Here is a 122,082-nt window from a genome sequence, read left to right on the forward strand (position 1 = left end):
ACCTGTGGATTAAAAAATTGCGCCAAAATTGCCCTAATTGCGCCAAAAAATTACCTTTTGAACCGGACGTAGAATTCAACCGGATGTGGGGAATATTTGGTGTTAATGGGATTAGCTATACCCCTTTACGATATTAAAATAATAAAATAATTTGTTTGGCCCATCTTGCCATATTATAGTAGTGGTCAACTTATAATGCCATCATATATGGACGACACCCATAGGGGAAATACTGGCAGACAAACCAAAATTCATCTATAGGAAATCAGACAACTTAAGGAACATGCTATCACCTAGTGTTCCACGCTCAAGAACAACAGGAATACAGGATGTCTTTGGCAAAACAATCAAAGGCTTTTTCCCTTGCATAAATTGTAAAGCATGTAAAAGAGGTCTTAAGATTAAGAAATTCAAATCCAATCACTCTAAGAAGGAACATCTAATTAAAGACCTAATAAAATGTACCAGTAAAGGTGTAATATACGTAATCCAATGCAGCTGTGGACTGCAATATGTGGGCCAAACCTCAAGATTACTAAAAGACAGGATTCGAGAGCACATCTTACAAGTCGAACACGGCAACACTGAAATTGCCATGTATAAACATTTCACCATTCACCATAAATGCAGTCTCAAAGATTTCAGCTATTATGGAATCCGAGAGTAAACCGAATTTGAGAGGTGGTGATTATGAAAGGAGACTTCTTGTAGCCGAATCAAGATGGATCTACGAACTTGAATGTCTTTACCCAAAGGGCCTCAACAATAAGGAGGACTTATCCCATCTATTACATCTGAAATAAATGACTTTATATACTCTACACCTGTAACACTTTTTAATAGGCACGGACATTAATATGAAGAGGTTATTCCCCCTATCCTCATAAACTAACCAGAAGTTCAGTCTAAGGTCTTAATAATTTTCCCAGTATATAATACTAAAGTATATACAGACCTCCTTTTAGAATAATTATTCCCATCCGATGAATGGTCAGGAGGCATAATCCCCCTATTCTTGTCATTTTTGGAGCTAATGTTTTCATAACTATATTATATTGATCAATTTATTACTGTCTAGCAGTCTGGATTTACTAAAATCTTTATCGTGAATACTGTATGAACAGATAATAGTTATACATTAACAGACAGGTCATAATTAGAATGACCTATCCACACTTCAAGTTATGTATAAGATTTATACCTATAGAACCCTTATATAAAATTGATATCTAGGTCCTATTATTTTCTAATAGGACTATACACAAGACACAAATACTATATCATAGGCTCACGGGAAGAGATTTATCTACAATACCAGGTGGAGGATTACAGTTCCATATTTTATAAGAAGGATTAATGATCAATTTTAAAACGTTTTTATTCAGTACCACAATTACTAATATCCAATGAAGTATACTAATTAATCAATAGCAACAAGAGCCACAATATACCTATCCCGTTTTGTTCCCAATATAATAGATGTGCACTGATTACTATACCAGACACATGTTTACCCCCTCATAGGTCTGTTCCGGTTTTGACGAAATATACCGACTTCCGGTTTTCGTCAACTTCCGGTTTCGTCAACATCCGGTTTCCATCAACTTCCGGTTTAGCGGCGGAACCGGATATCCGGTTTTCAGCGTAACAAGGTAACTAACAATGTTACAGGCATTAAGATACATATTCAGCCTTACAGAAATACTCATATATGATGGCATTATAAGTTCACCACTACTATAATATGGCAAGATGGGCCAAACAAATTATTTTATTATTTTAATATCGTAAAGGGGTATAGCTAATCCCATTAACACCAAATATTCCCCACATCCGGTTGAATTCTACTTCCGGTTCAAAAGGTAATTTTTTGGCGCAATTTTTTAATCCAAACAGGTATATAACAAGCTTTCTCACCAACCAGGGGGGCCCATTTATCAAAGGGCTTGCGGACCTGATCCGACACTGCGGATCAGGTCCGCAAGACCTCGCTAAATGCGGAGAGCAATACGCTCTCCACATTTAACATTGCACCAGCAGCTCACAAGAGCTGCTGGTGCAAACGCCGCCCCCTGCTGACTCGCGGCCAATCGGCCGCCAGCAGGGAGCTGTCAATCAACCCGATCGTATTCGATCGGGTTGATTTCCGGCAGTTCCTGTCCGCCTGCTCAGAGCAGGCGGACAGGGTTATGAAGCAGCGGTCTTTAGACCGCTGCTTCATAACTTGTGTTTCTGGCGAGTCTGAAGACTCGCCAGAAACACGGCCCTTCAAGTTCCATACGGAGCTTGATAAATGGGCCTGCATATATCAGTCTTGAAAAAGGCCCTATTGGTGGGCCGAAACGCGTTGGCATATATGGTGAGTTTTATTCCTATAATTGCAAGCATATTTTAAACAATACTGCTCTATGTTGTATTTTTTCTTTTTTCACAGGGATTGGATTTTCTATATTTTTTTCACAGGATTTGTTTTTGTTTTTTGTTTTTTATATATTTTTATGAAGCCTATTTTTTATGAAGTTTGCATATATTTTTATTAACCAGCGTTCACTGTTTTTGACTTTCTGATATACGGCATTTTTGCTTTGTTTTTATTGGATTTTTCACTGTTGGAACACTTTTTATTATTATCACAATTTTGGATTTACATACATGCTTTTGGATTGACATTTGGATCACGAGGATATTCTAATCAACTTATATAGATTGTTTATATTGTTTTTTTGGATTTTTTGACACATATATATTTTTTTATTGACATTCCCACAATACTTTTTTCACCGGATTCACGACCATCTATCTTATTGCATTTTCCACAGGACTTTCATTCTATTGTATTTTTTCTATATGTTTTTATACATGTTTTTGATACATAATTTCCACTGTATATCTCATTGATTTTTACTAGACATCGCACACAGCCACCTATTATTGTATTTTATTCGTATTGCTTTACTGTTTTTACTTTTTTAATTGTCCTTGCATCAATATTAATGCCATTGTTGGATTATTTTTATTGTAATTGTTTTTATTAAGTATCATGGATCCATATACTTGTATGCTTTTTTAACCTGTGATTTTCTGCTGTTATTATATGTGATATTAAACTTGTTAAATTGTATAATTTAAAGATCCATTATTACACCACTGTAGGATCCTCATAGTGTACAATACTGACACTTTTAGTCCACACCCTATATTTAGACCTAGCCTTTGACTAGGCGCTCCTAACACACCCCATCTTTCTGAAAATAATATCTAGATAGGCTCAGTAGCTGCTGATTGGTGGCTGCACATAGATGTGTGATTGGCTCTCCCATGTGCATTGCTATTTCTTCAACAAAGAAGAATGAACCAAATTAGTTAAAAGTACATTGGAAAGTTGTTTAAAATTGTATCCTCTATCTGAATCACAAATAAGTTTTTTGGGTTTAATGTCCTTTTTAATTATCAATACATTGTTTACACGTAACACAACAATAATAAACAGTGGTTCCCAAATACAATGTTATGATGTTCAAAACAACTTGTGTTTATCAAGTTGTCAAAAATCTATATTTCTTTCCTATGACATGGATAGTCCACAATGTCATTCCAATTACTAGTGGGGTATTCAACTCCTGGCCAGCAGGAGGAGGCAAAGAGCACCGCAGTAAAGCTGTTAAGTGTAACTTGCCTTACCCATAACCCCCAGTCATTCCCTTTCCCTCTGTCAATGGAGGTTGTGCAAAGTTTGTGTGTGAAGAATTTAATCCTTTTATGGGTACTTTTCCCTGCAAGCAAGGATTGGGGTCTAGCTGTGTCCACGTCAATCTCTTGAGTAAAAGAAGGTGGTGGCTTTTAGCAGTTAAAAGGCGGTGAGGAAGTCCTTGCTTTACTTTTAACACTTGCTACCCCATTGCAGAAAGCCAGAGTTGGTTACTCTGTTCTTTCGTTTCCAAGAGTTCTATGACAGCGACTAAGACGCCTGCCACACATAAGGACCAGCATTTATCATGCATTTGGATCTAAGGTAAGTGCATTTGCCTTCTAGGTACAGAAGGATACCAGCACTTAGGAGGTTAATCTTTCAGATCCTTCATTTGGGACTTAATACTCCTTATTAATTAAGGATTCATATTTAGGACATGGCACTTAAATTCATAGTATGAGCTATGGGCCTTTACTATTGTCAAGGGAGTTATAAAGGTTTATTAATAAGGGATTCTTTATTGGTCACTGTTACAAACTGCTATTTGTAACTGGCCCTTTAAATGGAAAATTGCCCTGCTTCCCTGGATTTTGGAGAAGCCTATTTGCCCGCCTCCTTCCTCATGACTATGGCCCCTGGAAGATTGTGCCCCTGAGAGTATATTAACTTTTATTGGGTGTGTATGGCCCTTTAAGAACCGTCTGGGGACATATTGTGACTTTGGTGAACAATGCCCCTTCTAGACTATGTCCCCAGACCTGTGAAATGACTTGTCCCTGGCTTTCTCCCACTTGGTTCAGTTTCATTGTGTGCCATTAAGAGTTAATTTTGTTCAATTCTAAATACAAGTTTGCTGGGATCAGCTCTAATTAGGTTTAGTGATAAACCTTACCATTGTCTAATCAGACTGCTAGTGATAAGGTGGACTGCATTGTTTTAATGTGTGTAACTTATGTGCTGAAGTAATGTTGTGGCCTGTCAAAGGGAGTGTCTCTCTATCTAATATCAAATGTGTGATGGGGGATTTTATGCCTCCCCCTGAGAGTGTCCTGTTTGCATGTAACCTCAATAAAAAGCAGGCAGGGATTGCTGACTACGGTGCTGATGATCCTTTGGTGAGCGCTAGGAGCATCCTTTTCTACGGTCCAACTTCCATGCCAGCCTGGAGGCAACCGTAACATTTGGCGGCAGCGGGGTGGGATGGCGTCCTAGCGCAAGGAGCAGCACCCCAACAGCACTGTTATCGTAGGAGAGTTATTGAGTGCAACGCTAGCCACTGCGCAGCGTCCCTACCTACAGCAGCATGGAGCTGACAAGACACTGGTCAGAACCCTGTGAAGAGCACCTCAACCTGATCCTTCGCTATGAGGGCGCTGATTTCGTTCCAGAGGTAATGAGGCGGCTAGTCCGATATGGTCCAGACCCTGCGCAGGAGGTAGTCAGTCGAATCATCCGAAAATTGGCTACTGAGAACGAAGCGGCACGAGCCTTTGAGCGCCAACTGTGGAGTTTGGGGGTATGGACACCTGCTCTCCAGCGAGAAAATGAGTTACAGGGGGCAGAGACAGTTGCTCCTGTCCCCCAGCAGCAGAGTGAATTGCAGGGAATTGGGAGCCCAGACTCCATTCCCCAGCGGCAGGCTGAGTTACAGGGGGCAGAGACAGTTGGTCCTGTCCCCCAGCAGCAGAGGAATATGCAGGGAATTGGGAGCCCAGACTCCATTCCCCAGCGGCTGGAAGTATGTATGGGAGAGGAGCTTGTAACCCCCTCTCCCCAGCGGCAGCTTAATGCACCAGGGGGAGACGGTAAGTCCCACAACCGTGCAGATGGGACCGTGGTCTCTGCACTTACAGCACAGGGGGGCAGAGACAGTTGCTCCTGTCCCCCATCAGCAGAGTGAGATGCAGTGGATTGGGAGCCCAGTCTCCATTCTCCAGCTAACTCCTTACTTGGGCCCAGGGTTAACAGTGGAGATGTTAACCCCCACTGACCCCCACGGTCCCTTTGCCACCGGGCAGGACTATGCCCCAATGCCCCCAGCAGAAGAGCTGGCATTAGGACAGAGCGCTGCTGGCCTCTGCCCTACAGACCCCCCTTGTTACAGGACTGGCCTGCAAACCCCTCACCCCAGCAGAAGAGCTGGCATCAGGACAGAGCGCTGCTGGCCTCTGCCCTACAGACCCCCTTGTTACAGGACTGGCCTGCAAACCCCTCACCCCAGCAGAAGAGCTGGCACTAGGGCCGAGTGCCGCTGGCCTCTGCCCCCCAAGTACCACCAGCTATTTGCACAGCTGCGCCAGGAAGGCCGAGGATGCTACACTTTCATCCTACAACCTGGAACCTACAGGCCAGTACTACTTATTGTGGGGGGGCTACTTTGCTGCTAATGTTTATTTGTGGGTGGGTTACGAGACTAACTTAGGCACTGACCGACAGAAGGTCAGGTGCCTGGTTAGTCTCCCTCCAAAAGGGGAGATATGTTACAAACTGCTATTTGTAACTGGCCCTTTAAATGGAAAATTGCCCTGCTTCCCTGGATTTTGGAGAAGCCTATTTGCCAGCCTCCTTCCTCATGACTATGGCCCCTGGAAGATTGTGCCCCTGAGAGTATATTAACTTTTATTGGGTGTGTATGGCCCTTTAAGAACCGTCTGGGGACATATTGTGACTTTGGTGAACAATGCCCCTTTAAGACTATGTCCCCAGACCTGTGAAATGACTTGTCCCTGGCTTTCTCCCACTTGGTTCAGTTTCATTGTGTGCCATTAAGAGTTAATTTTGTTCAATTCTAAATACAAGTTTGCTGGGATCAGCTCTAATTAGGTTTAGTGATAAACCTTACCATTGTCTAATCAGACTGCTAGTGATAAGGTGGACTGCATTGTTTTATTGTGTGTAACTTGTTATCTGCTGAAGTAATGTTGTGGCCTGTCAAAGGGAGTGTCTCTCTATCTAATATCAAATGTGTGATGGGGGATTTTTATGCCTCCCCCTGAGAGTGTCCTGTTTGCATGTAACCTCAATAAAAAGCAGGGACTGTGTGCTCCAGCACATCAGACCTATTCTGACCCTCTAACTTGCAGCTTTGACTCATGTTTGTAGGGGACAGCTTATATCACTACAGGGATTGCTGACTACGGTGCTGATGATCCTTTGGTGAGCGCTAGGAGCATCCTTTTCTACGGTCCAACTTCCAGCCAGCCTGGAGGCAACCGTAACAGTCACCTTTATTTTTATTACGTTTCTGGGGGTAGAGGATTATTGGTTTTACTGGGCTACCGGGAGTAGTGGAGATTGCCGCTCAGTTTTTTACACCTGGTCAGTTTCATGGTCTTATAAATATAAGCCGTTTTTCAAAATGCAGTTTTTTCGCTCTTTTTAGAGTGCAGTAAAAACTGACATTCTGTGACCCAATCACGTGTAGACCGCACATCCGCTTTTACAGAGCGTAGCGGTTATACAGTTTGATCAGCTGTCTTTTGTCCTGTCTGGTCTTTTGTGAAGTCGGCTTCTGTTTTTCAGCGATCAGGAGTTTTTCAGAGACAAATTACTAGTGGGACATTCTTCTGATTGGTAGGAGCCTCAGGCATCTGAGGTAGTTTTATTAAGGCGTTATTTAATATTTCCTTTATTTTTGTGCCTGATGATTTAAAATAATCCTCTGAAGCATTAAGTGTTTATTCTACAGTAAGAATCACTATAATTCAACATTACTTGATGGACCTTTATCCAGAATTTGGACCCAGATTAGGATCAATCTATCTCGATAGATGTTTACTTTGCTTAGATAACCAGATTGCCCTGCCTATGCTGTTTTGTTCTGCCTGTTTAGCAAAGACTTTGAAAATGTAAGAAAAGAAATCTCTCTTCTCAGCCAAGTGTCTCTCAGGATTCTGCTGTGCATGATATGCCTCCGCTTTCTCCTCAGACGTCCCAAGCCTTAATTGTTTCTCATACTGTGCAATCTGTGTCCTCTCATCCACCTGGGGGTGTTTACCTGCGGATTTTGACGCTCAGATTTCTTCTGCAGTAGCTGCAGCCTTGTAGGCTTTCCCTGCATTGGTTAAGCGTAAGAGAAATTCTAGACATTTGATACTAAAGTTTCTGATTCTAGGACTGCTTTAGCAACCTTTGATCAGAAGTCTGATGAGCAGAATACTTCAGTAGCTTCTGATGGCGAGATCTCAGATTCTGACACTTTAGCAGAGAAATCTTCAGAATATGAAGAGGTTAATTTTAGATTTAAGCTTGAACACCTCCGGTTACTATTGAAGGAGGTCCTAGCTACCTTAGATGACTGAATCTTCGGTTGCTGTTAACCCCACAAAGTCTTCTAAATTAGATAGTCTGATTCCCTATCTTCTGAGGAGGGTTTTCCTATACCCAAGGAAGATGTCTGAAATTATCGCTCAGGAATGAGATTAGCCAGGGGTTCCATTTACCCCTTCCCCTGTTTTTAAGAAGATGTTTCCTGTTGCGGACTCCATTCGTAACTCATGGCACACCGTTCCTAAAGTAGAAGGGGCTATTTCTACTCTTGCAAAGAGAACCACCATTCCTATTGAGGATAGTTGCTCTTTTAAAGACACAGTGGACAAGTAGCTAGAGGCTTACTTTAAAAGGATGTATATTCATCAAAGGTTACAGTGGCAACCAGCAGCGAGTATTGCCACGGTTGCAGGAGCTGCATCTTATTAGTGCGATGCTTTGTCTGATCTTATTACACAGGAAACTACAGTAGAAGAGATCCAAGATAAAATCAAAGCTCTCAAATTGACCAATACATTTTATCTGTGATGCCAATATGCAGATAATTCGTCTGGGAGCTAGGATGTCTAGCTTCACGGTACTAGCTTGCAGGGCTCTGTGGTTAAAATCTTGGTTGGCTGATGTCTCTTCTAAGGCAAGCTTTTGGCTTTACCTTACAAGGGAAAGATTCTGTTTGGACCTGGTCTGGCAGAGATCATTTAATTGATTACAGGTAGAAAGGGACTTTCCTACCTCAGGACAAGAAGAATAGACCTAAAGGTTGTCAGACCTCTAAATTTCGTTCCTTTCGTAACTTTGAGGGACCAAAGTCGTCCTCTTCCAAACCTGATCAACCCAGATCTTCTTGCAAATCCAACCAGCTCTGGAGTAAAGGAAAACAAAACAAGAAGCCCTCTGCTGACTCTAAATCAGCATGAAGGTTCCGCCCCCGATGTGTGGATCAGGTAGGGGGCAGGCGTTCTCTCTTTTTCATCAAGCCTGGATACGAGATGTCCCAGACCCTTGGGCGGTGGACATAGTATCACAGGGTTACAGAATGGGATTCTAGTCTTGCCATCCAAGGGGCAGATTTCTCCTGTCGACTATTCTCAAACCAAATAAAGAAGGAAGCTTTCTTAAATTGTGTAAAAGACCTATACTCTCTGGGAGTTATTGTTCCTGTCCCTCTAGCAGAACAGGGTCTAGGATTCTATTCAAATCTATTTGTGGTTACCAAAAAAGGAGGGGAACTTTTTGGCCCATTCTAGATCCACAAGTTTTAAGAAATTCCTCAGGGTCCCGTCCTTCAAGATGGAAACTATTCGTTCCATTCTTCCTTTGGTACAGGAAGGTCAGTTTGATGACCATAGACCTGAGGACGCATACCTTCACATTCCTATTCACAGGGAACACCATCAGTATCTGCTTTTAGGCTGAATATTTTTTTTTTTTTTTTAAATATATTTTTCTCCCTCAGGTAAGAGGAGGTGCAGACCCTTTAAAAAAGTATTTGTATACAAATTTGAAAGAAAGAATAGATAGAAGGCAATCCTCATTGAGGTTTCATCCAGTTAGAGACAGGGGAATCGTCACACTTTTAAAATTTAAAAACCAACACCTGGTTATGTTTTGTCATTAGTGCACGCAAACTAAAACTTATTATAATTAATAGATCACAATATTTCCTAAAACAGTATATGTGAATCGCAGACAAAGTATCCTGACAAGGTATACAGTGAGTTCATACTGATCAAAATGCAGCTCAGGTGCACAGTCTTGTAATTAAATGGGGGTTTATGTCCAGAGTAAAGCTTTTATGCATGCAAAAATAAGCTTATCAAAAACAGAGTTGTAATTGTCCATCCATGCATTAAGCATCAAAAAGCCAGCTTTTAGCTTATTAAGCAGAACTTAGTGTAAGGCTTTGCGGTAGTTAAAGACAACAGACAGTCCCTTAATATAATTGCAACTAAGATGATTCAAACACACAATCCTTAGCGTGAAAGTGAGCCCTGATGAAGTCCAAACTTTCACACTAAGGATTATGGGTGAAAGGCGCGCAGGCAATTTTCGGATCACAGGACCCTGTCTAAGGAAGCAGTGTATCCAAGGAGCACTGTGTGTTTATCAGCTGACCCACAGCAAGCCTAGAGTGCGGCCTGTGCCCCGGCAACTACACTGTGAGGAAAGGACTACTCCGCTAATAGTTGACAGAGTGACCGAGTTCAGGATGGAACAAGCCGATACTCCCTGGTGGCAATAAAATCTGAGATGCGGCGGATGCTACATTGAATCTTTCTGGTAAGCATCCCTCAGATGAAGGTCGGAAGGAAGGCAACAAGCCGTGGCCTCTTGCACAAACCAAAAGGGACGCCAAGGTAAATCCTTTACTCTGATTCAGTTTGTGGCCTCTGTTAAAATAACCAATATTTGAGGAATTAATCTATTTTGACTCTCATGCTGTTCCTTTATGCACACACGTAAGTCTCTGAATCGTCTTAGTTGCAATTATATTAAGGGACTGTCCATTGTCTTTAACTACCAAAAAACCTAACACTTACTACTGCTTAATGAGCTAAAAGCTGGCTTTTTGATGCTTAATGCATGGATGGACAATAACAACGCTTTTTTTTTTGCATGTATGCTTGAAAGCTTTACTCTGGACATACTAACCCCCATTTACTTACAAGACAGTGCACCTGAGCTGCATTTTGATCAGTATGAACTCACTGTATACCTTTGACAAGATACCTTGTCTGTGATTCACATATAAGTTTTTTTGGAAATATTGTGATAAATTAATTATAATAAGTTTTAGTTTGTGTGCACTAATGAAAAAATAAACATAACCAGGTGTTGGTTTAAGATTTTAAAAGTGTGCTGAATTCTCTGTCTCTAACTGGGTGAAACCTCAATGAGGATTGCCGTCACTCTTTTCTTTCTTTCAAATTTGTATACAAATAATCAGGAAATTGTTGTTCCTTCCTTTTTGTCCTATTTCTTCTTCTCAAAAGGAACGTCTTTTGCATAACTTGGATGTTGTGCGGGCTCTAAAATTTTACTTACAAGCTATTAAAGATTTTAGGCAATCTTCTGCCCTGTTTGTTGTTTTCTCTTGAAATCATAAGGGTCAGAAGGCCACTTCTACTTCTCTGCCTTTATGGTTGAGAAGTTTGATTCGTTTGGCCTATGAGACTGTTGGACAGTAGCCTCCTGAGAGAATTACGGCTCATTCCACTAGGGCTGTCTCCTCTTCTTGGGCTTTCAAAAATGAAGCTTCTGTGGAACAGATTGCAAGGCGGCAACACGGTTCTCTCTGCATACTTTTTTCCCAAATTCTACAAATTTTATACTTTTGCCTCGGCTGAGGGTTCTTCAAGGAGTGCCTTTTTCTCCCTCCCTGTTCATTCCGTGTCCTCTAGCTTGGGTATTTGTTCCCAGTAATAATTGGAATGACGTTGTGGACTCTGTGTCATAGGAAAGAAAACAAAATTTATGCTTACCTGATAAATTTCTTTCTTTTCGGACATGTAGAGTCCACGACCCCGCCCTTTTTTAATTCAGCATTTGGTTTGAGTAAACCTCATGCACCTTTTCACCCTTGTGTTTCTTTCCTTTTTTCCATTTCCTTCGACTGAATGACTGGGGGGCTATGGGTAAGGTAGTTACACTTAACAGCTTTGCTGGTGTGCTCTGCCTCCTCCTGCTGGCCAGGAGTTCAATATCCCACTAGTAATTGGAATGATGCTGTGAACTCTCCATGTCCGGAAATAAATACATTTATCAGGTAAGCATACATTTTCTTATTTCTGCTATATACACAAGCGTCTATTTTACACTTAATAGATAGCTAGCATATGTCCCTGCCATTTGTGATCTTTAATGATTAAGTGCTAGTGTATAGATTCAGAAAATGCTTCATATGTTACCCTAATTTTGTAATTTCTCAAACAATGATCACTGTCCTATTTCTTTTTTCATTCATAGTTCAGAAATTGATTTTTATCTATCACAGTGATATTTTTTTCACAGTGATGGTTTAATTTTTTTTAGGGAAATGCAACCTAAAAAAAATCTTCTTTCGTGATTCAGATTGCGCATACAATTTTAAACAACTTTCTGATCTACTTCTATTGTCAAGTTTGCTTCATTCTCTTAGTATTCTTTGTTGAAGGAACAGCAACACTACTAGGAACTAGCCACATTGTGTGAGCCAATGGCGAGGCATATATGTGCTGTCACTAATCAGCGGCTAGCTCACAGTAGTGCGTTGCTGCTCCTAAGCCTACCTAGGTATGCTTTTCAACAAGAGTTACCAGAAGAACAAAACAAATTAGAAGTAAATTGGAAATTTGCTTAAAATTGCATGCTGTATCTGAATCATGAAAGAAAAAAAACTTTTGGTTTATGTCACTTTAACCTGTCTGGATTTAAGTAAAATAATATGCGTGTTGGCTGCCCTGCTTGTGGGTGCAATGATAACGTGATATTACGGGTATGTAATGTAGCAAGATTAAACTAATTTCAAATGTGGCTGTTGAAACCCTTACTATCCTACATCTATAAATGATCATTTATGTATGTTTTAGTTTGCTTTTTTTAATTTTCCCTGTGGTCAACTTTTTTGTGATCAATTTATATGATAGTCTTTCCTACAAAGCTACCGATGTTCTATGAGATATTTGCCTTGAAATGTTGCACTGGTTTATTTTGATCCCACATCCAATAAAGCGGGCACTGCAACAGTGTTTAAGCAAAGGCTTTTATTTCCAACTCTTTAAAACTTCAAACAGACATGGCAGGAAGAGTAAGGCAGCAGAAGGCTGACGCGTTTCACGTCTCCTGGTGGCACTTATTCTATTTCTGCAAGTTTTTTTCTTCTTCAATGGGCTCTGCAAAGCTTTGGATTGTGTTCTCATCCACTGTTCCCACCCATGGATCACTAGTCATAACTGCCTGGGTGGAGTAAGTATGTGCTGCCAGCTTTCAGCTGTGATGGTTTATACGTAGTGAGATTTCTGTTGCTAACTAGTACATGATGTGCAAACTCTATTCTGAACAAATAACAGACAAGGGTAAAATAAAGTTAGATTGTTAGAGAAACAATAGAATACAGAACCCACCTGGTCCCTTCTATGTCCCCTTTCTGTCTGTTTATCCATCCTTGATCAGAGACCTCTTCATCACCTTCTTATTCAGCTGTTCTTTATAAGGGATATTATTTCTAATTTATGGCCCCAAGGACCATTTACCTTTTAATTGTTCATAATACCACATTTATGTTGAGCCTTTTGGGTTGATTTATACAGGAATGTATGTGTAATGGTTTTTAAAATAATTATGTATTAGGTGTTAGCTGAATGCATGAGATGCAGAATTTAGCAAAGTTACAGTGAATAGTGCTGTAACCGATCCTTTAAAAAAAAAAAAAAAAAAAAATGCACATCAGTTTTATAGTTGTTGGTAGGTCCTTCAATACAAGAGTTCTATAATTCCAGTCCTTAGGCCCACTGACATATCACACTTTTAGTGTTACCTTTGATGAAATTGCTTAATTATCGCAGTTACTGAGCTGCTAATTATATCACTGGCTCAGATACCCTGAAAGTCTTGCTTGAAAAAGAGTCCTGAGGACTGTATTTGAAGAACAGTGATTTAGTGTAGAATATTGCAGAATAGGAAATGAGTGTTTTTCAGGATCTTGTGTCAACTCAGACACAGCAGGTGAGAACTGAAGCAGACAAGTTTCTTTGCTGATCCTGGTCCGCGTCTATTCAGTGCTTGCTGTTAGCTGGGGCCAGGCCAAATTCCATTGTAAACGCTTAGCGGAAAGCTTTTTAATGTAGCATAGTGTGGGTGGGGAGATTAGCTCCTTATGCGTCTAGAAGCTTCACATGATATGGTCAAGAGCCAAATTACATTTTAATGTGTAGTGTTTCATTTTTGGATCACCTTTGGCAACACTCAACAGTGAAAACATGAAAAGAATGTGAAAAAGCTTATTCCTGCTGATTAAATAAGGAAGCATGTTAGCTAGACTTTTTTTTTTCTCCAAAATAAGCTATTTAAGGTAGGAACCTAACCCCATATAAATCTGTATGGCTATAAAAAGAAATGTTGCCAGGTTTGTGAAATTCTGAAAGATAAGAAGACTACCATTATTTTGTCAAACCTACTGCATAGGCTTTCATGGGGTTTCTTATAGACTAGATATAATAGTACAGGATCTGACAAATTCTTAGATCCTGTAATATTTACATTTGTTACGTGATGGCACCTGAATACATTGTTAAAGGGATAGTAAACCCAAATTTGTTTTCCTTCATGATTCGGACAGAGCATGCAATTGTAAGCAACTTTCTAATTTCTCCTATTATCAATTTTTCTTCGTTCTCTTGCTATCTTTATTTAAAAAGGCAGGAATGAAAGCTTTGGAGCTGGCCTATTTTTTGTTCAGTAACATGGATAGGGCTTGCTGATTGGTGCCTGCATTTAGCCATCCATTCAGCAAGTGCAACCCAGGTTCTCAACCTAAAATAGGCTGGCTCCAAAGCTTTTATTCCTGCTTTTTCAAATAAAGATCCCAAGAGAACGAAGAAAAATTGATAATAGAAGTAAATAAGAAAACTGCTTAAAATTGCCTGCTCTATCTGAATCATGAAATAAAAAAAAATTGGGTTTAGTATGCCTTTAAGAACTGGTTATAATTTTTTTATTTTTTTTTACCCACTTGGAGAGGTAGAAGCTTCCTAGAATCAGTGTTTAGTGTCCCTCTCAACACAAAACATATTTGGTATACACAGTTCTCTTGGTGGTAATTGTATTATTAGTTTCTAAGTGGGTGGATTTAATGTAAATCACAATTTAATCACTAGTCGGTAAGAATAAATTTAAATCATGGTTTTCTATGTAAAGGTTTCATTTTTAGAATGTTTCAGATTATTTTCCAGTTGTATAAAAAAAAAGACTGATTTAGTTATATAACATTAGACATACATAGATACAGGTAAACTATCTTCAGTTAAATAGGCTAATCATTCCTTTGATAAGCTTTTTAGCTGTACTTTGTTGGAAGGAGAAAAATAATTCTGTGTTCGCCTCAGAACATTTTGCCTGCCAGGCAGCATTAAAAAAGTAGCTGGGTGGGGGGCAGTGTAATATTATCTATTATTATTATAATTTTCAGCTACTCAAATAATGTATATGTTTAATTATGCAAATTTGTACTTTAAATGATAATTTATGCAAAATATTAGCTAATTGTCTCCTAATATTGGCTAAATATGGTGGTTGGTAAAAATCATCTGGGTGGTGCACCCGCTAAAAAAGGTCCTGAGGAGAACATTATAATCATTACCTTAATAATAACAATGGTAAATAGTTTTATTTAACTAGAATTATTATATTATAGTTTTCAGTTTCATTTTGCTACTGGAAACCATGTTTTCTTTCATAAGTGGTGAGAGTCCATGATCCATTACTCCTGTGAATTATACTCCTTAAAATCCCCTCCAACCTTACTGGAAACTGTCTTGTCTCTGCCCTTCTCAGGAGAAGATGAAGAAGGAAAGGTCTTACCCCCTGGTGTTTATGAGTAGGGTTCTCAGACCGATTTGAGGCCCAGTTTTTCCCTCCAAAGAACTACAGTCTACACTGAGGAATGTTCTTTTGAGTATGGGTAGTGGCACAAGATCACTCTTTGGGAGTTAGTTGTAGGCCTGCCACAGGGACAGTCCCTAGCCTCTTCCTTTTGGTTTTACGTTATATATATAAATGGGTGCCGATCAGTTAAAGGAATATGAAACCCAATTTTCTTTTATGATTTAGATAGGGCATGCAACTTTCTGATTTACCTCCTATTTTTTAATTTTTCTTTGTTCTCTTGGTATCTTTATTTGAAAAAAGCAGGAAAGTAAGCTCCTGGAACTGGCCCAAATAAAGATACCAAGAGAACAAATAAAAATTGATTATAGGAGTGAATCAGAAAGTTGCCTCTAAAATTACATGCTTTCTGAAACATGAAAGATAATAATTGAGTTTCTATGTATTTAAGTGTGGGGGTTTGTAGTTTCCAGTAAGTTGGATGGGCTTTTAAGGGCTCTTGTAGTTTTGGGATCTTTGCCTCCCTCCTAAGTGGCCAGGAGTATAATTCCCAGGAGTAATGCAACCGTTGACTCTCACCACCCATGAAATAAAATTAGTCAGTTACGCATAAAATTATATTTTTATGTAGGTAACCAAATACTGTTATAATCTCACTCTTCTAGATGCAGAATTATGGTTTCCTTTTAGTACTTTTCAGATAGGAAGACATTAAGTAATTACCACATTCCTAATTGTATGTGGAAGTGTGCTTTTAAAAGCTTAATTTTATTTCCATTCTTGCTATGAAATCAATGCTAAAAAGATCATGTAGTTATGCATATTTCACTAAATCTAAATAAGGGGAGAAATGGAAGTTTCTAATTGAAATTACATTACTAGGTAGCCAAAATATTAATTTGCTTGCTACTGGAATGATTCCTCATTTTGTTTTCTTCACATCTCAGCTGGAAAAACCCTACAAATCTTTAATATTGAGTGAAGAGCACAGTAAAGAGCTCACACCATGGCAGAGGATAGTTATCTTCTGGAAGTGGATTAATCTGTCAACACGGTGGCCCTGGTTACAGAGACTGCTGTCTACAACTGGAGCATGGAAGGTGACTCCCAACCTCAGAAAATGTTTGACCGCCATGCAAGCCTGGCAGGTTGTCAGATAATCAACTACAGGACAGAATGAGCAGCAGAAGTGGCTTCTTCTCATTGGTATCTCAGCTCAGGTAATTTATATTCAGTTAAAAAGAATAGTAATTAACCACATAGCCAAGACGTTTATTAATAGAAAATGATACTCAAACATTGTCTTTGTTCCACTCTAAAAAAAGTAATGTGCTTTGTTTCTTAAAAAATGGTTATTGCTGTGCTAATTTTTTTTCTGTGGAGCGGTCTGTTTTAGCCTATGCACAGTAGATACCTTTGTATAGTTGTACTTACTGTTGCTGCCACTTTAAACAGCTTAAACCGTTTCTTCATACAAAACAATCATTATTTACTATTATTATTTTTCATTGTCCTTTTGTTATCAGTGAGTATGTGCACTGTGGTTTTAGTAGACCATTCACCGACCTAGGCACAATATTGTTGCGTGAGAACCACATTTGGGATACATTACTACTGTAGAAATCTATAAAAATTTTTTTATCTGCAGATGTTAAGTTAATCTGGCTCTATGTTGAATGAGTTTTAAAAACAATTTTACGTTGAGGGGGTTATCTCAGTTTGTTTCATGATTTAAAACCAGCAGTACAATGTACATCATAGTGAGTCTTTTATGTTTTATGCCCTTCTGATTCTATTCAATCTGTTCAGCAAAATATCGTGTGGTTTGGTGCAAATGATGCTATACTCTGTGGGACAGGAAGGTGTTGTCACCAGGCACATTCGAGGGTCATGCTGCCGCATTTGCCGAATTCAAGATAGAAAAGAACTCAAAACCTTCTACTCTCTTATGCCTTTGCCTGTACGATGGACAAGCAGGAGGAAAGGTGAGCAGATCTAGACTTCAGACTTATTTTGTTTTTAAATGTTGCATATCTTCTTGATTGATATATACTATATATATGTGTTGCGGGTAAATTCAGAAATCCAGGTAATCCTAGGTTTTCCCCCTTGTAAAACTGACATTACCCAAGCGACTGTGGGTAAAGCCTGTTGTAATGTAATTCCCTCATCTTACACTATTTTTTTCTCCCAACATAGGCTGTGTCCCGGTCCCACGGCGTCATCCTTACTTGTGGGATATTCATATTCCCCCAACAGGAAATGGCAAAGAGCCCAGCAAAAGCTGGTCACATTGATCCCTCCTAGGCTCCGCCTTCCCCAGTCATTCTCTATGCCGTCTGCACAGGCAACATCTCCACGGAGATGGCCTCAGAGTTTTTTGGTGTTTAATGTAGTTTTTATTCTTCTATCAAGAGTATGTTATTTTAAAAATAGTGCTGGTATGTACTATTTACTCTGAAAACAGAAAAGAGATGAGATTCTGTTTGTAAGAGGAAATGATTTTAGCAAACGTTACTAAAATCGATGGCTGTTTCCACACAGGACTGTTTGAGAGGAATTAACTTCAGTTGGGGGGAAACAGTGAGCAGACTTTGGCTGCTTGAGGTATGACACATTTCTAACAAGACTTGGTAATGCTGGAAGCTGTCATTTTTCCCTATGGGATCCGGTAAAGCCATTTTCTTAATTTTCAATATAAGAATAAAAGGGCTTCACAAGGGCTTTTAAAGACTGGTAGACATTTTTCTGGGCCAAAACGATTACTTTATAAGCATATTTAATGGTTTATAACTTTGGAGAGTTATTTTAATCTTGGGCATTTTATTAAAAAAAAACGGCAGGCACTGTATTGGACCACCTTTTTCACTGGGGGCCTTTTCTAGTCATAGGCAGAGCCCTCAATTTTCGCGCCACTATAATGCGCAGTTGTTTTTGAGAAGCAAGGCATGCAGATGCATGTGTGAGGAGCTCAGATCCACTGAAAAAGCTTATTGAAGGCGGTCATTTGGTATCGTATTCCCCTCTGGGCTTGGTTGGGTCTCAGCAAAGCAGATACCAGGGACTGTATAGGGGTTAAATGTAAAAACGGCTCCGGTTCCGTTATTTTAAGAGTTAAAGCTTTCAAATTTGGTGTGCAATACTTTTAAGGCTTTATGACACTGTGGTGAAATTTTGGTGAATTTTGAACATTTCCTTCATACTTTTGCGTATATTCAGTAAAAAAGTGTGTTCAGTTTAAATTTAAAGAGACAGTAACGGTTTTATTTTAAAACGTTTTTTGTGCTTTGTTATCAAGTTTATGCCTATTAACATGTCTGAACTATCAGATAGACGATGTTCTGTATGTTCGGAAGCCAAGGTTCCTCTCCATTTAAATATATGTGTGGAATGTGACAAACAAAGTAGGGACAATGATGCCACTGATAATAATGTTGCCAAAATGATTCCTTAAGTGAGGGGAGTAAGCATGGTACTGCATCATCTCCTTCTATGTCTACACCAGTCTTGCCCACTCAGGAGGTCCCTAGTGAATCTAGTACGCAATCCTTCCTTACTATGCAACAATTAACGGCGTGTAATGGATAATTCTATTAAAAAACATTTTAGCCAAAATGCCCACTTATCAGCGAAAGCGCGACTGCTCTGTTTTAGATACTGAAGAGCTGAGGACGCTGATGATAATGGTTCTGACATGCCCTTACACCAGTCTGAAGGGGCTAGGGAGGTTTTGTCTGGAGGGAGAAATTTCAGATTCAGGAAAATTTCTCAACAAGCTGAACCTGACGTTATTACATTTAAATTTAATTGGAACATCTCCGCGCTCTGCTTAAGGAGGTGTTATCTACTCTGGATGATTGTGACAATTTGGTCATTCCAGAGAAATTATGTAAGATGGACAGGTTCCTAGAGGTCCCGGTGCCCCCCGAAGCTTTCCTATACCCAAAGCGGGTGGCGGGACATTGTAAATAAAGAATGGGAAAGGCCCGGCATACCTTTCTGGTCCCTCCCCCTATATTTAAGAAATTATTTTCCTATGGTCGACCCCAGGAAGGACTTATGGCAGACAGTCCCCAAGGTCGAGGGGGCGGTTTCTACTCTAAACAAACGCACCACTATCCCTATAGAAGATAGTTGTGCTTTCAAAGATCCTATGGATAAAAATTAGAGGGTTTGCTTAAAAAGATGTTTGTTCAGCAAGGTTACCTTCTACAACCAATTTCATGCATTGTTCCTGTCACTACAGCAGCGTGTTTCTGGTTCGAGGAACTAGAAAAGTCGCTCAATCAAGCATCCTCTTATGAGGAGGTTATGGACAGAGTTCAAGCACTTAAGTGGCTAACTCTTTTACCTTAGACGCCACTTTGCAATTAGCTAGATTAGCGGGGAAAAAATTCAGGTTTTGCTATTGTGGCGCGCAGAGCGCTTTGGCTGAAGTCTTGGTCAGCGGATGTGTCCTCCAAGAACAGATTGCTTAACATCCCTTTCAAGGGGGAAAACGCTGTTTGGCCCTGACTTGAAAGAGATTATTTCAGACATCAACTGGGGAAAGGGCCACGCCCTTCCTCAGGATAGGTCTTTTAAGGCTAAAAATAAAACAAATTTTCGTCCCTTTCGCAGAAACGGACCAGCCTCAAATTCTACATCCTCTAAGCAAGAGGGTAATTCTTCTCAAAACAAGCCAGCCTGGAGACCGATGCAAGGCTGGAACAAAGGTAAGCAGGCCAAGAAGCCCGCTACCGCTACCAAGACAGCATGAGATGCTGGCCCCCGATCCGGGACCGGATCTGGTGGGGGGCAGACTCTCTCTCTTCGCTCAGGCTTGGGCAAGAGATGTTCAGGATCCTTGGGCGCTAGAAATAGTTTCTCAGGTTATCTCCTGGAATTCAAGGTACTACCCCCAAGGGAAGGTTCCACAGGTCTTAATTGTCTTCAGACCAAATAAAAAGACAGGCATTCTTACATTGTGTAGAAGACCCTGTTAAAAATGGGAGTGATTCATCCTGTTCCATTAGGAAGGCCAATTTTGGATCTCAAGATCCTAAACAAATTTCTCAAGGTCCCATCGTTCAAGATGAAACCATTCGGACAATTCTTCCTACCATCCAGGAAGGTCTATTCATGACCACGGTGGATTTAAAGGATGCGTATCTACATATTCCTATCCACAAGGAACATCATCGGTTCCTAAGATTCGCCTTTCTGGACAAGCATTACCAGTTTGTGGCACTTCCAATCGGACTAGCCACTGCTCCAAGAATTTTCACAAAGGTACTAGGGTCCCTTCTAGCGGTGCTAAAGGCCAAGGGGCATTGCAGTAGTACCCTACTTGGACGACATACTGATTCAAGCGTCGTCTCTACCCACAAGCAAAGGCTCATACGGACATTGTCCTAGCCTTTCTCAGATCTCACGGGTGGAAAGTGAACGTAGAAAAAAGTTCTCTATTCCCGTCAACAAGAGTTCCCTTCTTGGGAAACAATAATAGACTCCTTGGAAATGAAGATTTTTCTGACAGAAGCCAGAAAATCAAAACTTCTAAGCTCTTGTCAAGCACTTCATTCTGTTCTTCTTCCTTCCATAGCGCAGTGCATGGAAGTAATAGGTTTGATGGTTGCGGCAACGGACATAGTTCCTTTTGCGCGAATTCATCTAAGACCATTACAACTGTGCATGCTCAGACAGTGGAATGGGGATTATACAGATTTGTCCCCGACGATCCAAGTAGATCAGAGGACCAGAGATTCACTCCGTTGGTGGCTGACCCTGGACAACCTGTCCCAAGGGATGAGCTTCAGAAGACCAGAGTGGGTCATTGTAACGACCGACGCCAGCCTGGTGGGCTGGGGCGCGGTCTGGAAACACCTGAAGGATCAGGGTCTATGGTCTCGGGAAGAATCTCTTCTCCCGATAAACATTCTGGAACTGAGAGCGATATTCAATGCTCTCAAGGCTTGGCCTCAACTAGCAAAGGCCAAATTCATAAGGTTTCAATCAGACAACATGACGACTGTTGCATATATCAACCATCAGGGGGGAACAAGGAGTTCCCTGGCGATGGAAGAAGTGACCAAAATCATTCAATGGGCGGAGCTTCACTCCTGCCACTCTGTCTGCAATCCACATCCCAGGAGTGGAAAATTGGGAAGCGGATTTTCTGAGTCGTCCGACATTTCATCCGGGGGAGTGGGAACTCAATCCGGAAATCTTTGCCCAAATAACTCAATTATGGGGCACTCCAGACATGGATCTGATGGCGTCTCGTCAGAACTTCAAGGTTCCTTGCTACGGGTCCAGATCCAGGGATCCCAAGGCGACTCTAGTAGATGCACTAGTAGCGCCCTGGACCTTCAACCTAGCTTATGTGTTCCCACCGTTTCCTCTCATTCCCAGGCTGGTAGCCAGGATCAATCAAGAGAGGGCTTCGGTGATCTTGATAGCTCCTGCGTGGCCACGCAGAACTTGGTATGCAGACCTGGTGAATATGTCATCGGCTCCACCATGGAAGCTACCTTTGAGACGGGACCTTCTTGTTCAAGGTCCGTTCGAACATCCGAATCTGGCATCACTCCAACTGACTGCTTGGAGATTGAACGCTTGATTTTATCAAAGCGTGGGTTCTCAGATTCTGTCATTGATACTCTTATTCAGGCTAGAAAGCCTGTAACTAGGAAAATTTACCATAAAGTATGGAAGAAATATATCTGTTGGTGCGAATCGAAAGGATTCCCATGGAACAGGGTAAAAATTCCTAAGATTCTATCCTTTCTACAAGAGGGTTTGGAGAAAGGATTATCTGCAAGTTCTTTGAAGGGACAGATTTCTGCTTTATCTGTTTTACTTCACAAGAAGCTGGCGGCTGTGCCAGATGTTCAGCGCTTTTGTTCAGGCTCTGGTTAGAATCAAGCCTGTTTACAAACCTTTGACTCCTCCTTGGAGTCTCAATTTAGTTCTTTCAGTTCTTCAAGGGGTTCCGTTTGAACCCTTACATTCCGTAGATATTAAGTTATTATCTTGGAAAGTTTTGTTTTTGGTTGCAATTTCTTCTGCTAGAAGAGTTTCAGAATTATCTGCTCTGCAGTGTTCTCCTCCTTATCTGGTGTTCCATGCAGATAAGGTGGTTTTGCGTACTAAACCTGGTTTTCTTCCGAAAGTTGTTTCTAACAAAAATATTAACCAGGAGATAGGTTGTGCCTTCTTTGTGTCCGAATCCAGTTTCAAAGAAGGAACGTTTGTTGCACAATTTGGATGTAGTTCGTGCTCTAAAATTCTATTTAGAGGCTACAAAGGATTTCAGACAAACATCTTCCTTGTTTGTTGTTTATTCTGGTAAAAGGATGAGGTCAAAAAGCAACTTCTACCTCTCTCTCTTTTTGGCTTAAAAGCATCATCAGATTGGCTTATGAGACTGCCGGACGGCAGCCTCCTGAAAGAATCACAGCTCATTCCACTAGGGCTGTGGCTTCCACATGGGCCTTCAAGAACGAGGCTTCTGTTGATCAGATATGTAAGGCAGCGACTTGGTCTTCACTGCACACTTTTACCAAATTTTACAAATTTGATACTTTTGCTTCTTCTGAGGCTATTTTTGGGAGAAAGGTTTTGCAAACCGTGGTGCCTTCCATCTAGGTGACCTGATTTGCTCCCTCCCATCATCCGTGTCCTAAAGCTTTGGTATTGGTTCCCACAAGTAAGGATGACGCCGTGGACCGGACACACCTATGTTGGAGAAAACAGAATTTATGTTTACCTGATAAATTACTTTCTCCAACGGTGTGTCCGGTCCACGGCCCGCCCTGGTTTTTAATCAGGTCTGATGATTTAATTTCTCTAACTACAGTCACCACGGTATCATATTGATTTCTCCTATGCAAATATTCCTCCTTTACGTCGGTCGAATGACTGGGGAAGGCGGAGCCTAGGAGGGATCATGTGACCAGCTTTGCTGGGCTCTTTGCCATTTCCTGTTGGGGAAGAGAATATCCCACAAGTAAGGATGACGCCGTGGACCGGACACACCGTTGGAGAAAGTAATTTATCAGGTAAACATAAATTCTGTTTTTGCCTCTGCCTGGTGGGTTCAAGGAAGGTGCCCTGCTGATCCTCTGACAACCCTTGTAAATGAGGTTTACAAGGGATGCTTCACCCCCCTTGAACCCCCCAGACGGAGGCAAAAATGATAGTGCATCGTATATGTTTGATGCAGTGACTCGATGCACTCTGAGATGATTTATCATGTTACATCAGGCTTTATCCAAAGACGCTTGGGTAATGTCAGGTTTACCCGGGTAATGCTAGGATTACCCAATTTCTTACTTTACCCATAACATGTGTGTGTATGTATATATGTGTGTGTATATGTGTATATATATGTGTGTGTGTGTGTATATATATATATATATATATATATAATCACAATTATGTTGCTCTCCAATTAGTTGCACATCATAGAGGTTGGGCAGCCAGCCAATGGAAACCAGCCCTTTGCCAAGAAAGCTGTAGACGTCTTCTTCCCCCCTGAGGCCCAGACTGACTTCCCTGTAGCCATGCAGGTAATAGTAACTTTCATGTCTGCTCTAGTAAAATTGGTAGCACTTGTTCCATATGATGTCTACCATCTTCTTATCCAAGCTTTGTAGAATGGTTAGCTTTATAATCAAGTTTATTTTCCTTCCTATATTTTCCATGCTGGTTGTGTTTACACGCTTCAGACAATTTTAATTTTTTTGTAATAAGTAAAATACGCACTTTTCTTTTGCCTTACCCATTCATTGTCTTCTATACATGTTCTGCTTTCCCAGATTGGTTCTAAGCATGGAGTAATCTATTTGATTACAAAGTATGGCTACATTCACATGTATGACTTGGAATCAGGTGTCTGTATCTACATGAACCGCATCAGTGCTGATACCATCTTTGTCACAGCTCCCCATGAACCTACCTCTGGCATCATAGGAGTAAACAAGAAAGGACAGGTAGGAAACTAGGAATGATAGAAATTAAGATTTAAAGTTTGATAAATATCTCATATTTTAAAGGTATTGGTATCTATATTTGAATGAGCAAAGAGTGATGCTAAAAGCAAATTATATTCTCCATTTTTTCATAACTAGACATTTTTCCTCTCTACTTACTCGTATTTTAATGGTTTTGCCCTTTTTACTTTAGTTTCTCTATAAGGTACTGTGGAATTCACACTAGTTAAACTTTGTATAGTTTCAACTGACATTGGGTCTAATTTTGGTCTGTGAGGGACTGGGCATTCCTTGTGATATTAGCTATTTGGAGTACCTGTATCCACTAACTCTTGGACTGTTAAATACATGTGTGCCTTGCACAACCTCTCAAATTTCCCTGTGGTTATTTAGGTGCTCTCCGTGTGTGTGGAAGAGGATAACATTGTGAACTATGCCACCAATGTACTACAGAACCCAGATCTGGGACTACGCATGGCTGTTCGCAGCAATCTGGCTGGGGCTGAGGAACTATTTGCAAGGAAGTTTAACACACTTTTTACTCAAGGGAATTACTCTGAAGCAGCCAAAGTAGCCGCATGTGCACCAAAGGTAGCCCTTTATTGATATTTTCTGATACAACTAATTAGCAATAGAGGTTTTATTCTTTTGACATCTCTTTATCTCTCTTTCTAGGGAATCTTGCGCACAGCAGACACAATAAGGAAGTTTCAGACAGTGCCAGCACAACCTGGACAAGCATCCCCTTTGCTTCAGTACTTTGGCATTTTACTAGATCAGGGACAGTTGAACAAACTAGAGTCTCCTAGAGCTTTGCAGGCCGGTCCTGCAACAGGGACGCAAACAGCTGTTAGAAAAGTGGCTTAAAGAAGATAAGGTAGAACAATGCTAAATTATTCTGATGGATTTGTATACCTTTTCCTCTTTGTTTTTTTGTATGTCTGTATAGTGCTACCATATTTCTGTGTTTTTTTTCTGTGCAGTTGGAGTGCTCTGAGGAGCTGGGAGACCTTGTCAAAGCTGTAGATCCAACTCTTGCTCTGAGTGTTTATCTTCGGGCCAACGTGCCAAGCAAAGTGATCCAGTGCTTTGCTGAGACAGGACAGTTTCAGAAGATTGTCCTCTATGCCAAAAAGGTGAGAACCATTGCAGATGAAGCTGAGACATGTCTGAAAGCCTTTCTCCCGGTTTCTAATATTTCATAGTACTAATGGGTTTAATTTTGTAAAACAAATATATGTAATTTAGTTTCTCTGTTATTTAAATGTGTTATAGAAAATATTCAACCTATATTCTCTAGATTCAATGACACTGTCATTTACTCTTGCTAGGTGGGGTACACGCCAGACTGGATCTTCCTTCTCCGCAGTGTTATGCGGATCAGCCCAGAACAGGGTTTACAGTTTTCTCAGATGCTGGTGCAGGATGAAGAACCCTTGGCCAATATCAATCAGGTTAGTGCTGATCATAAGGTTTGCTTTACGTTGTTGGCTGCACACTTGCATGTATTTCTTTTGGTTTCTCATAACTTATGAAAATAAGTTCACTTATAATGTGGTGCTGCCTGTCAAAAATATGCTTTCTTTTTAATGACATGATGAGTCCACAGATCATCTTAATTACTAATGGGATATTCACCTCCTGGTCAGCAGGAGGCGGCAAAGAACACCAAAGCAAAGCTGTTAAATAGCTTCTCCCTTCCCTCCCACCCAGACATTCTCTTTGCCTACGTTAGTGATAGGAAGTGGCAAAGTGAGGTGTTAGAAAAGATTCTTCAATCAAGAGTTTATTATTTTTAAAGTAGTACAAGATTGTGCCTCTTTGTCCTAGGGTGTAGCTGTAGTCCACTTCAGTCTCTTCAGTAGAGCACTGGGAACTTGTGGGACATAATTCTCACTGCGCCTCCCATAGATTGTATGCTGCCCTTTTTGTGAAAGTCTGAGGGAGAAATACTCCGTACTTTTTGTTTCCACAGGCCAATGTGAGGGAGAGGACCTCGCAAGCCGAGTGAGCTGCCTTACTGCCGGGTAGACTTCTAAGGTAAGTGCTAACTTGTATTTTCTGGGGTACGTACACAGAAAAATTTGGCACTTTAATATATACAAAAAATGGACACAAGATGACATTATCCTTAGGAAGGGTTAAGTTATAGGGCAGTTTCTACAGGCACTGGGGACGTGGAGAGGTGGCTCTTATGTTTATGTTTGGTTCAACAGGATGGCAACTCCCAACGGCTTTATTTTAATTCAGCAGCCGATCGGGAGGTTTATTTTTGCTGCACAGCTAGCCTGATTATGTATAATTGACAATCTCCTTCTCCCAACGGCTTATTTGGTATTCTAGCCGACCGGGAGGTTTAACTTTGTTGCGCAGCTAGGCCTGTTATCTTTGCTGACACTTTCATACTCCAAACAGCTCTTTTGACAATTGTCTAGCCGACCGGGAGGTTTATCTATTGAATATGCATTCTGACAATGTGCGCCATGCGGTTAATTCTCCCGATGGCTCTATTTCTGAAGCAGAGTGTTGCCGCCGGGAGGTTTACTTTGTTACGCCCACGATGGGCGGAGATAGGCTACGCGACATTGCACGCTTTTTTTACACATAGCCCTAAGCCCGATGTAACGGACAGTGACGGTGGGTCTCCTCTGCTGCGTTTTGTCACGCAGTAGAGAGGCTTCACATTCCGTGTTAAAAGGTATTCTTAAGGAGTCTGGATGCCTACTATTTGTTCTTTCCTACCCGTTGGCAGACACACGCCTCGGCAAAGCTGAGCTGAGGTCTGGGGTTTTTCCCTTATGGGTTAAAGAATAATTTTTCCCTAAAGTATTTTATTTTGCCATTTAAAGTCACAGTAACATCAAAATTTTAGTTTGCATGTTTGTGATCAATTGTCCAAAAGATCCCTTTATATGTTAATAAAGTTACTTTTAATATTTAAAGACACAGTATCTCTAGGATATTCAAATTTTATGTGATCAAGAATGTGAATAAGGATGTTACATATACTTAATGCTTTGCCAAACAAAACTTTCTGTTCTGGGTTTTACAGTTAAGAGATAAACCTCTTTTTCAGAGCCAACATTGTCTCAGATGCTGTTTAAGATGCATTCTGACAATGTTCAATATATTCTGCAGCCTTCTCCTCAAGTGTCCCAAAAAACTTAGCGTCCATTCAACCAGTGCCCTGCGCTTCCTCCACGACTGCTCCTGGAGTTACCTTGCAAGACATCGCTTCCTTCTCGTACTAGGCAGTCCAGGATGCGTTGTGGGCTTTTCCCATGCTGCAGGGAGAGCGCAAGAGGAAAACTAAACATTCAGTGAGCAGGATTTCTGTCACAGTTGTTGGTATCTCAGAGGTCTTCTCCCAGAAGCCTGAGGATACTTCGGTAACATCTGGGAATAAATTCTCAGATTCTGACGGTATAATTCCTCCTGCTGATACTGATGTAGTATCTTTCAGGTTTATGCTAGTCCACCTCTGTCTAGTACTCAGGAGGTTTTAGCTACTCTGGAACAACATCATGGTCGTTGTTATTCTTATGTTGTACCAGATCGAGCTTCTGAGATCATTACTAAAGAATGAGAGAGAACGGGTATCCCTTTTTTTTTTCCATTTCCTATATTGAGGGAGAGGTTTCCCTTAACGGACTCCTCAAGGATGCTCGGCAGACGGTACACAAGGTGGTATAATTTCCACGCTAACCAGGAGACCTTCTATTCCAATAGGGGATAATTGTTCCATTACGGAGTCCATGGATATTGTGGGCTTGCTCAAGTTGGCAACCTAGGTTTGATATGGCTACCTTATGCGGCAACATACTGGTTCATACGTTGTCTGGTTCTATTCGGACAGACACTCCCCTCGAGGAAATCCAGAATAAGAATTCCTTTCTATTAGTTACTTCCTGTCAAGTGTACGGTAAGCTAAGATTTCAGGCTTACCGTATCGGCTCAAAAATATTAATGGTTAAGATCTTGGTTTGAGGATGCTTCATCTAAGACTAGCCTTTGGCGATTCCCTTTTTGGGCCTGGGTTGACGGAGATAGTCTAATGTTACGGGAGCTGAGGGTCATTCCTCCCTCTAGTTAAGATTTATTTTTTGTTCCTTTTGAGAATTCAAGGGAACCTATCTACTCTTCCTACGAGCAGAAGGGTAGTTCCAGTTCTCATGATTATCTGTAGACCAGATAAAGAGAGGCGTTCTTGCACTGTGTAAGAGACCTCTTTCACATGGGAGTGATTCTTCCTGTTCCGATACAGGAACAGGTCTGAGTTTTGATTTCAAGAGTCTAAACAAATTCCTCAGAGTATCGCCCTTCACAATGGAAACTGTTCGTTCCATTCTCCCTTGATCAAAGTGGTTTTAAAGGACGTGTACCTACATGTTCCCATTCACTGGGATCAGCACAAGTTCCAATGGTATGTTTTTCTAGACAAACACTTCCAATTTGTGACTCTCCCCTTCGGTCTTGCCACAGCTTCCAGAATTTTCAGGGTTTCTGGGATCTCTGTTGGCGGTGCTTCGTTTACGGAGCATTGCAGTGGCGTGCTATCTTGACAACATCCTACTGCAGGGGCCATACTTAAAACAAGCAAGATCTCACATGGAAATGTTGTTATCCTTCCCGAGATCTCTCGGATGGAAGGTAAATTTGGAAAAAGAGTCCCTTAATCCCAAATCCAAGGATTTCCTTCTTGGGAACCATAACAGATTCCCTATCAATGTAGACTTTTCTGACAGAAGTCTGGAAATAAAGTATTTCAATACTTGTCTAGCCTTTCTGTCCACTTCTCGGCCATCAGTGGCTCAGTACATGGAGGTAATCGGGTTGATGGTTCCGTCTCAGACCTCTGCAGTTAAGCATACTCAGGCAAAGGAACGGAAATTATACGGATTTGTCTCCTCGAATGGAGCAGGAGACAAGGTTTTCTCTTTAATGGTGGTGGTCTCTGGATCATCTCTCCCAGGGAACCTACTTTCGCAGACCATCTTGAGTGATTGTGACAGACGCCAGCCTTCTAAAGGCTCAGGGGGTTTGGACTCAGTCAGTCTGATCTTCCTATGAACTTTCTGGAGCTGAGAGCGATCTACAATGCTCTTCTGGCCTGGCTACAGTTAACCTCGGTCCAGTTTATCAGGTTCCAGTCGGACAACATAACGTCAGTGACTTACATCAATCATCCGGGAGGAACGAGGAGTTCCTTAGCGATAACAGAGATAAACAAAATAATTCAGTGGGTGGAGGTCCATTATTGCTGCCTGTTCGCGATCCATATCCCAGGGTTGGACAACTGGGAGGGGATTTCGGAACAGGCAGACCTCTCCAGCCTGATTCTTAAGTAGGATCAGCCGGAATTAGATCTCATGGCATCTCTATAGAATACCAAGATACGGGTCGAGGTCCGGGGACCCCCAGGCGGAACTGATAGATACTCTGGTGGTTCCTTGGAGCTTCAGTCTAGCATACTTTTTCCCTCAGTTTGCGCTTTTTCCTCAGGTCATTGCTCGAATCAAGCAGGAGAGGACATCGGTGATCCTCATCACTCCTGCTTGGCCTCGCATTATTTGTTATGCACTTCTAATCAAGGGCCCTTCCTTCACCCAAATCTAGTTTCTCTAAAACTAACTGTTTGGAGATTGATCGCGTAATTTTGGCCAAGCGGGGTTTTTCTGACTCGGTCATAGAGACCATGATTCAGGCTTGTAAGCCTGTAACTAGAAAGATTTACCATAGATATTGAGTAAATGGTCTCCATTGGTGTGAATCCAAGGCCTACTCATGGAGTAGAGTTAGGAGTCCAAAAGGTTTTGTCTTTTCTCCAAGACGGTTTGGAGAAAGGCTTATCGACTAGTTCCCTAAAGGGTCAAATCTCAAACTTATCTATTTTGCTACTTAAACGTCTGGCGGATGTTCCACATGTACAATCATTTTGTCAGGCCTTGGTCAGGATCAGGCCTGTGTTTAAACCAGTTACTCCTCCATGGAGTCTGAATTTAGTTCTTAAGGTTTTTGGAAGGGCTCAGTTGAGCCTATGCATTCCTTAAGATATTAAGTTATCTTGGAAAGTTTTATTTCTTGTGGCTATTTCATCTGTTCGTAGAGTGTCAGAGCTCTCAGCATTGCAGTCTGAGTCTCCTTACCTTGTTTTCCATTCAGATAAGGTAGTTTTACGTACTAAATTAGGATTTCTTCCTAAGTTTGTTTTTGATCGGTACATTAATCAGGAGATTGCTGTTCCTTTCTTGTGTCCTAATCCTTCTCAGAAGTAACGTCTTCTGCACAATTTGGACGTGGTCCATGCTTTAAAGTTTTACCTGCAGGCGACTAAGTACTTTAGTCAGTCTTTCTTCTTCTTTGTTTGTGGTTTTCTCAGGAAAACGTAAGGGACAGAAAGCTACAGCTACTTCTCTTTCTTTTTGGTTGCAAAGTATCATACGTTTTGCTTATGAGACTGCTGGACAGCAGCCTCCAGAGAGAGTTGTGGCTCATTCCACAAGGACTGTTGCTTCCTCATGGGCATTCAAGAATGAAGCTTCTGTGGAACAGATTTGCAAGGCTGCAACTTGGTACTCTCTCCACAAGTTTTAAAAGTTCTACAAATTTGACACTTTTGCTTCGGCCGAGGTCGCTTTTGGGAGAAAGGTTCTTCAAGCAGTGGTGCCTTCCGTTTAGGTTCCCTGTCTTGTCCTTCCCGTATCATCTGTGTACTCTAGCTTAGGTATTCAATTCCATTAGTAATTAAGATGATCCATGGACTCATCGTGTCTTAAAAAAGAAAAGAAAATTTATGCTTACCTGATAAATTTATTTCTTTTTTGACACAATGAGTCCACGGCCCGTCCTGTTCATGTAAGACAGGTTGTGGGTTATTATTAACTTCAGACACCTCTGCACCTTGGTTTTTCCTTTCTATCCTTAACTTCGGTTGAATGACTGGAGTGGGAGGGAAGGGAGGAGCTATTTAACAGCTTTGCTGTGGTGCTCTTTACGCCTCCTGCTGACCAGGAGGTGAATATCCCATTAGTAATTAAGATGATCCGTGGACTCATCGTGTCAAAAAGAAATACATTTATCAGGTAAGCATAAATTTTCTTTTTGTTTTATTAAATATGCCTATTTCAGCATTTTATTTTAAAAGAAGGCCATGGATGACAGAGCCAAAAAGGCCTATCAGCCAAGCCTTAAGATTGTATTGGAGCACACTCTGACTTCTTGTTGCCTATGGGGGTTGACTGAATCGATACTGCTGCTTTGCATAACATTCCAGTCTTTCCTGTGGCAAAGTGTGATTTTAGGAACTAATTTAAAGAGCATGAGTGCAGTATGGGTTTCAAGTAGTTGCACTAAGGCAGTTATACTGGGACAGTTGTAAAAAAGACCATTTACAAAAATGGTAAAAAAACAGCATGGAGAGAGTTGCTGAGGCTGCAGAAATGAAGTAGAAGGAAAAAGACAATTATGTATTTGGGCACAGGACCTATGGTTTCAGTTATAAGGATTAAATACTGTGAGGTTGAATTTAGCTATACTGCTGTGAAAAACAGGAATACACTTGCAAACATATTCCAAGGAGCTGCTTGCACCAATAGGTCAAGCACATGGGTAAGAGTACAAGTTAAAAAAACAAAAGCAGAAAAAATATTAGTATTCTAAAAAGATGTGCAAGAACAAAATATTTTACTGGAGTTCTCACCTGTAAGGGTAAGGTTTGAAACACTGGCAGGATGAAAACTTTTACTAAACTGGACTTGAATGCATATTTTGCAGTTAAGTTCTCCCTAATTCCCATTCATCTTTTACCTATGAGTGTTCCTAAAGGATTGTTCCAGTATAGACAAATAGAGTTTTGTAATTGCCTCTGAACCAGTGATATGACAACATTCTATGGATTAACTATTTACCCATTGTCTTTTTAAATGATATGTTAACTGGGGAAAATTATGCTGAACATAAAAAAATGTTGAAAAGGTACCGCAATAACGTATAAATCATGGGCTGTAAATAAAGATGAAAAAAATGGTAATTCTTGAAAGATCACTTTTAATTTTGTAGACGTGTGATTTTGATGGTCAAGGATTGCATATGGTTAAAAACAAAGTATCATCAACCCCAGAAATACTATGCAGCTGAAATCTTTCTTCAGTCTTTTAAAAGTCTTACCTAATCTGACACTGGTTACAACAAGGATTGCATATGGTTAAAAACAAAGTATCATCAACCCCAGAAATACTATGCAGCTGGAATCTTTCTTCAGTCTTTTAAAAGTCTTACCTAATCTGACACTGGTTACAACAAGGATTGCATATGGTTAAAAACAAAGTATCATCAACCCCAGAAATACTATGCAGCTGAAATCTTTCTTCAGTCTTTTAAAAGTCTTACCTAATCTGACACTGGTTACAGCCTCTATACAATTTGCTGTCAACTAAACGTCCATGAATTTGTTCAAGAGAATGCAATATATCATATATTGAATAAATAAAAAAAAAAATTGCTGCACATTTGTGAAAAAAATGTCAAAATAGGGATGTGATACATAGTCATATGGCGTAGGGGCAGTATTATAACTCACTATCAACTAGATTACGATTTGTGCGTTACGGCTCTTAACGCTGAAAATATGGTCATTTCAGCGTTAAAACAGCACCGCAGCCATTACAAGTCTTGTCGGTATAGGTGTACCGCAAGCCTTTTAGCCTGCAATGCAACGTCGGTACCGCACTCGTAAAACTGACATTTTTTTTAATGGGATTTCCATAGCGCTGATATTACAAGTTTTTCTGGGAGGTTAAAAAGCGAGGGTTGCACTCTAAAATGACAAGATCTGTACCGCCATCTTAAGCTGTAACATAAAACTCATAACTAATGTGTTAAAAAGTACACTAACACCAATAAACTACCTCTTAACCCCAAAACCGAGGCCCTCCCGCATCGCTAACACTATAATACATTTATTAACCCCTATTCTGCCGCTCCCCGACATTGTCACCACTATAATAAAGTTATTAACCCCTAAACCACCGCCCTCCCACATCGCAAACACTATTTAAATATTAACCCCAATCTGCCGTCCGCCCCCATTGCCCCCACTATACTAAAGTTATTAAGTCCTACACTGCCGCCACTATAATAAACCTATTAACCAAATATAATAAATTAAACTATTAACCCCTAAACCGAAAGCCCCCCACATCGCAATAAACTAATTTAAACTATTAACCCCTAATCTTAACTCCCCCCTAACGTTATATTAAAATTACAATTTCCCTAGCTTAAATTAAATTTAAACATACCTGTCAAATTAAAAAAAAGTATAAACTAACAATTAAACTAATATAATTATTAAACTAAAATTAAACTAAAAACTTCACATTAAAAAAAATCGTAATACTACTCTAAAAATAACAAAGTATCTAATTACAAAAAAAAAGACTAAATTACAAAAAATAACAAACTGAATTCTCAAAAATAAAAAAGAATTACACCTAATCTAATAGCCCTATCAAAATAAAAAAGCCCACCCAAAAACCCTAGCCTACAATAAACTACCAATGGCTTTTAAAAAGTTCCTTTTGTTGGGCATTGCCCTAAGTTAAACAGCTCTTTTAAACAGCTGTTCAGCCAATAGGATTTAAGCAGTTCTCATTCTATTTGCTGATTCATCATCCAATAGAATTAGAGTTGCTTAAATCCTATGGGCTGATTTGAACAGCCAATAGGATTTTAGCAGCTCTAATTCCTATTGGCTGATTCAAATCTTTCAGCCAATAGGAATGCAAGGGACACCATCTTGAATCGCGTACCTTGCTTTGAAGATTCAGTGTACGGCGGATATATATATATATATTTATTTATATATATATATATATATGTGTATATGTATATGTGTGTAATTTTTTTTTAAAAATATTTTATTTTTTGCTGGGTAATATCACCCCCCAAACAGCTCTCTAACCCTCCCCTCTCTGTTAGGCGACATCTTAGGTACTGGCGCCTGCCTGTACCCCCAGTTTCCAGTAAAATTGGGCTAAATTTTTTTTATTTTTAATAAACCCGTTTTTTTCCGTAGTCTAGCTGCTTTATCAATAACTTACCTTGCTCCCCCTCCCAGATCCCTTTCCCAAATCTCTTAACACTCTCTCTCCCTCCTTCCCACTCACTTAACACTTTCACTTTCTGTAGTGTAGCGGTCCCACCCGCCTCCCTCCTGTCCCTCCCACGCCACCAACAATCGGCACCATCGCTGGCCGATGCAGAGATGGCCCTCTCTGCATAGGTTGCTTACCAGAGGGTATTGCAGGATGCCTGAATATCGAGGCATCACTGTCAATACCCTGAAAGCGTCTGGAAGCTATCACAATCCCTTCCAGTGCTTGAAACCCGAGGCCATGCCAGGCACGTCCTTGGTAGTTAACAACCGTTTTTTGTAGGATGTGCCTGGCACGTCCTTGGTCATTAAGGGGTTAAAAAACAACAAAAAACAAACGAAAACCCCCCATTGTTTAAAGGGCAACTTTTGAGTGTTTTTTTTTTACTTTTCCTTCCTAATGCATCAGCTGACTGTCCCTTTAAATGCACTTGTTTTCTCCAACATTGGTGTGTCCGGTCCACGGCGTCATCCTTACTTGTGGGAATATTCTCTTCCCCAACAGGAAATGGCAAAGAGCACAGCAAAAGCTGCCCATATAGACCCCCCTCTGGCTCCGCCCCCCAGTCATTCTCTTTGCCGCTCTGAACAAGTAGCATCTCCACGGAGATGGTGAAGAGTATGTGGTGTTAGTTGTAGTTTTTTATCCTTCTATCAAGAGTTTGTTATTTTAAAATAGTGCCGGTTTGTACTATTTACTCTAAAACAGAAAGTGATGAAGAGTTCTGTTTAAAGAGGAGGATGATTTTAGCAGCAGTAACTAAAATCAGTTGCTGTTCCCACGCAGGACTTTTGAGCCTAGAGAACTTCAGTTGGGGGGGAACAGTTTGCAGACTTCTCTGCTCAAGGTATGACTAGTCCATTTTCTAACAAGACTTAGTAATGCTAGAAGACTGTCATTTTCCCTCTTTGGGATCGGTAAGCCATTTTCTTAGACTCATAACAGAATGAAGGCTTATTAATGGGCTATATACTGGTTGACACTATTGTGGGCTAAATCGATTGCTTTATTCGATATTTATATGTGGTTTGAAGTGTTTTTAAAACTTGAGAATACTTTGGTAACGTTTTTAAGCGCCAGGCAGTCGTTTAGACACCTTTCCCAGTCAGGAAGGGCCTTTCACTCTAGTAGGCAGAGCCTCATTTTCGCGCCTTAATTGCGCAGTTTCTTTTGGATGCAGTGCATGCAGCTTCATGTGAGAGGGTCTGGTGGCTATTAAAAACGTTCCTGGAAGGCTTATTTCGGTGGCGAATAACCCCCAAGGACAGGTGAAGCCGCAGCAAACGCAGTACTGTCACATTTAATAAGGTTGCCCAAGATGATTCCTCAAGTGAAGGTAGTGGGGATAGTTCAGCATCCTCTCCTTCTGTGTCAACACCAGTTATGCCCGCGCAGGCGACACCTAGTACATCTAGCGCGCCAATGCTTGTTACTATGCAACAGTTAACGGCAGTTATGGATAATTCTATAGCTAATATTTTATCCAAAATGCCAGCATATCAAAGAAAGCGTGATTGCTCAGTTTTAAATACAGTGGATGAGCAAGAGTGCGCTGACGAGAATTTATCTGTCATACCCTCACACCAGTCAGAATTGGCAGTGAGGGAGGGTCTGTCGGAGGGAGAAATTTCTGATTCAGGAAAAATTTCTCAACAGGCAGAACCTGATGTTGTGACGTTTAAATTTAAGTTAGAACATCTCCGCGCCCTGCTTAAGGAGGTACTAACTACTCTGGACGATTGTGACTCTTTGGTCATTCCAGAAAAATTGTGCAAAATGGACAAATTCCTAGAGGTCCCTGTGCACCCTGATGCCTTTCCGATACCCAAAAGGGTGGCGGACATAGTGACCAAGGAGTGGGAGAAACCAGGCATACCTTTTGTCCCACCTCCTATATTTAAGAAAATGTTCCCCATTGTAGACCCAAGGAGGGATGCATGGCAAACAGTCCCTAAGGTTGAGGGGGCAGTTTCTACGTTGGCCAAACGCACGACTATTCCCATCGAGGACAGTTGTGCTTTCAAAGATCCTATGGATAAAAAATTGGAGGGTTTGCTTAAAAAGATATTTGTTCAGCAAGGTTTCCTCCTCCAACCAATTTCGTGCATTATTCCTGTCACAACGGCGGCGTGTTTTTGGTTCGAAGAACTAGAAAATTCGCTCAATAAGGAGACTCCATATGAGGAGGTCATGGACAGAATTCATGCACTTAAGTTAGCTAATTCCTTTATTTTAGATGCCGCTTTGCAATTGGCGAAGTTAGCGGCGAAAAATTCAGGTTTTGCAATTGTGGCGCGCAGAGCGCTCTGGCTAAAGTCTTGGTCGGCGGATGTGTCTTCCAAGACAAAATTGCTTAATATTCCTTTCAAAGGTAAGACCCTTTTTGGGCCAGAATTGAAGGAAATTATTTCAGACATCACTGGGGGAAAGGGCCATGCCCTCCCACAGGATAGGCCCTTTAAGGCTAAGAATAAATCTAATTTTCGTTCCTTTCGCAACTTCAGGAACGGACCGTCTCCTAACTCTGCGGCCTCTAGACAAGAGGGTAACGCTTCCCAGGCCAAGCCAGCATGGAAACCAATGCAAGGCTGGAACAAGGGTAAACAGGCCAAGAAGCCTGCTGCTGCTACCAAGACAGCATGAAGGGGTAGCCCCCGATCCGGGACCGGATCTAGTAGGGGGCAGACTTTCTCTCTTTGCTCAGGCTTTGGCAAGAGATGTTAAGGATCCCTGGGCACTAGAAATAGACTCTCAGGGTTATCTTCTAGAATTCAAGGAACTCCCTCCAAGGGGAAGGTTCCACATGTCTCGCTTATCTTCAGACCAGATAAAGAGACAGGCATTCTTACATTGCGTAGAAGATCTGTTAAAGATGGGAGTGATACACCCAGTTCCAACAGTGGAACAAGGTCAGGGGTTTTACTCAAACCTGTTTGTAGTTCCCAAAAAAGAGGGAACTTTCAGACCAATTCTGGATTTAAAAATTCTAAACAAATTCCTCAGAGTTCAATCGTTCAAAATGGAAACCATTCGAACGATTTTACCAACAATCCAGGAGGGTCAATATATGACTACCGTGGATTTAAAGGATGCGTACCTACATATTCCTATCCACAAAGATCATCATCAGTTCCTAAGGTTCGCCTTTCTGGACAAACATTACCAGTTCGTGGCTCTTCCATTCGGTCTAGCCACTGCTCCCAAAATTTTCACAAAGGTGCTAGGGTCCCTTCTAGCGGTTCTAAGGCCGAGGGGCATTGCAGTGGCACCTTACCTAGACGACATCCTAATCCAAGCGTCGTCCCTTTCCAGATCAAGGGCTCATACAGACATTGTATTAGCTTTTCTCAGGTCTCACGGGTGGAAGGTGAACGGGGAAAAGAGTTCCCTGTCCCCGTCTACAAGAGTTCCCTTTCTGGGAACAATAATAGATTCTGTAGAAATGAAGATTTTTCTGACAGAGGTCAGAAAATTAAAGCTTCTAAAGGCTTGTCAAGTTCTTCATTCTATTCCTCAACCTTCCATAGCTCAGTGCATGGAAGTAATAGGTCTAATGGTTGCAGCAATGGACGTGGTTCCTTTTGCTCGACTTCATCTAAGACCATTGCAACTGTGCATGCTCAGACAGTGGAATGGGGATTATGCAGACCTGTCTCCCCAGATTCAAGTAGACCAGGTAACCAGAGACTCACTCCGTTGGTGGTTGACTCAGGATCACCTGTCTCAGGGAATGAGTTTCCGCAGACCAGAGTGGGTCATTGTCACGACCGACGCCAGTCTATTAGGCTGGGGCACGGTCTGGGACTCCCTGAAAGCTCAGGGTCTATGGTCTCGGGAAGAGTCTCTTCTCCCGATAAACATCCTGGAACTGAGAGCGATATTCAATGCGCTCCGGGCTTGGCCTCAACTAGCGAAGGCCGGATTCATAAGATTTCAGTCGGACAACATAACGACTGTAGCTTACATCAACCATCAGGGAGGAACAAAGAGTTCCTTGGCGATGAAAGAGGTAACCAAGATCATCAAATGGGCGGAGGATCACTCCTGCCATCTATCTGCAATTCACATCCCAGGTGTAGACAACTGGGAGGCGGATTATCTGAGTCGTCAGACTTTCCATCCGGGGGAGTGGGAACTCCACCCGGAGGTCTTTGCCCAGTTAACTCAATTATGGGGCATTCCAGACATGGATCTGATGGCGTCTCGACAGAACTTCAAGGTTCCTTGCTACGGGTCCAGATCCAGGGATCCCAAGGCGACTCTAGTGGATGCATTAGTGGCGCCTTGGTCGTTCAACCTAGCTTATGCGTTTCCACCGTTTCCTCTCCTTCCCAGGCTCGTAGCCAGGATCAAACAGGAGAAGGCCTCAGTGATTCTGATAGCTCCTGCGTGGCCATGCATGACTTGGTATGCAGACCTGGTGAATATGTCATCGGCTCCACCATGGAAGCTACCTTTGAGACAGGATCTTCTAGTACAAGGTCCATTCGAACATCCAAACCTAGTTTCTCTGCAGCTGACTGCTTGGAAATTGAACGCTTGATTTCTCTTGTTAAGTGTATCCAGTCCACGGATCATCCATTACTTATGGAATATATTCTCCTTCCCAACAGGAAGCTACAAGAGTCCACCCACAGCAAAGCTGCTATATAGCTCCTCCCCTAACTGCGATATTCAGTCATTCTCTTGCAAGCCTCAACATAGATAGGAGGTTGTGAGAGTCTGTGGTGCTTTCTACTTAGTTTATTCTTCAATCAAAAGTTTGTTATTTTTAAATGGCACCGGAGTGTGCTGTTTATCTCAGGCAGTATTTGGAAGAAGAATCTGCCTGCGTTTTTCTATGATCTTAGCAGACGTAACTAAGATCCATTTGCTGTTCTCACACATTCTGAGGAGTGAGGTACTTCAGAGGGGGAATGGCGTGCAGGTTTTCCTGCAGATAAGGTATGAGCAGTAAAATATTTTTCTAGGAATGGAATTGACTAAGAAAATACTGCTGATACCGAAGTAATGTAAGTAAAGCCTTAAATGCAGCGATAACGACTGGTATCAGGCTTATTATTAGAGATACATACTCTTGTAAAAATGTGTTTTAAAACGTTTGCTGGCATGTTTAATCGTTTTTAACATATGTTTGGTGATAAAACTTATTGGGGCCTAAGTTTTTTCCACATGGCTGGCTTAAATTTTGCATAGAAACAATTTCCACTGTTATAGTATAAAAGTTACAGTTGGTGCAGTTAAAATTACAAACAGTGACATTCAGCTTCCCTCAGCAGTCCCCTGCATGCTATAGGACATCTCTGAAGGGCTCAAAAGGGCTTCAAAAGTAGGAGCTGTTATGACTGTTTAAAACATATTTTTCGTTTTGTTAATCTGTTTTTTGTATTAAGGGGTTAATCATCCATTTGCAAGTGGGTGCAATGCTCTGCTAACTTGTTACATACACTGTAAAACTTTTGTTAGTTTAACTGCCTTTTTTTCACTGTTATTTCAAATTTTGGCAAAATTTGTTTCTCTTAAAGGCACAGTAACGTTTTATATATTTGCTTGTTAACTTGATTTAAAGTGTTTTCCAAGCTTACTAGTCTCATTATTAGTCTGTTCTAACATGTCTGACATAGAGGAAGCTCTGTGTTCATTATGTTTTAAAGCCATGGTGGAACCCCATCTTAGAATGTGTACCAGATGTACTGATTTCATGTTAAACAATAAAGATCATTTTTTGTCTTTAAAAACATTATCACCAGAGGATTCTGTCGTGGGGGTAGTTATGCCGACTAACTCTCCCCACGTGTCAGACCTTTTGACTCCCGCTTTAGGGACTCACGCTCAAATGGCGCCAAGTACATCAAGGGCACCCATAGCGTTTCTTTACCAGGGGATTCTGTCGAGTGGAAAGTTATGCCGACTAACTCTCCCCACGTGTCAGACCCTTCGACTCCCGCTTCAGGGACTCACGCTCAAATGGCGCCAAGTACATCAAGGGCGCCCATAGCGTTTATTTTACAAGACATGGCAAAGGTGGTGAATAATATTCTGGCAGCAGTATTAGTCAGACTACCTGAAATTAAAGGAAAGCAGTTAGCTCTGGGGGTAGATACAGAGCATACAGACACTTTAAGAACCATGTATGATACTACCTCACAATATGCTTAGTCTGTGGGTGATTTTTTTTTTTTTTTTTTTGACTCAGGGAAGATGATTTAACCTGATTCTGATATTTCTACATTTAAAATTTATGCTTGAGAACCTCCACTTGTTGCTCAGGGAGGCTTTGGCTGCTCTGAATGAATGTGTACAATTGCAGGGCCAGAGAAATTGTGTAGACTGGATAAATAATATGCAGTGCCGGTGTGTACTGATGTTTTTCCAATACCTAAAGAGGTTTACTAAAAAAAAAAAAAAAAAAAAAAAAAAAAAATTTTTTTAATAAGGAATGAGATAGACCAGGTGTGCCGTTCTCTTCCCCTCCTATTTTTTAGAAGAATGTTTTCTAATAGTTACCACCACACGGGACTTCTGGCAGACAGTTCCTAAGGTGGAGAGAAGAGTTTCTACTCTAGCTAAGCGTACCACTACCTCTGACGAGGACAGTTGTGCTTTTTAGATCCAATGGATAAAAAATGTTTATTCAACAGGGTTTTATCCTGCAGCCCCTTGCATACATTGCTTCTGTCACTGCTGCTGCGGCGTTCTGGGTTGAGTCTCTTGATGAGGCTTTACAGTTAAGCGACTCCATTGGATGAATATATTTGACAAGCTTATGCTAGCCAATTCCTTTGTTTTCTGATGCCTTGTTCATTTGACTAGACTAACGGCTAAGAATTCTGTTTTTTACTATACTGGCGCGCAGAGCGCTATGGCTTATATCATGGTCAGCTGTCGTGACTTTAATAAATAAGCTACTTAACTTCCCTTCAAGGGGCAGACCCTATTCGGGCCTGGTTTGAAGGAGATTATTGCTTATATCACTGGAGGAAAAGGTCATGCCCTTCCTCAGGATAGGTCTAAATCAAGGGCAAAAAAAAAAAAAAAAAAAAAAAAGTCTAATTTTCGTACCTTTTAAAAACTTCAGGGCAGGTGTGGCATCCTCTTCCTCTAAGGCAAAACAAGAGGGAATTTTTGCTCAGTCCAAGGCGGTCTGGAGACAATCGGACCTGGAACAAAGATAAGCAGGCCAAGGAGCCTGCTGCTGCCTCTAAGGCAGCATGAAGGAACGGACCCCTATCCGGTAACGGATCCTATAGGGGGCAGACTTTCATTCTTTGCCCAGGCGTGGGCAAGAGATGCCCAGGATCCCTAGGCATTGGAATTTATATCCCAGAGATATCTTCTGGATTTCAAAGATTCCCCCCCAAAAAAAGGGGAGATTTCGCCTTTCACAATTATCTGCAAACCAGATAAAGAAGGAGGCATTCTTACATTGTGTACGAGATCCATCCAGTTCCAAGAGAGGAACAGGGACAGAGTTTTTACTCAAATCTGTTTGTGGTTCCCAAGGAGAGGGAACCTTCAGACCTATTTTGGATCTAAAGATCTTAAACAAATTCCTCAGAATTCCGTCATTTAAGATGGAAACTATTCGTACCTTCTTAACTATGATCCAGGAGAGTCAATAGAGGACTACAATGGATTTGAAGGATGCTTATCCTCACATTGTGATGCATAAAGATCACCATCGTTTTTCAGGTTTGCCTTTCTAGACAGGCATTACCAGTTTGTAGCTCTTTCCTTTGGGATATCTACAGCCCCAAGAATCTTTATGGAGGTTCTGGGGTCGCTTTGGCGGTCCTTAGACCGCGGGGCATAGAAGTGGCCCCTTATTTAGACGACATCCTGATACAGGCGTCAAACATCCAAATTGCCCAGTCTCATACGGACGTAGTACTGGCATTTCTGAGATCACATGGGTGGAAAGTGAACAAGGAAAGAGTTCTCTATCCCCAATCTCAAGGGTTTCCCTCCTAGGGACTCTGATAGATTCTGTAGAAATGAAAATTTACCTGACGGAGTCCAGGTTGTCAAAGTTCCTAAATTTCTGCCGTGTTTTTTTCATCCCATCCGCGCCCTTCGGTGGCTCAGTACATGAATGAAATCGGCTTAATGGTAGCGGCAAGGGACATAGTACCGTTTGCACGTCTACATTTCAGACCGCTGCAACTATGCATGCTCAGTCAGAGGAACGGGGATTTCACAGATTTGTCCCCCTGTTAAACCTGGACCAAGAGACCAGAGATTCTCTTCTCTGGTGACTATGTCAGGTCCATCTGTCCAAGGGTATGACCTTCCGCAGGTCAGATGGGACAATTGTTACAATAGATGCCAGCCTTTTAGGTTGGGATGCAGTCTGGAACTCCCTGAAGGCTCAGGGATAGTGGACTTAGGAGGAGACCCTCCTTCTAATAAATATTCTGGAACTGGGAGTGATATTCCATGCTCTTCAGACTTGGCCTCAGTTAGCAACTCTGAGGTACATCATACTCAGTCGGACAATATACACGACTGTGGCTTACATCAGCCATCAAGGGGGAACAGAAGTTCCCTAGCGATGTTAGAAGTCTTACAATAATTTACTGGACAGAGACTCACTCTTGTCTATCAGCTATCCATATCCCAGGTGTTGAGAACTGGGAGGTGGATTTTATAAGTCGTCAGACTTTTCTTCCGGGGGAGTGGGATTTCCTTCGGAGGTCAAGACCAAGCAGGAGAGGGCTTTGGTGTTTTTGACAGCGCCTGCGTAGCCACGCAGGACCTGGTATGCAGATCTGGTGGACATGTCATCCTTTCCATCACGGTCTCTGCTTCAGAGACAGGTCCCTCTACCTCAGGGTCCTTTCAACCATCTAAATAGAATCAATCTGAGATGGACTGCCTGGAGACTGAACGCTTGATGTTATCAAAGCATGGCTTCTCCGAGTCAGTCATTGATACCTTAATACAGACATGAAAGCCTGTCTCTAGGAAAATTGAACATAGATATGGTGTAAATATCTGATTGTTATGAATCCAAGGGTTACTCATGGAGTAAAGTCTGGATTCCCAGGATATTATCTTTTCTCCAAGATGTTTTTGAGAAAAGGGTTGTCAGCTAATTCCTTAAAAGGGGACAGATTTTTACTCTGTCTATTTTTTTGCACAAGCGTCTGGCAGGTATTCTAGACGTTCAGGCATTTGGTCAGGCTTTGGTTAGATCCAAGCCTGTGTTTAAAACTGTTGCTCCGCCATGGAGCTTAAACCTGATTCTTAAGGTTCTTCAAGAAGTTCCGTTTGAACCTTTTTTGTTCCATAGATATCAATCTTTATCTTGGAAAGTTCCTTTTGGGTAGCTAATTCCTCGACTCGTAGAATCTCCAAGTTATCTGTGTTACAATGTGATTCTCCTTATCTGGTCCTTCGTACGGATAAGGTAGTCCTGCGTACCAACCTGGGTTTTTTCCTAAGGTGGTATCTAACAAGTACATCACTCAAGAGATAGTTGTTCCATGCTTGTATCCTAATCCTTCCTCAAAGAAGGAACGTCTATTACACAATATTGGACGTGGTTTGTGCTTTAAAGTTTTACTTACAAGCTACTACGGTTTTCATCAAACGTTCACCTTGTTTGTTGTCTATTCTGGACAGAGGAGAGGTCAAAAGACTTCAGCAGCCTCTCTGTCTTTTTGGTTAAAAAGCATAATTCATTTAGCTTATGAGACTGCTGGACAGCAGCCTCCTGAAGGGATTACAGCTCATTCTACTAGAGCTGTGGTTTTCACTTGGGCCTTTTTTAAATGTGGCTTCTGTTGAACAGATTTACAAGACGGAGTCTTGGTCTGCGCTTCATACTTTTCAAATTTAACAAATTTGATACCTTGCTTCTTCGGAGGCTATTTTTGGGAGAAAGGGTTTTTTACAGGCAGTGGTAACTTCCGTTTAAGTACCTGCCTTGTCCCTCCCATCATCCGTGTACTTTAGCTTTGGTATTGGTATTCCATAAGTAATGGATGATCCGTGGACTGGATACACTTAACAAGAGAAAACATAATTTATGCTTACCTGATAAATTTATTTCTCTTGTAGTGTATCCAGTCCACGGCCCGCCCTGTCACTTTAAGGCAGGTAATTTTTTCATTTGAACTACAGTCACCACTGCACCCTATGGTTTTTCCTTTCTCTGCATGTTTTCGGTCGAATGACTGAATATGGCAGTTAGGGGAGGAGCTATATAGCAGCTTTGCTGTGGGTGGACTCTTGCAGCTTCCTGTTGGGAAGGAGAATATATTCCATAAGTAATGGATGATCCGTGGACTGGATACACTACAAGAGAAATAAATTTATCAGGTAAGCATAAATTATGTTTTTATCCAAGCGTGGGTTTTCAAATTCAGTGATAGATACTCTGGTCCAAGCCAGAAAACCTGTGACTAGGAAGATTTACCATAAAATATGGAAAAGATATATCTGTTGGTGTGAATCCAAGGGATTCTCCTGGAGTAAAATTAAAATTCCTAGGATTCTTTCCTTTCTCCAAGAGGGTTTGGATAAAGGGTTGTCAGCGAGTTCTCTAAAAGGACAGATTTCTGCTTTATCTGTTTTGTTACACAGACGCCTGGCAGCTGTGCCAGATGTACAAGCTTTTGTACAGGCTTTGGTCAGAATCAAGCCTGTTTACAGACCCATGACTCCTCCTTGGAGTCTAAATTTAGTTCTTTCAGTTCTTCAAGGGGTTCCGTTTGAACCTTTACATTCCATAGATATCAAGTTACTATCTTGGAAAGTTCTGTTTTTGGTTGCTATTTCTTCTGCTAGAAGAGTTTCTGAATTATCTGCTTTGCAGTGTGTTCCACCCTACCTGGTGTTCCATTCAGATAAGGTCGTTTTGCGTACCAAGCCTGGTTTTCTTCAAAAAGTAGTTTCCAACAAGAATATTAACCAGGAAATAGTTGTTCCTTCTCTGTGTCCGAATCCAGTGTCCAAGAAGGAACGTTTGTTACACAATTTAGATGTGGTCCGTGCTTTAAAGTTCTATTTAGACGCAACAAAGGATTTCAGACAAACTTCATCTTTGTTTGTCGTTTACTCTGGTAAGAGGAGAGGACAAAAAGCTACTGCTTCCTCTTTTTCTTTCTGGCTGAAAAGCATCATCCGATTGGCTTATGAGACTGCCGGACGGCAGCCTCCTGAACGAATCACAGCTCACTCTACTAGGGCTGTGGCTTCCACATGGGCTTTCAAGAACGAGGCTTCTGTTGATCAGATATGTAAGGCAGCGACTTGGTCTTCTCTGCACACTTTTGCCAAATTTTACAAATTCGATACTTATGCTTCTTCGGAGGCTATTTTTGGGAGAAAGGTTTTGCAATCCGTGGTGCCTTCTGTTTAGGTAACCTGATTTGCTCCCTCCCTTCATCCGTGTCCTAAAGCTTTGGTATTGGTTCCCACAAGTAAGGATGACGCCGTGGACCGGACACACCAATGTTGGAGAAAACAGAATTTATGCTTACTTGATAAATTTCTTTCTCCAACGGTGTGTCCGGTCTTTAATCAGGTTTGAAAAATTTCTTTCTCTATACACTACAGTCACCACGGCACCCTATAGTTTCTCCTTTTTTCTCCTAACCGTCGGTCGAATGACTGGGGGCGGAGCCAGAGGGGGCTATATGGGCAGCTTTTGCTGTGCTCTTTGCCATTTCCTGTTGGGGAAGAGAATATTCCCACAAGTAAGGATGACGCCGTGGACCGGACACACCGTTGGAGAAAGAAATTTATCAGGTAAGCATAAATTCTGTTTTTCTTATAATGGTTTATCTGCAACACTGATGAGTTAAGAATTTTCAGTTTCTATCCATACCTCATTTCATAGGGAAGATGATCTCTGGTGTTTTATCATTCGCCAGTGCTTCTCATATTTTTTTATTAATAATAAAAAAAAAAGTTATTGACTGGTTTATTAGCATTAGCAATGCTTCACCATTTTTATTCTTTTAGGATATCTGTTTCTTTGGTGGCCTTTCTACCTTGCCTGTACTTAGCTGTCCTTATTTTATTTATGAAAAATAAACATATTTGGCAATTTCTGCTGAGTCCTCCAGTGGCTCAGAAGTGCAGCAACTGGCCAGAGACTGGAGGTCACAGGATGCAAGCTACCCTGATTCTGTTAGCTAGTGCTTTTGAAGCACCCCAATACTTATCCATCTTATTCCTTATATGGGGAATAAGACACTGTAGTGATTCTAGGCAGTTCCATTGCTTAGCCATACATATTTCTTACTTGAGAAAGCAGCATATTTTATTTCTTATATGGAAATTTAATTTATATGGTGGTCTTTTGGTGTGATCAGCGCCTAAACTTAATGAATAATCACTTATTTCTTATTTGGCCTTGTTTATCCATAAGGATTATCAGATCCTTGTTTTCCTCTCATGCAGAAGGATCTGAGCATGACCTCCATGGATCCGAAAGATTCATGCCTTCTGCTTCCTTGTCACAGACTTTCCAGTATTTTCGCCTTTTTTTTTTTTTTTCTAGACAAGCACTTCCTTTTCGTAGCTTTTCTCTCAGATTTAGTTATGGCTCCTAGGATCTTGTCAAAATGTGCTAAGAGATTTCCTTATAGACCGAATACAGGGATTGTGGTGGCTCCGTGCCTGGTACTCATCTTGTTTCAGGTGCCCTCTTTTCTTCTACAAGATATGACGAGTCCACGGATTCATCCTTACTTGTGGGATATTATCCTCCTGCTAACAGGAAGTGGCAAAGAGCACCAGAGCAGAGCTGTATATATATATATAGCTCCTCCCTTCTCTCCACCCCCAGTCATTCTCTTTGCCTATACTAGTAATAGGAAGAGGTAAAGTGAAAGAGGTGTTAAAATGATAGTTTTTAGTTTTCTTCAATCAAGAATTTTTTATTTTAAATGGTACCGGTGAGTACTATTTTCCTCAGGCAGCATATAGAAGAAGATTTCTGCCTGAGGAGTGCTATAGAATCTTCACTGTGGGGAACGTTTTCATGTTACACAGCATTGTGGTATGTTCAGTCATTTACTTCTGAAGAGACTGTGATATTTCAGAACCGGCTGACATAGTTCCCAAAGAGGGAAGAGGTAAGCAGTAAACCTATAGACATAAGAAGGGGTATTACTGAAATCCTGTGTATTTAATTTTTATCAGGGCTAAATGCAGCAAGCAATTATGGCAGCATGGTTTAGACACTGGGGCAGCATAACGGTTTTTATTGCAAAACGGTTCGATATAACTGGTGTTTGTACATTGTTCTGGGGGTTCACATGGCTATAATCATACAATTTAGGAATGCTTATCCACATGGCTAGTTCTATACTGCTTTACATGCGGTTGTTTAGGCTGAGAGTACATCGCATATGATGGGCGGGCCCTAATTTTCACGCCTCAGATGCGCAGTTGATTTTGTCAAGAAGGCAGCAAACTTCAGCTTCGGTTGGGCCCAAACTGAGAGATTGTTTACCGGAGTGATATTGAGACGTTTGTCAGATCCCTGAGGGCAGGTAGGTGCCACAGCAGAGCTGTGGCGAGGTGCAGGGGGTTGTCTACGTTTTTTTTCATAACGGTTTGTGTTACATTACTCATTTAGGAGGTTATATTTGCCCCTTGCTTGTGGTGCAATATCCGACTGCAATATAGGATAGGTATACGTTAAAATTGAAAGTTTGTTGACATTTTTAAGCAGATTTGAAAAATTGTGCGCTTTTTTTATTCCTTAAAGGCGCAGTACTTGGTTTTTCAAGAATTTGTTTTCATCAATAAATAAAGTGTTTCACGACTTTTGTGGTTATTACTAGCCTGTTCAACATGTCTGACATTGAGGAAAGTCAATGCTCTATGTGTTTAGAAGCCATTGTGGAACCCCCTCTTACATTGTGTACTTCTTGTAATGAAAGGGCAAAGAACATATTTTAGGTGATAAAAGTATGTCTAAGGATGATTCTCAGTCTGAAGAGAATCGGGTTATGCCACCCAATTCTCCCCAAGTTTCACAACCTTTAACGCCCACTCAAGCGACGCCAAGTACTTCTAGTGCGTCTAATTCTTTTACTCTGCAAGATATGGCTGCAGTTATGTCTACTACCCTCACAGAGGTATTTAGTAGGGGGCAGACTTTCTCTCTTCGCTCAGGCTTGGGCAAGGGATGTTCAGGATCCCTGGGCATTGGAAATTGTGACCCAGGGGTATCAGCTGGAATTCACGGATTTTCTCCCAAGAGGGAGATTTCATCTTTCACGTTTGTCTGTAGACCAGACAAAAAGAGAGGCGTTCTTACGCTGTGTAAAATACCTCTATACCATGGGAGTAATTTGCCCAGTTCCAAAACTAGGACAGGGGTTTTACTCATATGTTCGTGGTTCCCAAAAAAAGAGGGAACTTTCAGACCAATTTTAGATCTCAAATGTCTAAACAAGTTTCAAGATGGAGACTATACAAACAATTTTGCCAATGATCCAGGAGGGTCAATATATGACCACCGTGGACCTGAAGGATGCGTATCTTCACATTCCTATCCACAAGGATCATCATCAGTTTCTAAGGTTCACCTTTCTGGACGAACACTATCAGTTTGTGGCCTTCCTTTCGGGTTGGCCACAGCTCCCAGAATCTTCACAAAGGTGCTAGGGTCCCTTCTGGCAGTTCTCAGGCCGCGGGGCATAGCAGTGGCACCCTATCTGGACCAAAATCTGACCAAATCTCACACGGACATCGTGTTGGCATTTCTAAGAACTCACGGTTGGAAAGTGAATATAGAAAAGAGTTCACTAGTTCCACTAACAAGAGTTCCATTCTTGGGAACTCTGATAGACTCGGTAGACATGAAAATATTTCTGTCAAAGATTCTAAATACTTGCCGAGCACTTCAGTCCATTCCTCGGCCATCAGTGGCTCAGTGTATGGAGGTCATTGTATTAATGGTAGCAGCAATGGACATTGTTCCGTTTGCTCGCTTTCATCTCAGACCACTGCAGCTGTGCATGCTCAGACAGTGGAATGGGGATTATGCGAATTTATCTCCTCAGATAAATCTGGATCAAGAGACCAGAGAGTCTCTCTTCTTTGGTGGTTGTCGCCGGATCATCTGTCCCAGGGAATGTGCTTCCGCAAGCCAGCATGGGTAATAGTGACGACGGACACCAACCTCTTGGGCTGGGGTGCAGTCTGGAATTCCCTGAAGGCTCAGGGTGTTTGGACTCAGGAGGAGTCTCTACTACCAATCAATATTCTGGAACTGAGAGCAATATTCAACGCGCTTCAGGCGTGGCCTCAGTTGGCTTTGGCCAAATTCATAAGATTCCAGTCGGACAATATCACGACTGTAGCATATATCAATCATCAAAGGGGAACAAGGAGTTCTCTAGCGATGATAGAGGTTTCAAAGATAATCCGATGGGCGGAGGCTCACTCTTGCCATCCATCATCAATCTATATCCCAGGAGTAGAGAACTGGGAAGCTGATTTTCTAAGTCGTCAGACTTTTCATCCGGGGGAGTGGGAACTCCATCCGGAGGTGTTTGCATCATTGATTCGTCAATGGGGCACACCGGAATTGGATCTGATGGCATCTCGTCAGAATGCCAAACTTCCTTGTTACGGGTCCAGGTCAAGGGATCCCCAAGCTGTACTGATAGATGCGCTAGCAGTACCTTGGTCATTCAACCTGGCTTATGTGTTTCCACCATTTCCTCTCCTGCCTCGTGTGATTGCAAGAATCAAACAGGAGAGAGCTTCGGTAATCCTAATAGCGCCTGCAAGGCCACGCAGGACTTGGTATGTGGATCTAGTGGACATGTCCTCTCTGCCACCATGGAAACTTCCGTTGAGACAGAACCTTCTCATTCAAGGTCCGTTCCAACATCCAAATCTAAATTCTCTGCAGCTGACTGCCTGGAGATTGAACGCTTGATCTTATCTAAGCGGGGATTCTCTGAGTCGCTCATTGATACTTTGATTCAGGCTCGCAAGCCTGTCACTAGAAAGATTTACCATAAGATATGGCGTAAATATCTTTATTGGTGCGAATCCAAGGGCTACTCATTGAATAGGGTTAGAATTCCTAGGATTTTGTCCTTTCTCCAAGAAGGATTGGAGAAGGGATTATCAGCTAGTTCCTTAAAGGGACAAATTTCTGCTTTGTCAATTTTACTACACAAGCGTCTGGCGGATGTCCCAGACGTTCAGTCTTTTTGTCAGGCTTTAATCAGAATCAAGCCTGTGTTTAAACCTATTGCTCCACCATGGAGTTTAAATTTAGTTCTCAATGTTCTTCAAGGGGTTCCGTTTGAACCCATGCATTCCATAGATATTAAGCTTTTATCTTGGAAAGTTTTGTTTTTAGTTGCTATCTCTTCTGCTTGAAGAGTTTCTGAGCTTTCTGCGTTACAATGTGATTCGCCTTATCTTATATTCCATTCTGATAAGGTGATTTTGGGTACTAAACCTGGATTCCTTCCTAAGGTTGTTTCAAATAAGAATATTAATCAGGAAATTGTTGTTCCTTCTTTGTGTCCTAATCCTTCTTCTAAGAAGAAGAGTCTGTTACATAATTTTGACGTGGTTCGGGCCTTGAAGTTTTACTTACAAGCGACCAAGGATTTCCGTCAAACATCTTCTCTATTCGTTGTTTATTCTGGAAGACGTAGGGGTCAAAAAGCTACGGCTACCTCTTTCTTTTTGGCTGAAAAGCATCATCCGCCTGGCATACGAGACTGCTGGACAGCAGCCTCCTGAAAAGGTTACGGCTCATTCTACTAGAGCTGTGGCTTCCACATGGGCTTTTAAAAATGATGCTTCTGTTGAACAGATTTGTAAGGCTGCGACTTGGTCCTCCCTTCATACTTTTTCCAAATTTTACAAATTTGATACTTTTGCTTCTTCTGAGGCTATTTTTGGGAGAAAAGTTCTTCAAGCAGTGGTGCCTTCCGTTTAGGTATCTGTCTTGTCCCTCCCATTCATCCGTGTCCTGTTGCTTTAGTATTGTATCCCACAAGTAAGGATGAAATCCGTGGACTCGTCGTATCTTGTAGAAGAAAAGGAAATTTATGCTTATCTGATAAATTGATTTCTTCTACGATACGACGAGTCCATGGCCCTCCCTGTCATTTTAAGACAGATTATATTTTTTTTCTAAACTTCAGTCACCTCTGCACCTTTTAGCTTTTCTTTTCTCTTCCTATACCTTCGGTTGAATGACTGGGGGTGGAGCTATATATACAGCTCTGCTGTGGTGTTCTTTGCCACTTCCTGTTAGCAGGAGGATTATATCCCACAAGTAAGGATGAATCCGTGGACTCGTCGTATCGTAGAAGAAATCAATTTATCAGGTAAGCATTAATTTCCTTTTCCTTTAGCGTCATCTTTCACAGGAAGTTTTCTCAGGACATTTATTCTAGTATCCAATTCTCTCAATCCCATTTCGAGAGTGGTATTTCTGGGTTTTATTCTATTTTCATTTAGCTACTTCTCTCAGATCTACTCAGGGAGAAGCTTAGGGCTGCCTGTCATCTATTTAAGCCTTTCCTCATCCTTAAGTGGCTCAAGTCAGGACGTGGTAGGTCTTACAGTTGCAGCCCGGATACTATTCCTTGAGTCCTCCAGAGTTATGTATGTTCAGACTTTGATTGTGGACCATTCAGATCTTTCCCAGGTAATATCTCTGGTTCTTCAGTCAACAGATTCTCTAGACACAGGGATGTTCTGTCGTAGCTCAGTGGTTAGCACAGTTGCTTTGCTACCGTTAGGTTGAGGATTCAAATTCTTCCTGTAACATTTCAGCTAGCAATCCACAAGAGATTGTTTATGCCAGTCGCGGATTCCTGCTCTCAGGGAATGTTTTTTTGTGTGTGTTATTTTGTGTGTTTTTTTTGTCCTTTCTGGGTGATGATTTCCATAGATGAGAATTTCAGGATGGAGAACAGTGTGGGGTTCTCTGAGGACTCAAGGGCCCTGGCGCTTGGAGGAAGAGACTATCCCCTTCAGTTTCTGGACTGGGTGTTTTTTCAGTGAGACTGTTGTGGCCTCTGCTTCGTTCCGTCTGTTAGATTCCATTTGGAAATCTCTTCTGTGGCTTATGCTCTCTAGACTGAGAGGTGTCCTGTAAGATCTCCCACATGTGAGGGTGTCTGGAGATAAAGGTAATGTTTTCTGGTCTTGGTCAATTTACCGAGATTCAGGTTAAGATCAAGAGACAGACCTTCAGGCGGAGCTAGTGGACGCTCTGGCGGTCCCCTGGTTTTACTATCTGGTATACGGTTTCTCCAATCATGCCACTGTCCCAAGTGGTAGTTGGGATCTGTCTTAAGAGGATTTTATAGATTCTTCTGGCTCCTGCGTGGCCTCAAAGGACTTGGTGTGCATATCTAGTGGGAATGTTGTCTGTTCCCCGTGGCGGTTGCATTCTGAGGCCGTTCGTTTTAGCACAAGGCTGTTTTTTGTTTGTTTTTTTTAATTAAGACCTAGCTGCTTTGAGGATGTCTGCATGGAGATGGCCTGGCTAGTCTTGTCCCAGAGAGGATCTGTTATCATACGATCTGGTGGGTTTCCTCTTTTAGGTGAATGTGTTTTTCCTGTCATAGAGTGAGGAACTCACATTTTGTAGTTCCTTCCAGATGGTTTGGAGGAGGACTCCTCCATGGAGCTTTGTCTTTGTTCTCAGAGTATTTATCAAGCTCCAATTTGAGCCTATGCTTGCTGTTATAAAGTTGCTCTTTGGGAAGAGATCTTTTATTATCTTTAACCCTGTACGTGTATCAGATTATTTGTTGTCTCCAATAAGACTTGCATTTTTCGGTTCTCCATTCCGCAGTTCTGTGGACATATCTGTGACTTTTCCTAGATTAGTTTTTCCCACATTATAAACCAGGAATATGTGGTTACTACTTTTATCCCAATCCGTTTTCTTCCTAGATGAGGTTGTTGCATGATTTGGATGGATCGCATATTGGAGACCTTTCTCTGAACACTGTTCTTTCAAACAGGACTTCTTTTTAAACCAGCAGTTTCTATTACATGTGTAAGCATTGCAAAAGGACGAGGAATTATCTGCAATTAGATCAACAAAATGTTCTGGTTTCCACAGTAAAGCAATCTCTTACCTGGAGGATGCACAATCCGTCATTGGGGCTTCCTTTATTCGGCCTTCCTGGGCTAAAGTGACCACAGATGCCTGTATGTTAGGATGGGCCCCGTATGGGATTTTGGAGAGCGCAAGTAGTGTGGTCTCCTCAGGTGGTGAGGTTAACTATAAACATTGTGGAATTTAAACATAGTTCTCTCTGTTCTGCAGTTGGGATTCCAATCCGTGCATAATTTAGATATTACATTTCTTTCCTGTAAAGTTTTTTTCTTTTAGAAATATCATCTGCTAGGAGAGTTTCAGAACTCTTAGCATTATGTGAATCCCCCTTTCTCATTTTCCACAAGGACAAAGCTGTGCTTCGTACCAAATGAGATTTTTTTCCCCCTAAAGTTGTTTCTTCTGAAAATATAAACCAGGAGATTGTTGTGCCTTCTTTGTGCCCTGATCCTTCCATTTCTAAGGAGAGGCTTCTCCATAAGCTAGTAAAGTAAGAGCCTTAAAGGGACAGTCAACACCAGAATTTTTATTATTTAAAAATATAGATAATCCCTTTATTAAACATTCCTCAGTTTTGCATAACCAACACAGTTATATGAATACACTTTTTACCTCTGATTACCTTGTATCTAAGCCTCTGCGGACTGCCCCTTTCTTTTTTAAGACACAATGAGTCCATGGATCATCTTAATTATTAATGGGATATTCACCTTCTGGTCTTCTGGTCAGCAGGAGGAGGCAAAGAGCACCACAGCAGAGCTGATAAATAGCTCCTCCCTTCCCTCCCACCCCAGTCATTCTCTTTGCCTACGTTAGTGATAGGAAGAGGTAAAGTGAGGTGTTAGATTAGATTCTTCAATCAAGAGTTTATTATTTTTAAAGTAGTGCAAGATTGTGCTGCTTTGTTCTAGGGTGTAGCCGTAGTCCATATCAGTCTCCACAGGAGAGCTTTGGTGGCTTTAGAGCAATGGGAACTTGTGGGACATAATACTCACTGTGCCTCCCATATTCTGATGCTGCCCTGACCAAGAAAACCTGATGGATTTTTACTCAGGACTTTCGTTTGTTTCCAGGTCCATGGGAGGGAGAGGACCTCTTATACCTGAGAACTGCCTTGCTGCCAGGCAGAAAATGAGTGCTGACTTTATTTCTGGGGGTTGAGGATCTCAGAAAAAGTTTGGGCACTTTATTAATTTTTCATCTGACCTCATTGAACTTGTACTCAGATTCCCTCTAAGACAAGTTGTCTATATAGCCTAAGGGTGCTGACGACATGGAAACTGTACAAGATTCTATTGCAGATCATCTAGTACACAGATGAAACACTGCAAACAAGGATTTTCGGTCTATCGGACTGAGCAGCTGTTTAAACTGTAACTGTTCAGTCTGTCCATTTGCTCCAGGTGGCTTTACTTAGAAATGGCGACCGGGAGATTTCGTATTACGTTTTTACTTATTTGTGTAAGAACAGTGAGTGGTGTTTCCGCAAATGATAACCGCTGACTAGAGTAAAGATCTATTTTTTCAATCAATGGCGACCGGGAGCTGGCTTGAGTAACGCCCACGAGGGGCGGAGCTTGTAAACGGCGCCAACATTTTTCTTCCTCCCTCCTAACGCTTCTGATATACACTAGGAATGGAGGATGGCGCATTTCAGAAACCCTTCCTTTCTAACACTTGGGTTATCGGAAGAAACAAAGGAATACGTGTTTAATTTCTTGCGCTAAAGACAGCGCTAGTATAAGGTCAGACTTTGTATAGAAAGGCTGTCTGACGCCTCAGCTGGGTGTAGCTGAGGTGTAGACAGAGTTTAATAGTACTGACAATTCTCTCATACAGGTTCAACCATGTCTGACTACGCTAGATATATGTTAAAGGGACACTGAACCCAAATTTTTTCTTACGTGATTCAGATAGAGCATTTCATTTTAAACAACTTTCTAATTTACTCCTATTAATTTTTTTCTTCATTTTCTTGCTTTCTTTATTTGAAAAAGAAACAATTTAAGCTATTTTTTTGGTTCAGTACCATGGAAAGCACTTGTTTATTGGTAGGTGAATTTACTCACCAATCAGCAAGAACAACACAGTGTGTTCACCAAAAATGGGCCGGCATCTAAACTTGCATTCTTGCATTTCAAATTAAGATAACAAGAGAATGAAAATAATTTAATAATAAGAGTAAATTAGAAAGTTGCTTAAAATTGCATGCTCTATCTGAATCACGATAGAAAAAATTTGGGTTCAGTGTCCCTTTAATTCTTTTTAACAACAGGCTAAGTCTTTTTTAAGTATTCTGCCATATGTGAGGCAGATTGATTAAAGAAGTGCACATTACATTTTCCAACACGCATGCAGTGCCCTCCGGTTCCTTACAATTTCCATCTGGAATTGCTACACAAGACATTGCTTCCTCAAAGTCGTAAGCGATGTCTGTGAACAAAGAAGTAACGTTAAGTTCTGCAATGGTTGCATGCTAATTTAGCTTGCCTCTGCACACAGAAATAAAAGGTTACTTTTTTAAAATTTAAAGAGACAGTAAAGTTTATGTGCTAATTTTCGTTGAAGATTCCAACTGTTTATTTGAGTAAATCATCCTTTATTATTAAATACGGTCTAGGAGCCTAGTGACAATGGTCAAATTTACAACAAATTTTTTCCTAAGGTGTTTCAAAGGAAAAAAAAATAAAAATGTTTGCCCACATGGAATTTCCCTGTTTTTAATACAGAGTAGTGGGATTGACTCAGTTGTGTTTTTTTTCAAATGTTTCTTCCCTGTAATTAAATAGGAAGATACTTCGGTAATACCGGATAAGGACTTCTCAGTCTCGGATGAGGTAAACACCTTTATCTGATCAGGAGCTTCTTGAGGAAGTTTTTTTTAGCTACTCTGGGTGGCTCCAACACCAGTATGTTCATCTAATATTATGATGGACCCTTCATGATGGAAGTATCCTGTACCAGATAGGACTATAGGGGTTTTTCTCCTTTTTTTCTCCTACACTTAGAAGGTGGGAGATAACCAGGGCAAATGGGAATCCCCACGTTGGTCTAGAGTCTTAACATGAAGGATAGTAGTTTTTTCAGGATTCTATGCAGGTGGAGGACCCTATGATTATTAGGGTTAGAGGGTCTACATTGTCAACCTGCGGTTCCCGAGATACGGGTCGAGGCCCAGGGACCCCCAGGCGGAACTGTAAATGATCTGGTGGTTCCTTGGACTTTCAGTCTGGCATACCTTTTGTTCTCTGTTTGCGCTTCTTCCTGGGGTCATTGCTCGACTCAGACAGGAGAGGGCATCGGTGATTCTCATTGCTCCATCTTGGCCTTGCAGGATTTGGTATGCAGAACTGGTGGACATGTCAACTCTGCCACCGTGGAGACTTCCGTTGAGGAAGGACCTTATAGTTCAAGGGCCCTGCCTTCACCCAAGTCTAGTTTCTCTGAAGCTGACTGCTTGGAGATTGAACGCTTAATTTTGTTAAAGAGGGTTTTTTCTGATTTGGTCATAGTGACCATAATTCAGGCTCGTAAGCATGTGACTAGAAAGATTTACCAGATGATTGGGTGTAGATATCTTTATTGATGTGAATCCAAGGGCTACTCATGGAGTAGAGTTAGGATTCCTAGAATTTTGTTTTTTCTCCAAGAGGGTTTGGAGAAGGACTTGTTGCTGAGTTTCCTAAAGGGTCAAATCTCGGCTTTATCTATTTGGTTACTCGAACGACTGGCAGATGTTCCAGGTGTTCAATCTTTTTGTCAGGTCTTGGTCAGGTTCAAGCCTGTGTTCAAACCAGTTACTCCTTCTTGGTGTCTGATTTTAGTTCTCAAGGTTCTTCAAGGGGCTCCGTTTGAGCCTATGCATTCCTTAGATATTAAGATGTTATCTTGGAAGGTTTTATTTCTTGTGGCTATTTCTTCTGCTCAGAGTGTGTCAGAGCTCTCGGCATTACAGTATGAGTCTCCTTATCTTATTTTCCATTCAGATAAGGTAGTTTTTAAGTACCATTTAGGATTTCTTCCTAAGGTTGTTTCTGACCGGTACGTTAATCAGGAGATTTTTGTTCTTTACTTGTGTCCTAATCCCTTCTCTCAGAAGGAAAGGCTTCTGCACAATTTGGACGTGGTCCGTGCTTTAAAGTTTTATTTACAGGTGTCTTAGGACTTTCGTCAGTCTTCTTTCTGTTTTTCTCAGGAAAACGTAAGGGACAGAAAGCTACGGCTACTTCCCTTTCTTTTTGGCTGAAGAGTATAATACGTTTTGCTCATGAGACTGCTGGACAGCAGCCTTCCGATAGCGTTGCGGCTCATTCCACGAGGGATGTTGCTTCCTCATGGGCATTCAAAAATGTTAGTTCTGTGGAACAGATTTTCAAGGCTGCAACTTGGTCCTCTCTTCACACTTTTTCAAAGTTTTACAAATTCGATACGTTTGCCTCGGCTGAGGCTGTGTTTGGGAGAAAGGTTCTTCGAGCAGCGGTGCCTTCCGTTTAGGTTTTCGGTCTTGTCCCTCCCGTATCATCTGTGTACTCTAGCTTTGGTATTGAATCCCATTAGTAATTAAGATGATCCGTGGACTCATCGTGTCTTAAAGAAAAGAAATGTTATGCTTACCTGATAAATGTATTTGTTTTTTGACACAATGAGTCCACGGCCCGCCCTGTTCTTGTAAGACCGGATTTTGGGTTTTTGTAAACTTCAGACACCTCTGCACCTTGGTTTTTCCTTTCTCTTCCTAACTTCGGTCGAAGGACTGGAGTGGGAGGGAAGGGAGGAGCTATTTATCAGCTCTGCGGTGGTGCTCTTTGCCTCCTCCTGCTGACCAGGAGGTGAATATCCCATTTGTAATTAAGATGATCCGTGGTCTCATCGTGTCAAAAAATAAATACATTTATCAGGTAAGCATAAATTTTCTTTTATGTCAGTTCTTTTGACAGATTTGCATTTTAGCCAATCAGTGCTGGCTCCTAGGTAACTCCACAGGTGGCAACACAATGTTATCTATATGGCATACAAACCAAGGAATGACTGGGATTTCAGACTTCAAGAGAGGTTAAAAAGTTCAAGTTTTATTGCACATAGAGAGTAGCAAAACAGTACGTCCCCACAATAGCATACATCCAACGTGTTTCCTGCCCATTATGGCACTTCATCAGGGGTCTATATTACATACATATACTAATGCCCTCTAGTGGTGAACAAATGTCAAAATGCATTCAGATAGGAGGCGGCCTTCAGGGGCTAAGAAATTAGCATATAAACCTATTTAGGTTTAGCTTTCAACTAAGAATACAAAGAGAAGAATCAAAATTGATGATAAAAGTAAATTGGAAAGTTGTTTAAAATTACATGCCCTATCTAAATCATGTAAGTTTTTTCCCTTTAAAGTTTTATCTCCAGGCTACTAAAGATTTCCGACAGAGCACAAGCTTATTTGTGCATCTTTCTGGTCCTTGTAAGGGTCCAAAAGCTACTGCAGTGGGTGTGACTTCTTGGCTCAAACAGGTGATTCACAAAGCTTATTTGGTGGTGGGATCAGTTGCTACTTTGTGGACTTTTAAAAATGAAACATCAATGGAACAGATTTGCAAAACTACAACATGGTCTTCCTTTACATACTTTTGCCAAATTTTATCGTTTTAATGTTTTGCTTTGGAAGCTGTTTCTGGCAGGAAAGTCCTTCAGGCTGCAGTATCTGGCAAATAGGAACTGTTTCTTGTCCCACCCTTTCCTTGTCGAGGACTCCACAGCTTGGGTATTAAATGCCACATGTCGTCATATGAAAGAAAACAAAATTTATGCTTACCTGATGATAAAGTCTTTTCTTTCAGGATGGTGAGAGTCCATGAGACTCCGCCCTTTTTAATTTAATTTTTTACCTCCTACATACCCTGCTTTATCTTTCCTGTCCTTTTCCTCTGCTCAATTATACGTTAAACAGATTAGTACAGGGAGGTGGGAGGGCTTAAAAGCTCTTGTTGTTTGTGGTTCTTCGCCTCCTCTTAATGGCAGAAATTCACACATCAAGGCTCGTGGACTCTCACTTTTCTGAAAGAAAATTTATTAGTAAACATAATTATTTTATTTTTTTTAAGAATTTTGTATGAAGGTGGTTTCCTATATTAGTGTTCCCCACAGAAAATATTTTATATTATAATAGAACTCTCTGCTATCCAAAGCACACCTTAGTTGCATAATAGAACATAAATGTATTTCATGCTAATTTGTACAATACAATTTTAACATTATTGGCTCAGTAACATCAGCTGGGTGGTACACTTGCTAAAAAAAAGTCCTGGGGAGAACACAGATTATTATATTTCTGCAAACTAAAAGTTATTTTCTAAAACGTCTTGGTGAGAAAAAGTTATTTGTGTAGGGGATTTACATAAAAAAGTGAAATGTATGTGTAAACGTAATGAGAGCCAAACGACTAAATAGTGCTCCAGCACAGTGGTGTGAAAGTGGTTCAGCAGTGAAGGGGTTAAGGAGCAATTGAGTGCTGAACTTTGTTGCAATAAGACAGTTACACTGGAGTGGGCTAGCTGAGGCTGCAGAGATTGAAGATTACTGTAGTCTGTAAGGATCAGAAGTCAGAGAAATGCAGACTGTTATCTTGATGATATGTAGGCTGGGTCTGTGTGTAATGGAACATCTCCTGCTAATCGCATATCAGTGAGTACTTGAAACTACAAGATCTGATTGTTCTATCTAACATTTTGTATGTAATACTCTCTATGCCTTATTTCTTTCTTAATTTAATTCTATTCCAACACTATTTAAATGAAAATGTCACAATCTGTCTAGTAACATGCCACTGACAGGCTATATGCTATCTACAGCTTTCTTTCTGAAAAAAAAATGCCGGAAGAAAGGGCAAGCCAAAAATGAAAACATGGATTTTATTTTTATTAATATGTAAAAACATAACCTTTTTGGCTAGTTACATTATAATAATTAGTGTATTGGAATTTAATATTCCCTTAAAGGGATACTAAACCCAATTTTTTTCTTTCATGATTCAGATCGAGCATACAATTTTAAGCAGCTTTCTAATTTACTCCTATTTTCTTCATTTTCTTGCTATCTTTATTTGAAAAAGAAGGCATCTAAGCTAAGCACCCAGCCAAATTCTGGTTCATAACCCTGGACTTTACTTGTTTATTGGTGCTGTTCAATCAGCAAGAACAACCCAGGTTGTGAACCAAAAATGGGCTTACTTCTAATCTTATATTCTTGCTTTTCAAATAAAGATAGCAAGAGAATGAATAAAAATTGATAATAGGAGTAAATTAGAAAGTTGCTTAAAATTGCATGCTCTATCTGAATCATGAAAGAAAACATTTGGGTTCAGTGTCCCTTTAATGAATGTTACAGGCATTGTGTGGTTTGTTTCAATAACTTGCTTTACTATTGTGCTTTCCTGTTCCTTACAAGGCTGGTCCATGTTGAACTTAATTGGGGTAAAGAGTGCACACATGATGATATCCAGTTGCATTGCTAAAGGAATCTCTGCTCTTTTTTTATGTTCACTTCACCAATTATACTCCCACATATTGATGGTCTCATCTGTAATTACATCTTTTGTTGCAGTCTTGTATAAACCAATTATATAGGTCATCGGAACACCACAATATAATTATGAGCCAAATGTATTCATTGTATCTGATCAAATGTGTAATTGCATGTTGCTGCATTGGATTTAGCTAGCATGAAGTATTTTTATGCCCAGTAATATTATCATTGTGAAACGCATCTAAATTAAATTTGTAGCGTTTTATTTTTTTAATAAATACATTTTTAATAAATTGTTTTAAAAGCATTGAAAATGTGGCTCCTAGAGGTGAATTTTGTGGTTAATATATTCTGACCTCTTATTAAAGTTGATAGTAGACCTTGAGCGCCCTGTTGGGAGTTGGAGGGAAATACAAATGTAGTACTATATATGTGTATCTATTTTGTATAATTATATTTATTTATTTTGAGTTCTAGATTTTGAACAATGGGTGTATTTTGGCCTAGGCAAACAAGGCACTTGCCTAGGGTGGCAGATTAAGGGGGGGGGGCAGCATCTAATTTTATATATATTTACTGCTCACGTGACTATTTTTTCAATAAAACACTTGCCACCCGAAGAAACATCCCAACACAAACCTGCAATCTCCCAACTTCACTCCCAGTGGCCCACTCTGCACCCTCCTCCCGACCACTGAGAGCGAAGTGGCTTCCCTTTTGTCTTCCTCTCACCTCACTACCTGCCCACGTGACCCTATTCCTTCACCTCTAATTCCCCCTGTGTCTCTCACCCTCACTCCGGCTCTTACTCACATATTCAACCTATCCCTTTCTACCGGCTCATTCCCTGCTTCCTTCAAACATGCAAAGGTCACCCCCCCATCCTCAAAAAACCCTCCCTTGACCCCAACTCCCCTGCAACCTACCGCCCCATATCACTGCTCCCGCTAGCTTCAAAATTACTTGAAAAACTAGTTTTCAATCGCCTAACCCAATTCCTGTCCTCCAACTCATTGCTCGACCACCTGCAATCTGGCTTCCATCCCCAACACTCAACTGAGACTGCCCTCACCAAGGTTACTAACGATCTCCTTTCTGCTAAAAACAAAGGCTACTACTCTATACTCATCTTACTGGACCTCTCTGCTGCCTTCGACACTGTTGACCATCAACTTCTCCTACAGACTCTCAGCTCTCTTGGGGTCTGTGACACTGCCCTCTCCTGGATTCACTCTTATCTCTCTAACAGATCCTTCTCCGTCTCTTCTGCTGGTGACTCCTCCTCTCTTTTGCCTCTGTCTGTTGGAGTACATCAAGGCTCTGTCCTGGGTCCTCTACTCTTCTCTATTTACACTTCTTCACTGGGTAAACTTATCAACAGCTATGGCTTCAGCTATCATCTCTATGCTGACAATACCCAGATCTACCTTTCCACCCCTGCACTCTCTCCTTCTGTCAATTCTCACATCAGCGACTGCTTATCTGGCATTTCCTTCTAGATGGCCTCTCACCACCTAAGTATAAACATGTCCAAGACCGAACTACTTCTAATTCCCCCCTCTAACTCTACTCCAGTTTCTAATTTTTCCATCACTGTTGGCGGCACCACTATCTCCCCATCACCCCAAGTCTGCTGCCTTGGAGTCACGCTTGACTCAAATCTGTCCATTTCCCACATCCAATTGCTCTCTTCATCCTGCCGCAACCACCTACGCAATATCTCCAAAATTTGTCAGTTTCTAAGTGCTGAAACTACTAAACGGCTAATCCACTCCCTGGTAATTTCCCGACTTGACTACTGTAACAACTTACTAACTGGCCTCCCTCTCTCCCGCCTCTCTCCCCTCCAATCCATCCTAAATGCTAATCCACCTCTCTGGACGCTCTGTTTCTGCTGCACCTCTCTGTGAGTCCCTTCACTGGCTCCCCATTCACAACAGACTTAAATTAAAAATTCTTTCCCTGACCTACAAATCCCTCACCAATGCTGCCCCACCCTACCTGTCCTCACTTATCAACAAATACACTCCTGCCCGCCCCCTAAGATCCAACAATGACCTGCTTCTTGCGTCCTCTACCATCACCTCCTCTCATGCTAGACTACAGGACTTCTCTCGTGCGGCACCAACCCTCTGGAACACACTTCCTCGTGCTGTCAGACTTGCCCCTAACCTCTCCTCCTTTTAAACGTTCCCTAAAGACCTTTCTGTTCAGGGAAGCTTATCACCCGACTTATTAACATACTAACTTCACTTAACTAACAGCTGCCCTCTATCTCCTCACTAATATCATTCTCACCTTTGCAGTCCCCACCTCCTGTTTCCCATCCGACCCATCTAGATTGTAAGTTCCCACGGGAATAGGGCCCTCAATTCCCCCTGTTTTTGTCTGTAAAATTTTGTCTTATCGTATTGTTTCTCCATTGTACTGTTATCCTTGTACCCATGGGCAGCGCTGTGGAATCTGTTGGCGCTTTATAAATAAAGAATAATAATAATAATTCAACCCACCCGAGTGTTTTGTAAGCCCTGGTGAACATTTACTCTAGAAATACCATGAAAACAAAAGAAAATGTTACAATCTGGGGGGCAGCAGAATTTTGAGTGCCTAGGGAAGCACAAAACCTTAATACGCCACTGTTTTGAACAATTTTGTTGAGTTCTGAATGTTAAAGTATTAAAGTTCAAAACACATTTACTTTTTTTTGTTCAATTTGTACTGCCTTATTTTCATGCTATGTTAACAATCACCTTGTCTTATCTATTTCCAGATTGTAGATGTCTTTATGGAGAATAGCCTTATCCAGCAGTGCACATCCTTCCTGCTTGATGCACTAAAAAACAATCGTCCTGCAGAAGGCCACCTTCAGACACGCTTGCTGGAGATGAACCTGATCCATGCACCACAGGTATTGCCGTGTAAAAGACTTAAAAATTGCTACGTGAGTTATTGCCACAGCATTGATCTCCAAACTCACTTTTAGATTTGTCACAATTTTACCTTATAAAGCATCAGGGAGAAACCCACAGCTATATTTTTATATCCGCTGATCTAAAACTTGTTATATTTACCACTCTGCCTTGGTCCAAATTACTTTTATATTTTACAATTTGCAGTAAATGATCCTGCTGTCTATCATTGCACATATGTGAACTAGGTTTTTAGAAATACAGACACCCACATCAGAGGCTTAAGCATCTTATAAAAGACTTGTCTATCTCATCTTATTTCTCTTGCATCTATATCCTGGTCAGGTAGCAGATGCCATTCTAGGAAACCAGATGTTTACACATTATGACCGTGCCCACATTGCTCAGCTTTGTGAAAAGGCAGGACTGCTGCAGAGAGCCCTTGAACACTACACAGACCCTTATGATATTAAAAGAGCTGTGGTGCACACACACCTTCTCAATCCAGAGGTGAGTGTTCTTGTCGATTATTTTTTTTGTATCTTTTTCTAGTAACTACAGTCGCTCTCTTTTCCTCTCATTTCTCTAATTACCTTTTAGTGTTCCAAACTGTGTTTGTTTTTGTTTGTTTGTTTTTTGACGACTGTGCTTGGTTACAGTGGCTGGTAAACTTTTTTGGCTCACTGTCTGTGGAGGATTCTGTGGAGTGCCTGCGCGCAATGCTATCAGCTAACATCAGGCAGAATCTACAACTCTGTGTTCAAGTGGCATCCAAGTATCATGAACAACTGGGCACTCAGAACCTCATTGAACTCTTCGAGTCTTTCAAGAGTTATGAAGGTATCTAAGCTTTTTGTAATAATGTTAATTCATATAAATCCATGCCTTCAACTACATCTGAATATCAAACTGTGTTTAATATTCAGTTTTTGAGTTGACATTGATTTCTCAATGTTTGCAGCTCAAGATTTAACTTTTTGCCAATCCTTTACTGCCAGGTCTCTTCTACTTCCTGGGATCCATAGTTAACTTCAGCCAAGACCCTGACGTGCACTTTAAGTATATCCAGGCAGCATGCAAAACAGGACAGATTAAGGAGGTGGAACGGATCTGCAGAGAAAGCAACTGTTACAATCCTGAACGTGTCAAAAACTTCCTCAAAGTATGTCGCTTGAGCTATGATTTCTCACTACAAACAATAAAAAATAACATTCTTCTCTCTCATTATACGTTAAAGGTATACTAAACCCTATATGCAGAACAGTGGGTGCTCTGTTCTTCTCCCTGCCCACCATGAATCCTAGGCAATTGGATGATGCCACCCAATGTGTTTCCTGTTACTGAGAATTCAAGACACTACTGTACTTGCACCCTCCTGTTTTAGGATCTAATGGATTCTTCTGTAAGCAAACACACCCTTATAGTGATATTCTTGGATCATCATCATCTTGTCCTCTTTTTCTTCCTAGGAGGCCAAACTTACAGACCAACTTCCATTAATTATTGTTTGTGACCGTTTTGACTTTGTCCATGATCTTGTCCTCTACCTGTATCGCAACAACCTTCAGAAATATATTGAGATCTATGTGCAAAAGGTGAGTCACTGAAATTGTAATTGGTTTTAATTATTTTTGGAAAATATATGAAACTATGCAATTTTTTTTATTTTTTACTACTATATTGTATAAAACCCTTTCAATTATGTGATAACACAAATTTAATTGATATAAAATATAGGACATTTTATTCTGGAAATGATTCTGTGCAGTCAAACCTTTAAATTCTGTTAGTTAAAGGTTGTATCTCTGCCCTTAGGTCAATCCAAGCCGTATCCCAGCGGTTGTGGGAGGACTTCTGGATGTGGATTGTTCTGAAGATATTATAAAGAACCTAATTATGGTTGTACATGGCCAGTTCTCCACTGATGAACTGGTTGCTGAGGTGGAAAAAAGGAACAGGTGAGACAATGCACACTGGTTATCTTTCTTTAAGTTTGGGAGTTGTTATATCCTCAAAATGCCTCTGCTTTACACTGAATTCACCTGTCCTATGGAGGTCTGCCATGGGCAAATTTTATTATTATTTAAATTTTATTTTTTTGAATTTTGCTTGCTTAACCCCTGCCAAGAGTTTAAATACATATAGTCCAGTTACCTTCCAGTACCTACTGCAGATAAGGATTCTTCTAGTGAGACAATCAGAAACCGGTATCTGTCACTGGCCACATACTCATCTGGAGTGACACATGAGTGTTCCAGTTGCACATCTTTAACCAGGAAGAAACGTAAGAAAAGGGAATAAAAAAAAAAATTACTCTTAAGAAATATACCTTTTTATTTATACACTAGAGAGTCTAACTTGTTGAACCTTTTTGCATTAACTGATATATTGACACTTATTAATCAATCTTTCTTGGTTTCATTTTTATTCTATTCCTCACAAAACCGAAAGTGATGTGGAGTGTGAAAATATTAGTCCCTAATCATTTTGGCTTTTATATTAAAGTTGTGTTATTACATTCAAGCCAACATTTCAGTATAAATATAAGTACATAAAACATTAACCCTATTTCCATCTTAATGGGAGGAGAGTCCACTGCTTCATTCATTACTTGTGGGAATTAAGAACCTGGCCACCAGGAGGAGGCAAAGACACCCCAGCCAAAGGCTTAAATACCTCCCCCACTCCCCTCATCCCCCAGTCATTCTTTGCCTTTCATCACAGGAGGTTGGCAAAGAAGTGTTGGAAGATTCAGAGTAGTCTCTAATGGAGGGTAGTACTCTTCGCAATGGGACTAGAATTTTAAGAAGTCCTGTCAGCCTCTCAGTGAGAGCATGGGTGAAATTTAGAGTCCGGAGATGCAGGAGGAGTTCTTCTGCGAATCCATCCCGACTCATATTAACATCTCCTTAAGCAATCAGCGTTGACGAGTTTCGTTGCCTGTTTGCTGCTCTCAAGTCCATGTCAGGAGCGATGCTACTAACCTGTCACACTTGAAAGGCCGTGTTCCTGTTCCACGGCATAGATTTTGGTAAGATTGTTTCATTTTTTATACATGTATGATAACACTAGAAGACAGGCTCACAGTGTGACTCCTTTTATCTGTATAGAATCAAGGGTTAATATCTCCTGAGGGGGATTATTATACAGGGGGGAATAATCTTATGTTTGATTTTATGCTGCTTTTATGTGTGAGATGTTATGGGCTCACAGGCTGTTATGGAATATACAGGTTTCACTTTGAGTACCATGCAGCTTACAAGCTTGGCACGCTTTTTCTCATAGCAGGGACGGTCCTCCATTGTGCACCATGTGATTCTTTCCCTCTTTCTTGACCGAGTGTCTATTAGAGAGGAGTCCTAACTCTCTGTACTGTCTTGGTCATGGGAGGTGGTGATTGGAGCAGATTTGTAAGGCGTCTATTGGTCCTCTTTACATTCTTTTGCAACATTTTGCATATTTTATGTTTTTTGCTTTGGCGGAAGCAGCTTTTGGGAGAAAGGTTCTGCAGGCTGTGGTGCCCTCAGTATAGGGTCCGCCTACTTTTACCCTCCTGTTTTTTTTCTGTATTCAGTGTACTCTAGAGCTTGGGTATTTATTCCCACAAGTAAAGAATGAAGAAGTGGACTCTCCTCCCATTAAGATGGAAAACATAAATTATACTTACCTGATAATTTAATTTCTATCTGTGCTCCCACCCGTTTCTCCGGGGGGAGGGCCTAAATTTAATATTGTTCTTCTGGTACCATTTATCCCCTTATATTTCTCCTACTGTTCCTTGTTCCCTTGGCAGAATGACTGGGGGATGAGGGGAGTGGGGGAGGTATTTAAGCCTTTGGCTGGGGTGTCTTTGCCTCCTCCTGGTTGCCAGGTTCGTAATTCCCACAAGTAATGAATAAAGCAATGGACTCTCCTCCCACAAATGGAAATTAAATTATCAGGTAAGCATAATTTTATGTTTTTTAAGAACCGACCAAATAAACAAACTTATGTACCACCATGAACATCTGTATTTAATGGTTAGCAATAGACATATCTATTCTGCATAATCATTAGCAGAGCGAGCCCAAATGACAAAACGTTAAACACTAAAATGAATGTATAAAATCCTTGACTTTTTTTTTTTCTTTTCTGAAATATAAATTGTAAATAAAAAAAATAAAATATGGACACGATTAAAGGCAGAAAATAAAATCTTATGCTAAAACCGAATGCAATGGAATATTAGAATCTGTAGTCTTGAGGATATAAAATTAAAGTAAATTGAGCAAACTATCTTGGTCAAATTTTTACCTGATGCAAAATGTTTTTCCATTGAATGAATTTTGCTGCTCTGTGGTGCATTTTCATATTCACCATTCATCTTAAAAACAGGTTGAAGTTGCTCCTACCTTGGCTGGAATCTCGAATTCATGAAGGGTGTGAAGAGCCAGCTACCCACAATGCTTTGGCCAAAATTTATATTGACAGCAACAACAACCCAGAACGGTTCCTAAGGGAGAACCCCTTTTATGACAGCTGTGTTGTGGGCAAGTACTGTGAGAAGAGAGACCCCCACCTGGCTTGTGTGGCATATGAAAGGGGACAGTGTGACCTGGAGCTTATTAAGGTAGTTGTCAGGAAGTCTCAGCTTTTTCCTTATTAAATGGCAAACAATATATTTTTTTTTTTTTTTTTTTTTTTTTGCACAATTCCAAAACCTAGACTTTACACATATATATGTTTCATGCCTTTTTCTTTCAAATAGCAGACAGAAAAGATATACAACAACAGTCTTCTACTGAGCTATACTTATCTTGTGTATGCAGATCTGACACAAATGTTTGTTGGTCTCTTTTTCTCTTTTTCTCTTTTTTCTTTCTCTCTTTCTTTCTCTCTCTTTTTATTTCTTTATTTCTATTTCTTTCTCTCTCTCTCTTTCTTTCTTTCTTTCTTTCTTTCTTTCTTTCTCTCTCTCTTTCTTTCTTTCTTTCTTTCTTTCTTTCTTTCTTTCTCTCTCTCTTTCTTTCTATATATTTTTTTTTATCCAAAGGGTGGGTAAAGTAATACTCTTAGTTACAGGGGTCATCATTCTTGTTTTTACACTCGGGGCGGATTTGAAGTGAATGACAAATAACAGTGACTTTATACATAGTGTTGCTGGTTCCTCTACACATGGTGTAAAAATGAGAACACGCATAATGGCCCCTTGTACCTAAAACCATTGTGGAATTTTTTACATCTCGCTTTCATTTTTCATTATTATATTTGTGAAACATTATTTGAGGTTGGATTAGGAGAATAGGGATGATCACATGAATAACACTAAAACTATTATAAAAAGCATTAGCAGAGCAGTGCATAGTTACAGTAAAAAAACATAATAAATTAAATGTATATAGGCTACTGTGATGTATTTAAACTTTTCACTGGTGATCTATGGGACAGGTGGCTTGTGACATTTTGGACTAGATTACAAGTGGAGCGCTAATTTATCATGCGGTTTAAAGGGACACTAGACACTAAATTTCATGCACCTCCCTGCCATTATGGAACCTAGGTTACACTGCAAGTATGTAAAGTTGAGTTGCTGCACATGTGCAAATTTGTCGGCATTGGAATGTAGTGAACATTTTTTTTCTCCAACATAGGTGTGTCCGGTCCACGGCGTCATCCTTACTTGTGGGATATTCTCTTCCCCAACAGGAAATGGCAAAGAGCCCAGCAAAGCTGGTCACATGATCCCTCCTAGGCTCCGCCTACCCCAGTCATTCTCTTTGCCGTTGTACAGGCAACATCTCCACGGAGATGGCTTAGAGTTTTTTAGTGTTTAACTGTAGTTTTTATTATTCAATCAAGAGTTTGTTATTTTAAAATAGTGCTGGTATGTACTATTTACTCTGAAACAGAAAAGAGATGAAGATTTCTGTTTGTAAGAGGAAAATGATTTTAGCAACCGTTACTAAAATCGATGGCTGTTCCACACAGGACTGTTGAGAGGAATTAACTTCAGTTGGGGGAACAGTGAGCAGACTTTTGCTGCTTGAGGTATGACACATTCTAACAAGACGATGTAATGCTGGAAGCTGTCATTTTCCCTATGGGATCCGGTAAGCCATTTTTATTTAGACAGTAAATAAGGGCTTCACAAGGGCTTTTTAAGACTGTAGACATTTTCTGGGCTAAATCGATTCATATATTCACATATTTAGCCTTGAGGAATCATTTTAATCTGGGTATTTTGTAAAATAATATCGGCAGGCACTGTTTTAGACACCTTATTCTCTAGGGGCTTTCCCTAATCATAGGCAGAGCCTCATTTTCGCGCCGGTATTGCGCACTTGTTTTTGAGAAGCATGACATGCAGTCGCATGTGTGAGGAGCTCTGATACATAGAAAAGACTTTCTGAAGGCGTCATTTGGTATCGTATTCCCCTTTGGGCTTGGTTGGGTCTCAGCAAAGCAGATACCAGGGACTGTAAAGGGGTTAAAGATAAAAACGGCTCCGGTTCCGTTATTTTAAGGGTTAAAGCTTCCAAATTTGGTGTGCAATACTTTTAAGGCTTTAAGACACTGTGGTGAAATTTTGGTGAATTTTGAACAATTCCTTCATACTTTTTCGCAATTGCAGTAATAAAGTGTGTTCAGTTTAAAATTTAAAGTGACAGTAACGGTTTTATTTTAAAACGTTTTTTGTACTTTGTTATCAAGTTTATGCCTGTTTAGCATGTCTGATCTACCAGATAGACTGTGTTCTCAATGTGGGGAAGCCAAGGTTCCTTCTCATTTAAATAGATGTGATTTAGGTGACACAAAATTTAGAGAAAATGATGCCCAAGATGATTCCTCAAGTGAGGGGAGTAAGCATGGTACTGCATCATCTCCTCCTTCGTCTACACCAGTCTTGCCCACTCAGGAGGCCCCTAGTACATCTAGTGCGCCAATACTCCTTACTATGCAACAATTAACGGCTGTAATGGATAATTCTATCAAAAACATTTTAGCCAAAATGCCCACTTATCAGCGTAAGCGCGACTGCTCTGTTTTAGAAAATACTGAAGAGCATGAGGACGCTGATGATATTGGTTCTGAAGTGCCCCTACACCAGTCTGAGGGGGCCAGGGAGGTTTTGTCTGAGGGAGAAATTTCAGATTCAGGGAAAATTTCTCAACAAGCTGAACCTGATGTGATTACATTTAAATTTAAATTGGAACATCTCCGCGCTCTGCTTAAGGAGGTGTTATCTACTCTGGATGATTGTGAGAATTTGGTCATTCCAGAGAAATTATGTAAAATGGACAAGTTCCTAGAGGTCCCGGGGCCCCCAGAAGCTTTTCCTATACCCAAGCGGGTGGCGGACATTGTAAATAAAGAATGGGAAAGGCCCGGTATACCTTTCGTCCCTCCCCCCATATTTAAAAAATTGTTTCCTATGGTCGACCCCAGAAAGGACTTATGGCAGACAGTCCCCAAGGTCGTGGGGGCGGTTTCTACTTTAAACAAACGCACCACTATACCCATAGAAGATAGTTGTGCTTTCAAAGATCCTATGGATAAAAAATTAGAAGGTTTGCTTAAAAAGATGTTTGTTCAGCAAGGTTACCTTCTACAACCAATTTCATGCATTGTCCCTGTCACTACAGCCGCGTGTTTCTGGTTCGATGAGCTAGAGAAGGCGATCACTGGTGATTCTCCTCCTTATGAGGAGATTATGGACAGAATCCGTGCTCTCAAATTGGCTAATTCTTTCACCCTAGATGCCACTTTGCAATTGGCTAGGTTAGCGGCGAAGAATTCTGGGTTTGCTATTGTGGCGCGCAGAGCGCTTTGGTTGAAATCTTGGTCAGCGGATGCGTCTTCCAAGAACAAATTGCTTAACATTCCTTTCAAGGGGAAAACGCTGTTTGGCCCTGACTTGAAAGAGATTATCTCGGATATCACTGGGGGTAAGGGCCACGCCCTTCCTCAGGATAGGTCTTTCAAGGCAAAAAATAAACCTAATTTTCGTCCCTTTCGTCGAAACGGACCAGCCCCAAGTGCTACGTCCTCTAAGCAAGAGGGTAATACTTCTCAAGCCAAGCCAGCCTGGAGACCAATGCAAGGCTGGAACAAGGGAAAGCAGGCCAAGAAGCCTGCCACTGCTACCAAGACAGCATGAAATGTTGGCCCCCGATCCGGGACCGGATCTGGTGGGGGGCAGACTCTCTCTCTTCGCTCAGGCTTGGGCAAGAGATGTTCTGGATCCTTGGGCACTAGAAATAGTCTCCCAAGGTTATCTTCTGGAATTCAAGGGGCTTCCCCCAAGGGGGAGGTTCCACAGGTCTCAATTGTCTTCAGACCACATAAAGAGACAGGCATTCTTACATTGTGTAGAAGACCTGTTAAAAATGGGAGTGATTCATCCTGTTCCATCAGGAGAACAAGGGATGGGGTTCTACTCCAATCTGTTCGTAGTTCCCAAAAAAGAGGGAACGTTCAGACCAATCTTAAATCTCAAGATCCTAAACAAGTTTCTCAAGGTTCCATCGTTCAAAATGGAAACCATTCGAACAATTCTTCCTTCCATCCAGGAAGGTCAATTCATGACCACGGTGGATTTAAAGGATGCGTACCTACATATTCCTATCCACAAGGAACATCATCGGTTCCTAAGGTTCGCATTCCTGGACAAGCATTACCAGTTCGTGGCACTTCCTTTCGGATTAGCCACTGCTCCAAGGATTTTCACAAAGGTACTAGGGTCCCTTCTAGCGGTGCTAAGACCAAGGGGCATTGCAGTAGTACCTTACTTGGACGACATTCTGATTCAGGCGTCGTCCCTTCCTCAAGCAAAGGCTCACACGGACATAGTCCTAGCCTTTCTCAGATCTCACGGATGGAAAGTGAACGTAGAAAAGAGTTCTCTATCTCCGTCAACAAGGGTTCCCTTCTTGGGAACAATAATAGACTCCTTAGAAAGGAGGATTTTTCTGACAGAGGCCAGAAAAACAAAACTTCTGAACTCTTGTCAAATACTTCATTCCGTTCCTCTTCCTTCCAAGTGGAATGGGGACTATACAGACTTGTCTCCGACGATACAAGTAAATCAGAGGACCAGAGATTCACTCCGTTGGTGGCTGTCCCTGGACAACCTGTCACAAGGGATGAACTTCCGCAGACCAGAGTGGGTCATTGTCACGACCGACGCCAGTCTGATGGGCTGGGGCGCGGTCTGGGGACCCCTGAAAACTCAGGGTCTTTGGTCTCGGGAAGAATCTCTTCTACCGATAAATATTCTGGAACTGAGGGCGATACTCAATGCTCTCAAGGCTTGGCCTCAGCTAGCAAAGGCCAAGTTCATACGGTTTCAATCAGACAACATGACGACTGTTGCGTACATCAACCATCAGGGGGGAACAAGGAGTTCCCTGGCGATGGAAGAAGTGACCAAAATCATTCAATGGGCGGAGACTCACTCCTGCCACCTGTCTGCAATCCACATCCCAGGAGTGGAAAATTGGGAAGCGGATTTTCTGAGTCGTCAGACATTACATCCGGGGGAGTGGGAACTCCATCCGGAAATCTTTGCCCAAATTACTCAACTGTGGGGCATTCCAGACATGGATCTGATGGCCTCTCGTCAGAACTTCAAGGTTCCTTGCTACGGGTCCAGATCCAGGGATCCCAAGGCGGCTCTAGTAGATGCACTAGTAGCACCTTGGACCTTCAAACTAGCTTATGTATTCCCACCGTTTCCTCTCATCCCCAGGCTGGTAGCCAGGATCAATCAGGAGAGGGCATCGGTGATCTTGATAGCTCCTGCGTGGCCACGCAGGACTTGGCAGGACTTGGTATGCAGATCTGGTGAATATGTCATCGGCTCCACCATGGAAGCTACCTTTGAGACCTTCTTGTTCAAGGTCCGTTCGAACATCCGAATCTGGTCTCACTCCAACTGACTGCTTGGAGATTGAACGCTTGATCTTATTAAAACGAGGGTTCTCAGATTCTGTTATTGATACTCTTGTTCAGGCCAGAAAGCCTGTAACTAGAAAAATTTACCACAAAGTATGGAAAAAATATATCTGTTGGTGTGAATCTAAAGGATTCCCTTGGGACAAGGTAAAAAATCCTAAGATTCTATCCTTTCTTCAAGAAGGATTGGAGAAAGGATTATCTGCAAGTTCCTTGAAGGGACAGATTTCTGCCTTGTCGGTGTTACTTCACAAAAAGCTGGCAGCTGTGCCAGATGTTCAAGCCTTTGTTCAGGCTCTGGTTAGAATCAAGCCTGTTTACAAACCTTTGACTCCTCCTTGGAGTCTCAACTTAGTTTTTTCAGTTCTTCAGGGGGTTCCGTTTGAACCCTTACATTCCGTTGATATTAAGTTATTATCTTGGAAAGTTTTGTTTTTGGTTGCAATTTCTTCTGCTAGAAGAGTTTCAGAATTATCTGCTCTGCAGTGTTCTCCTCCTTATCTGGTGTTCCATGCAGATAAGGTGGTTTTACGTACTAAACCTGGTTTTCTTCCGAAAGTTGTTTCTAACAAAAACATTAACCAGGAGATAGTCGTGCCTTCTTTGTGTCCGAATCCAGTTTCAAAGAAGGAACGTTTGTTGCACAATTTGGATGTTGTTCGCGCTCTAAAATTCTATTTAGATGCTACAAAGGATTTTAGACAAACATCTTCCTTGTTTGTTGTTTATTCTGGTAAAAGGAGAGGTCAAAAAGCAACTTCTACCTCTCTCTCTTTTTGGATTAAAAGCATCATCAGATTGGCTTATGAGACTGCCGGACGGCAGCCTCCTGAAAGAATCACAGCTCATTCCACTAGGGCTGTGGCTTCCACATGGGCCTTCAAGAACGAGGCTTCTGTTGATCAGATATGTAGGGCAGCGACTTGGTCTTCACTGCACACTTTTACCAAATTTTACAAGTTTGATACTTTTGCTTCTTCTGAGGCTATTTTTGGGAGAAAGGTTTTGCAAGCCGTGGTGCCTTCCATTTAGGTGACCTGATTTGCTCCCTCCCTTCATCCGTGTCCTAAAGCTTTGGTATTGGTTCCCACAAGTAAGGATGACGCCGTGGACCGGACACACCTATGTTGGAGAAAACAGAATTTATGTTTACCTGATAAATTACTTTCTCCAACGGTTTGTCCGGTCCACGGCCCTCCCTGGTTTTTTAATCAGGTCTGATAATTTATTTTCTTTAACTACAGTCACCACGGTATCATATGGTTTCTCCTATGCAAATATTCCTCCTTTACGTCGGTCGAATGACTGGGGTAGGCGGAGCCTAGGAGGGATCATGTGACCAGCTTTGCTGGGCTCTTTGCCATTTCCTGTTGGGGAAGAGAATATCCCACAAGTAAGGATGACGCCGTGGACCGGACACACCGTTGGAGAAAGTAATTTATCAGGTAAACATAAATTCTGTTTTTTGTTTTTTTAGATGATATTGGTATTGATAATTTAAACTTCTTTCAATGCTTTAAGTGTGTTGGTCCAGGATCTATTGCTCCTGGAAATTACTCTTCCTTACCACTAGGAGGAGGCAAAGATTCCCAAACCACAACAGCTCTATAAAACCCCTCCCACCTCATATGTTCCCCAATCTTTACTTAACCGCCGCTAGAAGTGGTTGAAGAATGAAGATATGCATTTGATTCTTCAAAGAGAGGGGTTCTCAGTCGAGGCCCGGGTGCTTGTCAAAGAGATGTATATAGGGTATATTTTGTGGCTCCTTTTTCACCTCATGGTAAATCTGTCACATACCCTCCATAAATGGTTTATAGGGACTTGTCTTTTGCTTTCTTCTATGGATCTACAATATACTCCTATTCCATAATCTCAGCTAATACATTTCAGTACTGCTTAACTTTTAGCCACTCAAACTTATTAAGGCATTGTGTGTGTTTCAAAAGGACTTTGGACAGAGTTTTTACATTATTGAACTGATAGAGAAGCAGTCTGCCAGGAACGAATGTACCTCACTGACAAGACCCATAGAAGGCCGAAACAATCATCCGGGGTTGCCGTTATCCTTGTTCAGAAGAGAATTGCCTGGTATTTCGGGACTGGACTGACCTTGTTAGGCGGGATCAGACTGATATATATCAGGAAAGTGTTCCTCTGTGAAAAGCACAATTGGGCAAAAAGAAGCTACTCCCAGGTGGTAACCAGCCATAGAACAAGCCACTGAGCTGTTGTTCGTTCCTGGCAGACTGATTCTCCTTTTTAAATCTTTACATTATTACCCTTGCATTTGTCTGTTTTATTTTTGGCGTGCTTAGTTTAAATTTCGCAAATCGGCTTTCGGGTTTAATGCTCGTAGGGACTGCAAATGTATAATACAATTCTGTTTTTCTTTTTTTCATGCTTCAGCTAGATTATGAACGTCGGGTTTCCTCATGTAGGTCCCAGTGTATGCAAGTTTGGCGCACTTAAAGTGAAGGTAAACTTTGATGAATGAAAACCCGGTTTTTAAAAATTCTATTAAAAACAAGGGCACTTTCATTCATCAAAGTTTAGAAAGCAGCCGTTTTGTTTAAAAACTTAACTTTCTTCTTTTCACAGCCAGAGCAGCTTCCCCCACACGGAGAATTTCTCTTCACACGTCAGCAATGACTAATCCGACTTCCTCCAATCACGGCTTCCCTCCCAGGGGAGTCATTTCCTGAGGCCATGCCGTGATTGGAGGAAGCTGGATTTTGATCTGGATAGATGTGTTTTTGTTTTTCTTAAGATCATGTCTGTTAGATTTACGTTTTTGAAAACTTTCTTCTCTGGAACTGATACTTGCGATTTTGTGTTCGTGTGAGCACTTTTTGTTGCACACTTTTTTTTTTTTTTATATATAATATTTTTATTGAGGTTAAAAGTAGGTTACAACATACATGTCACATTGCAAGAGGGATATTAACATATAGGAAGAGCAACGGGGCAAGAACAACATCATATCCGTGATACTTACAAAGATATAGTCATAACCATTATATCATAAAGAGTTTTACCCGTACAAAACAAATACCTCACTTTTCCAGATTTAGTTTTGCTATAAAACATTTTGCTGATATGCACTCCTAGTTTTATGACATAGAGAATTAAGAGGTCCCCCTACATCATGAAACATTCTGTGAACGTATATAATATAGCATGAATACTTGTAAACTTTGGGGAAACACCCTGCAGCCATGCATAATCAGCTTTGCAATACAAAAATATTTTGAGAATCTCTTATATCTTGTGGACTTTTCCATAGTCACATATTACTAGCATTACAGTATAAATGAAGTAGAGAAATGTCACATTAATACTTTCAATGATAAAGGTTGCGGTACAAATAAGACAGACCGCATAACTAGCCCTTCCAAGCAGGAAGGTACATTATATGAAAATGGGGGGGGGGGTGAGGAGGGGAGGTGGTCATACATGCATGGAGAATGGTATAAACTGACATTTATGGCAATGACGCACTGAGAATGGTAGCACACAGTCTAGCATTATATTTCACAACATGCAAATTATTTTAGAAATCTAAAGATTAACTAGTCAACCTGCACACAACAACATACCAATAGAACAATGTTATTGATCGCAGAAGATCCTAAAGCCATAGGTGGTGTTATTTGGAGCGTATAAACTACAACATTAATATGTAGTGCATGGGGTAATAACCAGCTTATAAATGCTAACATATAGGGAGAGTAGCGTAGCTGACCACAAAAACCCTAGAATCATAAATGTCATCGTTTGAAACAACTAAATTAATAAAATTTGCTCTGACTGGCTCTCTAAACTGAGTGGGTTACAGAGTTTATTAAAATTAAATTTATACAGGGAGATATAGTATCAGACCATATATTAATGGTCTGATAAAGTAAGGGAAATGAAGGCACACAGAGAATTTATTTCATACCAAAAATAAATTTATTAATTATAATCCCTTATCACATTTCGTGAAAAAATCGGCGGATGCCGATACAGCTGATCACTACTACACACGGAAAGTGCACTTTACCTACAAGTCCGATTGGAAGAGCTTGCAAAGCTATACCACCTCCCCCCCCAGTGACATCAGACGCCACAGAGAGAGCGGTCTGCTTCTTTGAAAAATCTCCTGGGACACAGAGCTAGTTTGTTTCACCGCTGCATGCTCTATCCTGGCAAGTGATTTAAAATCTTACTTTTAGGAACAGATCACAGTAAGAACTAATACGTTTACTTTACCTTTTGCATAAAGGACTGTATTTTCACTTTGCATTTTCCTGGACCGAGTGCAGGATCTAACTGTGTTTCCTCCTAGCTTCTGAGAGAGACTTTTCTCCGCGGTTTATTTTACTTTTTCCATTATGTTATGTTTTGACACACTGCTTTAGACATGTTATAACTAATATTAGGATATGTGCACAATTGTTCTATTTTAGGTCTATATACATTCTAGCAACCTGATTAATGTGTGTTTTAGATATTATCTGACTTAGCAGCATACGTATGCTTTATAGATATCCTGCAGGCATTGTTACTTTAGATTTAAGGTGTTGTATATATATGGTGTTTACCTTATTTTGTGTTGGTTTGAGTCAAATGCAGAGTTTTTCACGAAATGTGATAAGGGATTATAATTAATAAATTTATTTTTGGTATGAAATAAATTCTCTGTGTGCCTTCATTTCCCTTACTTTATCAGACCATTAATATATGGTCTGATACTATATCTCCCTGTATAAATTTAATTTCATTACTGGTTAAGGGTGGCACCAGAATCTAGATTATCAGCAATATTTCCCATTCTCTCATACACCCCCATTTATATACAGAGTTTATTAACCCATTGATGAGTGTGAAATATACCATATCTAGTAAGCAACCCCAAGTGATAATTACCTAACATTGCATGAGCTGGCGGAACATATAAAACTATTTACTATATAAAACCCATTAACCTGCCACTTAACAAATAGCATAAAAACATAAGAACATAGTCCGTCCTGTAACCATAAAGCAAGCCCTCTGTTCAAGAGGTGAATAAAAGAATGCAGTCCCACGGTATCTTAATGTCAGTTCACCTTCATAGTAACATTATCTATTTAGGAGGGCCTTCCATAGCTTCATATCGATAAAAATGCATTGTGAACTATAGAGGGATGAATATAGTTCCCAAACCTGCTTGTATATTAAATTTTCGGCATTGTTATATTTGCCGTTGTTCATTATGGCCACAATATCGTGCTGTGCCTTATACAGTTTAACCTTGTCAGTCAAAAATGGTGTCGACACATCGGACTAAATGTTGAAAGTTTCGTGTACGATGGGAAGACCATGATGTTAGATTAGATGTACTTAACCTATTCCGGCTTTCCTAGGGCAGAAATGAAGCAGTGCACCCTTCGCCTCAGAAGTGTTAACCCAGAAGGAGCGAAGCGAGGTACGCTGTTCCCATTTAAGAGAGAGCTGTTGCGATGTGTTGTTTATTTTTAGGCCTCTTAGAAAGACACTGTGAGTGACAGGATGGCAGTTAGTGCTAATCGCATCAAGGACCTTTATGTTTCCTTGAGAACCCTGACTTTCGGTAGTTACCAAACCAGCTATGCGAGTGAGATCCTCTCCCATGCGGTGTTGTAGGACCGTGCTGGAAAGCAAGAGTTCATTGCTGATTTCCTCAGTCTCCCGATATATCCCGGACCCAGCAGATGCGAGACTAGAGACATACGAGGAATGCCGGGGCCCCAGGGCATCCCCCCAATCAGTGTCCACCTCGGCTAAGTCCGGAGACAATTCCACCGGAATCCTGCAATTCTCCTCCGATTCCCCAGCTCCATCCAAAACGGCAGCGAGCTTGCCGTGGTGGTGGGCCAGGAGTTTGGTGATCTCAAGAAATATCCCGTGGATATCAGCCATAGTGATTGCGTGTCTGCAAGCGTGGTAAAATGGCCGCCGGCTCTATAGATAGATAGTAGGATTTTCAAGTGTAACCCACAACAGATAGCAGAATAGCAAAGTTTAGTGGCTTCTGATCAGCAAATAAAGTTGTGGAAATAGTCCCATTATAATATAGGTTCTCAGATGTGTCAAAGATCTGGCTTTAAATCATATTTAGCTGAAACTATGCAGGAGCTCTAAAGATCTGCAACCTCTTCTGTGCACTGCTGGCTCCGCCCCATTCGGCTTGTGGACTTTTTATTATTTTTTGTAGGTGTGATTATTTTTGCATTTCACGTCTCAGTCTGATTCCTGGTACCCTGACACCCTGTGTACAGGGGGTTTTAGGCCAATGTGAGTGCAATCAATGATCCCAAGGACATTGGGTATACCACCTAAAAGAAAAAAGTCCCTCTTAACATCACGCCAACCTCTGGGTGATGTGGGGGAAAACATAAAATTCCTGCATATGTCATAAAGTCCATCAAGCACTTGTGAGAAATGCTTTAAAAAGGTTGACTTATGCACCCCAGTTACAATGCCCTCTGTCGCCTGAAATGATTCAGAAGCCAAAAAAAATGAAGTGCCCCTAGTAATTTGGTCATTCCAGGGACAGTCCTGCTTAAATAGTCCTGGCTTTGCAGCCTGTCTTGCAACAGGGCATATAACTGATATATTTGCTCCCTGGTAAGCCTGAAACTTTCAACCACCTGCTGCTCATTCAGGGTTTCTATATCCAGCCTCACTCTGGGGATGTCAGGCCTACGCTGTCTAACTTCACCATTCTCAGCTTCTCTCTCAACCTGCATTTTTAAATATTTGTTCTGAGGTTAGGCTAGGTGTGGTCTTTTTTTATAGCTGTGTGTTGCTGGTTAACATATGTGAAACTGGTGATTGCAATGAATAACATGTGGGGGGAAAAGCTTATCTTCAACTCATCTAATCCTTACTTTAATGAGCAGTTTGTAAGTACAGGTAGCCCTCAGTTTACGCTGGGGTTAGGTTCCAGAAGGAATGGTTGTAAATCGAAACCGTTGTAAATTGAAACCCAGTTTATAATGTAAGTCAATGGGAAGTGAGTGAGTTAGGTTCCAGGCCCCTCTCAAAATTGTCATAAGTAACACCTAATACATTATTTTTAAGGCTTTGAATTGAAGACTTTAATTGCTAAACAGCATTATAAACCTAATTAAATAATCACACAACACAGAATATATAATTAAACTAAGTTAAATGAACAAAAACATTTGCTAAAACAGCATTATACACCTAATAAAAAAACATACAACACAGACTTGCATTTTTTTGCAAACAGTTCTTTCTATGCATTCCAATCTGGACTTATTTATAGACAGGAAGATCTTGTTCCTTTGAAAGCTGCTCGATAGCTCAGGTCTAGCTAGCTACACTGATTAATTTCAGCCTGCTTGTGTGCTTGGCTTGCATATCTTTGCTGCAACACAAGCGGACAGCTCCACCTACTGGCTATTTTAATCAATGCACTGCTTCGCAATGCTTTTTATTAGCAGTCACATGACTGAAAAAAAGGTTGTTATTCTGAAACGGTGCAAATTGAACCGTTGTAAACCGAAGGCCACCTGTATATACTTACTCATGACTTATTTTTTATATAAACTATAATTTCAACATATATGTAGTTACATATCGCAAATTCAAAGACACTGAATGTAGTTAGAATATTTTTTAATTTAAATATATCAGCCTTTGTTGTAACATTTAAAAGTAATTATTGTAATTATATGATTTATATATGTCAAAGATATATATACAATTATCATATATATATATACATGTAGGCGAAGATTATTATTATTAGATATAATTATATTTATATATGTATTGAGAATATATATAGCATCCCTGGGCAAAGGTTGCATTTGGAATAGGTAGATATATGCTTGCATCTATTTTTCTATGTACATACATATTGATGTTTCAATGAAAACATAGATGCAAATATTCCTATTCATAGGACCAATAAATGTAGCATATATAATCTTATTTCTACATTGAAACACTCATAAATGTTTGCAGGATTTGCAATTTGAGCTGGGTGTAATATTTCTCAATGTATCAACAGCCTCCGACAGTGTATTAACAGTTTGCGCTTTCATTGAAAACCTGATATAATTTCTCGATTAACAGCTTCTATTACTTTCTATGGGACCCAAAGTTTTTTTCGACAGCCGGAGACTGGCTGCCAATATTGAGGTAAAAACGTGCCATTGGAATCAGCAAATCGAATTGCGGCCCAATGCAAATGAGCCCACAGTTATATTAATTTATTTTTTACCTCTGTGATTACCTTGTATGTAAGCCAGTGCAGAATGCCCCCTTATCTCAGGGCTGTTTATGACTTGCATTTTAGCCAATCAGTGCGGCCTCATTTGTAACTACATAGGAGTGAGCACAGTCTTATCTATATGGTACACATGAACTAGATCTGTCTTGCTGTGAAAAGCTTAGAAAATGGACTGAGATAAAGGTTTAGATGTTATAAAGTATATTATTATAACAATATTAGTTGTGCAAAGCTGGGAAATGGGTAGTAAAGGCGTTATCTAACTTTTTAAACAATTAGAATTTTGGAGTAGACTGACTGTCACTTTAACTGACATTATTCTTAACTAACATGGAAGGCCCCAGACTTGCATCCTAAGATGCAGCGTGGCAGAGAAACTGGCACTGTGTAATAACGGGAGCTAGACCTGTCACCAGAATATCAGATTATACAGCACATTTTAACTGTTGTATTATAGAACTTTTTTTCTGCTTTTTTTCTTTCTGAAGTAAACTTGTTGCTACATAAGATTAAGAGGACAGTCATAAAAACAAATATATATTGCATAACATATGTACTCCACACAACCTATCCTTTTGAAATAAGCAGTGGACAAGCACAAGCAAACACTTAAAAAAAAGTTTTAATGCTTTAAAGGGACATAGAACTCAATTTTTTTCTTTCATGATTCAGAAAAAAACACAATTTTAATCAACTTTCCAATTTACTTCTGTTATGTAAATTGCTTCCTTCTCGTCTGCATTTTTTTTACAAAAAGCATACCTAGGTAAGCTCAGTAGCAGTAGTACCCTACTGGGAGCTAGCTGCTGATTGGAGGCTGCATTTATTAGCCTATTGTCTTTGGCTTACCCTGTGTGTTCAGCTAGTTCCCAGTAGTACATTGCTGTCCCTTCAAAAAAGGATACAAAGAGAATTAAGAAAATTTGATGATAGTACTAAATTGGAAAGCTGTTTAAAATTGTATGCTCCAACTAACTCACAAAGCCCCTTTAATTATATCATTGTGGTTTTGTAACTTATGGGACACCAATGGAATTGTTATCGAACATAGTGGATAATAACTCCAGATGACATACACTACAGGTGGTTATTTTTTATCAACTCACATGTCTGATTTTTTTTCAAGGCTCTAATATTTATGTAAACTATGAAAAGATTTTTCATAAACATTGTTAAAATGTTTATTTATATCACTTTAGTAGGAGATATCTTTTGTCATCCCCTTCAGAAACTTCCTCTAGGCTGCACTATGTTGTAAAGAACTAATGTCGCCCCCTTAAACAAACAAAGATGATCTTGCAATAAAGGGACACTGAGCCCAAAGTTTTTCTTTCATGATTCAGACAGAGCATGCAATTTTAAGCAACGTTCTAATTTACTCTTATTATTACATTTTCTTCATTCTCTTGCATGCTCTATCGGAATCATGAAAGAAAAAATGTGGGTTTAGTATCCCTTTAAGCAATCTGTGTTGCTATGTAAAGCATACAGAACACGTCATTGTTTTGAAATAATAACTGACAGTTTTATATTCAAGTGAGTTTTTCTGAAAGACACGTTCCTTTGCTGTGGAAAATGCTAGTAGAGGTGTGTGGGAGCCGTCATCAGCTAATGACTAATACTAAAGTATCAATTGCACATAAAAATAATAATGTTAAGAGGGGGCGGAGCGAGCAGCCGACCATAATGGCCGCACTTCACTGAAGCTCTGAATGCGGGCCGGGTGTAAATGCCCATAACAGTGGTAAAAAAAACCTCTACTACATGCCTTCATAGGTAACAGGCAAGACACAACACCCAAGCAACTGTTGGTGGAACTTGGCGGCTCATTATCTAATCGAGGACACCTCCGGAGCAACATTCTCAGGCTTGAGGCCCTCATCGCAACGAGTGATGCAGAGCCCCTAGCTCTGACGCACATAGCCCTGTATTAAAGCCGGGTCTGGAGCAGAGATCGAAGTCGCATATAAGGGGTCTACGTAAGAAAATACTACAACTCTCGGCACACGGAGCTGCCAACCCCGCCGACTGAGGAATCGTATACCGTAAGGCCCGGTAAGATGCTAGCATTGCGCACATCACCTCCTACTACCCTGACCATTTTTAACAACGCGGCAGATTAAAAGCAAACTTCTGAATGTTCAACTCTACTGCCACCACAAATTAACTTGACTTCTTTACGTACTCTTACTGCCACATATAAGGCAACCTAAAGGACACACTCATGAGACACTGATAAAAATAACCCACTATGACGCAGCTTTCTGTGCTCTGCTACGCTGACAGGCTAACACAGAGTCATTAACTAGCAGAGGACCCACACATACCTCAACCACAGATGAAGATATCACCTAAATCAACCACTTAAAGCGAAGCACTTTTATTCTTATAAGAGACATGTCCTAGTCTGAAACGCTGTAAATACTAAAGTGTGCGCACTTTATCTCATTCTACGCCATCATTGACAAAATTTCTTCAAAAAACAGCACCCCCCCACCTGGGGGACCTCACAACAATCGCAGTACAATTAGAAGTATGTGGGTACCCGCTAGACTCTGGGTATAAAATACATGTTTTAGATCATTAATATTAGTTCAGTGGCGCGGCTTTGATCTGAACTTTATTGATATCTTAACTTTGGGCCTCAGACGCAGACTTAAAACACAGCACCCCCTGCACTAAGAAGACACATCATCCACAAGGCAAAAAATCCACAATTTGTGCATAACTGTTCCTAATATTGTGACATTTGCTGTGCCACACCTCGGGCACATACCCCTGCCCCGTTTCCTGCCGTACTGAGGTGCGGCGGGTCATATCCCATTCTCCCTTCACCGTAATCGCCCTGTGAGGGTAAACTCCCCTGGGGGTACTGTGCACTGAATCAACACAAGACAACTACAGAAGCCTACCCCCTCCAGGACATAATGTCACAAAGAAAGAACACACGCCAAGATAAACTACAAAAGTCATCACAAGCTCACCAGACTGCAGTGCACGCTTTTTTTAAGCAAACTGACCCTCCATCCACAACCAGCATAGTAGATCCTTTGCTGACCACTATGGAAGAGGACCAAGACAATAGTTCGTCATCGACTAATGAAGTAACAACTTTAGCTGCGGCACAAGACGATGACACACCAATAACATACAAAGCCATAGTAACTCTGATCGAGCAAGTTAAAACATGCATAAAAGACGAATGCGCTGATTTGAAAAAAGAACTCAGCGATCTTAGCCACAGGGTAGATACCCTAGAAGAACATGAATTCGTCGTAGCACAAAAACTAGCAAAGCTCTCAACCAGTCAAACACAGCAAAGCCGACATATCACAGAATTAGAGGACAAAATCGACGATTTGGAAAACCGCACCAGAAGGGGGAATCTACGCTTCAGGGGGATACCAGAATCGATACTAAACAATGATATACGTGACTACCTTCAGACTCTGTTTGCTGAGATATTAGGAGATAATCTACCTGGAAATGTGGAGGTCCCCTTAGATAGAGCTCATAGGGCTCTACGTCCAAAACCCCCAGATGATTCCCCTCCAAGAGACATTATAGTTCACTTCCAAAATTACAGGCTAAAGGAAGAGATATACAACGCCGCCAGGAAAAGGCAAGTTATACACTTCCAGGATCAGAGAATTCAAATATACCAGGATTTATCCCTTAGAACACTGCAAAAGAGGCGGGATTTCCAACCTCTGACATCCCACCTTCGCACACTCCATATACCATACAGATGGGGATTTCCCACTTCAGTAATAGTTATGAAGAACGGGAAAAAAACAGAGTGTTCTTCTCCGTCTGATATCCACAGATTCTGCAACATTCTGAACATCTCCCTACCGGATTTAACCAATCTTCAATCTTCTCAAAGACAGCAAAATGGACAGAACAGCCCCAAATCTCAGAGAAGACCAGGCCCCGATACTATCACCAGCCAAACTAAAAGAAGACAAATATCCTCAGCCACAATGGACATCATGGACTCAGACTCTATTAGATGAGAGATTGAGTCTATCTTGATGTTTTCTTTATTCTTTCTCACTCATCTATTCTGCCCTCTCAGCTTCTCCAGTAAAGCTGGCCTCAAGCTCCACAGATGGGCCCCCTAGTATCCTTTATATGGTTGTTTCAAGTTGTGTAGTTAAGATTAACCAATTATTTTCTCTCTGAATGTTTTATCTGTTGAATGTTTATCTGTTGGGTTTTATCACTTTTGCCTAAGGTGTTCGCCATACCCTACTCAAAATGATGGGATTATTGATACTAGGGCACGACTCGCCCACTTTCCCTCCCAGTTAAATGGGGGTGTTGGTGGACTGACTAGAGCCCATTAGATCCTCCACCTATTGTACAATATGCAGACATTATGTTCTTATTAAAGTTATGCCTGTACCCAATTAAGTTCTGCTATGTTACATATTGGGGCTATAGTACTGTTTATACCATATCAATTAACAACCACCGCACATATCCTGACATTATTTAGAAAGTTCAGATTACAACACTAGACACTACTACATTCTAACTGAATACTTGACTACACTACTTGACCTGACTCGGAAGTACCTAGCAACATCCAATTAAAACATATACATTCGACCCTTATAGAGTTATATTCACACACTATAAGGACTTTCTTCGACAAAACTAGAGACCATGTTGGTGTTGAATAGTATTACACTACATTGTCCTTGCAGAAGACCATGACTTTCCAGCCCCTAACTCACTCGCATTATCCTGTGCAACAAATATAAATCCTAACACTAATGACAATATATCCACACTAAGAAACTTGACAAGGAACTTACCTAACACTAGCCACTAACCCCTTTCTACTACTACGCAAGATACACCAAAGCTAGCCGAGTCCTCAAGATTAAAGCAAGCCATATAAGACTCAAACTCCATGACACTAGACTAACACCACACTAACATACACCACTTTCATTCCACCTTGACTCACATCAACACCCGGCCTGTAACAATAGCTCCCAAGTTACAAGTTAAAAGTTACAATTTAAAATTTATTATATACTTTTTACTAAGCTCAACCTCTGTACTCTATATTAATGTAATTTGAATTACTATTGATATAATCATTGTTATTTGCTCTGATATTGTTTTATAACAGTCATAACTCCCCTCCATTCCTCCCCAAACTTGACTATCCTTACCTGAATAGCCTGCTTCACTAAAACCTATTCCTTCCTATACTACCAATAAGGACCCCCGTAACCCTCTTCGGTGTCCCGTCTGGTCCTCCCACACACATTAATACAACAGCCTTGGCACTGAGCATTAGGCGACACATACCACATACCATAAGGAGGAGATCTACATATTGCCACACAGAATGTTAAAGGCTTCCTCTCAGCTGAAAAACGTTCTATTGCGTTCCATGATTTTTTTAAGCGAAAAATTGATATTATTATGACCCAGGAAACACACTTTAAGAAAAAACATTAACCTACTCTATCCAAAAGGTATTTTGACCAACATTACTGTAGCTCAGGTACCCACAGAAAGAATGGGGTAGGCATCTCATTTAGACGCAGTTTCCCCTTCGAGTTATTGCAAAAATACTCAGACAACGAGGGCAGGATCTTAATTTTAGTTGGCTTGTGTTATGGAACCCCAATTACCTTGGTAAACATATATGCTCCAAACAGACCCACCCCCAACTTCTATAAACCTCTTATTAACACAATATTAGACATAGCTAAGGGTCCAATCATTGTTGGTGGAGATCTTAACTTTCCCATGAACCCAATATTAGACACATCCAGTGGAAAATCCTATATACGTAATAACACCCTCAGATCTAATTGCGCAGCTTTACAATCTATTAATTTATTCGATACTTGGCGTATGGTACACACTAATAGGACAGACTACACCTTCTTTTCACATCCACAACACACATACTCCAGGTTAGATTACATTTTATGTGATCAAACTCTGCTTTCCACCCTGGTACACTCGAAAATTGCGCACACTTCCTGGTCAGACCACAGTATGGTCTCCACTGAATTTAAGTGGGCCAGTAAACCTCACACTACCTACAACTGGAGACTTAACGAACATGTATTGACTAACCAAGAAACGGTTGATGACATTAAAAAACACACAGAAGAATTCTTCACATTAAACAAACCCGAAGATACGTCATCCTAACAACTGGGAGGCTTATAAATGTTTTATAAGGGGGGTTATCATCAAACATACTGCCACACAACGCAAGATACATACTGCTCAATTTACATCCCTGACTAAAGACCTGACCACTTGTGAAGCCATACTTAAAACAGACCCATCTTCCTCTACCAAACTCGCCAATCTAACTGACGCAAGAGTGGCTCTCAACAGATTCTTAATTCAAAAAGCCCATATGAGAGCGTTGACCACTAAGTCCAAATTTTTTGTGGAAAGTAATAAGGCAGGTCGACTGTTAGCCAGATCCCTTAAGAAACGAAGACTCTCCAATTTTATTAGGACAATTCGACAGCCCTCTGGCAAAGCCACTCACAAAAACGAGGAAATTATCAACTCATTTGTCTCCTATTATTCGAAACTATACAATATAGTAGACTCCCCACCACAGGATAAAAAAAGAAAGTTAGAATCCTACTTAGCCACTGTTGAAATGCCCACTATTACAGAAGAAAACAAGCAATTCTTAGACTCCCCCATTACCCTACAAGATATCACCCTAGTTATAAAATCCTTGCCTAATGGCAAATCCCCCGGTCCAGATGGTCTCACAACAAAGTTTTACCAACTTTTTCAACAACACTTAAACCCCCAACTTCTATCACTCTACACTGACATAGACCATGATGTTGTTTTTCCCAGCTCCCTTCTAGAAGCAGTGATCACTGTTATTCCGAAACCGGGCAAAGCTACAGACTCGGTCAGTAACTATAGACCAATCTCACTTATAAATGTTGAATTGAAAATATATGCCAAAATATTAGCTAATCGCATGAATACGATATTACCTAACATAATCCACCCTGATCAGGTGGGCTTCATTAAAGGAAGGGAGGCGAAGGATAACACCACTAGACTACTCCACTCAATCCAACAAGCACAACACAACCTCTCATCTCTCACTCTACTTTCGACAGATGCCGAGAAAGCATTTGACAGGGTGGACTTGCAATTTATGTGGTCCACTCTGTCAAAATTCGGCTTCTCCGAGCTATATATCACCAGAATAAAGGCTCTCTACCATAACCCAAGTGCAAAAGTTAAAGTGAACAATAGCATATCCCAATCCTTCCCCATTTCCAATGGCACACGCCAAGGATGCCCACTCTCACCCCTGCTGTTTGCTATTACAGTTGAAATATTAGCATTACAAATCAGACACTGCCAACATGTTCAAGGCCTAAGTTTCGGAAATATCACCCAAAAATGCCTCCTGTTTGCGGACGATGTGATATTTACTTTACAGTCCCCAATCACTTCTATCCCTGCCCTTATACAAATCTTGGAGGAATATAAACAAGTCTCCAACTTCTCCATTAATATGGAAAAATCAGGGCTGATGCCGATTAATTTAACTCCCCGAAACACTGACTATATCGCAGCAAACAAAATTTATACTATCCGACAAAATTAAATACTTAGGATTAACAATCCCCAAAGATATGCATAAACTCTTCCCCGACAATTATATCAGCCTACAAAATAATGTTAGGACTTCTCTAGAGAATTGGCACAGACAAGGACACTTGTCCTGGCTGGGGCGGATTAATACAGTAAAAATGATGATAGTTCCCAGATACCTATATTTATTCCAAACATTACCCATGAACATACCGAAACATTTCCTCCAAACGCAACAAAAAATGATCAATTCTTTCATTTGGTCATATAAACGCCCGAGAATAGCCCAACGCACTATGTACTTGAGTAAAGAGGACGGGGGCCTTGGGTGCCTAACCTTACCAACTATTACAAAGCGGCACATTTGGCAAGAGTGGTAGCGTGGAACCACGCCAACCCCTCGAAACTCTAGATTCAAATAGAGAGTTACCTTTCTAGGGTTGACCATATGAGAGACCTACCCTGGATCCCTAAAGAATCCAGACCACACTCTATACAACACAACGATTATGTTAAAACTACCTTAGCTATATGGGATGAGACACTCGCCCACACCAAAGGAATCTCAACACCAATATCTCCCCTAACCCCTCTTCTCAAATACCAACTGTTCCTCAACCACAATTTCTTTACTCACAACCCTGCTAATAAGCTCCTCACGGCCTTACCAATCTACCTATTGACTGACACCTCAGGTGTCAAAGACAGGCTTACGTTAAACGAAGAGTTGGGACCTCCCTTTCACTGTTGGTACCCCTACCTACAAATTAGACATGCGATTCATCACAGCCCCCACAGGGAAGCGATTTTGAGACCCCTAACCACTTTTGAACAGTTATGTATCAATCCTAGCATAGACAAGGCACATCTATCACTGACCTACAAAATCCACAGGGGCTTCTTCCCAGAGAGAAGACCCACATACCTTACTAGATGGGCAGCCGAATTTCAAACTGACTTTGACATAGAAACTTGGAGGCGATGCTTCCGTCATACACATTCCTCTTCCTTATCCCTGACTATATCTGAACTGAACTATAAAATATTAGCTAGATGGTATCTAACCCCACAGCGCTTAAGAACCATATACCCAAACGCCTCCTCCAGCTTTGGAGGAGATGTGGAGAGGAAGGTACTCTTGCCCATATATGGTGGTCTTGTCCACACTTAACCAATTTTTGGAATCAGGTAGAACAGCACATAGCTGATGTTTTAGGCGTCCATATCTCACTTTCTCCACAAATCATACTTCTCAATCTTATCCCTAAAATCACTTGCGTCTATCGCAAGAAATTGCTGCTTTTAATGCTTTCATGTGCTAAGAGGTTAATCCCCCGATTATGGAAGACATGTGAGACACCCACCATTGCCCAATGGAAATCTGAAGTGAACCATGTCCTCACACTTGAAAGGATGCATTACTGCTATGTAGGTAAACTAGACACAATATCTAATGTCCAATACATTTGGGAACAGAGATCCCACGCTCACACTTAAAATGCTTATCTAATACCTTACATATAAAGCTGTAAACACTATATCACTCTCTTCCAGAAGCTTTAGAGATATAATTTAGATCTACTATATCGGTGTTGGGATGGACCAGACGGGCTACTACTATTATTACTGCTCCCCATTTTTTTCTCCCCCTCTTACCCCTCTATATCTTTTCCTGATCCTCTACAACGAGGTATGTCCTGTTATGACTCATATCTATCTTGAACAGAAATTAAAACTGAAAATACCTTTGAAAATTAGGTCACTGATTGTTAATGACCATCGTCATAGTGAATTATTGTTATGTCGTAGCTAAAAGAACTGTAACTATGTCACTTGTTATCCTCTGTACCGATTTTCAATAAAAATCATTTAAACGAAAAAAAAAAAAAAATAATGTTAAATAGATTTAATTATATTTTCTTCCTCAAATAAAATATATTACAGCACATTTATATGGGTCTCTCTCACATTTCTTGTTAGGCTTCAGAAGCCTGTCATGTGCACTTTTCAGATTAAATTACAGGAAAATGAGTAAATAATGAAAGTACATTGCAAACATGTTTTACTACACATAACTAAACATTTTATATGGTGATCCCAAGGTGTTTACTGTTTTTAACTATCCATGAATTAGAATTTGTGAATGATGGTTAGATTTTATAGAAAGGTTAGATTTTTCTGGAATTTTTGATAATATGCATGCATAGGGGATCAATATAACATTGTAGTTTTTAAAGAAAACATGAAACAAGTTAGGTTAGAGACAAAATATAATAATATGTACTTAATTACTTTACCTGCAAATTTATACTGCAGTGCCTCGCCATTAACCCTTTCTTTTTAAGTTTTCTGAATTGTAAAGCTCTAACTCCCCACACCACAATTCCTTCGTATGGCTGTATCTATATCTATTGTTGCTTTGGTAGAATGCAAAAATGCATAGGGAATATCTGCTGAGCATGCCTTATAAACAGTGAACTCAGTTTGAAATACAATGCCTGTGTCTAAGCTGGGGGTGGAGCAGACTGCTCCAGAAAAGCATGGCTTTTTAAGTATTTTTGCTTATCTTTGAAAAAAATTTAATATTTTTTTTTATGCAAACTATTTTTACTTTTAGGATATGCACAGATATAAAAAAAAAAAATTGGCACTTTAATGAAAGCCCAGGGATATTTTTTTTATATATAAATATAGCTATTAGCTAGACAGTTATTCATAAGTTTTTACTGAATAACTTTGTCAAGCTATATGTATTTTTTGTAGAATTAGTTATCACATGTTTAGGTATTTCATTTATTTATTTTCTTACATTTTTATGACAATATACTGGCTTGATAATAATCCAAATCATAGGGGTTGTGATGTTGTTGTTGGTATAGATTAATTTGTTGCATTAGTATTATATATGTGGATGTATACATTTATATTTTTTAGAATATAATGTTTAATGAATGTGTATTTCTATTAATTAGCAAATATTTGTAATATGTAATATATTTATAGGTAGACAAAGTTAGTTAGCTATGTTGTTTTATTATAAATTTGGATTTTTAGGTCTGTTATATCTTTTAATAATAATTACAACTAAACATTTAAATACTTTTCTACTACATGCAACTATCTGGAATTAAGTACATTAAATATAACTATATGGACATACATGAGATGCTGCAGTTGATATGCATACCACTGGGTGGCAGCATATACATTTTTATTAATTTCCTCTTGTTTGTGGATACTTGTTTCTTTTACAGCAATGCTAAATTACATTTCCTTATACTTTTAAACACTAAAGTAAAACATTATTGCATTCATAATTATTTTTGATAGTATATATGAGGGATGGCCAACTGGTGGAAATACATAATATGTAACAGCCATATATTTATTATTATTTAATATTGATCTGCAGACCCCACAAGTTCAGTAGGTGACCATTACTGGCATATATAATTGCATAAACCTTATCTAATATCCCACAATTTCCCCAATTAATAAAAGTATAACAATTAAAAGGATAAGTGGTGATTAAAAACAATTATGCTTATAAATTCATTTCTTTAAAGGGATATGAAACCCACATTTTTTCTCTCATGATTCAGACAAGAATTACAATTTTAAGAAAGTTTCTAATTTACTTCTGTTATCAAATTTGCTACTTTCTCATGGTTTTCTTTGTTGAAGATATATCTAGATAGGTTGCGTGCATATGTCTGAAGCATTACATGACAGGATATAGTGCTGCCATCTTGTGCTCTAGCTAATATATGACTGTGCAAACTGCTGCCATATAGTGCTGCAGACATGTGTACACTCCCGAACTTACCTCTTGCTTTTCAACAAAGAATAACAAGAAACAAAGAATATTCGATAAGTAGAAATAAATTGGAAAGTTGTTTAAAATTGTTTTATATCTGAATCATTAAAGGGACATGAAACCCACATGTTTTTCTTTCATGATTTAGCAAGAGCATGCAATTTTAAACAACTTTCTAAGTTTACTTCTATTATCTAATTTGCTTTGCTTAAAAGCATATCTAGATAGGCTCAGTAGCTGCTGAATTGGTGGCTGCACATAGATGCCTCATGTGGATTGGAACAATCTAATAGTAGGAGGGAAAGCACCGAACATAACAGAACTTTAGTCCCTCCCACTTTCCCATGACCCCTTATTTATACATACGGTCATGAGAAAGGGGATTTTAAGAAAAGTAGGAAAGAAAAAGCATGGTAAGTGAAGTGCAAACTGATACTTTTTTCAAATCTTATAGAAATATAAAGACTGATCTCGTAGACTCATCATAAAACAAATTAATTTATCAGGTAAGAATACATTTTACAGTGGATAGAAGAAGACGGAAGCGCCACATGGCCCAATATTATAGGGTAAAATTGAAATAAGTGTGATAATCGAACTCACATGTGGTATAACACCCCTAGCGGTGTAGAAGGAGCAATCTGGGATCAATAGCAGTCACCCAGAAGACTGACCTCCGGTGGATGTGTTTGCAATCTGTGGAGTATAAAGCACAGAGGGGTGTATATATGGCCTAGTATTGCTGGTGCAAATGATAACAAATAAAGATACAATGTTTCACATCACATTTAGAAAAGCACCTCCCTTAGTGCAGTAGAGGCAAGCTGGGATCAATATAGTCACCCAGTAGACTAGATCTCTGGCAGTGCAGGAACTCTCAGTAGTCAGTCTCGCAATGGTGGTATCAAGTGAGGATGATAAAGTGAAAAGGTACTAATGATTGGTATAAAAAAGATCTGTCAGCAGCAAAGTGGTAAGTTAAAAAAACTTTCCTTGATTAAAAAGTAAAATCAGTAGCAACGCATTTCTCAGGCCAACCAGTGGCTGTTTCATCAGGCTTAGTAAAAAGATTATGAGAAAGTTTATAAAACACTTGCTATATATGCCAAACTAACAAATCTGAATAATTGATGTAAGGGACTACACCTGAGAAGGGTGTTAACAAATGAACATACCAATTATGTCCTGACCAGTCAGAAAGAGTATGCCTCTGACATCACAGTTATAATATATACAGACAATGGTCAAAACACCAGGTACACCATTGAAAAACAAATGATCTATGTATACCATACACCCATCAGATAAAAATACACCAGTGGTATAGATAATGTAAATTATACAAATATCGGAAGTTCATAATCCTAAATCATTAAACTTATCTAAGCAGGGCAGTATAATTAGGGTCAGGGTAGAAAAGCTGGCTTGCCAAAATAAACTATACATACAGTTATATAATAATAAGTAAAACACCATATCAGTGGGAATCAAATTTTATATGGACATAGGTGAATAGTGTCCTAATGTAGATTCTCTAGCTATATTCTTGTGTGTGATCTATGTGTTAGTTATTAAGGAGTACTTACAGTTTGATATGATCATGTTATAAATCGCCAGAGATATCAGAGAAGGCAATCCTGAGGGAGAAGCAGATAAAGTCCCAGTCCCTGCATGCTCAGGGATATGTGACTAAGATAGGGAACGATCAACTTGTTATCATGAATAATGGTTATTGTTAGTAGCAAACCATTTGTGTTAGTACTGCTGTGCAAGACTCGTGTATATAGAGTAGAGGAGTTGCCTAGCGTGATTGGACCGTGGGGTCAGATCGTCATAGTGATGAGCAGGGTCTACAAAGAAAGTGACCAAAGAGTTTTTTTAATTTTTGTTATTTTTATTATTAGTGCCCCCATTGCTATATTTACTTAGTATATCTGGTTATAGATTTGGGTATGGTAGTTATATAAAAGAAGTGGGTTACACGTTGGTCACAACAACGTCCGCGATTGGGTATCCAACTCTCAGTTCACTATGGGAACAAACCAGAGGGGGATACTATACTATAGGAGCGCAGTCAAATCTTTGGGGTGTTTTGATGTTGTTATTATGGACAACAGTCAGCAAGCAATAGGGCGACCCTCAATCCCTTAATAGGAGTGCGTGATTGGAAAGTCTTGCACAGCAGTACTAACACAAACTGTTTTGCTACCAATAATAACATGATTCATGATAACAAGTTGATCGTTCCTATCTGTCACATATCCCATGTCCACATATATTAAGCCATAATCACACCCTGCTCGACTGATTCTCTCCACTTCTGCCGATCGAATCCAGGAGGCAGGTGTTCTCCCTAACAGTTTCAGTGACCACTGCTTAGTGTACTGCGTGCACAAAATAAAGGGCAACTAAATCCTCTCCCAAGGTTAAAATCACCAGGTCCTTAAATTTATTTAATTTCAATCATTTCTAAATGACATCAAGAACCTCCCCTGGCACAGATTAAACCTAATCCCAGATCTAGACTCTGCAGTTGAATTCTTTCAGTCTGAACTCCTACAAGTTTGGAATTTACATGCCCCGGCCCGCTGCGTAAGGTGAGAGTAAAAGGATCACACTTGAATTGGATCACCGCTGACATTATTCAAATGTTACCAGTTTCGGGATTCATTGTGGTTCAAAGTTCAAGCATACAGGCTCTATGAATGATCACTGTGTATATAGACAATGGTGAAATATATGCACTAAACAAGCAAAATTGTCCAAGGCCCAATATTTCTGTGAAAATCTGAATAATAACATATCAAACCCTAGAAAGTTTTGGAAACTCATAAACAACTTACAAAATCCACCAATCCACTCCCAACCCCCCACTGTCAATGTGGACAACCAAACCCTGCAACTCCCCTTAGAAGTAGCAAATGCCTTTAATAGTTATTTTGTCGGATGCTCCACCACCCTGATTGACAAACTATCAATGACACGCGCATCCTGAAACTACAAATGTGGATTTGGGCCCCACTAAATCAGCAAAGACCCAATATAGAGAAGTTCAACTTTAGACCTGTACCCATCAATGTCATTAAGAAACACCTTAATAAACTAAAAAATGAAAATCCAGTCTGGGACCTGATCAAATCCCAGCAATGCTGTTGAAACTCAGTGCGCCGGCAATTGCTAAACCTGTCACAACCCTAATTAACCAATCCTTGGTGTCTGGATACATACCCAAACTTTGGAAAACTGCAAGAGTAGTGCCTATACATAAAAGTGGGGAGTTAACCTTGGTTTCTAATTATCGCCCTATATCTTTGCTCCCAGTGTTGTAAAAAATCTAGAAAAATGTGTCCATACGCAACTATGTGAGTATTATCAACAATCTATCTGACCCCTGATCAATCAGGTTTTCGCCCAAATCACTCCACTACAACTGCCCTCCTAAAAAGTTTGCAACAACATCCAAACTGGCATGGAACAAGGAGACCTAACCTGGAGCTATTTTCCTTGATTTTGCAAAGGCCTTTGACACAGTAGACCACGACATACTATTGCTCAAACTAAAAAACTCTGGTATTGCTGATCGTCCATTAACCTGGTTTCGATCATATGTATCGGATCGATGACAATATGTCTCCCGTTTCTGACAGCAACTCCCTCCCCTCCCAGTCACGTGTGGTGTACCCCAAGGTTCCATTCTCAGCCCTCTATTATTCATATTATTTATAAATGATCTGCCTAATGTCTGCAAATCCTCAACTGTACACATGTACACAGTTGACAAGGTAATCTATGCAAACAATTTCAATCTGCCGCAGCTTGAAGTAGTGCTCCAAGACCAGTTCACAGAGGTAGAAAAGTGGATCTCAAAAAACAAACTCTTCCTAAACACTGAAAAAACTGTCACAATGATCTTTGGAACGGGACCTAAATTACACCAAATTACAAAATTCCCATCTACGCATCAAAACAAAATCCAATTTAAACGCTGACCGCAGTCCACACTTTTCAAATACTTAGGTATGTTGTTAGACCCCAATCCATCTTTTGGCCTCCACATAGAAAAGCTTGCATCTAAACTTTATCCAAAACTAGGTGCCCTGTACAGAAACAAATCCTGCCTCAGCCCTACAGTAAAGGAAAAATTGTACAGCAAATGCTGATGCCTATCATGGATTACGGGGACGTACTATATGCACCTGCATCGCAAAACTCACCTTAATAAACTTAATACATTGTATAACTCATTCTACCGCTTTGTGCTGCAATGTAACTACAGGACCCACCATTGTGACATGCTAAAAGAACTAAACTGGCTGTCGCTGGAATCCAGACGCACCCTCCATCTTTCCTGCCTTGTGTTTAAGAGCCTTTCTGGAAGCTCCCACCCTACCTGAGCTGAATGCTGTCCCCGGGCTATTCCCATCTCCTATAACCTCTGATCCAGTACCAGCACATTATTTAGCTTGCCTCAATACAAAAAGAAAGTAGCTCGATCATCCTTTTCCTACAGAGCACCACAATTATGGAATGACCTCCCGCACACTTTCAAAACCTTCCCCAAGCCTAATATCCTTTAAGAGATCCCTCTCTACATATCTCAAAACAGAATGCACCTGTCATGGTTGATTAAATATTTCCTAACTGTTCTATGTTAAATGTTTGCATATATTTTGTGTATTATTATTGTTTTTGTATTTTATTGTACCCTATTGTATTAATGCAATGTTTTGTGGACCCAGGACACACTTGAAAACGAGAGAAATCTCAATGTATCCTTCCTGGTAAAATATTTTATAAATAAATAATAAATAAATAAATATCCCTGAGCGTGCAGGGACTGTGACTTTATCTGCTTCTCCCTCAGGATTGCCCTTCTCTGATAGCTCTGACGATTATAACATGATCATATCAAACTGTAAGTACTCCTTAATAACTAACACATAGATCTAGAACTCAGACACAAGTATATAGCTATAGAATCTACATTAGGACACTATTCACCTATGTCCATATAAAATTTGATTCCCACTGTTATGGTGATTTACTTATTATTATATAACTGTATGTATACGTTTATTTTGGCAAGCCAGTTTTCTACCCTGACCTAATTATATTGCCTGCTTAGATTAGTTTATTGATTTAGGATGATGAACTTCCGATATTTGTATAATTTACATTATCTATACCACTGGGTGTATTTTATATCTGATGGTGTATGTATACATAGATAATCTGTTTTTCAATTGGTGTACCTGGTGTTTTGACATTGGTCTGTATAGATTATAACTGTGATGTCAGAGAACATACTCTTTCTGACTGGTCAGGACATAATTGGTATGTTCATTTGTTAACAACCCTTCTCAGGTGTAGTCCCATTACATCAATTATTCAGATTTGTTGTTTGGCATATATAGCAAGTGTTTTATAACTTTCTTATAATGTTTTCACTAAGCCTGATGAAACAGCCACTGGTTGGCTGAGAAACGCGTTGCTACTGATTTTACTTTTTAATAAAGTAAGTTTTTTAACTTACCACTTGCTGCCAGATCTTTTTTATACATCATTATACCTTTTCACTTTATTATCCTCACTCGATACCACCATTGTGAGACTGGACTACTGAGAGTTCCTGACTGCCAGAGATCTAGTCTACTGGGTGACTATATTGATCCCAGCTTGCCTCTCTTGCACCAAGGGAGGTGCTTTTTTTAAATTGTGAAAGGAACATTGTTTCTTTATTTGTTATCATTTGCACCAACAATACTAGGCCATATAGGCACCCCTCTGTGCTTTATACTCCACAGATTGCAAACACATCCACCGGAGGTCAGTCTTCTGGGTGACTGCTATTGATCCCAGATTGCTCCTTCTACACCACTAGGGGTGTTATACCACATGTGAGTTCGATTATCACACTTATCAATTTCAATTGTACCCTATAATATTGGGCCATGTGGCGTTTCTGTCTACTTCTATCCACTCCAGATCACTGACTCTGATCCTCTACAGACAGCTGCCTTGATTGTATTTACTGATCTTCCTATAGTGATATTACACACAAGTCACTTAAGGACTTTTTATTATTTTTGTTTTTGTTTATAATTTTATGCCCACTGGCACATCTTTAAGTTTTGTGTTTTCACTGTTAATGTTGTGTTCTTTGTTATTTCTTTGAAATAGCACTACCATATGCTCTGAGTCTTTTTTGATTTAGTATATATTATATGTTAGATGTTATGGGTTACACCTATTGTTACATTCACTGCTGAAATATCTTTACTTGTTTACTGATAGTGTCACTAATCACTAGTCACTGGATCACACACACAGGGCGTCCCCTATCATCTCTTTTGCACTAAGAATACATTTTGTTTTCTTTCATAAGATGGTGAGAGTCCACCAGCCATCACATGTGGGATACTATACTCAAGCTGTGAAGTCCACAAGACTACCATGAAATTGGGCAGAAAAAAACATTAAAGAGAGGTAAAAGCACTTAAACAGGCATTGTAGCCTGCAGAACTCTCTTACCAAAAGCAGTCTCAGAAAAGGGAGAACTTGTCAAAATGGTAACATTTAGTAAAAGTATGCAAAGAAGACCAAGTAGCTGCATTACAAATCAGACCAAGAGATGACAACTGCTCTATTGAATTAACAGTATTTTTTTCTGAGGGGTAGCTACAGAGTATGATTTGTGAATCAAAGCTTAAGCCAAGCTGCTATGGTAATTGTTGTACATGTTTGCAATGTTTGGGCACCAGAGATGGTGGATGGAGAAATGAGGCCCCCTGAATCAAAGATTGCTGAGTTTGCCAGCATGGTAGAGATTGTCTTGTCTTTAAGTCGAATGAGATCTTCTGAGGCAAGCTCTTGTAATCTCTGTTCCATTGTTACAACATTTGTAGCTGCAAAGGGACCTAAATGGTATCTGGCAAAATGTATGGCATCTGAGGCTGCTACCAAGAGACCAACTACTTCCATGCACTGATGCACTGTAGGAAGAAGAGTTTGTTAGAAAAGGGCCTTTGCAATTTAAATTTGTGTCGATCTGTGAGAGATAATCTAAATTTGTTACACTATCAATGATGAAACCCAGGAAGGTTTGTGTAAGTAGACAGCTCTTCAGGAGGTTGGTTTTTCTAACCATGGGTATAAAAGGAACTGAAGAACCTTGTTTTTATGTTTCTGAGCAATCTGAAGAGAAGTAGCCTGTATCAGTAGTTCATCTAGGTAAGAAGCTATTGCAATTCCCTGAACTCTCACTACAGATAGGGAAACTTTGTGAAGATATTTGGTGCTGTTGTCAGAACAAAAGGGAGTACCATGATTTGGTAATGTCTGTGGAATTTTGTTTGATCCCTGTGAATAGGGAAATACAAATAGGGAATATTTATGTTCTATAGTAGACATAAATTGACTCTCCAGAACTAAAGGAAGTATAATGCAAAAATTCTCATTTTTTAAGTTGGAACTTTCAAAAATTTGTTTAGAGTTTTAAAATCCAAATGGACCTGTAAGTCCCTTTTTTCTTTGTGAATAGAACCCCTCATTCTGTTCCTCTAAGTGGAACAGAATAATTCCTCTCTCATAGATTCTAGGTCTGTTACACAAGAAAGCTCTGGCCTTTAAAGGATCATTTAGGATATGGTACAGGAGGAATGGTCCTGGAGGAGGATGAGACCAAAGCCTATGCGGTACCCCTTGGAAATTATATTCAGTACCTAAGATGCTTGAACTGATGATTCCCAATTTTTCCCATTCCTCCTGAAAAAGGTTAAGTCTGCCGGCACCAGAAAAGAGTCTGGATTGGGGGATGCATCTTCATGCAGATTTGGAGAAAGGGCAGATTTATGGTCTGTTTGGAATTAGACCAAGAAGAACCAAGCTTAGAGGAGCCTGAATTTTGAAACACTGAAGAGGAGGATCTTTGCGTCTTGGAGTGGCAAAAGGAGTGAAATCATCCAGTGGATTTATCCCTTACATTAGATTTGGTGTTTATTATGTCAAGAAAGATTATTTCATCCAGTGACTATTGCAATAATAACATTCAGTCCAGGTATCAACAAGATCTTTCCTTGAAAGGGAAATAAGTCTGCTTTTAGCTACTTAAGCCATAAGGTTCTTCCAGCCAGACCAGTCATAGCAGCAAGTTTCACAAGTTATTTTAATAGCTGCATAAGAAACAACACTGTTCACAGTCTTGACCAACCTCAATTTATCCTGAATTTCTTCAGGGGAAGCTAATTGGGAAATAAAAATTTTAAAAAATTCACGCAAGACTGCAGCAGAAGGCAGATATGCATGCTACCTTAACAGCAGGAAATAATGTATAGCCTGTCAGCTAAAATTATAATTTGTGAACATTTTCAAGTTTTCTGTCATTGGATCCTTAAAAGAGTGGAATGTAGTCCACATAGCAAAATGTGGAGATAGCACAGTACACCTTTCTAATAGTATGTGATACCTCTAATTTTCAGAGTGTAAGGGGAACATGTTTTTGACTTTGTCCCGGAACGGGGAAAAAAGCCAACGTCTGGTATGTTCCATTCCTTGTTGAGTTAGAAACTGAAACAAGAACATGGAAATTAGGTGGCTTTTTACGGACATCCTTAAAAAACTTATCAGTCTTTTTTCAAAGATTGTTTTATCTGTAGATGGAGGGTTTCCAACCTTAAAGGCAATTCAAACATCATGCAAGAGAATATGCACTGTATGTGCTACAATCTGAATTGATCTTCTGCTAGTTAGTCATCTGGGGGGGTCCTGGGTTTCTGAAAAATTGTCCTCAGCAGTGGAGGATTTTGTTTCAATTGTTCTCACTGGAAGGTACAGGGTACCTAGACTGGTCACTACTTAGGGATGTCCCAGATGAGTCTAGGGCCTGCAAAGGGTTTGCTTCATGCATTAACAGGTGGTTGTATGAGTTAATATACTGTTTCAAACTATGAGACATGTCCTGGGGTAACCCTGGAGGGTAGTAAATCCCTTAGAACACTGCTGCAAGAAGACAAGGGAGGTAGAGAAAGGAAAGAGAAAGGAGGGAGGAAGAGACGTCAAGAGAGGGAGAGAAGGGAGGGTGGGAGGGAACGGAGAGAAAGGTGGAAGAGAATGTAGGGAAAAGAGAAGAGAAGGGAGGAAAGTAGAGAGGGAGGGAGAGGAGGCGGGGAGAGGGGAAGAGGGAGAGGAGACAGGGAGAGAAGAAGGGAGGGAAGCACTTGGGTTGTGTAAACTGTAGCACATAAGTAAAACTAATTGTGAGACAGGTCTTCAATAACGAATGACTGCATAATGCGTTAACATTATGCACACAGTCTCTTCCTAGAGGTGGCCCCTTTAATGTTCCTGTAGGGAGAGACTGTGTACATAATGTTAATATAAATGCAAATTATGTTCCTCTGTTGCAGGATGCAACATTAATAAATGAAATATTTCCAATAAATAAAATATAAAAACTTACTTTATTAAGATCATATTAAAAATCACACCAAACTTTACTTTCTAATATAGTAAATGTTGTATTAATTTTGTATTTACAACCTGCTCCTGATCTTATCTTTGCTATATTTTAACGGGTCAACCCTAGTTACTACTAACGTTCATTCTTTCTACTATATACCCTGATACATCTATAACTGAGATTAAGCAAAAGCTCTCTTTGAAAAAACAGCGTTTTTTCTATTTTAAACAGACTCCGTATATGTTTATTTTTAGACTTTTTAAAGTTATTTTAAATAACATAATTTATGCTTACCTGATAAATTTATTTCTCTTGTAGTGTGTTCAGTCCACGGGTCATCCATTACTTATGGGATATATTCTCCTTCCCAACAGGAAGTTGCAAGAGGATCACCCAAGCAGAGCTGCTATATAGCTCCTCCCCTCACATGTCATATCCAGTCATTCGACCGAAACAAGATGAGAAAGGAGAAACTATAAGGTGCAGTGGTGACTGGAGTTATAATTTTAAAATTTAGAACCTGCCTTAAAAAGACAGGACGGGCCGTGGACTGAACACACTACAAGCATAAATTATGTTTTCTCTTGTTAAGTGTGTTCAGTCCACGGGTCATCCATTACTTATGGGATACCAATACCAAAGCTAAGTACACGGATGATGGGAGGGACAAGGCAGGAATATTAAACAGAAGGAACCACTGCCTGTAGAAACTTTCTCCCAAAACTAGCCTCCGAAGAAGCGAAAGTGTCAAATTTGTAAAATTTGGAAAAAGTATGAAGTGAAGACCAAGTTGCAGCCTTGCAAATCTGTTCAACAGAGGCCTCATTCTTAAAGGCCCAGGTGGAAGCCACAGCTCTAGTGGAATGAGCTGTAATTCTTTCAGGAGGCTGCTGTCCATTAGTCTCATAGGCTAAACGTATTATGCTACGAAGCCAGAAAGAGAGAGAGGTAGCTGAAGCCTTTTGACCTCTCCTCTGACCAGAGTAAACGACAAACAGAGAAGTTTGTCTAAAATCTTTAGTTGCCTGTAAGTAGAACTTCAGAGCACGGACCACGTCTAGATTATGCAAAAGACGTTCCTTCTTTGAAGAAGGATTAGGACATAATGATGGAACAACAATCTCTTGATTGATATTCCTGTTAGAAACAACCTTAGGTAAAAACCCAGGTTTCGTACGCAGAACTACCTTGCCTGAATGAAAGATCAGATAAGGAGAATCACAATGTAAGGCAGATAACTCAGAGACTCTTCGAGCCGAGGAAATAGCCATCAAAAACAAAACTTTCCAAGATAAAAGCTTAATATCAATGGAATGAAGGGGTTCAAACGGAACACCCTGAAGAACTTTAAGAACCAAGTTTAAGCTCCACGGAGGAGCATCAGCTTTAAACACAGGCTTAATTCTAGCCAAAGCCTGACAAAAGGCCTGGACGTCTGGATTCTCTGCCAGACGTTTGTGTAAAAGAATAGACAGAGCTGAAATCTGTCCCTTTAGCGAACTAGCGGATAAACCCTTTTCTAAACCCTCTTGTAGAAAAGCCAATATCCTAGGAATCCTAACCTTACTCCATGAGTAACTCTTGGATTCGCACCAATATAAATATTTACGCCATATCTTATGGTAAATTTTTCTGGTCACAGGTTTCCGAGCCTGTATCAATGTATCAATAATCGAATCCGAAAACCCACGCTTTGATAGAATCAAGCGTTCAATTTCCAGGCAGTCAGCCTCAGAGAAATTAGGTTTGGATGGTTGAAAGGACCCTGAATTAGAAGGTCCTGCCTCAGAGGAAGAGACCATGGTGGACAGGACGACATGTCCACTAGGTCTGCATACCAGGTCCTGCGTGGCCACGCAGGCGCTATCAGAATTACTGATGCCTTCTCCTGTTTGATCCTGGCAATCAGTCGAGGTAGCAACGGAAATGGTGGAAACACATAAGCTATGTTGAAACCCCAAGGGGCTGCTAATGCATCTACCAGCACCGCTCCCGGGTCCCTGGACCTGGATCCGTAACAAGGAAGCTTCGCGTTCTGGCGAGATGCCATGAGATCCAGATCCGGTTTGCCCCAACGACGAATCAGTTGAGCAAATACCTCCGGGTGAAGTTCCCACTCTCCCGGATGAAAAGTCTGGCGACTTAGGAAATCCGCCTCCCAGTTCTCTACGCCTGGGATGTAAATCGCTGACAGGTGGCAAGAGTGAGACTCTGCCCAGCGAATTATCTTCGAGACTTCCAACATCGCTAGGGAACTCCTGGTTCCCCCTTGATGATTGATGTAAGCCACAGTCGTAACTGAGGCCAAGCTAGAAGAGCATTGAATATTGCTCTTAATTCTAGAATGTTTATTGGAAGGAGTTTCTCCTCCTGAGTCCACGATCCCTGAGCCTTCAGGGAATTCCAGACTGCTCCCCAGCCTAGAAGGCTGGCATCCGTTGTTACAATTGTCCAATCTGGTCTGCGAAAGGTCATTCCTTTGGACAGATGAACCGGTGACAACCACCAGAGAAGAGAATCTCTGGTCTCCTGGTCCAGATTTAGCAAAGGGGACAGATCTGAATAATCCCCGTTCCATTGACTGAGCATGCATAGTTGCAGCGGTCTGAGATGCAGGCGCGCAAATGGCACTATGTCCATTGCCGCGACCATTAAGCCGATTACCTCCATGCACTGAGCTACTGATGGGCTTGGAACGGAATGAAGGACACGGCAAGCATTGAGAATCTTTGATAACCTGGACTCCGTCAGGTAAATCTTCATCTCTACAGAATCTATAAGAGTCCCTAGAAAAGGAACCCTTGTGAGTGGTAACAGAGAACTCTTTTCCACGTTCACTTTCCACCCATGCGACCTCAGAAATGCTAGAACTATCTCTGTATGAGACTTTGCATTCTGAAAACTTGACGCTTGTATCAGAATGTCGTCTAGGTACGGAGCCACCGCTATGCCTCGTGGTCTTAGTACCGCCAGAAGTGAACCCAGAACCTTCGTAAAAATTCTCGGGGCCGTGGCTAACCCGAAGGGAAGAGCCACAAACTGGTAATGCCTGTCTAGGAAGGCAAACCTTAGGTACCGATAATGATCTTTGTGAATCGGTATGTGAAGGTAAGCATCCTTTAAGTCCACTGTGGTCATATATTGACCCTCTTGGATCATGGGTAGGATGGTTCGAATGGTTTCCATCTTGAACGATGGTACCCTTAGGAATTTGTTTAAGATCTTTAAGTCCAAGATTGGTCTGAAGGTTCCCTCTTTTTTGGGAACCACGAATAGATTTGAGTAAAATCCTTGTCCCTGTTCCGATCGCGGAACTGAGTGGATCAATCCCATGATTAAGAGGTCTTGTACACATTGTAGAAATGCCTCTCTCTTTACTAGGTTTGTTGCTAACCTCGATAGATGGAACCTCCCTTGTGGAGGAGAGGTTTTGAAATCCAGAAGGTATCCCTGAGATATAATCTTCAATGTCCAGGGATCCTGCACATCTCTTGCCCAAGCCTGGGCGAAGAGAGAAAGTCTGCCCCCCACTAAATCCGTCTCCGGATAGGGGGGCCCTGTCTTCATGCTGTCTTAGGGGCGGGAGTAGGCTTTCTGGCCTGCTTGCCCTTGTTCCATGACTGGTTGCCTTTCCAACCCTGTCTGTAACGAGCAGTAGTTCCTTCCTGTTTTGGAGCGGAGGAAGTTGATGCTGCTCCTGCCTTGAAGTTACGAAAGGCACGAAAATTAGACTGTTTGGCCTTTGGTTTGGCCCTGTCCTGAGGAAGGGCGTGGCCCTTACCTCCCGTAATGTCAGCAATAATTTCCTTCAAGCCGGGCCCGAATAAGGTCTGCCCTTTGAAAGGAATGTTAAGTAGCTTAGACTTGGAAGTTACATCCGCTGACCAGGATTTAAGCCAGAGCGCTCTGCGCGCCTGTATGGCGAATCTGGAATTTTTAGCCGTAAGTTTGGTTAGATGTACTACGGCATCTGAAACAAACGCATTAGCTTGCTTAAGGGTTCTAACTTTGCACAAAGCCTCATCCAATGGTGCTGTGCGAATCGCCTCTTCCAGAGACTCAAACCAGAATGCCGCTGCAGCCGTGACAGGCGCAATGCATGCAAGAGGCTGCAATATAAAACCCTGTTGAACAAACATTTTCTTAAGATAACCCTCTAATTTTTTATCCATTGAATTTGAGAAAGCACAGCTATCCTCCACCGGGATAGTGGTACGGTTGGCTAAAGTAGAAACTGCTCCCTCCACCTTAGGGACCGTCTGCCATAAGTCTCGTGTGGTGGCGTCTATAGGAAACATTTTTCTAAATATCGGGGGAGGGGAAAAAGGCACACCGGGACTATCCCACTCCTTACTAATAATTTCTGTAAGTCTTTTTGGTATAGGAAAGACGTCAGTACACACCGGTACCGCATAGTATCTATCCAACCTACACATTTTCTCTGGAATTGCCACCGTGTCGCAATCATTTAGAGCCGCTAATATCTCCCCTAGTAACACACGGAGGTTCTCAAGCTTAAATTTTAAATTTGAAATTTCTGAATCCGGTCTCCCCGGATCAGAACCGTCACCGACAGAATGAAGCTCAACGTCTTCATGTTCTGCAAATTGTGATGCAGTATCAGACATGGCTCTCGTGTCATCAGCGCGCTCTGTCCTTAACCCAGAGCTATCGTGCTTGCCCCTTAATTCGGGCATATTATATAATACTTCTTTCATAACATTAGCCATATCATGTAAAGTGATTTGTAAGGGCCTAGATGTACTTGGCGTCTCAATCCTATGCATCTCCCGAGCGGGAGACGCAGGTACTGACACGTGAGGAGAGTTAGGCGGCATAACTTCCCCCTCGTTGTCTGGTGATAGTTTCTCTATCGGTACAGATTGACTTTTATTCAAAGCAATATCAATACAATTGGTACACATCGTTCTATTGGGCTCCACATTGGCTTTTGAACATGATGATAGTAGTGGTATTCAAGCGCTAAGAATGCCCTAAGCTGTAACCAAAAAAAATGGGGTCTAACCTCCCCCAGAAAAAAGTAATACTGAAACACAGGGATTGGTACAGCGCCAAAAAGGCCAAGGGACAAATATACAAAACTGCCGATACGTTTAAAATGAGGATTTATTACAATCAGATAAAACAATACACGTCATAAATTATAAAATAGGATAAAACCAAAATGGTGTAAGGCAAAGATTGCCGAGCAAGTCTTTAAGAAAGGCAATAGAAAATGTTAAAACCATAGGATTGCTAGCAACATTAAAAGAATATTAAAAAACACTTGATGTTCATATAATTATAATTAGCGTAGAAATCTGAGGTGCGTAAATAAGGGGCAATTGGCTGTCTAAGAATTGAGTCAGTTATGGATCCATATTTGCGTGTGTACTGTGGTGAATTGTGGGTGGTGCGTGCAACAATTGAAGAGTATCCCTATTCCAGAGTAAACCTGGGTGTGGATGCTTGAAAGCTCCCAGAGGACAAATACAATGTGGTTAATTACAACACAGTCAAAATGATAACAAGTGGAATGCAACACAGTGGTGCAGATGATAAAACTGGATATAAAATCAACAAAAAAGTGCACATAAAATAATGTCAAAAGGAAACTAGGACTCCGACACAAAAACAGAAGGAATCCAAGTCCAAAAGAATGGTGAGGTATCCTAAAGAAACAGATGAGGTAGCGCTTAAAGTCAAATATAAAGTCAATGAAAAATAAAAAACCAAAAAATTGGTGTTCAACAAAGGAGGCTGGAGAACAAAGTGGGTGCAAAAATCGGTGCGAAAAAATCAGAAAAAGACAAGTATAAAAGGTTAAACCATTTGTAATCCAAATATGGCCAATAGGTGATCCAGATATATCACAGTGGTGAAAAAAATCAAAGTCTAACCACAACTAAGCAAAGTGGAAAAATAGAAAAAAGTTGAAAAAATATATAGTGTCAAACAATAAGATGAAGGTAGAAGAATATATGTATTGGGTGAGACAAGGTAAATTCCAGGGATCCCAATGAACTTTAGGCAATCAACGGCTCAATATTGTCGTCCCCAGTAGATTCCTGTAACCCAAAATAACAACATAGCGTAATACAGTAAAAAATATAGGTAATCGGGTTGAAAAGATGCTTACCAAAGGGTCTACGCGTTTCGGTCCTCAAAAGACCTTTTTCAAGACTGATCCAGTGGTAAGCAAAGCATCTTTAAATAGGGGTTTGCTGGAGTACCCGGATGTGGCTTACAAAACATTCCACTTCCGGTTCCGCTTGGCATTTGTAAAAAAGTAACTTTAATTGTCGAATGTAGAGTTTATTTGTGGACATATTTGATGTCATATAGGGGGTAATTGCAGTGAACGTGCTCATGGCAATACTACTGTTTATATTTAGATGTATCAAAAAGTAGGAAACGTAAGTCGTGACTTCATTTCCGGTTTACGGATCAGATTAGCTTACCTCTATATCCTCATTTGACATTCAGTGCATCTAAGTAGAAACAGATGTTGCAATATGCAAACCAATTAGCGGCGATCATTTCAGACCCTCTGCCTTTGGGTATTTTCCATGAGAAACAAAATTGGCAGTTAGAGATGTTATATGTATCTCTTATATATGTTTTACAACACTTATGATAATCAAAAAATGACTAAAAATAAAAATAAAATATAATAGAGAGCATGGTCGCTATTTGGACCGCCTCTATATATTCGAAGTTCTGAGGTCCCTGTTTTAGACTCAAGGGATCTTGATATGTATTCATAAGTGTGTATAATATATGACATTATCATAACATCATGACCCATTTCTTATTAAACAAGGTATATTTAGCAATCTTTATCATGGTCAAATCACAGTTCCTTTTGTTATCCACGTTTTTTTGGGGTATCGTGAACTAGTACCAGGCAGTGGTATTGCTATAGTCTCTGTGTGGTATGGAGACCGATAGATAGGTAGTGCCTATGATCAGATTGCTTGAGTTGGTAGCATTAGGGAAATGTTTTTCACTACAAGACAAAATCTATTGGAAAAAACGTGGATAACAAAAGGAACTGTGATTTGACCATGATAAAGATTGTTAAATATACCCTGCTTAATAAGAAATGGGTCATGATGTTATGATAATGTCATATATTATACACACTTATGAATACATATCAAGATCCCTTGAGTCTAAAACAGGGACCTCAGAACTTCGAATATATAGAGGCGGTCCAAATAGCGACCATGCTCTCTATTATATTTTATTTTTATTTTTAGTCATTTTTTGATTATCATAAGTGTTGTAAAACATATATAAGAGATACATATAACATCTCTAACTGCCAATTTTGTTTCTCATGGAAAATACCCAAAGGCAGAGGGTCTGAAATGATCGCCGCTAATTGGTTTGCATATTGCAACATCTGTTTCTACTTAGATGCACTGAATGTCAAATGAGGATATAGAGGTAAGCTAATCTGATCCGTAAACCGGAAATGAAGTCACGACTTACGTTTCCTACTTTTTGATACATCTAAATATAAACAGTAGTATTGCCATGAGCACGTTCACTGCAATTACCCCCTATATGACATCAAATATGTCCACAAATAAACTCTACATTCGACAATTAAAGTTACTTTTTTACAAATGCCAAGCGGAACCGGAAGTGGAATGTTTTGTAAGCCACATCCGGGTACTCCAGCAAACCCCTATTTAAAGATGCTTTGCTTACCACTGGATCAGTCTTGAAAAAGGTCTTTTGAGGACCGAAACGCGTAGACCCTTTGGTAAGCATCTTTTCAACCCGATTACCTATATTTTTTACTGTATTACGCTATGTTGTTATTTTGGGTTACAGGAATCTACTGGGGACGACAATATTGAGCCGTTGATTGCCTAAAGTTCATTGGGATCCCTGGAATTTACCTTGTCTCACCCAATACATATATTCTTCTACCTTCATCTTATTGTTTGACACTATATATTTTTTCAACTTTTTTCTATTTTTCCACTTTGCTTAGTTGTGGTTAGACTTTGATTTTTTTCACCACTGTGATATATCTGGATCACCTATTGGCCATATTTGGATTACAAATGGTTTAACCTTTTATACTTGTCTTTTTCTGATTTTTTCGCACCGATTTTTGCACCCACTTTGTTCTCCAGCCTCCTTTGTTGAACACCAATTTTTTGGTTTTTTATTTTCATTGACTTTATATTTGACTTTAAGCGCTACCTCATCTGTTTCTTTAGGATACCTCACCATTCTTTTGGACTTGGATTCCTTCTGTTTTTGTGTCGGAGTCCTAGTTTCCTTTTGACATTATTTTATGTGCACTTTTTTGTTGATTTTATATCCAGTTTTATCATCTGCACCACTGTGTTGCATTCCACTTGTTATCATTTTGACTGTGTTGTAATTAACCACATTGTATTTGTCCTCTGGGAGCTTTCAAGCATCCACACCCAGGTTTACTCTGGAATAGGGATACTCTTCAATTGTTGCACGCACCACCCACAATTCACCACAGTACACACGCAAATATGGATCCATAACTGACTCAATTCTTAGACAGCCAATTGCCCCTTATTTACGCACCTCAGATTTCTACGCTAATTATAATTATATGAACATCAAGTGTTTTTTAATATTCTTTTAATGTTGCTAGCAATCCTATGGTTTTAACATTTTCTATTGCCTTTCTTAAAGACTTGCTCGGCAATCTTTGCCTTACACCATTTTGGTTTTATCCTATTTTACAATTTATGACGTGTATTGTTTTATCTGATTGTAATAAATCCTCATTTTAAACGTATCGGCAGTTTTGTATATTTGTCCCTTGGCCTTTTTGGCGCTGTACCAATCCCTGTGTTTCAGTATTACTTTTGAACATGATGAACAAACAGTTTCCTCTGAATCAGACATGTTTAAACAGACTTAGCAATGAAACTAGCAAGCTTGGAAATCACTTTCAATAAGTTTACAAGCAATATAAAAAACGCTGCAGCGCTTCACAAATACAGATATAATTAAACAATTCTTAACAAGAAGTGTATAATTAGCAGAGGATTGCACCCATTAGCAAAAGGATGATTAACCCCTCAATACCCAAAACGGATAAAACGGATATCAATTAAGATTTAACGCTTTTAATCACAGTCAAGCACACTGTCACAGATCTGCTGTGACTGATTACCTCCCTCAAAAATGAATTTTGCAGACCCCTGAGCTCTCTAGAGACGTCCTGGATCAAGGAGGAAGAAGCAGGAAGACTGTGCTAGAATTTTAACTGCGCAACAAGGCGCTAAAACAAGGTCCCTCCCACTCCTATTACAACAGTGGGAGCCCTGATATAACGGTTTCCATGCAGAAAATATATGTTAGCCATGTGGAAAAAATCATGCCCAAAGAGATTTATCACCAAAGTACCTCACAAAAACGAATAACATGCCAGTAAAGTTTTATTAAAAAAACAACATTTTCCAATGTCATGCAAAGTTATCACTAAGCCTGCTACCAGTCGCTGCCACTGCAGATAAGGCTTAAGTATTATTTCAGTTTTAACAGTATTTTCTCAGTCAAATTCTAGTCCCTAGAAAATAACTCGACTGCGCATAAATTTATCAGCCTGATACCAGTTGCCATTACTGCATTTAAGGCTGTACTTACATCATACGGTAACAGCAGTATTTTCTTAGTCAATTCCATTCCCAGAAAATAATGTGCTGTACATACCTCATTTGCGGAGGACCCCGCATGCTATTCCCAGTTTCTGAAGTTACCCCACTCCTCAGAATGTCGAGAACAGCCAGTGGATCTTAGTTACGCCTGCTAAGATCATAGAAAAAAAACGCAGGCAGTTTCTTCTTCCAAATACTGCCTGAGATAGAAAAACAGCACACTCCGGTGCCATTTAAAATAACAAACTTTTGATTGAAGAATAGTTAAGTAAAAACTCCAGCTCCTCTCGCGACCTCCTTCTTTGTTGAGGGTTGCAAGAGAATGACTGGATATGACATGTGAGGGGAGGAGCTATATAGCAGCTCTGCTTGGGTGATCCTCTTGCAACTTCCTGTTGGGAAGGAGAATATATCCCATAAGTAATGGATGACCCGTGGACTGAACACACTTAACAAGAGAAAATGTATTTAAATAATATTGTATCAAACATATGTAAGATTCATGAACATATGAGCATTCATCATAGCAGGGAGAGGATCCTCTAATGCTATGTAACCTGATCACCCCATTCAATCCAATCTTTGTCAAAGTGCCACTTCTATGCTCCCCTAGAGTTTGGTGTGATTTTTAATATGATCCTAAAAAAGTAATGGCTAGATTACGAGTTTTGCGTTAGGAGCTGTGCTGTGTTAACGAGCAGTTTATTCTCATTGCTCACTTACCTGCAGCGCTGGTATTACAAGTTTTCAGAAACCCGGCATTAAAAGGCAAGAAGTGAGCGTAGAGCAAAATTGTGCTCCATATCTTATTCCAATACCAGCTGCTTAAGTCAGCGGTGAGCTGGACGTACGTGCTTGTGCACGATTTCCCCATAGACATCAATGGGGAGAGCCGGCTGAGAAAAAGTCTAACACCTGCCAAAAAGCAGCGTAAAACTCAGTAACGCAGCCCCATTGATTCCTATAGGGAGACACATTTTATGTTTACACCTAACACCCTAACATGAACCCCGAGTCTAAACACCCCTAATCTTAAATTTATTAACACCTAATCTGCTGCCCCCGACATTGCCGACACCTACATTATATTTATAAACCCCTAATCTGCCACTCCGGACATCGCCGCCACCTACATTATACTAATGAACCCCTAATCTGCTGCCCCCAACATCGCCGACACCTACATTATTTTTATTAACCCCTAATCTGCCGCCCCCAATGTCTCCGCAACCTACCTAACTTATTGACCCCTAATCTGCCGCCCCCAACGTCGTTGCCACTATATTAAATTTATTAACCCCTAAAACTAAGTCTAACCCTAACACCCCTAATTGAAATATAATTTAAATAAATCTAAATAAAATTACTATCATTAACTACATTATTCCTATTTAAAACTAAATACTTACCTGTAAAATAAACCCTAAGATAGATACAATGTAACTATTAGTTATATTGTAGCTATCTTAGGGTTTATTTTTATTTTACGGGTAAGTTTGTATTTATTTTAACTAGGTAGAATAGTTATTAAATAATAATTAACTATTTAATAACTACCTAGCTAAAATAAATACAAATTTACCTGTAAAATAAAACCTAACCTAAGTTACACTAACACCTAACACTACACCACAATTAAATAAATTACCTACATTAAATAAATGAAATTAAATTAAATTAGCTAAATCACAAAAAAAACCCACTAAATTACAGAAAATAAAAAACAAATTACAGATCTTTAAACTAAATTACACCTAATCTAATAGCCCTATCAAAATAAGAAAAGCTCCACCAAAATAAAAAAAACCCTAGCCTAAACTACCAATAGCCCTTAAAAGGGCCTTTTGCGGGGCATTGCCCCAAAGAAATCGGCTCTTTTTCCTGTAAAAAAAAAAAAATACAAACACCCCCCCAACAGTAAAGAAGTCTTCATCCAGACAGCATCTTCTATCTTCATCCTTCCGGCGCGGATCGGGTCCATCTTCAAGACATCCGATGTGAAGCATCCTCTTCAAACGACGGCTTCTTCGTAATGAATATCTCTTTAAGTGACGTCATCCAAGATGGCGTCCCTTAGATTCCGATTGGCTGATAGAATTCTATCAGCCAATTGGATTTAAAGGGACATTAAACACTAAATACATGCTAGATAGAATGATGCATTCAAAGAAAAGATTAGTCCATGACTAACATGTAGATGTATTTTTTAAAGTTTCATTAGTTGTTTGAAAATTGACAAAATAAATGTAAAGTTTTAGTGTCTATAAAACACTGGGAGCTGCCATGTTGTAACTTGTGTTACCTTCTATGCTGTGGCCAATTAGGGTCAGTTATAAATAAGTCACTAGAGTGTGCAGCCAATGGTTGTGCTGGATTTAACAGTGCTCTGCACTTCCATTTCTAACAGGAACTGAAAAGCTCCCAATTTCAGAATGGAATTACAGGCAAAGAGGACAAAATAAATAATGAAAGTATATTGCAGAGTTGTTTTATTATATACAATTTATCATTTTATATTACCATCTCAAAGTGTTTAATGTCCCTTTAAGGTAGAAAAAATCCTATTGGCTGCGTCGGATGTCTTGAAGATAGAAGATGCTGTCTGGATGAAGACTTCTGCCCATCTGGAGGACCACTTCTGCCGCATTCGTTGAGGACATCTTGCCACTTGGATGAAGACTTCTCACGGTAAGTGAATCTTCGGGGGTTAGTGTTAGGATTTTTTTAAGGGTGTATTGGGTGGGTTTATTTTTTAGGTTAGGGCTTTGGCATTAAATGCCCTTTTAAGGGCAATGACCATTCAAATGCCCTTTTCAGGGCAATGGGGAGCTTAGGTTTTTTTAGTTAGTATTTTATTTGGGGGGTTGGTTGTGTGGGTGGTGGGTTTTACTGTTGTGGGGTGCTTGTATTTTTTTTACAGGAAAAAGAGCTGATTTCTTTGGGGCAATGCACCGCAAAAGGCCCTTTTAAGGGCTATTGGTAGCTTAGTTTAGGCTAGGGTTTTTTTTTTATTTTGGGGGGGGGGGCTTTTTTTATTTTGATAGGGCTATTAGATTAGGTGTAATTAGTTTAAAGATCTGTAATTTGTTTTTTATTTTCTGTAATTTAGCAGGGGGTTTTTGTAATTTAGCCAATTTACTTTATTTAATTGTATTTAATGTAGGTAATTTATTTAATTGTAGTGTAGTGTTAGGTGTTAGTGTAACTTAGGTTAGGTTTATTTTACAGGTAAATTTGTATTTATTTTAACTAGGTAGAATAGTTATTAAATAGTTATTAACTATTTAATAACTACCTAGCTAAAATAAATACAAATTTGCCTGTAAAATAAAAATAAACCCTAAGCTAGCTACAATGTAACTATTAGTTATATTGTAGCTAGCTTAGGGTTTATTTTATAGGTAAGTATTTAGTTTTAAATAGGAATAATTTAGATAATGATAGTAATTTTATTTAGATTTATTTAAATTATATTTCAATTAGGGGGTATTAGGGTTAGACTTAGGTTTAAGTGCTAAAAAATTTAATATAGTGGCGGCGATGTTGGGGGCGGCAGATTAGGGGTTAATAAATATAACGTAGGTAGCGGCGATGTTAGGGGCAGCAGATTAGGGGTTAATATTATTTAACAAGTGTTTGCGAGGCGGGAGTGCGGCGGTTTAGGGGTTAATATGTTTATTATAGTGGCGGCGATGTCCGGAGCGGCAGATTAGGGGTTAATAATTTTATTTTAGTGTTTACGATGTGGGAGGGCCTCGGTTTAGGGGTTAAAAGGTAGTTTATGGGTGTTAGTGTACTTTTTAGCACTTTAGTTATGAGTTTTATGCTACTGACTTTAGAATGCGCTACGGATCTTGGAGGTAGAGGGTGTACTGCTTACTTTTTGGCCTCCCAGGACAGACTCGTAATACCGGAAAAAAGGGTTTACAAAGTTTACGTAAGTCGGTTTGCGGTAAGGCCAAAAAAGTGTGCGGGGCCCCTAAACCTGCAAGACTCGTAATACCAGCGGTAGTGAAAAAGCAGCATTAGGACCTGTTAACGCTGCTTTTTCAGCTTAACGCAAAACTCGTAATCTAGCCGTAAGTTTTTATAATTTATTTATTGTGCCTGGGAATATTTCATTTATGCGTGATGGTATCCTGCAACAGAGAAACATAATTTGCATTTACATCTGGAAACGCTTCCCACGTCCGCTGTTCAGATTGGAATTGGGTATCGTGTTTAACGCCTATGGACATAGGTGTTGCTTCCCTGTATTAAGGTACCATGCTAATAAAAACTGTCCTATGGCTTTTTCATGTATCATTTTTGATAGATAGAAAGATAGATAGAATATTATCCTTACACTAAAAAGGTGTGCTGCATTCAATAAATATATATTTATTAATGCAGCACATTCTATTTAGATTACCAACCTGAAAGACTTGCTTTTGTGGTGATCACAGACCGGGTATGGCAAGCAAAAGAAGCCCCTGAATAATTGATTGGTGATTTAGCCACCAAGTAAGAGATAGGAGCGTGCTGGGATCTAAGATTACCTGCTGGGATATTAGAATATAGTCCTTTCACCATTGGCGTAGCATACAAAGCTGAAGAGGTCTCATATGGAGTCAAGCAAATGGAAATGCATTCGATGCTGCAATCATTAGGCCTAGTACTTCCATTCACTGAGCACTGAAGGGAATGAGAGAGACTGAAGGTTCAGACAAGCTAAAATAAATTTTAATTGCTTCTTTTCAGTTAGGGAGAGAGTCATGGACACACAGGATGTTTTGTAATATGGATGAGAAAAAAGCTCCCCATAGGTCGGGTTCTGAATCCAATTCGATATCCATAAGAAATAACGTTCTGAATCCAGGAATTTTGGAGAGATTATCCAATTTGATACCCCTAAGAAATAACGTTCTGAATTTAGGGATTTTGTAGAGATTCTAACCAAGATTTTTGAAAAGGGTTTAATCTGACCGTACCAGTAGTACTGGATTGGGGGCTCTACCTTCATGAGGTCTTAGAGACTGGATTAGATTTCTTATTCTGCTTGGATTTATTCCAATTTGAAGATGGTCTCCAGACTGGGCCAGAGGGTTTAGGGGAGGAGCACATTTTCTGTTCTGACAAATAGAATGAAAACAATTAGGAGCTTTTTTTGTCCTGGGGAAGAAAAAACTCCCTTACCTCCAGTAATAGTAGAAATAATAGAATCCAGAGATTTTTGAAAATGGTTTAATCTGACCCGTACCAGTAGTACTGGACAGGGGGCTGTATCTTCATGGGGTCTTAGAGACTGGATTAGATTTCCTATTCTGCTTGGATTTATTCCAATTTGAAGATGGTCTCCAGACTGGGCCAGAGGGTTTATGGGAGGAGTCCATTTTCTGTTCTGACAAAAGGAATGAAAACAATTAGGAGCTTTTTTGTCCTGGGGAAGAAACAACTAATTTACCTCCAGTAACAGTAGAAATAATAGAATCCAGTTGAGACCCCAAAAAATGATTTCCTTGGAAGGAAAGAGATAGTTATCTAGTTTTAGATTCCATAACAGCATTCCATGATTTAAGCCATAAAGCTCTTCTGGTAAAAATAGCTAACAACATATTTTTTATGTTGATTTTCATGATATAAAATACTGCATCGCAAATAAAATTATTTGCATGTTGAAGTAAATTCAAGAGATAATAACATTCAGGATCAGAAGACAACTGCTGAGCTAGACTGGATAACCAGAAAGTAGAATAAGCAGTTACATCAGTGATAGGCACAGCTAGCCTAAGAATATAGCTTAGATAAGATTCAAATTTTCTATCTAACGGGTCTTTAAAAGAAGAACTGTCTTCTAGAGGTATAGTAGTGTGCTTAGCCAGAGTGGAAATGGCCCCATTAAAGGGACATTACACACTCATTTTTTCTTTGCATAAATGTTTTGTAGATGATCTATTTATATAGCCCATAAAGTTTTTTTTTTGTTTTTTTTAAATGTATAGTTTTGCTTATTTTTAAATAACATTGCTCTGATTTTCAGACTCTTAACCAAGCCCCAAAGTTATATGAGAATACCGTCAGCTACCTTCTCCAGCTTGCTCCTGTTTGTGTAAAGGGTCTTTTTCATATGCAAAAGGGGGAGGGGGGGGAGTGTCTTATTTACCACTTGCAGTGGGCTTTCCAGCTACATTTTCAACAGAGCTAAACTGAGAGCTTCTAAGTAAGTTTTTAAACAGTTTTATACTGGATTTTTATATCAGTATCTGTGCATCATATTCTTTATAGTAGTGTTTATTACATGCAGCTATATGAAAATGAGTGTATACTGTCCCTTTAATTTTGGGAACCGTTCCCTATAACGCCAAGCTAGCAGTAGGCAAAGAATATCATTTTTAAACCTTAAAGAAGTGTTAAAAGATTACACCTGGTTTAGACCATTCCTTAGCAATCATATCAGAGACAGCATTAGGTATGGGGAAAATCTCAGGGAGATTGACAATAGTTGTATATGCTGAATTCAAATGGTTACAGGGTTTATCATCAGAAGGTTTAACTTCTTCAATCCCTAAAGTGACTAAGACTTCCTTGAATATGCTCAATTTGAAATAAAAAGGAGGAATTATCAGGTTCTACGTCTGATGAGGGAGCCTCACTGTTAGAGGAATCCTCATCATTCCAAGATACTTCAGTATTCAGTACTTATATTACTAGTAGAAGGTAAAATCTGAACGGACCTTTTTAGTTTATTTGAAGGTGGTATCACAGCCAGGGCCTTCATAATGGCTGTAGCAATAAACTTTTTCATTCCTGTAGGTACGCCACCTGCATCCATCTGTAAGGAGGGAACAGTAGGTGTCTTAGTACACATAGACACATCATTAGATTGATTGGTATGCAATAGAAAATCTAAGCATGAACCACATAAATGAGCTGAAGAAGCTTCTTCAGTTATTTTACAATAGGCTCACTTAGCTTTGGTAGAAAGGTGTCTAACAGACTCAGTTCCTATGGTAACTTCAGGGACAGGTTGGTGCTGCTCCATTATGGCAAAAATAAATAAAAATAATAAAGTTGCAACAACTGCTATTATAACCTCCTTTTTTTGGCAAGCTTTGAGGAATGGGAAAAAATATGCCCCCTGTATAGCATTTGCAAGGACGATAAAGCGCTAAGTTCGTTCTCTCACTTTCTCTTCCCCCTGAGAGCTCCTCTGCTTCTGAAGATGACTACCACACTGCAGTTTAAACTGGTATATATAAAATGTCAGTAACCTATTTTTAGGCATTTTTTTCTTTTTAAAAGTACTAAAGGTGTCTAAAAAAAATATATGTACTATTAAATTGTGTATGTGACTATATCCCCAGGCTATGTGAAACATGTGTACATGATCATGCTTATAGCCAGAAAGCGATGAAGATGCATGGTACTTACCCATCAGCACCTTCATCTACCATGCTCACCTTAGCTACAGAACACTGCTTCCAGTAGACAGGCCCATTCTAGGCAGTGCAAGCACTGTGCCATGGATATGTGAAGGCTCAGCCCTCCATTAACCAGTATACCTGATGAGTATTTCAATCTATCAGTTTGAATAGCAAATTTGTTTTATTCAGTCCTGGGGATCCTTTTCTATGATATTCCAATCCATTATAAGATTTGCCTACAAATTAGTTAAGTCAGTCAAAATTATGAGTAAATTAGAACAGGACAATCTGGCTTTCATATACTCTGATAACATAACCAAAACATGGTTTTATACTTAGGTTTTCATGGTGGTTACCTACACGTAAGATAAATATTTACCTTCAATGCAAAAGTAAAAAACAAACAAAAAATAAAACATGCCCATGACAGCTTACTCTTTTAGCATTAACTCATAAAAGTTTATTTAATCATGACAAAACATGATAGAAAGACAATCTATTACATTTTGGCTATATCTACCATGATGCACCACTGTTTGGTGTGGTTTAAAAAGAACGTATTCAATTGGTTAGCATGCAATATAAATCAATTACTCTTTCCATACCAAAACCCACATTAAATAATATACACAATCAATTAACATTTCCCATGAATACTATATTATTTTACTTGCATTTCACCCTTGCCCATTTTTTTTGTTTGTTTACCACGGCTCATGTGTGTTTAGGGGGTGGTAGCAGCTGACCATTAATACAAGTTTGGCTGTTTTGTAGAGAAACCAAGGGGTCTAATTGATAGATGCAATATTGATGATGATTTCGTAATCTATTTGAAAGCAGTTTCTTCACTTAACCAAAATGTGCAATTAATGATTTCATATATGGTTTTGAATTTTATTTATATAAAACAAATTACTCAACTGAAAAAACAAAGTGCATGTAGTGAAGCAATGCTGCACCCTCTGACAGATTTTAATAGTAATTAAGCTTTTATCTATGTTTTTATATAACACAAAAGTAAGAAAAGACTGTTTAACTATCTATTAAGTCCCAACATAATTAGTGTTTACATTAAGTGCATAACTACAGGGGAAAATAAAGTTATTAACCATCTGATGTTTATTAGTTATATGCATGTCGATCTTCTACAGGATGTGCCCATGTTAGCTTAGATGCAGAAATGTTGTCAATATTTTTTATATACATAGTAAATATGAATACTATTCACAAATCATTTAGGAAATGTATATGGAAAAATAAAGAATAAGATGAATAATATAGAACACAACAAAGTAGGTAGCTTTTCATACAGAAATACAGGTTTGTCACTGGGTGGTTTTAAATAAACTTGACAGAGTATTTGCTTAACATTTTTGTCAGACAAATGGTTAAATGCTGCTAAGGCAAATGTCATTTTGTATTCATGTCATCCTCAAAGTAAGCCACTCTATTTGGTTGTTGATTGTAAGCTGTGTGCTCCACTTCCCCACCGCCGTTACTTGGCTTTTGAAAGTGAATCTCAATAGAATCTTGAATATCTTCTTCAGAATCCTCATAGTGGTTGATGTTATCAAGCAGCACAGTTCTAGTGGAAATACCCGAAAATACCTAAAAATAATTACAGAGAATTGTTGCACTCATTTACAAGGCTGATATTACCAAAGACAACCAATCAATGAAAAAGATAATTACTTAAAGGGGCAGAAAAGACAAAATAAAAATTAAATAGATTGG

General features: G+C 40.2%; 1 protein-coding gene across 1 annotated transcript; it reads left to right on the forward strand.

Annotated features, from left to right (window-relative positions):
* Nucleotides 1–7,805: 7,805 nt before the first annotated feature.
* LOC128644022 (clathrin heavy chain 2-like) lies at nt 7,806–68,835 on the forward strand (the record flags this gene model as incomplete). Its single annotated transcript, XM_053696785.1, is given in 17 exon segments — nt 7,806–7,920; nt 16,489–16,685; nt 17,400–17,526; nt 23,980–24,093; nt 24,343–24,516; nt 24,910–25,107; nt 25,192–25,320; nt 25,322–25,393; nt 25,500–25,652; nt 25,848–25,970; nt 64,037–64,174; nt 64,521–64,685; nt 64,835–65,015; nt 65,174–65,337; nt 65,645–65,770; nt 65,991–66,133; nt 68,550–68,835. Coding segments are annotated over 17 exon segments (2,590 nt in total), but the record flags the coding sequence as incomplete, so codon positions are not given.
* Nucleotides 68,836–122,082: the final 53,247 nt, after the last annotated feature.

Source organism: Bombina bombina, unplaced genomic scaffold (genome assembly GCF_027579735.1).
Source record: "Bombina bombina isolate aBomBom1 unplaced genomic scaffold, aBomBom1.pri scaffold_972, whole genome shotgun sequence".
NCBI lineage: Eukaryota > Metazoa > Chordata > Amphibia > Anura > Bombinatoridae > Bombina > Bombina bombina.